Here is a 120,495-nt window from a genome sequence, read left to right on the forward strand (position 1 = left end):
CTTGAAGACTGGAAGAATAACGAAAAAATGTTCATTATCACCAGAGCTGCCAAAAATGTACTAAACTGTGTCAAGAAAAACAGCTGTGTAACTATTACTGCTAGTTCTGGTGTAGGGAAAACATCCATTCTCCGACATGTTGCTTTAGCAATGGCACGAGAAGAATATGATATTCTTTTGGTGACTGACCCACGCGACATACTGACATTCTACAATCCAAATCAGAAAACATTGTTTGTTCTTGATGATTTATGTGGAAATTTTTCTACTGATCAGAGTGATATTAAAACTTGGGAACCATACATGAAAGGTATACGTCAGATTCTTCAAGAGAAACATGCAAAAATCATTGCGGGATGTCGACTACAGGTCTACAAGGATGCTAAGTTTAAAGATTTAACAGTTTTTAATTCATGTGTCTGCAATCTGCTTTTAGAGAACCTGTGTTTGTCAAAAACTGAAAAACAATCAATAGCAACCTTATATCTGAAAACAAAAGCCTCTGAGATACATAAATACTTAGATCTATATGACTGTTTTCCACTTTTATGTAAAATGTATCATGATAATCCTACCCTTCACATTGAAAATTTCTTTCAGAATCCATTTTCAGTTTACGAGGCAGAGATTGACAAACTATTAATGAAAGAACTTTACAGTAAATACTGTGCTTTGGCTTTAATTGTTGTTTTTAACAACAGGTTAAAGGACAAAGTGCTGACCGGCAAGGTGGAAGAAGAAACCTTAACTATTATCCAGAATACATATGAACAATGTAGACTTGACAGTGGAACATCTAGACTTGTTTTACAAAAGGAACTTGATTCACTTACACAAACATTCATAAGGAAAGAACACAATGTATATAAGGCTAAACATGATAAAATATTTGATTGTCTATCTAACTACTTTGGAAAAAAGATGACCCAATGCTTGATAAAGAATGCAAAAAGTGGTCTGATCAAAGAGAGATTTGTATTTCAAAGAAATGATGACATGGATCAGTTCATCACTATTGTACCTGCTAAATACCATAAGATTTACATCAAGAGGATGATTGATGACTGGTCAAAGGGAAATGTACCAGATGTATTTTATAACATCAATATGAAGATACCAAAATTCAGACAAAAATTTCTGGTTCATTTGCAATCACTGCATAACACTTACCAAAGACAACTGGCACATATACCGGTATGTGAAATCCGTGAAAAGCGGAACATATATAATAAAGAAAAGTATGAGCCTGTTATATTATATTGTTGTCATTTAGGAAATATCAATTTAGTCCAGTGGTGTTGTAAACTAGACGTTGATGTTAACCAATTTCCATGTACATGTAGTTCACCTATATTGATTGCTTGTGATAAAAATCATACAGAATTATTCAAGATGTTGTTGAATAATGGAGCAGACTGTTCAAGGTATGACAAGAGTGAGAAGTCACCTTTGATGAGAGTTTGTTTGAATGGTAATACAGAAATAGCAAGGATGCTGATAGAAAGAGGGGCAGACTGTAATGAATGTTACAAGAATCTGTATTCACCTTTATCGGCGGCTTGCATGGAAGGTTATACAGAAATTGCACATATGCTATTGGAAAGGGGAGCAGACTTAAATAAAATAGATGGCTGGACAAATCGGTCACCTATAATTTATGCATGTCAAAACAACCATGTAGAAATAGTAAGGATGTTGTTAAACAGTGGAGTGGATGGTTATAAGTTTACCTTGGATCATTCAGCATTATTTACTTCATGTTGTCTTGGTTATGCAGAACTAGTTAAAATTTTGTTAGACAGAAGTGGTGACTGTAATACTGTTAGCCGTTCAAAATATTCCTCTTTAACTGTAGCTTCTGAAAACGGGTTTACAGAAATAGTTAGGATGTTATTAGACAAAGGAGCAGATTGTTATTGTATTGATTCCAAAGGAGAGTCAGCATTATTAAAGGCTACTAATGGAGGTTATGCAGAAATAGTGAGGATGTTATTAGACAAAGGAGCAGACTACGACGAATGTAACAATTATGGTCAGTCTCCTGTAATGAAGGCAAGCGAAAATGGTCATACGGAAATTTTAAGGATGCTGATAGAGAAAGGTGCAAATTATAATAATTGTGACATAGATTGTCGGTATCGTGCGCAAGACCAAACAGTCGTATATGATGGTCAATCTCCTATATTAAAGGCTTGCGTACATGGACATACCGAAATAGTAAAGATGTTGTTAAACGTAGACGCAGAATTTCAAAAATGTGACAATAATGGTAAATCACCTGTAAGAATGGCTTGTGAAGATGGTTACATAGAAATAGTAAAGATGTTGTTAGACCGAAGAGCAGACTGCAACAAATGTGACAATGATGGTCTGTCACCAATAATGCTGGCTTGTGAAAATGGTCATATAGAAATAGTTACGATGTTGTTAGACAAAGGAGCAGACTACAATAAATTTGACAGAGATGGTGAATCACTCATTAAGATTACTTGTACAGATGGACATACAGAATTAGTAAAGATGGTGTTAGACAGGGGCGCAGACTGCAATAAATGTGAAAATAATTATCAATCACCTGTGATGATGGCTTGTAAAAATGGACATACAGAAATAGTACAATTGTTATTAGATAACAGAGCAGACTTTGATACCTGTGATAGTGATGGTCAGACATGTGTAATGAAGGCATGTAAACATGGTCATACAGAAATAGTGAAATATTTGATCGACAGGAACGCAGACTTTTATAAATGTGACAATAATAGTAAGTCGCCTTTAATGAAGGCATGTAAGCATGGGCATACAAAAATAGTAAAGATATTGTTTGACAAGGGAGCGAATTGCAATTCAAAGGACAATTATGATCGGTCTGCTATATTTAAGGCTTGCGAACATGGGCATTCAGAAATGGTGAAGATGTTGATAGACATGGATGCAGACTGTAATATTTGTGACAATATGGGTCGGTCACCTTTAAAGATGGCTTGTGAGTTTGGACATACAGATATAGTGTTTATGTTGCTAGACAGAGGGGCAGAATGTAATTTTTGTGACAATAAGGGTCGGTCACCTTTAATGATGGCTTGTGAACATGGACATACAGAAATAGTAGAGATGTTGTTCGACAAAGGTGCAGACTTTAATACATTTGACAGAGATAAACATTCACCTATGCTAAAGGCTTGTGAGCATGGTCATACAGATATCGTAAAGATTTTGTTACACAAAAGAGCACACTGTAATACACGCGACAGTGATGGTCAGTCACCTTTAATGAAGGCTTGTGAACATGGTCATACAGAAATAGTAAAGATGTTGTTGGAAAAGGAAGTGGACTGTAATACATGTGACAGTGATGGTCAGTCACCTTTAATGAAGGCTTGTGAACATGGTCATACAGAAATAGTTAAGATGTTGTTAGAAATGGAAGCGGACTGTAATACATGTGACAGTGATGGTCAGTCACCTTTAATGAAGGCTTGTGAACATGGTCATACAGAAATAGTAGAGATGTTGTTAGAAACGGAAGCAGACTGTAATACATGTGACAGTGATGGTCAGTCACCTTTAATGAAGGCTTGTGAACATGGTCATACAGAAATAGTTAAGATGTTGTTAGAAATGGAAGCGGACTGTAATACATGTGACAGTGATGGTCAGTCACCTTTAATGAAGGCTTGTGAACAAGGTCATACAGAAATAGTTAAGATGTTGTTAGAAATGGAAGCGGACTGTAATACATGTGACAGTGATGGTCAGTCATCTGTAATGAAGGCTTGTGAACATGGTCATACAGAAATAGTAGAGATGTTGTTAGAAACGGAAGCGGACTGTAATACATGTGACAGTGGTGGTCAGTCACCTTTAATGAAGGCTTGTGAACATGGTCATACAGAAATAGTTAAGATGTTGTTAGAAATGGAAGCGGACTGTAATACATGTGACAGTGATGGTGAGTCACCTTTAATGAAGGCTTGTGAACATGGTCATAAAAAAATTGTAAAGATGCTGTTAAAAAGAGGAGCAGACTTTAATAAATGTTACAGTGATGGTGAGTCACTTGTACAGAAGGCGGATGCTAATTTGTATACTGAAATTGCAATGATGTTGAAAAATAAAGGAGCTAAATTAAATAAAGGTAAGAAGAAGAGTAACAACAGAAATTTGAATGTGTATATAATGAATACCATATTTGTTATTGTGTTTATTTTTCACCAATACCTCTATAGTTGAGAGACATGATATTGTCAAGGTGACTTTTGTGTCTGTTTCGCTTGTTTCATTTTCACTAGCATGCTACCATTACAAAAGACGCCTTTCTGTACAAATATATAGGCATATATTGTAAAGGGATGTGTACTCGTATTTAGAATAATGTTTTTTAATGTTCTTTTGTACATAATTCCAAGCATGAAATTTTCGTCGCATTTTTTTTTCTCAAAAACTACAAGCAAGGCGTTCTGTAATTTAGAAGTACACATTTTTGTTTATATATAAGTCGTCTGTGATGCATTGGTAAAGTTTTGTATTATTTTCTACTATTTTTGCTAATTTGCTTTGATGTATGACATTATGTGGTTCTTTGATATATTGACGTGGCTCTGTACTTAAACATCCCGTCATTGTGTTATGGTAAATTTTTGTATTCTTGTCTTTAAGTTTTGCTACTGAGCTTTGTCTTTATGCTTTTTGTATTTTTTCTTTTATTAATTATGAATTTGTTTTATCGTGATTAAAATTATAATACAATGTTGACTGTTGTACCCCAATTTTTGATATTTTACCTATTGTAGATAAAGGAAGATGTGGTATGCGTGTTAATGTGTCTGTTTGTTTCATTCGAACATCTTTGTCAATGAAATAGAATTTGATTCGGCTGTCACACAAATGAGAGGTTTAGCTTCAAAAATGTTTTGCGGTCGTATAATTATGAAAACTGAAGAACAAGTTGACGTAGTACGAGTTTGTAATAGTATGAATGTTTGCTTCCCTACCGTTAAAAAGTTGTGCCGTATTTGGCACAATTTTTTGGGAATTTTGGATCCTCAATGCTCTTCAACTTTGTACTTGTTTGGCATTATATATATTTTGATTTGAGCGTCACTGATGAGTCTTGTGTAGACGAAACGCGCGTCTGGCGTACTAAATTATAATCCTGGTACCTTTGATAACTATTCCCTGGAAGGAACACTGAGTTTGGGTTCTACAGTACAAAAGTTATGAGACACAAATCAGACAAATGTTTACTACTACAGGGATCAAAGGTGTGGTCTGACCGACATGCCCATAGTAAATATAAATGACCCCGACCTTCACCCAAACTCCATGATGTCACTCCATACCAAGTTTGGAATAAAATGACAGGTGATTATAAAAAAGTTGGGCAAACATACGTGGACTCAAAACTGCTTGAAGATTGATATGGTTTCTTAAATATGTGCCATAATGAAAAATTTTATAGTCCGAGGAATGATTCAAAAAATAATAAAAGTAAATTCAATTAACCTAGGCTCATTTTTTGCATCAATAAAGTTTTACAATAAACAAGAAATAATTGTAACATGCTGATGTTAGGAAGTCTCCAAAACAAAGCTCCCATAATTCGTCATTCATATGGTCGCCTGACAATGGGCAAATTTAAAAAAGAAGATGTGGTATGATTGCCAATGAGACAACTATCCACAAAAGACCTAAATGACACGGATATTAACAACTACAGGTCACCGTACGGCCTTCAACAATGAGCAAAGGCCATACCAGTTCAGTACACATTGGTTTTGTCTAGTGTCGCCTAGGAGATTGACTCTGTATGTCATTCAAATCTTTTCGAAATGGCGAACAGGAACAAATATGGTTTAGGGGGATATCTCGGATGTTGACCTAAGGGACTCCCCAAATATTTCATTTGATGTGTTAAATTGTCCCATACATGAATTTATATGGTTTAAGTTTCTAGTGATCCTTCAATTATTGCAGATTATCTCGACCATTTACAAGTTCTCAAATAGGAGGGGTGGGTTGACTCCAGGGAATCCCCCTTATTTAATTTGATTTGTTATATTTCCAATACATGAATATATATGGGAAAAGGGGGATCTCGACCGTTCAGTGACGAATTAAGAATTTTTCATAAGGGGGAGGGTGCGTTGACTGACCTAAGGACGATCGCTCCCGTCGTGCTTTAGTGTTTACTTATATAAGCAGCCAAATGTTTCCCGCCTTGATCCGTCTATGCGTTTACAAGTTCTCTAACAGGAAGCGGGGTGACCTCAGCTGTTTTATTAGACGGTTCGAGTGGACTCGGTCCGACTTGTCCCTGGGATGAGTTGTTTCGCATTCCTTAAAACATCGACCTGATTCGACGTTGATTACGTCGATTTCTGGTTCTTTTTCATTCATAACAATTACAAGGTCAGTGATATACGGAATACTTTAATAAAAGACTGAAATTGAAATGTGCATACATTTAATTGAAATCATTTAAATAATTACAATCTTCTTAAAGGGGCACTTTATCTGTATCTGTATTTCCAACTTCTGTGTATTGATGGGTACGTCACAGCTAGATAACTTTCGGCTATTGTGTGACGGATTGGTCTGCGCTGTAATGTATATGTATTTTTTAAATTGTATATGGATAAAACACATACTACTTTTTGATAAAATTTGAGAAATTTTCCTTTTGGGGGCGGGATGTTATGTATATGTATGGTCGTATGTGTTGTTTTATGGTAAAGTCGTAAGGGTTGTGTCCCTTTGTATAACGATGCATATTTGTCATGTGATGTTTTCTGTCTCTTTGAAAAAAACGTGCTATGGAAATAGATGTGGTTTTGTTGCTCTATATCAAATATAACTTTAGCGGCATGGGGAGGCAAGTATATCTGGCCAGTATATCTCCCCCATGTACGTAATAGCCCATAAAATTAGTCGCGCTTTCTGATGACTGCTATTTTAAACTCCTCGGCTGTAGTGACGCACACTACCGAGTCCTCTAGATGGTTCCAATCAACTGCAGTGCGCACAAAGATAGAGATTTTGAACTGGTCAGTCTTACTGATGGGAACTATAACCGCTCGTTTGTTGTTACGGACTTGTTGGTCGATAATGTTCTTAGTTACAAAGTTATTATATGTTATTGCCTTTATTTGTCGTTGGGGTCTATGGAATTTTATATAATCGTCTGGAGGAAGCGCTGGTATCTTCCCCTCAACCACTTAAAAAACTTAGAAAATCAGTTGTTGTTGTCGCCTTGATTTTAGTAACGGAAGCTGAAGTTCTGATATCATTTTAGTCATACATTATTCAGCCCTTGGTTTGTAGTCTTTGGTGAAAAATCTAGCCCCTTTTTTTGTATGGATTCCAATTTGTCCATGTCTTTTTGGGTATATGGGTCCCAAATAATTGATCCGTACTCAATATAAATCTTACGAGTGCTATGTATGCTGTTTTTCGGCATTCTCTAGGGCAGTGTTGTATGTTTCTCCTAAGGAAGCCTAGCGTGGAACTGGCTTTGATACATGTCTTTGTTAATTGTTCCTTCCATTTAAGATATTACTGTTTTGTAGCCCGAGGTAAGGGTTGGCTGACACTTGTTCGAGAGGGTGGTTATTAAGGTTGTAGCACCGTTCGCTTTTACTTTTCAGGCTAAGCATATAGCATTTATTTGGCGTTGGAGCGCATATATCCCAATCGTCTGCCATTTTCCAGTGATTTTATGTCCTCTTGTAGTTTGTTGTGACCATTTTCGTTTTTGATTTCCCAGTACAGCAAACAGTCGTCTACAAATAGTCGGACTGACGAGTTTACTGCATCTGGTAGATCATGTATGTGACACAGGAAGAGGATTGGTCCTAATATCGTTCCTTGGGGACCCCAAATTTGACTGATGCATACGTTGAGTGTTCTCCATCAAGTTGGACTCGCATTTTTCTTTCAGTCAGGAATAAAGTAATCCATTTTTGTATGTTACCTCTAATTTCATATTGGTTTATTTTGTGCAGTAGTCTATCGTGAAGTACAGTATTGAATGACTTGGATAAGTCTAGAATTGCTATGTATACTTGGTTTCCTACGACTGGAGCATGTCCTGGATTGTATTTTCATCAGGGGGAGGGTGCGTTGACTGACCTAAATAAAGGCAACAGTAGTATACCGCTGTTCAAACTCATAAATCCATGGACAAAAAACAAAATCGGGGTAACAAACTAAAACTGAGGGAAACGCATAAGGAGGAACGCTCCCGTCGTGCTTTAGTGTTTACTTATATAAGCAGCCAAGTGTTTCCCGCCTTGATCCGTCTATACGTTTACAAGTTCTCTAACAGGAAGCGGGGTAACCTCAGCTGTTTTATTAGACGGTTCGAGTGGACTCGGTCCGACTTGTCCCTGGGATGAGTTGTTTCGCATTCTTTACAACATCGACCTGATTCGACGTTGATTACGTCGATTTCTGGTTCTTTTTCATTCATAACAATTACAAGGTCAGTGATATACGGAATACTTTAATAAAAGACTGAAATTGAAATGTGCATACATTTAATTGAAATCATTTAAATAATTACAATCTTCTTAAAGGGGCACTTTATCTGTATCTGTATTTCCAACTTCTGTGTATTGATGGGTACGTCACAGCTAGATTACTTTCGGCTATTGTGTGACGGATTGGTCTGCGCTGTAATGTATATGTATTTTTGAAATTGTATATGGATAAAACACATACTACTTTTTGATAAAATTTGAGAAATTTTCCTTTTGGGGGCGAGATGTTATGTATATGTATGGTCGTATGTGTTGTTTTATGGTAAAGTCGTAAGGGTTGTGTCCCTTTGTATAACGATGCATATTTGTCATGTGATGTTTTCTGTTTCTTTGAAAAAAAACGTGCTATGGAAATAGATGTGATTTTGTTGCTCTAAATCAAATATAACTTTAGCGGCATGGGGAGGCAAGTATATCTGGCCAGTATATCTCTCCCATGTACGTAATAGCCCATAAAATTAGTCGCGCTTTCTGAGGACTGCTATTTTAAACTCCTCGGCTGTAGGGGCAAGTTGATTCTCACAGGAATATCCCGATCTGGAGCCATGGTTTAATGATGTCAATACGTTATGCTTTTCTATGTGTTTAAGCATATGTCTCATGTCTGCATAAAATGTAGCTTACAGGGTACTGGTGTCAGTGAGAAGGGCCTGCAATTTTCAACCGCATGTCGGTCATCCTTCTTAAATATACTAGAGATGTTGGCATTTATCCAGTCATCTGGTAGGTTACCACTGTCTTACGGATAGCTGGAATATTGATGTCATTATTGGTGGCAGATGTTCGGCGCATTGTTTAAGTACTAGTACTCTGTTTGGTATGTTGTCCTGGCCAGATGCTTTGGATGGGTTGATTTTTTTGTAACAGTTTTTTTACTCCTTCTGCTCTGATGGTGATTTGAGTTATGAAGTCTTTTACCCTGATGTTTGTTTTTGGTAATGTTTGGGTTGTTTCCTTTCTGAGGACAGACGCAAATTGCTCCAGTAGAATTTGGGCCTTCTCCTTGCTGTCGTTAATGAGTTGTCCTTGTCTCTTAAGTGGTGCAACTCAAATGTTGTCTTGCTTCCTACACTTGACATATTTCCAAAATGGTTTTGTGTTGTTCTTGTTCATTTTTTCGATTACGGCGATGTTAATATAGATATATTCTGCTTTCCTGATTTCTCTCTTGCGAGTTTTTTTTTTTTATAGTTGCAGTAATTTGTCCAAGATTTTTTTGGCTTGGTTATACATGTTTTGTTTTTTCTTCAGCATTTCTTGATCTTGTGGGTTATCCATGTTAATCTGTTGTTTGACTTGAATATTTTAGATGGTATATTTTTGTCTAGGCTGGCGAATAGGTGTTTCTTATATGTCAACCAAGCTTCGTTGACATTTTTTTATTGTTTTGGATGTTATTCCTTATTTGTGTTGAAAGTGAATCTATATCTTTATTAACTTAATCCCGGTTGGCTCTTGTCCAGGTGTATACTTTTCGAGGGTTGGATTTAGGGTAAAACGGTTTGATGTGTGTGTTGGTTATGATGATGGCGTGATCAGATATACCTGGTATATTCGTGGAGATTTTCAGAATCGACGGATTTGTTGTGAATACAAGGTCCAGTAGATTGTTTTCCCTTGTTGGTACTTCGTGGAATTGTGCAAGACATAATTGAGTTTTTATGTTTATAAGCTGTTTTTATCTTTTGAATATCTTGATCTTGGGCCTTTTTCTTAATGGAGAGGTTGTCCCGCATTATGTCTGGGCAGTTGAAATCGCCTGCAAGAACGATGGAACTGTTTTTGTTCTCCTCTGTGATTTTTCAAGGGATTTTTCTAGTTCTTCTAGTTGAACATTGTTTCTGTGTAGCATGTAGTACGAGTCGACGATAATATAATTATAAGATCTTGAGCTTCTTTTAGATTGAGCTTAACCCACTCAATCTCGCATTTTGTTACAAATTGCGGTTGTTCAGTGCCAATCATACTGTTGTAGACTAAAATTAGCCATCCCCTAAGGTTCCTCTGTCATTCCTGTATGATGTATAAGGTCACGATATCCAAATTGCAGTACCCAAATTGCATATATTTAGCAAATATAGCAGCAGAAATCTTACAAGATATCCTAGAGATTAAACAATTTGCATTTTCATGATATGATACTACATGTACTATGCACGTCTTTCAAAATAGGCAAATATGTTTATATATACACAAAACGTTCACAGTATCTATCTACAGAGGAACTGTTTACTGAAAAAGTAAAATGTACGGAAACGTCGCCATGCGACGTCATCAAAAAGCCATCTTTTTAAAATTATTTAATACAATATGTTACAAGCATCTATTTCTTAAAAAATGAAGAGTAAGCATGGACTTATATCCAATTGCTCAAAATATTTAAGAAATTAAACAAAAGCTCTGTAATTCGACTTTTGACGATGCAAATTTAAGCATGGATGCAATTTGGGTACTCCTCATTAGAGAATCATTGATGGTTTGGAGGTCAGTTTAGACAATTGTTTTTCTATAATTCGATATGGATTCAAAATTAAATTGGTGAAACCATATAGAAAAATTATGATACATCTACAAAATAAACACATAATGGGCACTTTTTTTGTCTGTAGCATAAATAAACGTAGATTAAAAAAACTGTCAAAATAGGTGCAATTTGGATACCCTCATCTTAGTTATCCGGAAATTCTTCTGCTGATTTTATAGCATCATTAAATTGTTGTTTTAAATTCAGAGGTTTTGTCTTTTTAAATACTTCTGCAGTTTATCGTGATGATTCTGAGATTTCTTTTATTATTATATGTCTGTTTATTTAATATGATGCATGTATAATTAATTTGTCAAAAATTTAATGTATATCCTATAGGCTGTACTTGCTTTTGGAATAAAGTATTATTATTGTTGATGTTATAGGTCGGTGGTGTTTTAATCTGTACTCTCTTTTTTGTTGTGTTTACATCAGACTGCTTTTCGGTTATTGATTTATTTTCCATGTAGCTTAGATCTGTTGTTAATGGTTCATAGTAGCTTATGTTTTCTATCTCGTATTATGCATGATAAGTGAAAGGAGATATATTAAGGCTGTCACATTTGCAACACATCCATTGCATATTTGACATTTGTAAAAGTTCATAGTCTGTTGTGCATAACTCGATGAATGAGCGGTGGTGCCAAATACTGAACAGTCGCAACATACTCCCTCTGTTGATCATGTTACAGGTCTTTCACATAGACCACATGGGAGTAGATTTGTTGTTTTAGGACCTGGGTTTGTTTCTATGTCATCTGATAGTATGATGATTAGTAATATTGTTGGTATATTGTGCCTTGCTTGTACTGGTAATGATATTGGTCTTCTACCGCTATAATGAATTTCTGATTTATAGTAAGTTTACTAGGTTTTGTATTAATGACCCTGTATGTGCATTTATGACATGCAGAACTAATGAGCTGGCTAGGAAAAGAAACAGTGTGTACTTCATTTTGGCGATAATATAGCAACCTCCTTGGTGATTGTCTTATGGTTTTCAGTGTGTACAATGTAGCAAGGGATATCCTTACTGATTGTTTCTGGTGTTACGGTCCAGTGTAGCAAGGGAGATCCTTACCGATTGGTTCAATTTATATGTAGAATATAGCAAGGGAAATCCTTACTGATTTTTGTTTCGGGTGGCGGTCCAATGTAGCAATGGATATCCTTTCTGATTGGTTCAATTTGTAAGTAAAATGTAGCAAGGGATATCCTTACTAATTGGATTGGTTGTAGTTGATGTTTTTAACAGATATAGCAAGGGCTATCCTTACTTGTCTTGTTTTCAACAGTCGATTTATACATGTTTAGTTATTTTCCTTAGTCAGACTTTAGCTAGAAGTAATCCTGGGTGTATCCCGTCAGCATATAGCCAAAAGTTGAATGTTTTTTTCTGGTTGTTGAAGTCCTAGTTCTTTTGCTTTTTTATTGTTTTTAAATTATGGATGATGTCAGTTGTAAATATTGGCGAGTATATTAATTAATCCTTGTTGAGGTTTCTGACCTTTCATTTACTTTATATATTTGTCATCCTAGTTTTTTGTCTTGTTCCTTGAAGTGTTCTGGTGTTTTAGGGTCCTTGTTTTTTTTTTTTTTTGTTGTATTCTAATATTGAGTAGACCAGTATTTCAAGAAAGGTGATTACAGCCAAAATATTGTTTGATCAGTTCTTTAATTTTCCCTAAGGTATTCAGCAGCTTTGTCGACAGCGCTGTCTGTTTCTGATGCTAGTGCTAAGTATTGTTTTGGTTCTTTTATTGTTAGGTCGCAAGTACCATACCATATATATAACCAGAGTTAACCGTGTTTTTTTGTTTTGTTGCTGATGATACTTTTCAGCCATTTGTAACCTGTCAAATTCATGTTCACCGATTTGACTCAAATTGTCATATTTGATTGATAACAATGTAAAACATTTATCCAAACTATTAAAAGTCTAAAATAAACAATAAACAAGGCATGGGCATGATAATACGTAGCTATCGCGTTGACCTCCAAAGTCATCCGATGACAATATAAGCGATGTAAACATAAATATAGATATAAATAAATTAAGTGTACTTATGCTATTTGAATTTACTAGGTCTGCTTAATTCCATGTTATAGATTAACTATATGTTTATCATCGTTTTTACCTGTATAAGAATGATTTTTTTTGTGCATCGAATCAGTCAATCAAATTACTTATCTTTGTTTCAATTTCAATGTTGACATTTTTTCCTTTCTGTTCTGTTCTGTTTTTGTATTATTCCTCCACTATCTTGGAGAACCTTTAGGAATACAACGTAATACGTCCACTACTGGTCTTCAATTAAAGGCTGAAACACCATCTAATCGTCTGGGGAGATATTTATAAATAAAATACAGATACTAGAATTAAAATTATTATTTAATTTCTCTTATGAGATCAATAATCTTCCGTCACTCTCACCTTAACCCTATGTATACTATCACTATACATTTAAACATTAATGTTCCTGTCACCCTGTGACACAAAGTTGCATTTCTGCTCTCACTATATATTTTGTAATTAAATAATGAATGTGCCTGTCAGCCTGTGACACTATATCGCACTTCTGCTACGACCACAGTTATTGTAAAGTCTTAATCATATCACTTCTCTTAATGTGTAATGCAAAGCACAGGCCTCTGCTCTCGGCCTCAAATTCTTCTTGTCTAGATGGAAAAATAACTTGATATCCTGTACAGTCAAGAATCAAAGACAACAATTCATCTGTCTGTTCAAAAATTGCATCAGTGAGTTTCACATCTCTTACCACCTCAGTGTTTTTTTCACGTAGTATTTTCAAGAATGGACTTCTTATACTGTCAAGAGCGACACATTGAATTAGGAAATGTTTCCTATCTTCAGCACCATACTGAAATAATAGACAGGTTGAGTCTACTTCGTATTTGAAGTAAATAAGTGTCTAACATCAGTCTGCATTTGATACCTGCCCTCTGGATTGAAAAATGTTCGAATTTTGAACTTTTCTATACAAGATGTGGATTATCAAAGGTTACTTTTCAAAGTTTATATATTGAAGAGATGATTTTCACGGGCTTCCGAATGTATTTTGTTAGTCCAATATGTTTTTATAGCTTTAGATACTAAGTTTTTACATGTGAATTTTCCTGGTGGTTCTTGAAGAAGTACTGATGAAGAAGGAAGGTTATATGTCTTCAAAAACTGTTGTACATATATAGATAAACCAGCCTTTTGAGTTTCTGTCCTTGATAGCTAACTGTCTCTTTGCTAGTTTAAACTCCACTGTATTTGGATTCTTATAATATTTCCGAACAGAATTAAAGTTCTTTTATCAATTTCTTCTTCTACAAAATTTTCTATTGACATCTGGCCAGACAAAAGATAAGTTGCTGAATCAGCTGCTCTTTCTGGTAGATGCTGAATACCTTTAAAATAAGATGACAGTGCTTTTATATCACTAACCATTAATCTAACTACTTCAAGTCCATGTATGAGTCTTTGAATTATAAATATACGGATAATATGGATGGATACAGTGGGGTTTAACCCGTTCAGACCGTGGAGGCCAGCTCCCATCAGTGCATATTTTGCCTTTCTTGCAGCACTGTTCCTTGCGTTGCTAACATTTTTTGTGCCACACTTTGATGAATTATCTCTTTCAATACCTAGATGCACAGCAGATTGTGACGTTGGAATCTCTTCCTAGATTGTTTGTCGATAAATTGTACCACTGATGATTTTGTTTTACATATACAGGTAAGTTCTTTATTTGCATAATCCCCTTGTATGTCAAACATTGCTTGCAGATCCTCTGGGTTGTTTGACACCAGACATACATCATCTGCTACTGTTGGTGTGCCACAAAAATTGGTCCAATATAACTTCCTAAATGTTGAGTCTCTATATGATCCAACATTGGGTTAATATTAAAGTTTATATGCTGTATGGGAGTTAATTCCACCATGTTGTACCCCTTGATGTTCAGAGAAGTCTTTTGATAGTTCACTTTTCCATGCTATCTGAGATGTTTAATCTTTTTACCATTCCTTGAACATCAGCCATGAGTCACTGTCAATAGCACTTTGATGTAGCTTTCGTAGTAGTGAGCTGTACCAAACTAAGTCAAATGCCTTCTGGGCATCAAGAAAGGAACCATATAATGGCATGTGCATGTCCTGTGCCTCTGAAATTAGTTCATTAAGTATCAGAGCTGCATTTAGTTCAGATATACCCCTAATGAAACCCCTTTGTAGTGGGCTCTTTGCGTTTTTAAGTGTTTCATCTTTCTTTTCCAAATGTATTTTTTCTAGTATTTTATTTAGAATACTGGCTACAGTTATTTTCCTGTAAGAGTTTGGGTCAACTAGTTGTTTCCCTTTACGCTTATATACTGGCGTTGCTATACCGAGTTTGAGGAGATCTGGTATTGAGCATACATCATATTGATTAGTTTTGTTACTGCTGATATATACTATTTGGCCTCCGTTCTGTAAATGTTCACTTGTCAAGTTTGCACAATCGGCTGCTTTACCGCTCTTTAACGTGTTAATAACCTTTTCAACCTGCTATTTTTTTACTATTTCGCAGATTGGAAATGTATGAATCTTCAAATAAAAGACAGTCTAACTCTACTTGGTTGTTATATAGAACATCTTCGTTGTTAGAGCTTGAAGGTGTTGCTAGTTCCTCAAAGTACTCAGCCCACCCTTTCCGTATTGAATCAGGGTTGTCATAGATACCATTCTTAAATTTCAGTTGTGATGTTTTTTCCATACCGGTTCTTTGTTGATCATTTACTAACTTAAAGAAGAGTTTTTGGTCACCTTCCCTAGCTGTCATTATGCTTTCAAACTTTTGTTTTCTGGCTACCGCTTGTAGTTGCCTTTGAGTCGACCTAAGTTTGCGTTTTCCGTTCTTCTTCTTTCTAAAGTGAATGTTCTCCTGATCTCTTGGACGACCAGCCATCTTCCACTTCCAAAAATGATGTTTATTTTCACAACATGCCTTTTTGATTTCATCAGGCCAGTATCTCTTTCGAGGGCGAATTTTTTGCTTATTTGGTTTTGCGCATTCCTTAGCTGATGTGTCTATAATGTTACAGAGCATTTCTGTGAAGATATTTACATTGCTAATATTAATATCAAGATTGTCGATGTCAAGTGTTTGAAGTTTTTCATATAACAATGATTGATAATGTGTTTGATTTACTTTTTCCCAGGTAATCTTTTTTTCGAATTATATATGGTTGTCTGCTTTGATCTGCTAATGATATGATGGTTACTTTGTAATATGTAGTCCATTCTTGACAATCATTTCCCACTATGGTGAAAATAAGTGTCACATTCATTACTTTCTGGTATGTGAAGTTCAAACTCATGCATAAAATCTAAAAGCAACTTGTCTCTCCGATTCATATTTTCCTTCATTATTGAGGCATTTACATCACCAGCCATTATTATATCACAGGTTAACTTGAGTTTATATATTATTTCCCTTATTTCCTCTAAAATCGCTTTGAACTCATTATCTGTATTTTTCGAGTTGCTACACGGCATATATACACCAATAATTATCAGTGGTTTAGTCCTACAGTTTAGTTGAACTACTGTGACTCGACTGCTTCCATCTTGTTGTTCCTCTATAGCATGAGCCATATTGTACTTAAAGCAAATAGCAGTGTCCCCTTTCCCTCTTGGACGTTGGGAGAAAATCATATATTTCATTTTTTTCAAAACTGTAGAGCCAATGTTCCTGAAGTATTATGATGTCCCCCATATTCGACAGTTTATCTAGATACGGTTTACTGCTACGGAAGCATTCAGTGTTGTATGATATAATGCTGAGCGTACAATCAGCATTTGTGTCGGAATGATCTCATTTGCAAGGTCGGTTGTTGCATTACTGGCATCGATATGGAGACTCTCTGAGTGGTTGTTGGTGGTATCCTAGGTTGTTTCATGAGTCATCTCTGTCGATAAAAATTGATTTTTGTTTGGGTATGCCATGGTTGACTGATTTGAGCACTGCGAGAAGTTGACGGCTGGGGCATATGTTGCCGAGCTGAATGGACTTTGAGTTGGATGAATTTCTGATGGTTACATGATTGATTTTTGAGTTAAAGATGTATTCAAGTTACGATTTTAATCTATTACTGTATCAGATAGACAGTTAGTGACTTGAAAACTCGGAGATTCAGTGTGTGAAGTGGGTTCTTTTGACTTCTTTATGTTGTGCGATTTAGCCTTCTTATTGTTACGCTTCTTTGTTACTTATCTATGATGAGTTTATTGTATGTGACAGGTTCATTTAACTCAATGTTTTAGTTTCTCCATACGTATACTGACTTTTAAGTTTTCATGCTTGAGTTGTCTTATACGCTGTTCAAGTATCAGTAATTGTCATTTGAGCTATCTACGTGCTGAGATGTTTGTTGATCCGAGGTTATTTTTTGGACTGTTATCTTAAGCTTGCATCAAAAGTATCTTTGTTTAGAGGTTTCTATTAGAGTCTTCTATTTCTTTTAATTTTGATTCTAAGCTAGCAATGTACGATTTTGTAGTAGATAGCTGACTATTGTATTTTGCTAGTTCAGTTCCGACTTTTCGTAATTTTGTAGCCTGTCCTCGAGTCTCTTTCGTTTTCTTATCAATATCTCTTTTACAATTTTCATGACCCAAAGGTGGAAGTAGAGAAGGACAAGTTTGTGTCTCTTGGTGGTTTTGTGATAACAATGTTAGATGTCCTAAGTTACCTTGTTCATTCTAGACTGTGGTGGTTGTTTTTCCTCGTGATTACATGTACCTGTTTGTGTAACATTCATAGGCTGGTCTATATGATTTAGTGATACGGTGCCCCTTAGACAATTTTCAGAAGTAAATGTTGTGTTATTGCTTACTTGCTCACTAATTTGATTTCTAATTTGACAACTGTAATTTTTTTCACGATTATAGCCCAAAAATAGGTAAAAATCGATGAAAAATGGGGAAATCATCAAAATTGGGCATTTTCAAAGGGCCGTAGCGAAAAAAGAAGTGCACCACCATATTATTTTTTCTTCACCAATTATTTTGTTACAGTCTTATAAACCCAAAAATCAGGTTAAGAAAAAAAGTTTAATTCTAGAAATTTTTGGCTCCTCAGAGGTGTACATCCTTAAGAGCCTGTGTCTCTCACCTTGGTATATGTGCATATTAAACAAAGGACACAGGTGGATGCATGACAAAATTGTGTTTTGATAACGTTGATGTGTTTGTAGATCTTACTTTACTGAAAATTATTGGTACTTATAATTTTCTCTATCTGGAATAAACTAGCCCCTTTATTACAGAGGAAAATATTTTGTAAAAACTTACCAAAATTTACCAAATTAATGAGAACTGTTAAAAATTTACTATAAAGGGCAATAACGCCTTAAGGGGTCAACTGACCATTTTGGTCATGTAGACTTATTTGTAAGACTTATTTTGCTGAACATTATTGCTGCTTACAGTTTATCTCTATCTATAATAGTATTCAAGATAATAACTAAAAACAGCAAAATTTCCTTAAAAATTACCAATTGGGAGGCAGCAACCCAACACCCAGTTGTCCAATTCATCTGAAAATTTCAGGGCAGATAGATATTGACTTGATAAACAAGTTAACCCTGCAAGATTTGCTCTAAATGCTTTGGTTTCAGAGTTATAAGCCAAAATCTACATTTTACCCCAATGTTTTATTTTTAGCCATGGCAGCAATCTTGGTCATGGCTGAGTCACCACACACATTTTTAAAACTAGATACCCTAATAATGATTGTGGATAAGTTTTGTTAAATTTGGCCCTGTAGTTACAGAGGAAATTTTTTGTAAAAGATTACAAAAATTTAGGAAAAATTGGTAAAAAATGACTATAAAGGGCAATAACTCCTTTAGGGTTCAACCGACCATTTTTGTCATGTTGAATTATTTGTAGATCTCACTTAGCTGAACATTATTGCTGTGTACAGTTTATCTCTATCTATAATAATATTCAAGATAATAACCAAAAACGGCAAAATTTCCTTAAAATTACCAATTTAGGGGAAGCAACCTAACAACGGGTTATCTGATTCATCTGAAAATTTCGGGGCAAATAGTTATTTTACCCCCTGTCAGATTTGCTATAAATGCTTTGGTTTCAGAGTTATAAGCCAAAATTTACATTTTTCTATTTTTAGCCATGGTGGCCATCTTGGTTGGTTTGACAGGTTTTTAAACGAGATACCAAAAAGATGATTTTGGCCAAGTCTGGTCAAATTTAGCCCAGCAGTTTCAGAGGAGAAGATTTTTGTAAAAGTAAACGACGCCGGACGCCAAGTGATGAGAAAAGCTCGCTTGGCCCTTTGGGCCAGGTGAGCTAAAAACGTTATAAAATCTGTGCACTAAAAGTGAACGTCAACCCAGAAGTCAGTCTTTAAATAACTTTACACATACATTTCATGTAATCCAGCTAGCTAAGGCGTTAAATTGAAGTTTACATGAATACATTTTCAATGAAGTCAAATTATTTACTTGCAATTATTCACTTGCAAATATTCACTTGCAAGTGATTAATTCACTCTCAATGTTTCTTAGCTTTTTTTGACAAAATTGAACCTTTCTGACTGCTTGAAGCGAATCATTGTTTCATTATTTCATATTCATTAATGATTGAACAAAAAAATAAATCATATATTAGATTTTTTTATATATCTCGTAGCTAGTACACCTTTAAACTAAAAGAATATCATGATCAACAATACTTTCTTTTAATCGGGATTTTTATCATCAGAATCAAACAAATTTACGTTTTGTGTAAGTTAAATTTACTGCCAACTTAGACTACTATATATAACTTTATTTCCTCTATCATAGAGATTTGATGAACATGAACAATATTCCTGCACATTTTGCTATTTGGGAAATATAAAAGACCTGCAATTACAGATTTTCGACGATGAAATATTTCATAAATTGTTCTTTGACATATTAGCCAAAAGCACAGGGAATAATTAACTACGTACGGATTTCTATGTGCAACTTCAAATATTATGGTCATTCGACGATCATTTAATGTTATTCTGGTCATATGTTTGGTGTTCCAGAATTAAAAGTATGAATAAATGTTTAATAAGTTATAAATAACATATTAGCCTGCTAGATTATAACAGTGGAAGTTTTTCAGCATTTGTTGCTAAGAACACAAATCTAGGGTGCTAGCAAACTACTAAAGTTAGAGAATGGTTACAAACAATTCAGTAATTTTTCCTTTGAAAGAGACACAACTCTAGAACAGTAAAAGTGAAACCACCAAAATTCAATCTTGATCTGTATTTTGTTGGAATAAGCATTGTGTATAAGTTTCATAATATTTGATTGAGGCAAACTAAAGTTAAACAACAGAAACGAAAAATTCAGCAATTTTCATGTCATGATGTGTATAAAGAGGCATTACTCAAGAATAGTAAGTGATGCAACCAAATTTTGAACATGATCTGAATTATGTGGTCATAAGCATTGTGTATAAGTTTCAAAACATTTGGAAGAGGCAAACTAACGTTAGAGAATTGAAACAAACTTTGAAACTTATGTACGTACAGACAGATTGATGCACAGACATGTGTAAAACTTAATGCCTCCTCAACCACGGCTGGGCATAAAAATAATGGTGCTTTCAAATACCCAAGATATATGATTATGACTGAAAAATTTCTTACTGCAATGAAATGTAGGATAAATTACCTACAACTGTCAAATTCAAGGGATTATTTTTAATACGACCCTTTTTAGTATGCAGCTGGATGTGATTTGGTGGTATTGCACCTAATAACTTGAGGTCTTTAAAAAGCATGATGTCAGGTTCGATGCTATGATGTTATTACATTGCAGGCAATACTAATTGTAAAACAAAATGGACTGAAAACAGTGAAACAACAAAGTTTTTTACACCCTGTTGGAATATTGAACAGATATATAGCTGTATGGCTTTTTAAGTGATAGTTATACTGAAAATAAGGGCAAATTTTAAAATCTAAGTATTATATATTGATCATGTGATAGTAACAAGTTTCAGTGGCCAGACTGATGTATAACAAGAATGTGTCCATAGTCCATAGTACACGGATGCCCCACTTGCACTTTCATTTTCTATATTCAGTGGACCTTGAAATTGTGGTCAGAACTCTAGCATTACAATTAGAAAGATCATATCATAGGGAACATGCATTCTTAATTTCAAGTTGATTGGATTTCAACTTAATCAAAAACTACCTTGACCAAAAACTTTAACCTGAAGCAAGACAGACCAACGAACAAACATGGACGAAATGACGAACATACAAACTGGAAATCATAAGCCCTCTACTATAGTAGGTGGGACATAAACATTAACATTTTTTTAAATGTTATCAAGTTTTATTGATACAGATATATAATTGACTCACATCATGTATTCAAAAGTTTACACAACAAATATTGTATCAACAATTAACATATTAAAAACAGAAATTATCATTCAAATAAATTAACTTGTTATTGAGACACACAGCACACAGAAGAACTCTAAAGGTAAGATGTACACTCAAAATCAATTTCACTATTTTAGGAATTTCTAAAAATCGCATCTCTAGTTTTAAGCTTGGCCATTAAAAAACGGGTAAACACTCAATATTTTTCGTACGATTATCAGATAATTATGATTTAATGCAATTAAAAACTAGTTGTATCTGTGTGTCGGACTAATAAACCAGTAAACCTTTATCTAATAGATTCAGATATCATGGTTAGCACTCTGTAAAATGAAAGTCAACTCTAATATAAGCTAAAAAGAATCATTTCATTAGACAAACCTCGATAAACAATATTAATCAAAGAATAAGAAAATACTTCCAACATGCATTGACAGAATAAATCAATTTGAACCTTGTATAAATGAAAAAAGCAATGGATTTTTATATAACCTTTAAAAATACATTCTTTGGTACATTTAACTATGGAAAAAACTTGCATTTTGTAAAAGCTGTTTAATTTGATATCGCTTCAATAAGCTTGTTCACGATTTGAATGTTTTCCATTACAATTTAACAGCATTGCATGTTTATGCCCTTGTTCTATTATAATTTAATTTTGGATGTAATGCATCTTCTGATTGGCTGACGTTATTTTGTTATCAGCCCATAGACATAGTTTAGTCATGTGACTGTGACATCATCAACGTTTTTTCATGGGTTATTATGGAATTTAGAATTAAATTATAAGAAATGACTGTAATATTTTTTCTGTCTATTCGAAATAACCTAAAGAATTTGGTGCCTGCTGTTAAATAACCCGCTATGCGCGTTATTCAGTGTGCACCAAATTTTTTATGTTATTTCTTCATAGACAGAAAAAATATTACAGTCATTCCTTACATAACAAGAATGTGTCCATAGTACACGGATGCCCCACTCGCACTATCATTTTCTATGTTCAGTGGACCGTGAAAATTGGGGTCAAACCTTAATTTGAAATTGAAATTAGAAAAATCATAGCATAGGGAACATGTGTACTAAGTTTCAAGTTGATGTAACTTTAACTTCATCAAAAACTACCTTGACCAAAAACTTTAACCTGAACTTCGCACTATCATTTTCTATGTTCAGTGGACCACGAAATTGGGGTCAAAACTATAATTTGGCATTAAAATTAGAAAGATCATATCATGGGGAACATGTGTACTAAGTTTCAAGTTGATTGGACTTCAACTTCTTCAAAAACTACCTTGACCAAAAACTTTAACCTGAAGCGAACGGACGCACAGACAGACAGACGAACGAATGAACGGAGGCACAGACCAGAAAACATAATGCCCCTCTACTATCGTAGGTGGGGCATAAAAATCTGTCTTTTCTTTTGAGATTAATGTAAATAATCTAACAACTCAATATTGAAACAAGTAAATGGATGCCCCACTAGCACTATCATTTTCCATGTTCAGTGGACCGTGAATTTATAGTAATCAAAGAGCAGAATGCTCTGAGGGATACGATTGCCATATAGTTTTCATTGACACATGTATAGCAGTTCTGCCAACTTTTCATTAAGCAAATTCGTGAGATTTGGCCAAAAATAGAAAAGATCAAAGAGGAAAAATTGATCCAAGGATACTGCTGCAAAAAAGCATGAACATGCGCGAGTCTCACGCATTTTTGGCAGCCCTGGCCTTGATAGTCCAAATAATTATGACATCTTGAAATGCTATTATATTTTTTTTTCTTTGACGCCTTTCTTCGACGTCGAAGTAAGGCTTCAAAGAAAAAAATTATAATAGCCTTCCAAGACGTCATAATTATTTGGACTATGGCCTTGAAGGCATAAAACTTTGCTCAGTGCTTGGAGCACAAAAATCATGCTCGAAACAAGAAATCAAGCAATTTCATTGGTTGATTTTCGAGTAGGAGTACAAAAAAACTGACTCGAAAGTTTTATGACCGCAAGGCCTGGTACAGTTGGATAGTATTACTTTCAAAACTAATTCAACTGCACATGCTAAGGTAATATAAATCTGAATAGTCACTCAACTTTAAAAATAGCTAATCCTGGATACAAGTGTACGAGCAATGTACTTTGTTTTATTTGTGTGCTATCAATTCCAAGTTTACTTTCCACAGCAGTCACTGAGAGAGAGAGAGAAGGTATTTCACTTCATAGTTCCAGATTACTCTGATGTCCGACTACTGATTTGCCAGACAAGCTGGGACCGTGGGGGACTTTTATGCTAGTATACTTAAATTACAAACTTAAATAGTCCCAGTCCCATATATTATATCAAGTATTATTGGATGCCGAATTGAATTTTAAATAGGTGCCGATTTGACTAGATGCCGATTTAACCAGGTGCCGATTTGACTTGTACCCACTATTTACTTCGTATCTTATCAGCGTTAATTCTAGAAGGAACCCAATTTCCCAGTCCCATATATTATATCAAATATTATTGGATGCCGAATTGACTTTTAAATAGGTGCCGATTTGACTAGATGCCGATTTAACCAGGTGCCGATTTGACTTGTACCCAGTAATCTCGGACTATTCACTTCGTATCTTATCACCGTTAATTCTAGGAGGAACCCCATTTCTAACCCTTTAATTATTAATTTCCTTTGGGTCAGTGGGCATGAATCCTTCCGTACACACTCCTCTGTTTAAATTGAGATCGTTCTTAATATAATACGACGTTTATCGACATCTAACGAGTTAATTTTTCTTGACGATTTTGACGGGAAATACTTCTGAAAGGGAGACAACTCGAAACAATAATATGGAAGACTCCATTTCGGCTAAAGGGGTGTTATAGGTAAAACTTCATTGATTTTAATTTAAATGATGCATATGATTTTAAATTATGCAACAACAATATTAAACCCTCAATAGCAGGCAGATATAGAAAGAATCGAATGAGTTTCAAATTAATTAAAAAGCGGGGAATCCAGAACAACCACTCAATCTGATACCCCTTGAAATCAAGAAAACTATACGCATGCGCATTAATACATAAACAAACCCGCGACGTGCGATTTGGAACAAGAACGTTTATTTAATTTATGATATGATGAATGAGTCTCAATTTCTTTATGAGAGTACAGTATCAGTTTCATAACGGTAATATATAGAAAACTCCACTTCAGTTCTTACATGACAGAAATAGAATTATCGGAATTCAAAGAACTCTCGCATTTATCAAAACTGGGGAATTCCCTCTGACGTGTTTCTAAATTTATAAAAACACTAAATATAAATACTGCTTAATTCTGATTTTCCGTGTTGTTAAAAACACCCATATAAGTCAAGGGAAAAATCAAACATGAAGATTATGAGAAGAACATTACAGGAGTTGTTTATGTTCAATCCTTTTGCTTGTTTTTACCTTTTAAAGCAAGACAATCATAAGAATCTGAAGATGTTGCTGAATGTTTAGAATAAAACGGTTGACGTGAGGGAATGAGCCCTGAGTCAATGGTAAAAGTCTACAGATTGCTTAAAAGCAATCGTATCCCAAAAACTATAAATTGGCATTAAAATTAGAAAGATCATAGCATTGGGACATGTGTACTGATTGGACTTCAACTCCATCAAAAAATGCCTGACAGACAGATGGATGTACAAATGAACACACAGATCAAAAACATAATGCCCCTCTTCTTTCTTAGGTCGAGCATAAGTACAATATACCTTTAGTTTTCAGAATTCATGACTTTTTAGTGCATAAGTGATTACTCTATACAGAAATGATTAGTGTGATTAATTTGAATCAAAAAACAAAATCTCAACTTATGAGTAATTTTTCAATCTGATTAAGACACAGATCATATGTCAAGGTTTCATTTTGGGCTGTTCCAAATATAATTACACTTGGGAATGGCTCTCAGTTAATAAATAATGAGTGACGGCATTTTATATCATCTATCATTGAGGGCTAAACAATTTCCTCTTACACACCAAAACACCCCCCCCCCCCTCTTTACCTTCAATGTTTTTCAATCTGGGAACCCTGGTAAAATTATGCCAAAGCTTCATTCAACATTCTGTTTGACGATGGTTCACAGCTTTAAAAATTTGATTGGAGAAATTTCATTGGCTGAAGAAATAATTACCAAAACAGAGAGTTAAATGGAGCTTTGTTATGTTTTTTTATTGCTTTTTTGTGCATTTTTCCATTGATCTTTTTTTTTGTGATAATTTTCATATCATGCTACTTGCTCGAGATGGAAAATTATCATTAGAAACTAAGGAGGCATGTGGCATTGCAAGGAAATTGACATGAAATTGACATCATAATCATAGGTAAAATAGCGATAAACAGATTATCATTGTTCATCTCAACTCAATTGCTTTTCTCGCTTTCGCCTTACCGGCTCCAGCGAGAAAATCAATCTGGTTGAGATGATCAAGGATTATCTGTAAGTACATATGATTGGTATTCTCTTTAATGGCCTTTTCAGGAGATATAAAGCTTAAAAATCAAAAAGTCAATGTAAAACGAGATAGAAAATACTTTAGAGATTTCAAATTGACTGGACGGACAGTAATACAGATTTTTTTTCAAAATACAATTTTATTTCAATCCTTTGGTAAATAAAATTCATTTGATAAAATATTTTTGACATCTTCAGTTGCATTTAAGACCAAAATGAATTTCATAATCAATGTAACAGCTAGCTGATCAATTGGAGTAATATATAGAACATTTTTACCATATCTAATTTGTCAAATGTTTATGTCCATATGTTTATATGAATGCTGCATGCAGAGACAATGACAAACAATGTTGATAGGTTAAATTAAATCTGATTTGATTAATCTAATGTTTCCAGATTCGCTTCCATATAAATCAACAGACAGTTATCTCTTTCACAACTGCCAAACATAAGGGTTATCTAAGTGATTGTTAATGAAAATCAAATACAAAATGTGAACATTTACAGTTATTGGGTCTTAATAACATTTGGTAATAAAATACTTAACTAACAACTCTTTTTTGTGAGTAAAACATTTCTCCCACAAGTATAAAATCTTCATTAAATAAGAATTTAGATTTGACAAGTCTACACTTATTTTGGTGGAAATAAACAATCCATAAACTTTAACACAACATCAGCAGATACTTAAATGAAAATAACTGTAAATTCAGAAATTATATCACATTTTTTTTACATTTCAATAAGATGAATAACACAACTATAAAGCTTGCAATCTGATCGTTGATAATAATATTTTACTAGAACTCAACATGTCAAGTATTGTCATTAATTTCTTTCAAATTATTGTCTGTAGCCAAAAATATATGACATCCTTTTATTCTGAATTTACAGTGTGTTTTGTGGAGTATTTTATATACATGAACACTTTGGTAATAAATTATGTTGATTCACATATATATACAAATATATCTTACAATTATTTCATTCAGATATGAAATTCATTTAGGAGATATTCTGGAAAAATAAAAGCATTTAATAAAATAAATTCATGCAAATATAATGCCTCTTTGAAAAAAGTTTTCAGATCAAATACAAAACTTCCATGCAAATTTTGATTAAAATATATATTAACTTTTTATCAAACTGATATGCAAAAAATGGAGAATGTTTCCATCGGATACAGATGATGCTCCTGCTTGCATAAAATGTTATAAAGGGACATAACTAGAGACTGAAATATTCTACAATATATTCTCATGCCTGCTATTGGTGCATATAAGACTGTATATCTAGCTGGGTAATTTTGTTATTAAATCACTAAAAGAGGAAAAACAGGTGTCAAATAGTCATACCTAATCCTTTAAAAAGATTTATAAACTAAGGATCATAACACAATCGGAGATTTCAGTCAATAAAAAACATACATACAATCCAGTACAATTCATTTATCCATAGAATGTAAATGATACACAAAACTACTAAAAGTTACTGATATATAACAAATAAGGCTGCCTTAGAAACATTATATAATAAGGGTTGTCTGATTGCCCAGTACATAATTCTTAGGAAAAGCACTTTGAAATTGGATGAATGGTTGGATGCACACAGAAACCAATAAGTGTGAAATTCATTCTACGATAAAAAAAAATAAGCAGTTTCTTCCTTAAAGTCTTATCACTTATGACTTTAAATGTTACAGCCATAGGTTGAATCTGGTTATAGCTTCCATAAATCTACTTTAAATTAAAAAAAAATGTTCTACACCGGGATGTTATTTAGGACATTGTAATAAAATTGACAATAGATGACTATAGCTAGGATGTAGGATCCCTTTTAATATAAGGTTTTTGGAACGGAATTGTAGAGGTAGCTGTCAATCTTAAAAAGCAGGATGACATTTTGGGTTGTCGAGATTGACTTTTATTTTTGTGAGAATTCGGAATTTACACCTATCGAACTCAGGAAGAAATGATTAATTTTTTAGAATCCAGGTAACAATACTTTATCATCTGGAATTTGGGATGACTCATCCCCTCAATCTTATTAATTTTATACTTCCTTATTCCCGTCAAGATGAAGCAACTCTGCCAATTAATACTTTCATTTCAAAATAATGTATCTTTGAAATGAAATCTAAACATTTAATGATATGAAAATTGACTGATTTGAGACTCTTTTATAGTTATGATATGTGAAGACTTGTCTTATAATGTGAAATAAATGAATAAAAAATTCAAGCACAAAAATGAAAGCAGAAAACAATTCAACAGCAGCAAATGATGAAAATGTAAAAAAAAAAATTATAAATAGACAACATGTGACTTTAGTTCCCACATCATAAAATTAGACAAAGCAATAAAAACAATTTCTTGCTTATAGTTTTCTCTTTGCTAACTAAATGTCAACTTTAATTATTGATTTTTCCCTCCTTATTTTGTTGGAAAAAGTAAACCATCATATTATACCAACATAGATTTTTCCAGATTTTTTGTTTTTCCTATTTGAATCTTGGAGTCATATAATAATAACTTTGTATCTTTTCTTCTATATTCTATTACTTCATGGGATATATATTTTTTTAATTGGTTAATACAATAAACCAAACTGTTTGATATAATCTCTCATGATAAGACAGTATCAGGGCCTGTGAATTAGAATTTTGATAGAATGTGTCTTTTTAATAATATATTCATAAATTCTTCGTAAAAATGCTAACAGCTGTTCCATAAAATGTACATAAATAGTGTGTAAATGGTTATTTCATAAAAAATTACATAATTCCAAATACACAAGAGGATTGAAAGTACATGTTGGCTCTGTAATAAATCTTTGAATGTTTGTATTCATACATAGCGTATAAAAATTAATTTTATTTCAACTAATATAAAGCCCCAAAAATATTAGATGACTGATTACTTTCAACAACATGCATTGTTAGATTTAAAGAAAACATTTTAAAAATATAATTTCAAAAGAACATAAATTTATGAAAAATTCAACAACAAATAATTCTAAAACTACTGCCCCCCTATGAATGTTCTTGTAATAAAACGTAACCTTTGTGCAAACAACATAATGATAACAGAGTCTTAGGGATACATGTCACACACAATTAAAATACTGACATATGAATGATACTTGTTCGAATGCTCATTCCTGAAAGTTTATGGAGGAAATGCTGTTAACATTTATCTGCTTACTGTAAATTCAGAAATTATTGCTTGCATTTATTATTGCGATTTTGTCATTTTAGACTTTCAATGGGATTTTAATTTTTACAATTTTGAGAAAAATCGTGGCTAATTCATATAAAATATTTCAAAATGCGAGTTTAAATTATTGTGTTTACAAGTCTGTCGTAATTTTCACAATAATAAAAACCTCGCACTAATTTCTGAATTTACAGTATTAGCAAATTGTAATTACAAAGTATCATTGAAGTTAAAATTTTGGCATGGTACCCCACAGCTTAAACTTATGTAGTCAATATATGTAGTTCTATACAAGAAACAGAAGTTATAGTAGCCCACACAAAATTTCAGGAGCCATTGGTCAGTTGGACCCTGCTAATTTTCAAACCCTGATCAAATGAAAAAAAATTGCTCCATATGAAAGCAAATACCCTGGTTAGATGTACAAGTCCGTCATACAATCTTCCTGTTTACAAAAGCATCCAGAAACGCAGGTGCATTAAAATAATGATAATGTGTGAACAAATCCTCTATTTTATATATTTTCAGAGGGAACCAAATCGGCCTTGATTTTTATCTTCTATACTGTTTGGGAATGAATGAATGTTAAAGTAAACAAAAATTTTGTAGAAATATATTTCTTAGATTTGGTCTTAATTTTATGACTAAAACATCTTTAACATCCATTTTGTTAAAGCACCTGGACAAAAAAGAACAAAACCAATTAAAATCATGTTCATATGCGCACCTGAACGTTGAAAAGATGATTAAAAATATACAAAGAAAATCTCTGGATTTTACACGTCTCTACTATCAATTGACGCATCACTTTTGGTTCGGTCCATTTCTTCTTTTATTGATAAATTAAACATGGAATATTTGGAATTTCCAGTCACTTCTTGTTCAATCTGAAGAAAATCTGGAACTTTTAAGTCATCTCCTTCAAGGGTTGTGTATGTTTCTAGAAGGATCAGTCCTTTACACCTGTAAATAATTACATTAGATTTATGTTTCAATATGATACAGTTATTTTGATTGGCTAACAGCAATTTAAGGTCCTTCTGAAATCAACATTCATTACACAATAAAGATAGCACAAGGTCCCACAATAAAATGCACAGATAAATTAACGAAAAACTTGATAGAAATCGTGTTTTCATGATTCTAGCTAAACAAAAAATGTATAATTATAAGTATTGAGTGCTTATTTTTGTAACTTCATAGGGGTGTAAAAGAGTTGACCGTGTGCACATTTGTAGATAGAAGCGCTTCATACAAAATGTATTATAGCAGTCTCCAATGATGAAATATTTAAATCTGGAGTAAAAATATGTATGGGTTTTGTTCATAGTAGTTGGCCCGAGAACACAGTTATTTCGTAGTGCATTTCTTTTAGACAATAAATTCAAATTAAAAAAATCGCACCTGCTCTTTCTTCAAAATAGTTTTACAGTGTAGTGTACTACCAGTGAGACAAATAATATCAAAATTATAGAAACTTCTACCAGCTCTAACTCAAAATATTGGCAATTCTGTGTTAAGGGGGTGTAAAATTCAGTTTGACAGCTTCAGACGTGATAAAATTTGACCTTTCAGAACTGGACCAATTCACTCCTTAACATAAAGTTTCAGCACCCAAATTTTTTTGACATGTAATTACATCCCCCTACTTAATATTTCATGCATTTAATATAAATAAATAAATTGGGAAAGTGTATTAAATAAAACATGCAAGTTATACACTGTTTACACTAGGGACTATATTCGTAGACAACGAAAACCAAAGGACGATAACTGTGTCATTGGACCTAATAGGACAGAAAGACTTGACCAATCTTTATAAAACTTTGCATAACCTAAGCTTGGGCAATAATGAGATGGTTTGCCAAGTTTCATGGCCATATGTCATATATAACAGAAACTGGGGTCATTTTAGTATTGACATTTGGATGTTTATTTTTGACGTATAAATTAAATATCTTCAACTGTCAAGATTTTGGCCTAAAAACTTGAAATTTTGCAAAAATTTACTTTTTAAATGCTCTTGAATATTAGATATTAAGTATTAAAAGCATCTGCACACTCATTTTATTTATCAGATGTATTGTATTTATTCCAAAGTCAAATTTATATGCGCCTATGCCTGAAAATAGAGATTTTCCAATTCAGGGAAGCCTTATATAAATATGCATTTTTGTTAGCCAATTTGAAGTTTTTGAAGTTTTTTAAGCCTAAATTATTCTTTCATATATATTAAATGTACTTTAAATGTATAGAAAAGTTACAAAAAGTATACCACATGAGTATAAAATGGTCTTGGACCATGCAGTACTGAGAATTATTTAGAGTCAATTTAGGCGGTAGTCCATATTGACATATAAAAATGCACACAGAAGCTATCAGAAGTGAAAATGTGTTACTTTTTGTTCATTTCTATGCTAAGGTGTTATCATACAAGAAGTCTAAATGCAAAAGGACTCTTGCATTTAAATTTTTTGAAAGACAATATGGTCTGGCGGCCAGTTTTTTCACATTTCGATGGAAAACTTGCATTTAGTTTAAGTCTCAAAAGGTATAAATTTGGACCACTTACTATCATACAGGAAAAAAATATGGTAACCTTTAAAGGAGTAAGGTGTACTGAATATAGTAAAAAGCTTTCTTTTCAGATTTAGTGAAATATTTGTGATGGACTAGAGATTTGATGTACAAAGCGCTTCACATTTTACATACATCAGTTAGGCTGTTTAACCAGGGCCATGAAAACAAAATATTCTGCACTTTTTTTCTGTGATAGTCTACTTTTCTCTTTATTCAGAGTTCACAAATGGTTAATTAAATTTGATTTAAGCACAGAAACACAAATATCAGGAACAAAAAAGCTGTCAGATAGAAAGTCAGCATGCCTCTTAGGCATAAAATGTAAACTTCTTTAAAATCCTTATTATAGCCGTAGAATGCCAAAATGTCAATTTTTAACAGAATTTCTGTAAACCAAAGATGTAAATCCTTTACTTTTATTGAGTTTGACAAATTGAAACCAGCAAATCATTCAGGAAAGTTCCCAAAGTACAGAATCTAGATTTCAGTAATCCATCTCTTAGGCCCGAGAACACAGTTATTTCGTAGTGCATTTCTTTTAGACAATAAATTCAAATTAAAAAAATCGCACCTGCTCTTTCTTCAAAATAGTTTTACAGTGTAGTGTACTACCAGTGAGACAAATAATATCAAAATTATAGAAACTTCTACCAGCTCTAACTCAAAATATTGGCAATTCTGTGTTAAGGGGGTGTAAAATTCAGTTTGACAGCTTCAGACGTGATAAAATTTGACCTTTCAGAACTGGACCAATTCACTCCTTAACATAAAGTTTCAGCACCCAAATGTTTTTGACATGTAATTACATCCCCCTACTTAATATTTCATGCATTTAATATAAATAAATAAATTGGGAAAGTGTATTAAATAAAACATGCAAGTTATACACTGTTTACACTAGGGACTATATTCGTAGACAACGAAAACCAAAGGACGATAACTGTGTCATTGGACCAGTTGAAGGCTTCAAGGTAAGCTAGGTGCTTACATTTACATTATTTGACCTCTGGTAGATAATTCTCATTGGCAATCATACCACATCTTTGTATTTATATATATAAACACCACTTCTTTAAAAAAAAAAAATAACTTTCAGATAACAATATTACCAGGTAACACTGGCATTTAAGGTGGTACCTAACACGACAGGGAGATAACTCTGTGAAAAGCAGCTAAATGTTTTAATCACACTGTATTGTAAAGGGAATAGTAAGATTCTCAATAATCAAAATTAGTGTTTGTCAAAATGCTATAAATCCAACAAAATTTTAAAAAAAATTTATATTTTTGTCAAAGGGTTAAAGTAAACATTTTGTTAAAATTTTATGAAAATTAAACGAGCCAAATTAATATAAGTCAAGGTGTTTGGTACCACCCTAAATTATTTGTTCACTCACCCTGGAGGGCATGGATCTTCATACTCATCTAGATGGAAGTAATGGTTGTTCCACAGGAAACAGGTCCGTTTCTTGTATATTGAGTAATGTCTATAATCTCTTTGGGCTAATAAAATCTATAAATACAATTCTAAATCACAACAACTGAAGAAACTAATACAGGGTTATTCCATTAAAATGTATGTGGGACGGTAGGAAAGGAAGTTTAAGAATTGAATGTGGGTCAAGAGTCTTTTTTTTTCAGTATGTGTCTATTAATATAATGTAAAATTATCCAAACTGGTTCTTGGTTGTAGGGATATTTTTAAAGTCCCTTCCTACCCTCCCACATACATTTTAAAGGAATAGCCCTCACTACATATATGATGAAGAAGATGCATCCACAAAAGTTCTTATGACTCAACAAATAAATAAAGTATTATGGGTTTTACCGGTACTCATTGTTGAAGACCATACGGTGACTTTTTCATAAATTATATGAGAGGGACAGGACACTTTGTTTCTTGCATATGTTTTTCACTCTTTTTATGTTATAATGTTAATTCTAATGATGAACCTACCAGAAATAAGACTTCATAATTAAATAGGTACCATTAAAACATTTAAACCATAAGGAATCTGTTGTTCAGTGGTTGTCGATTGTTGATGTGGTTCATAAGTGTTTCTCGTTTCTTGTTTTTTATATAGATTAGACCGTTGGTTTTCCCGTTTGAATAGTTTAACACTTTTTGGGGGCCTTTATAGCTTGTTGTTTTTAATGTGAGCCAAGGCTCTGTGTTGAAGACGTATTTTGACCTATAATGGTTTTCTTTTATAAATTATGACTTGGATGGAGAGTTGTCTTATTGGCACTCATACCACATCTTCTTATTTCTAGGGCTGTTCTACAAACAAACGCATGAGGCACATGGACAGCACTTATTTAAGACCTTGACCACTCAAAAAATAATGTTTTCATCAGTTTTCAAATTATTCTTATAAAATTTGAAAAAAATGCAACCCCCATATATTTAATCTATTTGAGTGCTTCCCATCCCCATTACAAAATATATAAATGATATGTATGATTATAAACATCAGACCTCGTAATCTCTACTATTAATGGCCATCCTGAGTTCTACACTTTCTTCATTAATCTCCGGCCTGCGGATAGTATGTGTATATGTCCATTGACCTGAAACACAAATGTTAATCTGCACTTACAATTCACAATATTTATGATTAAACCTTTTTTCTTCAACTTAAGGATGTACTCAGGTCAGATTTAGGAATTTTTGTCGTAAGTTCAAACTCCTTTGGTTTTTTCCCTACAATACAGGGTAAAATATTTTATTCCATAACTTATGGTATTTGACTTGTAGTATGGATTTTAAATTCTAGATTATTTGAATTTCACCTAAGTACATCCTTAAGATATATGCAATCTTCAAATTTTTTATTTTTCTTTCAGATGACCTTCCATGCTTTCTGCTTTTATTCAAGAGTACCCAACAGAAATTATTCCTTTCTTTCCTAAATTGTTCACCTTGAAAGATTTATTATATTGTCTCAGCAAAGATAAAAATATACTGACCATTTTGTCCCCTCTTGCGTATTCTGGCCTGCATTTTACGACTAGGTGTGACAAGGTAGTCATGGGTTACCATAAATTTCTGATGGGGAGGGAATATCTAAAATAGAATCAATATACATGTACCATGTTAAATATATTAACTTCAATAATTTAAAAATATAAGTCAGGGGGGCCTGTAATTCAGTGGTTGTGATTGGTTGCTGTCTGTCATTTTTTTTTTTCTCTTTTTTTTTCATAAAACAAGCTGTGGTATGGGCTTTGCTCATTGTTGAAGGCCATACTGTGACCAATAGTTGTTCATTTCTGTGTCATTTGGTCTCTTGTGGAGCTTTGTCTCATTGGCAATTATACCACATCTTCTTTATATATTGGTCATCTTGATTTTTTTAATTTTTTCATCATGCCTGCCCTTTCATAGCTTACTATAGGGTATGGGTTTTGTTCATAGTTGAAGGACGACAGTGACCAACAGTTGCTTATATTCTCATGTGTGGGGTGTCTGGTGGATACTTGTCTCAATTGCAATCGTAACCCCTTGATTTTTTTTTTTTTCTTTTCTTTTTCTGTATAAAGAAATAATTTAAAACCCATGTCAAACAACACCTAAAACACTTCTAAAGGTTCTGATTAGACTTGTAGTCATTCTTACTCGTTTTATTGATTGATAGTTGCTTAATTTTCCATGGTTTAATATAACATATATATGATTTAGGACTGTCACATGAAACCTGCTTTGTTCAAGACTTTCAACAAGAAAAACATACTGATGTAATACAGTAAATTGAGAAATTATTGCGAGTAATGGTGATTATCACAATAATAAGAACTGGCATTCTGATATCTGATACATATATCTCAATGCAGGTTTAGCCTGCAATCTGAATAATTAATCTCGCAATTTTATCTGTCCTCCAAAAATAGCAATTATAATAATAAATAATAACGTTGATGACTTTGCAGTCACATAAAAAAAATGATGTCTATGAGCTGATAGACAAAAGCACTGTCAGCCAATCAGAAGATGCATTACATCCAAAATTTAATTATTTGTTTATGAATTTACAGTACACCTTAAATAGATATCTTCTGTATTTCTAACTTTAGGTGGTACCTAACACTTTGACTAAAATAAATTTGGCTTGTTTAATTTTCATTAAATTTTGACAAAATATTTACTTTGACCCTTTGAAAAAAATATAAAAATTTCAAAAACTTTGAACCACACATTCTATCGTTAAAATTTCATTGGATACATAACAGTTTGACAAACACTAATTTTTATGATTGAGAAGCTTAATATTTCCTTACCAATACAATGTGATTAAAACGTTTATATGATTTTACAGAGTTATCTCCCTGTGGTGTTAGGTACCACCTTAAAGACATGCATACTTACAGTTCAATCCAGTACACCAGTGACAAGGATTTCATACTTACAGTCCAATCCAGTACACCAATGACAAGGATTTCATACTTACAGTACAATCCAGTACACCAGTGACAAGGATTTCATACTTACAGTCCAATCCAGTACACCAGTGACAAGGAATTCATACTTACAGTCCAATCCAGTACACCAGTGACAAGGAACTTCCTCTTTTTACTGTTGGTACTGAGTCGATCACCGGTATCTATACCCAATCTGTTACACACAGCCTAAATAAGATATACTTACTGTCCAATCCAGTACACCAGTGACAAGGAACTTCCTCTTTTTACTATTGGTACTGAGTCTATCACCGGTATCTATACCCAATCTGTTACACACAGCCTAAATGAGACATTTTAATTTTTTCAGATTTTTAAATGCAAATATTCTAAACCTATACTTTTTTAACATGTTTAATGAACAAATCATTATTTATAATTGCTATAATATCGTCAAGCAGGTTATTTTCGGGGGGTGTAGAATTTCAGGATTTTCTTTGAATAAGGAACACAAAATTTTTTGCCTGATTCAAAAATTGTATCACACCATTGCATGTGTACTCTTAAATTGGTGGAATTCATTTAAGTAATTTGTTTTATCCATGAAAATAAGCCAAAATTTACACCCCCAGAAAATAACCCACTATACGGTATAACATGTATAAGACATTCACCTAACATATTATACGGAAAGTAGTCTAATCTAGCCATAAAATATTCATTACTTTTAAATTATGTCACATGTATCTTGTCTTCATTTTTTCATTTTTAAATACATAATAATATATAATAACAGTATTTTGATATACAAATTTTAATGAAATCTTTGTATCAAAGAAAAGATTAAAGTAAAGTTTACACTAATGTACACTGTGGATTCATCATTTTCATGGGTACCAATTGTTTGTGGATACTTAATAAATCTACGGTATTTGCAATTATGTCTCTTTGGAATGTACTGCAAAAGATATGGTTTAATTTTTCTTTATAAAAATCCCATCACACAATTGCAACTAGATGTGTCGGAATGACATGTATGGCACCTTCTCATAAAGTTAAAAAATCTGCAATTTCAATAACACATGTTGACACAAACATGCATGGATTGCATCCAGCTGTCAAGACCAATACTAGTTTGATGAAAATTTTTCTTGATCAATGTGATCAAATATCCAACTATCTACAAACAGGAAATGGAGGTATTGCTGATCTAACAAGATGAGTTTCAAGAAACGACAGGAAAATCAGCATAGGGGAATGAAACATAACCTTGATCTGTAATTCATCATGGTAAACTCATTGTCATTTTCCCAAGTTTCTTTTGTTACTTACTCTGTTATGGGACTCATACTTTTTGTAAACTTATTTTTACTGTTAAATTGTTGTGTGTTTGTTTCTTCTACATCAGTCAGACAACCTCACATCCTTTCATTTTTATACTTACTGAAATCATTCTCATTACTTTCCCTTCAAATCCAGTCGTATTGTCTATCACATCATAATACGGATGTCCTACCCATGCCTACAAACAAAACAAAATCAAATTTAAAAATATCTATTTAAAACACATTTTCTCTTCTTTTCTTTGGAGATTAATTTTTTCAACATAAAAATCCAGAAACCAGAAACTACTGTTCATAAAATTGAAAATGGAAATGGGGAATATGTCAAAGTGACGACAACCAACCAACAAGCAGACAACATGTATATTTTCCTGTGAATCATTAGACTGCTAGTTTTGATATCTTCTTTAATGTAATTTCTTATACTTCATTGTTTAAAAAAAAATTTGGCATTTCAAATTTAGAAATTTGTGTGTGGATATATTACAAAAGTGCTGAAAGAGGCATTAAACAACAAACAAACCTAGACGACTATCTGTGTGGGTTTTTCTCATTGTTGAAACCTGCATGCTTGCCTCTAATAGCCAACATCCACTTCATTTAAATTAACAATCATACAGTGACAACAAATCTCCTTATTTTGATATAAACATACCCCAGCTGTGATTTGGTCTAGTTCTATTGCTTGGTTTATACTCTCGTGTCTAGTCTGATGACCAGCTACAGTGTAAAACATCTCTGCCCCTCGTGCTGCTGATACCATGTGGATAACTTGATTGTATCGATTATCTCTTAACTGGATTTCATTCCAATTGTTGTCAGCTTTCATCTGCGCCCAGTCTTCTGTTGGTAAATCTAACAATATCAAATAATATTGACACTTCATTATTAACTTTAACTTTCACTTTCATTTTAACGTCGTCGATCCAACAATTGTGAAGTAACATCATGTTAACCTTTATGTAACCCCATATAAACCTAATTTTAAGTACTTCAGCCTTTCTTTCATTTAATTGTTCTAAAGACGCCACTATAGTTGGGCTTATTTAAATACATGTTGATACTTAAGTTATTTAGTGTTCCTAGAATATAAGCCTGATGTTTACTTACACGCTGAAGCGTCCATTATCCCTCTATCACAGATCACTAAACAATTCTGTGGACATGTGTTGGCAAGTTCAAAATATGTGTCTTCTATCTGTTTCATGGTCCTGATTAAGTTTTCTTGGAATTTGTATGCTGGAAATAAATAAAGTAGTAAATTTCAAAAACAAGCTGTGGTATGATTCCAAAGGATAGAACCATCCACCAATAACCAAAAGAAAAAAATGTAAACAATTATAGATCATCGTACAGCCTTCAACAAAGAGCAAAACCCATGATATAAAGTAAGCTATAAAAGGGCACAGCATAAAACCAGAAACAATTTAAAGTGAAAGTGTGGTAATTTTTGTGAATTTTCATCCCTATATATTTTACATGCTTCTTTCCTAGAGAATTATTTTGTGTATTTTAATGTACAAAACATGCTATGACATAGTTTACAATTTCAAGCTATCTTGCAGGTACGTTGACCCAGATCTTAATTGACTTGTGATTTGAAAGTTTTTCCAGGGAGGTTGTAGCTTCTGCAGGCACGTCAGCTTCTGTCACCAATAAAAACTGGCCACCACAGTATAATGAAAGTGGTATAATATACCGACAATACAGGAATAAGGCAATGTCAATGTTGTCACTAAATTGACATAAAGATGAAGGTATACAACCACTTTCTTAGGCCATCAAATTGTTTTAAGTTTAAAAGACTAGAAGTATTATAAATCTATCCAATAACATCCGGCTGATATATATCCACCATAAGTCAGCCAGATTTCACTATTTATATTTTTGAGTGTGTTGTCGTACTTAGACGTCATATTGTGGCTAATATTTCAAAGTATTTAAATTCTCCCTCATGAATTCGTCCGAATTTAAAACATTTCTATACTAAATACATGGCTAAATAAGAGACAAGTCATAATTTAGGTTTGTTTGCTCGCAGTAACTTTCTTATTTTCTCAGCGAAACAACATTTAATATCTTGTGAACATTTTACAATTTACAAAAATATACCACAATTCCATCTATATACATTCACAATGTCCTCTAAATACATATCAATACAAACATAACTGTAATATATTATGCAGAGCTTAACGTTAACTTCGTCTATCAAAGTTACTCGAGCACATCGATAATAATCAAACGTAATCAGGACTTATATATGCCTATAAAACCCCACCCGTACTACCGCCCTCGAAATATTCGTGCAGAAAACAACAGTAACATCAGACCACTTCTGATTTACATACTAGCCAAACTTGTACCACAAGTCTAAAGATAGAAATAGAATAGGGAAATTCCAAATATAACGGAATAGAAATAAATTTAAATTCTCCCTCATGAATTCGTCCGAATTTAAAACATTTCTATACTAAATACATGGCTAAATAAGAGACAAGTCATAATTTAGGTTTGTTTGCTCGCAGTAACTTCGATAAAACAAAGGAATAAATAATTTGAGAACTATATGCCAAGATTCAAGGAAACAGCCATTTGAGATTTTAAATTGTCTTTAATATACCCATCTTTGGCTTTATCAGAAGCCCATCTACCGTGGACTTTAAGTAACCTATCAGAGACTCCTCTATTAGCCCCCGTAGAAGCGCCACCACTTCTCAAACTATGAAGCCCAAACTTAAGCTTATCTAAACCAATATCTGATAAACTCTCTAACAAAATTTCTCTCGCTCTGGTATAGGACAATGGACTATTTACATTACATAATTTATAAATATCTTTCGATTTCATAAAAGACAGTGCTCTGAAAATATAGCTATCAGAATTTTTACTCAATTCAGCTAAATTGATATACTTATTTAACCAAAAAACTGGACATAAATCTGTACCTGTTGCAGCTATAACAACAGAATTACCCCTTCTGTATAAATCAGTTTTGCTTTTATCAATGCAAATTTTAACATGACTGACTTGAAACTCAATATTATTCATCTTAATGTTAGCCAATTCACTATACCTCAAAAATCCAGAAAATCCTCACAGAAATAATACTACTACAGGCAATTTTTTGAGATTATTATGATCTCCGAACTTCAAAACAATTTTCCTTAATATATCTGGCGTAATAGGTTCTTTTTTGTTTATAGGTTTACTTAGCAATCTCCTTCCTCCTTCATAAATAAGACCAAGGAATTTGTCTGAACAAGGATTATGTTTGAAATTAAAGTCATGAAACCATTTTATTGAATAAAAACTTGCATCTAAAATCGCAACACTGGATCCCTGTTGAATGAGTCCACCTATATACATAGAAATCGTAGTAGTTGTCGCTGGTAAACACTCAAGTGAACATGAAACACACCATTTTTCAAACTTTTTAAAATAGCACTTGTATTTCTTAATTGTAGAATTTGATCTAGACGATTCGACAAAAGAGGGTAAATCTTGTATGATACTGGCAAATCTTGAATCATTGGCATAACACTCAAATTGTTTCCATTGATCTGTAAAATAAATATAATAATGAATACCAAGTAATAACTATAAACAAAGTAAATATAATTAACATTACTACTATAAATGAATGCGGCATTTCCCTCGCAAACAACCCAGTGCGGCATTTCCCTCGCAAACAAATGAAATAACCATCGCAGAAAACTAAATCAACTACAGTCTGTATACAACATTTAATGCATAAATCTCAATACTTCGAGAAATCCAACAACAAAACATATACATTACTGTTAAAAGGTCTCTGTGCAAATATACTCTTTTCTTGTGAACCTTTTGTAAAAAAGTTCATAGGTTTTACATACTCTCTAAAGTCTATAACAAAAGATTTAAATCTGTCTGAAAACCTATTCACTAAGATAGGCCAAAATAACGCTGATGGCCAATTAGGTACAACTAAAGTGCCTTTAGCTTTACATAATCGCATGTGATTTAAACACTTGCTAACTAAACAAACTGGTGGAACTAACCAGTTATTATGAGCAGACCAATCATATGCGAAAGCATCAACCCCGGAAGTATCCGGTGAATAATATCTAGAGTTAAAATAGTCTACTTTTTTGTTTTTCGAATCTGCAAAACGATCGCATGTGAATGGTCCCCATAATTTATCAAAATATATAAAAATTTGATAGGAAACACCCCAATCGTCATAATCAAAAATTTTGCTCAGATAATCTGCATAAGTATTTTTATCTCTAGGTATCCATTCAACATCCAAGAAAATATTATGTGACAAACAAATATGAAATAAGCTTAAAGCAATGTCTTGTAATTCTACTTTCATGCTACCCTTTTTAACAATCTGTACTACATTTTGGTTATCTGTATAAAGTTTAACAAATTTTCCTGTTAAATCAGATTTAAAAGAAGAAATATTCTTTTCTACAGTTTTCAATTCTCTCCATGTAGAACTTTTGCTTCTTTCATGACCATCAAACATAAAATGTACAATTTTGTTATCATTCATTATAAACCCTGCTCCGGCATACTGACTAGCGTCAGTGAAAATTACACGCTGTGGTATTCTATTTATAGGTACAATGCGTTGGAAAGATAATGACTCCCATTCAAAATACCAAAATTTTAGTTCCTTCAAAATGTTGTCATTTATAGGGATGACATCGTCCCATGCAGATCTACAACAGACTAGCATATGCATATGCTTCGTCATCATTTGACAAACGTTACCAAGAGCAGGAATCATAGAAATGATTTTTCCACATATTTTAGCAATACATCTATAAGTCAAAATAGTTTTGCCATCTACTACGCTCGATATTACCAGCTTTAAAGCAAATAATTTTTTAAGCGATATTTCTAAAGTACAATCTTTAAAGTTCCAAACAAAACCTAACCAATCAATATTTTGTACTGGTTCCCAGACACTCTTTTCTGTATTAGCAATAAAACCGGAAAGCAGTCAATCATTTTTTACTGTTTTCGATAATTCAAAACATGTATCAAAATTTTCTGCTGTACCCATACCATCATCTAAATAAACCACCATGGGAAATCCTAAAGATCTCCAGTATTTAACTAACACACGTACTGTCTTGGTAAATATATGACCAGCTGATGAAAGTCCAAAAGGCAAAACCGAAAAAGTAAAATAACGCACTTTTTCAAATTTAAACCCAAAACCGCTAAAATTTACAAATGTCATAGCTTCTTTAACCCCTTCAAATTTAACTTTTTGTTTCTCGACAAATTTATTAACATGTCTCAAATCTAAGACTAATCTTTCTTTACCCGTACTATTTACCGACACAGTAAGTGGATTAACGACAAATGGTCGATTTACTTCTTTTATACATTCTTTAGTTAAAAGTTCTTCAATAGAATTTTCCACAAATTCTGAGTGTTTTAACGAGGATCTATTATTACTTAGAAAAATAGTCGGTGGTTCACTCAGAAAAGGAATTCTATAACCAAAATTAATAACATTCATTATAAAATCATTAGCGTTAAGTACATTTTTCCAAAACAATGCATGTTTTCTTAAATTTCCTTTCACATTTATAAGATTTTGACCAGATTTTTTCTCATACTTGTTAACAAATTGAAAACAATACTCAACTTCATCTATGTCTGTATCTGTTTTGTTACTGGGTCTTTCCTGTGTTCTGTTCCTGGAACTTTGTTGCACCAACTGTCGCTGTAGGAATCCTTTTTTCGGGGCAGTTCCTTGCAAAGTGCCCGGGCTGGTTACAATAGAAACACTTGTAACTTTCTGACTTGCCTGCTTTGGAGAACTCGGTATCACTGACTTGGCCAAGGCCACGAAAAAAACTCCTAGAATTGAATTCTCCTTTTCCGGAACCACTATTGGAAGATTCTGGTTTACTGTACGGCTTGGAACTTCTTTTACGAGAAGCCCTGGAAATAGCAGCACGCAAATCACTAGCATCTTCTTTATTGTCGGCCAACGGACTATCCAAGTATTCTTTAACCGTGTCCCATCCATGCTTGTCGGCTATCTTTAGAATTTTGTTACGCTTACGGATGATTTCCTTTTCCTGGGAAATGATTTCACTAACTTCGGAAGCGTTTCCAAGCTTTATACAACTTTCAACTGCAAGCAAGCCTCTCCAGACGCTCGGTATTAAACGAATGTTGCACTTTAATTCCCTCACTATGGAATACAAATTCTGGTTGATCGACACCGGTTGCTTTAACACTTTTTCCTAAACGAGCTTCGAAATGATTAATCAAGGAATGTTTTTGCTTCTCTAAAGCATTGTTTAAAGCTGAAGTGAAAAGCGAAATAGCCCCGTCCGTACTTAACTCTGTTTCGTTACTATTTTCAGCATGTTGAGTAGTAGCACAGCGTTCATCATGGTCGGAGCCTTCCTCGGACATATTATGCAGAGCTTAACGTTAACTTCGTCTATCAAAGTTACTCGAGCACATCGATAATAATCAAACGTAATCAGGACTTATATATGCCTATAAAACCCCACCCGTACTACCGCCCTCGAAATATTCGTGCAGAAAACAACAGTAACATCAGACCACTTCTGATTTACATACTAGCCAAACTTGTACCACAAGTCTAAAGATAGAAATAGAATAGGGAAATTCCAAATATAACGGAATAGAAATAAATTGAAACTACATTCTGAATAGTGATGACCACATCAAGTCAACATGGATAGGACATGGAATTATAAGACAATATTTCCACTTACCTTCTAGTTTGGACAGATTTGTAAACTTGACACCACCACTGGAAGAAAACCATTACAATGATTAAAGTCTCATATTAATTTTAGAATGACTGTAAATTTCTCCTTTATGTTAAATATACAAATAAAAACTTAGCTCTCCATCTTACATTCATAATAGTATAATTGCACTGGAGCTTAAGGTGGTACCCAACACGTTCACTAAAATTAATTTGGCCCGTTTAATTTTCATAAAATTTTGTCAAAGTATTTACTTTTACCCTTTAACAAAAATATATATAAAAATTTCAAAAAGTTTTAACCAACCGTTTTGTCAGAAAAATTACACTGGTTATATAGCAGTTTGACAAACACCTATTTTGATCATTGAGAAGCTTAATATTCCTTTTACAACACAACGTAATTAAAACTTTTAGCTGACTTTACAGAGTTATCTCCCTGTAGTGTTAGGTACCACCTTAAAATAAATAATTGAGTAGATTGGCTGACAAACCCTTATCTGACATACTGTCAGTGTGGATTCATTAATATTTGTTGGATACCAATTTTCGTGGATTTCGTGGGTATAACATGTATAAGGGAACCACGAATTTAAATTTTGAATGAACTATAAATTTTCTAAAGAAATGTATGCAGACTTTGCGAAAAACCACGAAATTATATATCCATGAATATGAAAGTTTTCCTCAAGCCACGAAAATTTGTACCGATGAAAATAAATGAATCTACGGTATAAACATGTACATCAATCAATTCACTTAAGAAATAATTCCTTCATGCCATGCTCTATGCTAATTATAACATGGGTATACATGCATAGATTTTGTCATTATCTTTATGCTGAGCATTATTAGCATTAATCTCAGAGAACATCCCATAATTTTAATCATCTTTTATGTTTTTAAAAGCAAGATAAAAATAATGGATTTTAAAATTAATAAGTACATGTAGTAATAAGTACCTCATTAAAACCAACGCTGTTTCTGGTGCTCTGTAAACCTGTAGGCAAACAAAATATCAATGTTAATATTGTCATTATTTTGTAAGAAATTTAGTTGCAGACATATATTTGGTGTCTTTATGGTTGTGTATTTTTTCAATTATTTCAACTTGGCCAAACTGGTTGATTGATTTGCTTAAGAGTTCCATATATATCCTGACAAAGTCAAAGAGAATTGGCAAACCAAATTACAAGTTGGAAATTTGTAATATGATTATTATCAGGAATTATTTTGGGTATGATGAAAAGCAATTCTGAAAGTTTGTATTTTGACATGCTTGACATGATTATGTTACAAATCTATGATGATGTCCTGCCATTTAACAAGTTCATTTTCATAACATGACCTACAAGGCTACAAACGGAGATTTTTTGGGAGATCACATGTTATTTTTGTATGTAATAATTTATACATGTTGTATGTTATATATAATGAAATAGTGTGGTTCATTATGGAATGAAAGTTTATGTGACAAATGACAAAACATGTACATTTCAGGATATACATAATGTTTATTAAACTTGAGGTTAAACAACTAGACAGGTTTTTTCAAATAAAATATGATACCAACACTCCAGACAGACAGTTTTTTCATTCTAATCTATTCTGATTTGAAAATGTTTGAGGTGGTTTTCAATCTTTTTCTTTGAGTTTTTCTACTGATTCTAGATAAACTTATTCCAAAGCAGTATAATATCATAAGTGGCTCCAGGATTTTCAAGGGTAAAGGGCAGTGATGGAAATTTGCCCGGGTAAAGTAGCCCATGTCAACCCCTAAAGTTTGTGCTGAGCGTTTTAATTTTCCCACAATGTTGCATGATTGTGAAGCAAAAATATTGTCTTGGACTCTTGGTTACCACTTAAATTTCTGTCGCTTAAGAGGGATACATTTAGCTGTAATTTAAGGTTGTGTGGACTTTTTTCTGAAGCCATGGCTTTCTTCATTCTAAGTTCTAACTTTTTCCCCCTTTTTTTTAAGAAGCCTGTCTATTTAACCATTTTTTTTCTTGGAACATATATTACATTATTGTAGATTAATTATAAACCATTAAAGACATTTCGTCCATTGGTCTTCTTCAGTTTCTTTATTTTTCTTCTCAACTACATGGTAGACATTTTTCCTTTGACAATCATTTAGATTTTTAATAATAATACTTTTTTTTTGGTATGAAAGGTTAATATTTGCTTCCAAATTATGATAAAAATATAACCTACCTTCTATCACATTAACAGAATTTCTAAAATTTCTCTGAATATTATTTTCATCATTGTTCATCTGACAAATGTTTGAAGTTAAATATCTTATGCATTTTCAGAAACGACCATACCTTCCATCCTAAACTTTCAAAGAATGTACTAAGTCTGGCCTGGCCGGTTGTTTTGCCTCCACAAGGACCTACAAATATAAAGTAAATCAAAAATTGTAATTTTTGCTGCATCTTTATTTTTTTTTAAGACAATTGCTAATTAATTCTCTTTCTTTCTAATAAACTATTGAAATACCTATGGTTCATATTGATAATCTGTTTTTTCCGTAATACCATGTATTAAAAATTACATGTTCATGTATGTCCCTAAAGCGTTCTGACAATGATGGGTGGCAGGATTGAAGAAAAAAATGACCGATAGGATAATACAGTACCAGTATGCTTGATCATTGAATTCCATGTGCAAAAAAAAAAGAAACAGAAATGATAAACAAGAAAGAAATACCAGTTCTGCGTGTATTTGATTAAGGTTGCATGTAAAATAAAGCATAACGGATCCTTCCCTTCATACTAAGTATATAAAACTAGGACAAAAATTGTTCCTTGTACAATGAGTGATTACAAGATATCAGCAAACAGAAAGTGGCAGAACAGCAGACATTAAAATTGCTAACACCCTACAACACATCCTTATCAAAATACAAAACAAATTTGAAATCATCCCTTCAATATGTAGCAAAGAAAATGTTGGCAAAAGATTTTTACTCAAAATTTTTCTATCAGAAGGACAGATAAGTCAAGCCTTTGACGATGCAGATTAAAAATTTTACAAGGTTTGATTATGAACATAAAACTTCTTTCACTAACCAGATAATTAGGGCTTCTTATATAAAAATCAATTGATGCTTTTCTATATTTATTCATATTGATCATGTTCATGAATATTAATTAATTCAGGTAAGCATGCAATATAGCATGCTCTACACAAATTGTTTTAAAGGGGGGAGTGTTGTATTAGACCCTGGTTCCGGTATAGCCAAGTGTCTGAATATCAGCTCACTTTACACAACAGGATATTTTTCGCAAATTAGAACAAATTTATAAGATACATTGACAAAATGATGAAACTTTATTAACACTTGCATTTTTTAAAATGCAGCTATAAAAGTAATTTCATTCTGGAGAGAATAGAGCACATATACTATTTTATCTTTCTATAAAACAAGATATGTATAGCAATTAGTCATTGAGAGAAATTCTGGAATAAAACGTAACCACTGTAGTTCAAGGGAGACAATCAAATTAATAGAAAAATAAAGCTGTTTTCACATAAAAATGTCTTTTTGTCATCGACATATATAATACTTATACATTTTTATAGGTCATTTATATATACATGTAGATATAACCTGATATTCATATGATGAAGACATAATTTTCCAGTCAGTTTAATTGAAGTCCGGAGCTGGCATGTCAGTTAACTGCTAGTAGTCTGATGTTATTTATGTATTATTGTCATTTTGTTTATTTTCTTTAGTTACATCTTCTGACATCAGACTCGGACTTCTCTTGAACTGAATTTGAATGTGCGTATTGTTATGCGTTTACTTTTCTGCATTGGCTAGAGGTATAGGGGAGGGTTGAGATCTCACAAACATGTTTAACCCCGCCGCATTTTTGCGCCTGTCCCAAGTCAGGAGCCTCTGGCCTTTGTTAGTCTTGTATTATTTTAACTTTTAGTTTCTTGTGTACAATTTGGAGTTTAGTATGGTGTTCATTATCACTGAACCAGAATATATTTGTTTAGGGGCCAGCTGAAGGACGCCTCCATGTGCGAGAATTTCTTGTTGCATTGAAGACCTGTTGGTGACCTTCTGCTGTTGTCTGCTCTATGGTCGGGTTGTTGTGTCTTTGGCACATTCCCCATTTCCATTCTCAATTTTATTAGTAACACAAGAGGCTGCCAAACTGTCAGTGAACCAGGTTTTTAAACCAAATAAGGGCCATAACTCATTAATGACAGAAGTGAAATTTGTCAATATTAAACTACTTAACCTCCATTTTGTTGTCAGTTACAACATATTAATATGTGAAAAGCATTGAATGAAAGGTGACTTAGGTCCTCAACTTATTACACCAAAATAACTTATCAAGCTATTTTTCAACAAATCCAGAACATTAACTTCTGAACCATCAGCTAAAGTGAAAAAAGATCAAAAACCATCACAAATATCTGTCCACCTATCCAAAACCTAAATCAACACCTATCATGCCTATCCAAAACCTAAATCAACACCTATCATGCCTATCCAAAACCTAAATCAACACCTATCATGCCTATCCAAAACCTAAATCAACAGACATATTTCAATCATAAAAGCTGATTTTACATTTATTAATCCTGTTAAATGTATTTTGAAATTAACATTCCAAAGTCTTACAATAGACCACTTTCGAGTTCATCCGTCACTGGAAAAAACTTGTCAATTATGTGCGCCTTTATGACGTCATTTACCAGATAGAGGGGATCGCCTGTATCCCTGCACTATTAATGTTCATCAAGCGTCTTAGTGATCGTCATTGTGCAGGATAAACTAGAAATAATAGGTGTTTTGTAGGTACTTAATGCCAATTCCTTAATGACAGCAGTGCTGATTGTCAATTATGAAAAATTAATTTGCCGAATCATTTGTGCAATCATAGTATTATAGTTTTACAACCACTCGCTCAACATTGGAACGGAAGTAACGATGCCCCTAAACGCACAAATGATGTTCACTAAAACCGCAGAGTTTTTGACTGAAATGCATCGAACTCGAAAGTTGTCTATTTTCAGAGTATGGTTTTGATGAAGGTGTCTTTAGTTTTACTTACAGCAATTGATGTTTGTTTCTTTCTTAAATTCCCCATTAAACAAGGAATTATTTGAATGTGGAGTAATTAGGTCTTTCCACTTTTTGTAGAAAGACCTTTTGTTTTTCTTCTGATTATTTTTTTTTTTTTTTTTTTTTTTTCTTCTGCCGTCTTAGATGCTTTTTTGTCTTACAACATATCGAATGGATTTTTTGGCCAATGAGGTGGTACAGTAATGGGGGTTTCAAAACTCACCCTGTGTGACCGAACACTTATTCTTATAGGAGTTATCTCCCCCATGTCCCTTTTTTCTTGTTATCGCTATATCTCTAAAACCGTAAAAGATTTTAGCAAACTGTTTTCACCAAATTGTTCGTCTACTCTTGAGAATGATTTGGTTTATTTGACTGGAGTGATAGGAAGACATCTTATGGGAGTTATTTCCCTTTGAAAATTTAAGATAGGCGATTTGTTAGATAAATTCATACGTTATAAGTCGTAGAGGCCTATAGTCTTGTGATATTAAGTCCTTGGTTCATTTGAAGGAAATTGAGGTCAAGGTCAAAGGTCAAGGTCAAGTTCTAAATTTTGAATTTTCCTTGTTATCGTTATTCCACAGAAACTGTGACAGTAAATGATATGATGTGTTTGCCAAATAAGTGTTTACAATAAGGCGCAACTTCAACCTACTTCAGTCAAAGTGTTTTGGTTAACCCTTATAGGAGTTTTCTCCCCTTATGTATTTCAAATCAGTATTTCTCCACAATCATACAAGTGATTAACCTCCGGTCTTCCGTTTTTATTTCACTGACCTATGACCTTGAAATTGAGATCAAGGTCAAAGGTCAAGGTCATGTTATAAATTTTGAATTTTGCTTGTTATCGTTATTCAAAAGAAACTGTTACAGTTAATGATATGATTTGTTTGCCAAATTACTGTTTACAATAAGGTGCAACTTCAACCTATTTAAGGGCATACGATACAGTTTTGATCCTGTATTTACAAGTTCATGAAAATATGCATATAGACTATTTTGTACCTGATTAAATCAAATATGTAATCAAAAATATACCTTCATGTGCTACTTTTTGAGTAAAATGAGGTCGAAATTTTGTATATTTGCTCAAAATTCAGATTTGTGGCCGTAATTTCTTTTTCGAAAGAAAGACATAACTTTTTTGTTATAAAAGATAAACACAAATTGTTTTTTTGTTAAATAATCGGTAATTTCTGTATTTTATAAATATCCGAAAAAAATATGCAATTTTTTATTCAGAAATAACTCATATTTATCAAATGTTCATGAATTGAGGAATAAACTTCATTTTTTACTGCATGTTTATCAAAATTAAAAAAAATCCTCTATTTACAGTTTTATAAAATTTGGGTCACATTATCTCCCTGCAAAATGAAACAAAATGCCGTTTTGAAAAATAGGGGTCCATGAACTCGTTTTCAAATCAAATCAGTTTGAATGATAAAAATCAGTCGAAAAATGCATCTTTTCCCGATATGTCACAGTTTGACGTCGCGAAAATAACAAATTACGTTAGCAACGTCATTACCTCCCCTGTAACTGTATCGTATGCCCTTAAGTCGAGGAGTTGTGGTTAACCCTTATAGGAGTTTTCTCCTCTTATGTGTTTGAAATCAGTATTTCTCCACAACCATACAAGTGATTGACCTGGGGTCTTTTGATTTGAGATCACTGACCTATGACCTCAAAATTGAGGTCAAGGTCAAATGTGAATTTGACGTTCTAGATTTTGACCTTTGCTAAAAATTCTTTCTTGTTCATTATAAAACAATTAAGTCTACTGCATAAACCTATTAATCTTATTTTTTATATATCAGTTTGATTTACAACATTACATCAACACGGAGTGACATCTTCTAATATCGTTTTTTAAATTTCATTCTTATTATCAAGGTGGAAAGACCTTCAATTGTTCTCTGAAGAATTGGTTTTTAATTTTTTAAATACATTTCTTATCCATTTTTCAGAAATCAAAATTATTCCAATAAAATTTAAATAATACCTTGTTTAAGAATACATTTTGAAAATGAATTGGATTGATGTAAGATGAATACATTGCTTTCCAAACATTGTCCAAGATACAATACATTTACCAAATCAATATTGCATTAGTTTCATTAAGAGAAATCGAAATTTTGAGAAAGCCTTAGGTAAAATCTGAGGAATCTACATTACTTCACCTCCTGATGTAAATTAATCATTTTGTCAATAGTGCAACCTGATAAGTAGATTGAATTAATATAAGCTATCAACATGATCAACAATTGTTAAAGTTGGTTTACAATTGATCATAAGTTGATTTAACTTCCTTAAGAGACTTTTCTCATGTCTTTTCCATGTTTTTGTGCTAGATGTTATTGTCAGTCTAACACCATAAATTGGTCAACTGGGGGAGGTGGGTTATCATGATCAACAGTGTCAACTATATATGAGGTGATTTCTGGGATTTTAAACCTGACATGTGTGGAGGTGTGTTCAACTTATATCTAAGATTGCCAGTTTTTCTGTTGAAGGTGAACTAGTCATGCTAGTAGCTGTAGCTCTCATAAATACTCTGGCTTCCTACCCCAAATAGAGCTGGTAGCTGTAGCTCTCATAAATACTCTGGCTTCCTACAACAAAAAGAACAGGTAGCTGTAGCTCTCATAAATACTCTGGCTTCCTACATCAAATAGAGCTGGTAGCTGTAGCTCTCATAAATACTCTGGCTTCCTACACCAAATAGAGCTGGTAGCTGTAGCTCTCATAAATACTCTGGCTTCCTACACCAAATAGAGCTAGTAGCTGTAGCTCTCATAAATACTCTGGCTTCCTGCACCAAAATAGAGCTGGTAGCTGTAGCTCTCATAAATACTCTGGCTTCCTACACCAAATAGAGCTGGTAGCTGTAGCTCTCATAAATACTCTGGCTTCCTACACCAAATAGAGCTGGTAGCTGTAGCTCTCATAAATACTCTGGCTTCCTACACCAAATAGAGCTGGTAGCTGTAGCTCTCATAAATACTCTGGCTTCCTACACCAAATAGAGCTGGTAGCTGTAGCTCTCATAAATACTCTGGCTTCCAACATCAAATAGAGCTGGTAGCTGTAGCTCTCATAAATACTCGGGCTTCCTACATCAAATAGAGCTGGTAGCTGTAGCTCTCATAAATACTCGGGCTTCCTACATCAAATAGAGCTGGTAGCTGTAGCTCTCATAAATACTCTGGCTTCCTACACCAAATAGAGCTGGTAGCTGTAGCTCTCATAAATACTCTGGCTTCCTACACCAAATAGAGCTAGTAGCTGTAGCTCTCATAAATACTCTGGCTTCCTACACCAAATAGAGCTAGTAGCTGTAGCTCTCATAAATACTCTGGCTTCCTACACCAAATAGAGCTGGTAGCTGTAGCTCTCATAAATACTCTGGCTTCCTACACCAAATAGAGCTGGTAGCTGTACCTCTCATAAATACTATGGATTCCAACATCAAATAGAACTGGTAGCTGTAGCTCTCATAAATACTCTGGCTTCCTACATCAAATAGAGCTGGCAGCTGTAGCTCTCATAAATACTCTGGCTTCCTACACCAAATAGAGCTAGTAGCTGTAGCTCTCATAAATACTCTGGCTTCCTACACCAAATAGAGCTAGTAGCTGTAGCTCTCATAAATACTCTGGCTTCCTACACCAAATAGAGCTAGTAGCTGTAGCTCTCATAAATACTCTGGCTTCCTATACCAAATAGAGCTAGTAGCTGTAGCTCTCATAAATACTCTGGCTTCCTACACCAAATAAAACAGGTAGCTGTAGCTCTCATAAATACTCTGGCTTCCTACACCAAATAGAGCTGGTAGCTGTAGCTCTCATAAATACTCTGGCTTCCAACATCAAATAGAACTGGTAGCTGTAGCTCTCATAAATACTCTGGCTTCCTACACCAAATAGAGCTAGTAGCTGTAGCTCTCATAAATACCCTGGCTTCCTACACCAAATAGAGCTGGTAGCTGTAGCTCTCATAAATACTCTGGCTTCCTACACCAAATAGAGCTAGTAGCTGTAGCTCTCATAAATACTCTGGCTTCCTACACCAAATAGAGATGGTAGCTGTAGCTCTCATAAATACTCTGGCTTCCTACACCAAATAGAGCTAGTAGCTGTAGCTCTCATAAATACTCTGGCTTCCTACACCAAATAGAGCTGGTAGCAATATTTATTATATAGCAAAGGGTGCTGAAATTGGTTTTACAGCCAACAAACAAATTTCTCTTCATTCATACACTTGGTTCTTTGTCTTGCATATCTTACAGTCTAATAAATATGTTTGGTGTTTTTACTGTCTTCTGATTGGTTAAAATTATTAGTTTTATTTTCAATGTTGTCAATTTTGATGGTGACACGCCCACTCTGACGTTGTGTATTCATACGCCAACATGTGTATACATTGTTATTGTTAATATGAACAATATAAAAAGTTCTTTAAGCCTTATATTTGATAGAAATTTATTTATAATGAATGGCAATAAATTATTTTGATTTTATTGAACCATAAAACTAATTTTTTACTCTTCACATTTTACATAATCTGCTTCGATGATTATTCAATGTGAAGAGTCAAAAATTAGTTTTATGGTTCAATAAATTCAAAATAGATAATAGCCATTCATTAAATGCTTGTGGAGTAAAACTAAGGTAGTCTTTCTTGCCCTGCTTGTATTAATGTTAATTCAAGCTTTGTAATTAACATTGATATCTTCAACCTATATATATATAGACATATTTTAATTTGTATATATCATATATTTAAATTTGATTGGACTTTATCCCAATCACAATTGTACAATATACAAACAAAGAAAGCAAGCTAACCAAAGTCTTGCTTTACATGCATTAGGAAGTTAGCTGTAATACACAGAAAAAATTGCAACATATATGTTTTTCATATGTTTTCAAAACATATGTTAAACATATGAAAACATATGTTGCAATTTTTCCTATGTACACATACAGCTTTCCAGCTTCATTCCATGTGGATAATGAAATCTATACTGAATTGAAATTAATTTGTGTATTGATTTCCAGACCTTAAGATTACTTTCTTTCATCATTATTATCATCAAGTATTGATTAGGTCATGGAGATATATACATGATATATAAACAGATTTATTGACAGAATGTACCTGTTAATATGTTCTCATTATATTTAATAATCTATAAACCTATATCTATCAATTTTTAATAACTGTTTAGGACAAACACAGATTAACAAATTCCCAAACCAGTCTGACATTGGCAAAGGTCCAGCAAAATTTTGTTTGGTTCAAATATAGAATGTTTTATAAATAACACATCCAAAAAAATAACTTTTACAGTCTGCTTTGAAATCAAATCTCAGCCCTCCCATTTCCTGGTAAGTCACATGTAAAGAGGGTGCCGTTCCAGTCATGCTCATGTACAATGTATATATCTGTTTAGGGGCCAGCTGAAGGATGCCTCCGGCAGCGAGAATTTCTCGCTACATTGAAGACCTGTTGGTGACCTCCTGCTATTGTCTTTTCTATGGTTGGGTTGTTGTCTCTTTGACACATTCCCCATTTCCATTCTCAATTTTATTCAGTGATTCCCTATTTAATCAACCAATTTTTTCCCAGAAAAAGACGGGGGCCTGAAAACCCTTAAAATCCACCGGTGAAGTACTAGGCTGACCATGCTTACATATACAAGTACACTTTGGCACTTTAACAAACCAAAGAAAATGAAAATGTGAAATATACTGGAGAAATTTTCTAACAATATAATGTGAGAGTACCCAAATTGCACCTATTTAGCAAAAAATAGCAACGAAAATCTTACAAGATTTCATAGACTAAACAATTTGTAATTTTTTATTTGATACATGTATTATGCATGTCTTTCAACATAGGTAAAAATATACGTTCAAAGTATTTATCAACAGATGGACTGTTTACTGAAAAAGCTAAATGTACAGGAACGTCGCCATGCAACATCATCTTTTTAAAATTAGCAAATACAATATGTTACAAGTATCGATTTCTTAAAAATGAAGAGTAAGCATGGACAAATATCCATCAATTGTTCAAAATATTTGAAGAAATGAAACAAAAGCTCTGTTATTCGACTTTTGACGATGCAAATCTAAGCGTAGATGCAATTTAGGTACTCCTCATTACAGAATCATTAGTGGTTTGGAGGTCAGTTCAGGTCAATTTTTCTATGATTCCATATGCATTGAAAATCAAATTGGTGTGCCAATATAATAAAGAAGGATACAGCTACAAAATTAACACAAAACGGAAATTTTTTTATCATAAAAAAAACATAGTTGAAAAAACTGTCAAAATAGGTGCAATTTGAGTACCGTCATGTTATGCATTTTTGTCCCATTTGGACAATAATTTAATATATATATTATACATGTCATGTATGAGGGAATGTGTTTTTTGTTGTTGGTGGTTTTTTTTATTTATTTCTTCTTTTAAACCATTATTAATCTATTCTTTATACATGTGTTATATTTGAACACCTCAATTAAGCATTATTCTCTTTTCTTTTTTTACCAATTTTCACAGATTCTTTTTTATTTTGCCCTTTAAAAATTCTGCAACTTTTGTCCTTATTCCCTATTCTGTAAACATAGTAAAACCCCTATCCAACTTGTCATTAGTTAAAACTTCATAGCAAAAATTGGCTGTTTATCATTATGATCATGTTTATACTGTAAATAAACAACAGAACTAATGTAAGATAATAGCCTACATAGCTGTCCATATTATATCATAAATGGATAAGATTGCAATTTAACCTTGAATGCTTATTACGATAGACTATTCTATTTTTAAAAATAAGGTTTCAAGGTGAGCTATCTATAACTTTTAAGTTATTATGCAACAAATATATATGCAATGTTACTTTTATTATCTTTAACGTGTTTAACAAAGAATAAAGCTGGTTTCTGATCGTTTTACTTTCATGACACATCAACATCATGATCAAACACATCTATTAATGTCTAACCTGGTCATATTTTGCACCTGTACCAAGTCTGGCTATCATTGTTATATGCATGACCATTTTTTTAAAAAAAAATTTCAGAGTAAAGCATGTAAAGAATGTTGGTAGTTTGGGTGGTTTATTTTACAGTCTTCACGCTGAGTGGCAGGCAGCCCAGGCTAGTAAAATTGCTCTCAGGCTTGTAAAAATCATATCTACAGGCCAACAGAATCTAACTAAAAAATTTCAAAAATTGAGCTCCGGGCCTGTAGATTTAATAGTTCATCGTGAAGACTGTTTTATCATGTTTATGATTCTTTTTAACCTTTTTATGCATTATTAAAAGCACCACTTAAAACATAGTACAACATGGGCATTAGATATGAAATTGAAAACATTAATTGATCAGTTGAAATAATTGAAGTATTTTTCTTGGCGACAGATCAATTAACACGTTTAAGGTTAAAAGCATAAAAATTTGAATAATTATCTGTTATTTAACATGTTTAATAGCAATGAGTTTGGTTTGGTTTTGTCAAAATACTAGCAACTGTATATAAATTTCACCTAGAGGTTATTTTTTAGTTATTGACATGTGGCATGATGTGTGCACTCCGGAATTTAAAATGTGGTAGGATAGCCAACCATTTGAAGGTAGCCACTGGAATAATGCATGTAGTAATGTACAACTACAATGTACAAGACAACAGTTACACATATAACATGTGGAACGTGTATTAAAATCTATACAAGAACAGATAATAGTAACCAAGGATGTCACGTTACATGGATGTTCATATGGAAACATCAAAGTATAGTGTTACATTACAAGAAGTTAAAGTCACTTACTGGAAAAAGAAGACTGGTAGGCAATATGCAAGAACAGAATACATGTCTTTGGATAATCTCATAATCATAATAATTTTAAAATATATAAATAATGTAAACAAGTAAACAAAATGATTTTAAACACCATAAATAGAGACCCTCATTTGCTGTATGTAAATAACAATTTAAAGTAAATGTTACTGCAAGGTTGCATAGCTAGACTATTTATATGTAGCATGCATAATTTCAGACCACGTGCGCGCAAAGGATTATAACATAAATATCATGTTTTACAACATTACACAAAAATAAGGACACTGTGACATACCTCCAGTTAACACCACTTTGTAAACTTTGTTTTTATTATGTCCGATGTCTTGAGACATTATTGCAGCCTCCTGGAAACCCTTTGTCAGCTGTAATTGATGTTGACACACATTTGATAGTAGACGACAAGAATATCGAAACATCAACAATGATTTGAGAACTATATTTTACGGATCCCTAGGCCGACAAAACGAATTTAAGAATTGGCCCTAGTTCTTTGCACTCTTGAGTTCGCGAATATATTGAATAAGATTTGGAATGAATGAAAGCGGGAATGGGGAAATGGAAATGGAAACTGGATGGGACAAATGGAAATTGGAATGGGACAAAAGGAAATGTGAATGGAAAATGGGAATGGGAAAGGAAATGGGAAATGGGAAATGGGAATTGGAATGGAAATGTAAAGAGCAACTTATCAAAACATGTTTTTTTCAGTTTTCTTTTGTTTTCTTCCAACATATTTGGGAGATTCGTCTAAAGTATTAAAATATTGATGATCTATGACAGGTGCTAGACGAAATATTCCGACAGAGCGTTCAATTACTGAAAAATTGACACTTATCTTCAACTGTACAATGTTAACAGTAGCACTCAGAAATATATCAAGGGTAAGCATTGATTCTTAATCTACACATGGACTGCCAGGCTTTTCTTAGAATAAATTATATCTAAACATTTTTCCTTTTGAAAACAATCTTTAAATGAAAAGACATAGTCAAACATAACTTGTAGTGTGAATCTTATAAAGATGTTCAGTTTAACCATTTTGTAATTGTTGTAAACGATTTAGATTAAAGTTTAAAAGCTCAATAATTTAAACATTTGACTGAGAAATAAAAAAGTTAAATAGAAATCGACAGTGTACAATTCCCAAAATCTGGAGCATGATATACTGACAGTGTACAACTCCAAATTCTGGGACATAATATACTGACAGTATACAACTCCTAAATCTGGGAAATAATATACTGACAGTGTACAACTCCTAAATCTGGGAAATAATATACTGACAGTGTACAACTCCAAATTCTGGGACATAATATACTGACAGTATACAACTTCTAAATCTGGATATAATATACTGACAGTGGACAATTTCATTTTTTTCCGGAGGGAAACTGGTTTGATCCAACCCCACCCCCATCCCCTGGAAAAGCTAGGATCAGGCCAATTTTTTCCCTATATAGACCGAGAAGCTAATTCCCCCCCCCCCCCTTTGTAATAAAACGTCGGCGTCGTTTTTTTTTAAACGAAATAATTACGAACGATTTTTTTTATGTATGAGACAATGCTACAGTTCATATAAAAAATCATGCAGAGACAAAGTACGAAAACATGTCTATTTAGGATGGTTGTGAAACGACAGTTTTTCAACCAGAGATAGATAAGACTATATATATATTTAATTTTGAAGCTTTACTTGTTTCATTGAAATACAAGTTTACCCGTCATACTATAGTCAGTTTTCAGAAAAACTAAACCTACAACGTGAATTGTGGCGAAACATATAAAAATGTTCCTTAGATGATAATGACCCCCTCCCCCCCAACAAAAATGTTTAGCATTTCAAAGCATGAGGATATTAGTATAGAGTATGCAACTACATGTAGTAAGTTGTCAGGTAAAAGAAAATGCATGTAAATGTCAGGACAGCCTGTTGAAGATCAAGACGATCAGACAAACAAAAAAGCAATTACAGACGGGTAAAAATATAGACGGATTGATGGACATGTAGACACAGTATGGTAGAAATATAGACCACCGGCTGGTAAGGTAGACAAGCAGACAGATTGATGGACACATTCACAAACTGATGGACGTGTGGTCAGACTGTTGGAAATGTACAATGACTGGTTAACATGTAGATAGACTATTGAACACGAAGAAGAACTGGTGGATATGTAGACAGAATAGTAGACACAAAGTCGGACTAGTGAATATGAAGTCAGACTATTGCAAATGAAGAAAGAATGATGGATACATAGAACAGACCGTTGAAAATGTAGACGGAATTTTGGACACATAGCCGGACTTTGGAGAATGTAGACAAACTAGGGAAATATTAGAAAGACTAGTGAAAATAAAGACAGACTAGTGGATACATAGACAGACGGACGAATAATTGTATAATTTAAATTGACCATAGATTATTGTCAGCATAAAAATATAATTCTAACTTTGTTTGATTCAACATTCAGACTTATATGAATATAACAAAATCTATCATATGGGGGTTGGGGTGGGGGGGGGGGGGGGGGGGAGGTTGAATTGGCACGGGAGAAAATTGACTATATGTATACATATTGCCAACTTTCCGCGGGGGAAGAACTGCAATGATCCAAATTTCCCCAGGAGAAAAATTGGCTCATGCCAGTTTTTCTCCGGGTGGAAAAACTTGCATGGGGGAGAATGGCTATATAACACCGGGACATGATACTGGTACATTGACAGTGTACAATTCCCAGTTACAACACATGTGTTATAGAGTTCAAGTAGTCTTAAATTTAGTTTAGACAGCCGGAGTTTTTACTGTTAATTCTGGGACTTTCATACTTATATTTTTTTTGTAGGTCTGAAATACAGATCATCTAATTTTCTATTATTTAGAAACAACTCGAATATTGCTTAGTTACAGGTGTATTATTCAAGAAACTGTCAAACATGACATCTTATAATGAGGGACCTATAATGATATATCAAGTCAGTGGCGCAATTCCACAGAACCATACAGCTAAGTTGTCACATCGGAAATTGATAGGGGTTCTCTTAGGTGGCAGTATTAATTGATACAAGCGCGATTTGAAGTTGAATTAATGCATGTAGAAGCTATTATGCTAATAAAAGTCCCAGAATAATAGTAAACGACGTTCGTGACATGCTAAAATATTCCTTCAAGATAAAGATCATTGGCACTGTTTATATCTCTGCTTTTTTGTGTATTGCTCCTCCAGAGAAGGCGATTTATATAACTTGTCAGATATATATCAATACTCTATATATATATATGACTCAGTTTATTTATTTTACAAAATAAGTTGAATCTTTGATATATGTAAAGGTGGGCTAGCCATGTGTGTTGAATTTCTTTCGAATCATAAAAAATGCTAAAATTTAGATTTAAGTATTTGCTGAAATCTTGGGTCAACGTATATATATAGGGACATACAACAGTTCAGAGGCGGATCAAGCCATTTGTTCAAGGGGGTCCAACCCACCCACCGGGATAAAGCAAAAAAAAAGGGGGGGTAACCATACGTCACCATGTAAAAGCATTTCAACTCCGCCCCCTTGAATCCGTCATTGCAACTCATTATTTTTCAATGTCACGGTCCGGCAAAATTAACTGGTTAACGAGAGGCAAGAGACACCAAAGGGCATCCAGACTCATAACTCGAAAACAAATTAAAGGGATAAAGACATGGCAAAAAAACTAAGCATGAATAAGACCAACAAACAAACAAGAGTACACGAAACACAACATAGACAACTAAAGACTGAGCCAAACGAAATCCACATTAAACTGGGGGTGATGACCTCGGTTGTGTGGAACGGTAAGCAGTTCCTTCTCCACACGTTGCGCCCGTCAAATTGCTCATGTTAAAACAAACCCGTTTAAAAGGCTGAATTTAAAAAAAAGATATGTAATCTTCGGACACTTACTCAAAAATGCTTTATGCAGTTTTCGTGAAACTTTAGTGACTTGTCACAAGTTATATATCTATTGAAAGAGCTCCCTGTTTTTCAGTATTTCTAGTTTGATCATCAAAACGAGCTGAAAGGGCGACGGGCGTATCATGTGCCAATGGCAGAGCTCTTTATTAGGAATGTCGAATATATCAAGGGGTGAAATTTTTATATGACAATATAAATGTTAATTTTCTGTTGAGATATTTTTCTTCTAAATGAATGATCCTAAGTAAATATCGAAACAAGTTATCAAATATCAATATTGTACGGCTCATTGATAGTTAAGAAATAAATAAGTAGGTTTTACGATTTTCGGAACTTTCGAATCGTAACCCACACTTAACGTAACGGTACCCAAATTGCAACGAGTACCCAAATTGCACCTATTTAGCAAAGATAGCAGCGGAAATCTTACAAGATCTCCTAGAGACTAAACCATTTGTATTTTTATGATTTGATACTATATATATACATGTCTTTCAAAATAAGTAAATATATTTAGATATACACAAAACGTTCACAGTATTTATCAACAGATGAAGTGTTTAGTACTTTACTGAAAAAGCCAAATGTACTGAAACGTCGCCATGCGACGTCATCAAAACGTCATCTTTTTTTTTAAAATTAGAAAATACAATATGTTTCAAGTATTCATTTCTTAAAAAAAGAAGAGTAAGCATGGACAAATATCCAATTGTTCAAAATATTTGAAAAAAATAAACAAAAGCTCTGTTATTCGATTTTTGACGATGCGAATTTAAGCATGGATGCAATTTGGGTACTCCTCATTACAGAATCATTGATGGTTTGGAGAACAGGCACTTGTGCCTGTGTTTGGAGGTTAGTTCAGACCAATTTTTCTATGATTCCTTATGAATTGAAAATCAAATTGGTGTACCTATATAGTAAAGAAGGATACGGCTACAAAAATAAACACAAAATGGAAACTTTTGTCTTAATAAAAAAAAAACGTAGTTGAAAAAAACTGCCAAAGTTGGTGGAATTTGGGTACCGTCACGTTATATATTTTACATTCCTATAACCTTTGAATGATTTAGATTGATAAAAAATCAATATGATAATAAAAATGAGAAATTATAAAAATATATAAAATCAATTATATTAAAGTTTGAAAAAAATATTGGGTCATCCTAAGATAGTTCAAAACGGTGTGTTTGATTAAGTAGTCTTAATTTCGTTTTGTAAGGAAAAGTTTGTAAAATGACTTTCTGTCCGAACCTGCAGAAAAAAAACACATGAAAATTTGTTAAAATAATATAATAAGCTATAAAAAGTTATACATTGCTTTTATTTAAAAAAAAGAAATGATTAATAAAATCAAATAAATTATTTTTAAATGTTTTATTCCAAACCACCTTACAGACACACTTTGCTGCTGAACACCTGTTGAGAGGAAAAACAAATATTTTGGCACAAAACCATTTGATAAAAAATGGTCTGATTAGACACCTTTACGGTCTTGGAGTGAACAGAGACAGCCGTTATAGATGGCCAGTGGAGGAAGAACAGGGAGAAATGATGGCGACACCGTTGAAGTACACGAAACTTATTTTATTGACTCTTCATTATCAAATCCTGCAGAATTTGCATAGTCAATGACAGCACAGGAGGTTGAAATCCTATCAATGAGGGCCTATAAATATGTCAACTCGACTATCACAGTAGAGCTTCTCTCGTAGAGAGAAGCGACAGGAATGCAACGCGTTTTTCAATTTTTTTTAACTTTTTTGAATCTGGGACTTTTTGATCGGAATAAACGCTATGCGTCAACTAATAAACATATTGTTACTTCAATTAACCACTTAAACTACTTTGCAGGTCACTAATTATTAATTTACAGCTTCTTTTTACGTCCTGACAGAATCCTTGTCATTATTTTTGGCCATGGGAGGAAGTCGAGGAAATTCCAATCAGCAGTGAATATATGTAAATGAGGTATAGTATTTCATTAAACAAACAGTCGAAATAAATCATACAAATTTATCAAGTACTTTCTCATAATTATTCCTAAAGTATTATGATGTCAAACTATTAAAAAATCCGTCCCTTCATTAAATTTAATTGTTCGCTTGGAAGTTCAAGGGAAACAACTCTTCTGTGTAAAAAGTTTACATGCGGGAAATTTAAATTTCACAATAATCTGAAGAATTCTTCTTTCTATTACTGTTTCAAGTGATCATGTCAAAGCAAATAGATACAGTTATATGGTAATACACGTTTTCATCAGTACCTTAAACCTGTAACCTGCCCAATTATATCCTTAATTAGAATTTCTAAGTGAAAACAAAAAAGGGGGAGCACAGACCAAAATAAGAAATTTGTAATTTTTTATTTATGTTCAGTATCAGTTCCAGCAGTGGATAGCTTGATTTGCACTTTTAAAAAAATGAAGGGGTCCTTATGTTAGAAATATTTGTAGAAAGGGGATGTAAACTAAATGATTATTTGGAAAAATATATTAGTACTTTGGAAAAAAATATGCCCAGGTTCTTGAAATTTTATCAATGGATGTGTCAAAAAAAATTGAAAAGATTTCAACAACTAATGATTTATGGTTTTAGAAAAATAATTAATAATTAATTAAATACATATTACAGATGGTGCAATAATAATCATTCATTTTGGTTAGGACAAATAAAAATATATGGGGTGAGTTTTCAGTTACCCTATACTTTTTAGTCTTAAAATTACTAATTGCCTACCCTACAGATTTTTCTGTCATTTTTCATTAAGCACCGTTAAAGTAAGAATGTTGTTCTTATAGACCCAATGTAAAAAAGGCTTTAAAAATTCTCTTCATGTAACTTTCTTTTTTTAGATGTAACTGAATGCACACATAAATTTTATTTTGCCTTATTTCATTAGTTCATGAAGTCTAATCAAATTTATATTTATGTCTGTTAAATCTTGAAATGATGGATCATTCCTGTTAGTGTATTCTTTAATTTTTTCACACATCAAACTTTATTTGTATAAAAACAATGGCTATTATGTAATAATTACTTGCTTACTGTTGTCTGGAAATTGCTTTCAGATATACTTTTGACTGTTCTGTAATATTTGCAGGTATTTTTTTTTATTCTAGCCCCCACTCCTTATTCTCCATTCTGTAAACCCCACCCACATCTGAGTGGATATGTACTTATGTACTTTCACCTTACCTACTTTTGATTTTTTATTGACAAATAACCTTAGGTTATGAATTTGCAAGTTAGTCATTTCATCTTATGGAAAAAAAAACATACTTTGAATCAAATAAATTAAGGATACCTCTTGTTTGCATAGAAACAGAATTTCATTTTTTTTATAAACTATTTCTATATATTAATAATAAGGAAGCAATAGTAAAAATATTTGATCTTCTACCCACCTACCCTATTATTTGGTATGTAGCAGTAAACTCAATTTTTGGTCTAAATACTTGGCAGTTTTTAGCAGTTTCTTTTGACATACCACCACATGCATGAATGCTTGGTCATAACATAAACAGATATATTGTAGTGTGCTTGCTCGTCAACAATTTTAAATATTGTAGGACGACTGTCTTCCATAATAATCTGTAATAGACTAGTGATAAGAAGATGGGCCTGTGTCCATGATCATTCAAAACTTTTTAACTAATCACCAGATTAGATTTTTATTGGGTATTCTGTTTACTAGTTTAAATTACCAGTTTATAAATATAATTAACATGCGGCAAGTATACAAGATATCTTTCGGGTAAACTCAACTCAAACCAATGTATTAGATTAAATAATCTGCCTTTTGACCACAATTGTAGCTTAGTTCTCGTATGAAGCATGCATGCAACAATTCTTGTGAACTATACAAATAGTCAAAACATACAATATTTCTGCGACCTTGTTAGAAGACCAAACCTTTGAATTACTTACCAGATTATATTTATTCACCAAGATATAAAGCATAATATAAATAAAATGTTGACATGTCTATGACCATGTATGCAGAATGACTTTCATAAAGTATCACACCATTCATGTAACAATATATGGTGTACACTACAAATCAAGGGTTGACCTATCAGTGGCAGATCTAGAACTTTTCATAAGGGGGGGGGGGGGGGGGGGGCCGCTGACTGACCTAAGGGGGAGCCCGCTCCAGTCATGCTTCAGTGATTCCCTATATAATCAACCAAATTTTTCCCACGAAAGGGGGGCCCCCCTGGATCCGCCTATGCCTATGACCTTGTATATAGACCAACTTTTTAATTATGAGGCTTTCTATACCAATATCAAAATAGAATAAGATTTGAAAGCCTATAAATATAAATAGCACCACTGGTATAAGAGTCAATGCAAATTATCTACATGTCTCTCATTAATAGCATACCACAAAAATAATCTTGAGAGTATAATCTGTAAGTTTTTTAAACCAAAACCAATATGAATCTCCTGCAACTCTGTTACAAGCAAGATTTAGAAAAGGCCACTATTGAAAATGGACCAAATCTTAAATTCTGTAGTCTCAACACTGAAAATGGTCAACAGACAGACTGACCACTGCAATAACCAGAGAACCTGTTATTTTCAATTCAAATAGAGGACACACTTAATTGAATTATTAATCTCTGTATGGAATAAGCTTATATGCAAAGGGTCTGTAAGCAGAAAAAAAATGAAATACATATCTATCCATGTTTATGTAAGTTTCCTTTCTACATTCAAGTTTGATTGTCCCTTTCAAGTCGGTTTTACCTTTCTTTTATCATTATAAAATTATGTACTTAATATCAATTGAAAACTGCATGAAACTGAAAAAAATAACTCTATTTTCATCATGTTGGTTGATGGCGTCATGGGGTATAATTTTAACAGAAACTTAACTCTGTGGTGAAGGCTGAAGGCTGTACTTTGACCTATAATTATCAACTTTTTATATATTGTGACTTTGATGGAGCGTTGTCTCATTGGCACTCATACCACATCTTCTTATTTATACGATTAGATGTTCTAAATACGATTCTGATCAGTCTATAGAAGGGAAGATTTTTAAAGCAACTTATGTGGATAGCAATATGTCAGTCAAAATGGTTGTCTGTTTTCAATTACAAACTACACTACAATTACACTACAGTGGAAGGAAATTACAGTAGCAGTTAAATTAAGGGTTACCAGCAATCAAACAATAAGTAATTGATGGATGGATGGATGGATGGTTGTTTAACGTCCAGTGGCAAGTCAGATGCATATTCAGGATGAGAACATGATAATGATTAATGAATATTAACCCTGCTTTGTACTCGACCGACACACTGACCTGGATTTTTAACATGCTAGCTCACAAGGTAACAGTTCGCAGGAATATATGTCACTTACCCAGACACATTATTCTGACTGAACAGTCCGGGCCGAACAGTCTTTGCTCTAACTCCTTATTGCCGCTACTTGGCGAAGAAGCAGCAAATACCAATTTTCAAGTCTTTGGTTTGACCCCACCGAGGGTGGAACCCACAACCTACCGCACTCGAGGCGACCACACTAACCATTACATCACCGAGGCGGTGTAAAGAATTGAATATAAATCTTCTCATTCTAAAGGTCAAATACAAAAGCTTGAAATGAAATTGGAAGCAATTTTTTTTTATTTAGAATATCAATAAACTGCATGTCCCACTTGTTTCTATAGATGTCCCAGTGTTCATGTGATGAAATATTGAAACGTCTCACTGAAATAATAAGAAAACTATATATTGTCAAATGAATAATTAGAAAAAAAATTGTAAAACTGTTTGCTTTTATCATTTAAAACTATAACAGCTACGTATGATGAATAATGCAGATCCGGAAATTTATAATTAATTTACTGTGTGGACACAGACATGCATGGATAGTATCCAGCATTCAAGACCAATACTGGTCTGGACCTGCGTCACTGCATATATTTGCTCTACAGAAAATCTAAAACAATTCCTTCAATAGAAACCAAAAAATTTTGTCTAAAAATTTTCCTTGTACAATAAGTGGCTAAATTTCAAACTTTCGGCAAACAGGAAGTGGCTGCACCACAGATCTTTAAATTTCTTACACCCTACAACTCAACATAGTCAAGCTCTGTTCCAAATATAAAATCATTCCCTTTCATAGAAGCCAAGAAAACTTTGACGAAAAATTTTCCTTGTACATTGAGCAGCTAAATTTCAAACTATCGGCAAACAGGAAGTGGCTGCACCGCAAATCTTAAAATTGCTTACACACTACAACTCAACATGATCAAGCTCTGGACCAAATATAAAATCATTCCCTTTCATAGAAGCCAAGAAAACTTTGACGAAAAATTTTCCTTGTACACTGAGTAGCTAAATTTCAAACTATCAGCAAACAGGAAGTGGCTGCATCGCAGATCTAAAAATTGCTTACACTTTACAACTCAACATGATCAAGCTCTGGACCAAATATAAAATCATTCCCTTTCATAGAAGCCAAGAAATCTTTGACTAAAGTTGATATGCAAGTCTTTCGGACGGACGGAATGACGGACGGAGTCGAGCGGTTACTAGACCTGCTTTCACCGTTGGTGACGCAGGTAAAAAAAACACCCCTTTTAATCCAAATAATTACATTACAGTACTAGTATATTTCAACATATAAATCTGTTATTTTGATTGGCTAACAACAATCTCACGTCATTCTTCATAGCACAATGATATGTAACACCCATGATAGCACATGCTTTATATGTACAGGTAAATATATACAAAAAAATGATAGAGATTGTTTTTTCCTTCATCCTAGCAAAAATATGTAATTATAAGAATTGAATGGTCTTTGAGCAATATAATAGGCTTGTCAAACCGTTGATCGTGCACGCAATCTAAGAATGGCTTCATACAAAATGTATAGCTTTGTCATCATGTCTCAATTGTTTTTTTTTTAATGTTTTTATCACTATTTTTTTTTTAAAGGTGACTTTTTCAATAAAAGTTTGATGAAAGTATTCAAATATAAATAAGATGTGGTATGCGTGCCAATGAGACACTTCTCCATCCAAATCACAATGTATAAAAAGTTAACATGCAAAAAAATACATGAACAAGATCACTTTTATCTAGTTAAATTGTTACCTGTTGCTTTAAACTATTTTTTTCAGCCAAGGATGTTTCCATTTGTCTTCCAGAATATGACATGATTCTTCCATGTTCAGTCTTCTTTGCTTTACATCCTCTATTTGTCTGTTTTTTTCTCTTTCAATTTCTGACATTTTCACACTATACTCTTCCCTAAAATTAATGAGTTCATAGTCCCAAGCACTTTTACTGGTTTTTAGAGAAGTTTTATAGCTTGTTCTTTTTTCACGAAGAGCAGACTGAAGCTCATTGACTCTTTATTTCTTTATTTTGTTTTAATTCATTCATTAAATCATTCTGATTTGCCATTTCTTTCTTCAGTATGGATTCTATATTAGCAAGCTTTTGTTTGTAATCTGCTCCCATCTTTTCTTTGTCCTCATTCATTTCTTCAGTCAATGTCTGTATTTCAGTCTGTCTTTGAGTCAGTATATTTTCCAGGTAATTTAGTAGCCCAGCTCAAAATCTAGGGGCCATGTGCGACTGGGCCTTTTGCTAGATTTTATCCCTGTTTTCCATTCTACTAATAATGATTCCAATATCAGCTCTTGAAGGTGTGATAGACATGTTTGTTTGGACAGAACATTCCATTCTTGAAATGCTTGAACTTTTTTGCTGCTGTTGGTGGTGTTGCTATGGAAAGAATCAATAAATGTCCAGTGCTCCTGTGCTCCTGTAATGAAATAAACAAATATTTCACTGAAATAATAAAAGTACTACAATGTATTGACTGTAAAATGCAATTCTTAATGATGTAAAACTTAATGTCCTGAAAGTTGGACGTGTGTACCTTACAATCATTCCAAACGACAAATATAAAAGATCTATTCTTATTAGCTTATTATTATTACCATAGAAATGGCAAAAAACTCGAAAATTTTCAAAATTCTCCAAATTTTATGAAACTTTATAGACAGTTGATTTAGCATATAAAGATATGTTTTTTGACTTTTGGAAATTTCAAAATGGCTGCCGTTGTCATGGAGACGGCCAGATGGCCTGGCAATGGGGGAACGGGGTGACATCTGCTATTGCTCGCAATGGCAAGTCTAGTTCTTATTGTATCTGGAATATTGACTTTACCACGAAAAAATCATTTATTGGTCATCAGTTTTTCCTGTTTTGTATGTGTTGGTTTTCCTTTTAAATTGTTTTACACTGGCAATGCCTTGGCCATTATAGCTTGCTCTTTGGAGTGAGTCAATACCTGTGTCATAAATTACATAACTATTACATTGTCTTATTGGCACTTATATCAAATATCATTTTGTCTTATGCTCTAGATTTTTTTTTTGCCTAACTAATATTTCGATTTGAGTCACTGATAAGTGTTGATTACACAAAACAGGTGTCTGGTTAACATTAAAAGCCTGGTACGTTTGATATTATTTAAAACATTGAATTTATTGACTAAACATTAAACAGTCAGGGGTACTACTTAAACAAGTGATTTCAGGATCACCTATTAAAGTGATTGCGCTATTGAAAAATGAAAAATGTTTATAAAATTAGAAACACTTTTTAAAATCACTTGCATAAGTGATTTGAGATGTAAACATTAAATCACTTATTATAACATTTTCTCAATAATTTACCCACAATCTAGATTTACATAGGGTTAAAAAAACTATTCTATTGAAAATACAACTGAATACATGCAAAAATGCTCTTTTGCTAAATTATTTTGTCAGTTTTTAAAATTTATTTGGATTATGCTTAAACTGGGATAATTTGTAGATACGGTCAAAACCTTGAAGTAAATCATACTAATTATAAAGAAAACAAAGCAGATTACATAAATGTGTTGACCTTTATGTTATTGGTAGAGTAGTAAACTCTAGAAATATAGTATATAGAAGACAGAAATAGTCCCAAGGGTTCTTTTAAAAGCTTCAGCGCACTAACTTGCTGCCCAAGCGCACTGATAAAATTGATATATCAAGATAAAGAGATAATTGATCTATGTAGACAAATTTCAGAAAAAATTGCCATTTCATGGAAAATTAGTGAAATCAGCATTTGAAGATCAAAGAAAACACCAAAATCACTTAAATAGGTGATTACTGAAATTTGAAAATCACTGAAATAAGCGATAATGAAATCACTTGTTTGAGTCATACCCCTGACTGTTAAATCTGGGGCATTTTTGATTTTCTATTTTAGTTACTGATTAATATATATATATACTTAACTGAAAAAAAATCCAGTTAACATCCTGTGTTCTTGTGATGAAAATATTTCACTTCTTCCTGTAATAGTTAGTTATGAAAATAATTATGTTATACATATTTTATAGTTTTTGGATAGTTTTTCAGTGTACTGTAAATGATACCAAGGTTTTTGTTGACATCCCTGGACGTTGTCTTGTGAGGTTGTCCATGGGTTTTCAAACAATACTGATTTTTATAGTTCGTTCGTATGTTGTACTGTTACCACTGTCTCAAGTTAGGGGAGGGTTAGGATGCCGCTAACATGGTTAAGCCGCCACATTATGTATGTTTGTGCCTGTCCCAAGTTAGGAGCCTGTAATTCGTTGTTGAGTTACATATTTGTTTTTTGTTAATTTTTTGGTAAATTAATCAGGCCATTATTTTTTGTGTCATTTGGTCTCTGGTGAAGAGTTGTCTCATTGGCAATCACACCACATCCTCTTTTTTATACATACATAAATTTGCAGTGACATCACAACTTATAACTGACCAATCAATGATTAGCATTTTTGCTCGGGCATTTTTGTTATGTAAACAATGTTGAGAGATGAAACTAATAGGAATCCTCTAGACTTTTCATAGACTTCAATGCAAATGAATTTAATTGATATGTATCGACACCAGTTAAATATCACAATTTTACTCTTTTAATGTTGTTAAAGACACTATATAATATCTCCATTTTGATTTTTTTCATACTATATCCATCGGTTAAAAAATAATCAGCAATAAAAATATTCAGTCATTACCTTCAAATAGAGGAAAAATCTAGAGGATTCCTATTGGCATAACCACCTGAAAAATTGAAATGCCAGGATGTCCGGATTTATGTATACGTTATATTTAAATTTTAATATTCTAACTTCAGGCATACTGAATTCGGACCCAAAAAAATAAAAAAAATAAAAAAGTCTGGGATGACATAATGATGGAGAAGGAGACATTAGCCTGACTCAAATATGTGAAGATTTAGATTTACCTGTATATAGGAAAAGATCCAATCCTTGACAATGACAATTACAAGGACTTTCACGAATTGCTGCAAACGTAAAAATAACATTACATGGACAATTTTAAGAATGAATGTTTAAAGATGGTTTTTGTCCAGCTATAATTTTGTTGCAATGGAGATTCAGGATGAATTGCATGGACGAAACGACACAAAGATGTGAAAGCTGATGATGGACAAGAATCGATTTAAATAAATTTTAATGAGGGAGAGCAGCAAGGACACATGTCAGAAGAAATAGAATCTTGTCAACGGGGAATCAGAAGATTAAAGCTGATGATGAGTTTACAGCTTTTGCTGAAAAGGCTCTTTTCAGAGCCAAAAAGATATTTCAAAAAGAATTCAAATTGTTGTGACATCATAAAACTATGGTATAATTGTGGTCAAGGTCGCTTTTAAATAGAACAATTGCTAAAAATAAACCATGGTATAACTAAATAATATCATAGTTTGCTATGGTATAATCTTAAGAAAATGGGATTTGCTCATTGTTGAAGGCTATACGGTGACCTATATTTGGTAATTTCTGTGTCATTTGGTCTCTTGTGAAGAGTTGTCTCATTAGCAATCACACCACATCATCTTTTTTATATTCATGTTGTCTTTGGTATTCATGGTATAAAATCAAGTTCTATCAACAAATATGAAAGAAAAAAATCCCAAAAAGAAGTTGAAAATGACCTCAAACCTTTGATTTGATTTTATAGAACTATAATTTACTGCTTGGTTTTGATTGATATTGTGTAATAAAGAATCAAATAAAAAAAAATATGGCTTAACATACCTTCCTCTAATCACTCATTTTAATCTGTAATGTCCAATAATGTGGCAACTGCAAGTCCCAGTTTTCTTGTGATGAAATATCCAAACATTTTGCTGAACTTAATGTGGCAATGGTGAGCCAGGTGAGCTAAAAATATCTAGAAAACACAAATTTGTAAAGTGAAATTTTTGTCATTTAATTGTTCAAATCAGGGGACCTCATATGCATATTTCAGTTCATTCAATTAACAAACATTGAGCCATTCTGTTTTTGTTAGATGTATTTCTATCCATCTGATGAGTTGAGCCTTTTTCAACTGATTTTTATAGTTCGTTCTTATATGTTGTATTGTTACACCACTGTCCCAGTGTTGGGATCCCGCTTACATGTTTAACCCGCCACATTATTTAAGTATGTGCCTGTCCCAAGTCAGGAGCCTGTAATTTAGTGGTTGTCGTTTGTTACTGTGTCACATATTTTTTTCTTTCATTTATTTGTACATTAATAAGGCAGTTAGTTTTCTCGTTAGAATTGTTTTACATTTTTCATTCCAGGGCCTTTTATAGCTGACTATGCGGTATGGGCTTTGCTCAATATTGAAGACCGTACAGTGACCTATAGTTGTTAATTTCTGTGTCCTTTGGTCTCTTGTGTAGAGTTGTCTCATTGGCAATTACACCACATCTTCTTTTTTATTATGTATTATGTTCAATTGCCATTTTAAGTTAAGCCATTTTCAATTATCATTTTACAGTGTGCCTTTTCGTGTTGTAGTTTTATACTGCTGTATTGGCAATTGGTAAAATATTCAAACCAACTGCATATCATATGCACCTGTCATAACCCAGGAACCTGTTGTTCAGTGTTTGTCATTGGTAGTTTGTTAGGTGTTTCTTGTTTCTAGTTTTGTAAATACAATGTAGATTAGACAATTTATTTTCCTGTTTGAATTGAGTTACACTGGTCATTTTGGGGCCCTTTATAGCTTGCTGTTCTGTCTTATGTAAGGCTCTGTGTTGAAGGCTGTACTGTGACCTATAATTGTTCACTTTTAATACATTGTGATTTGGATGGAAAGTTGTCTCATTGGTACACACACACACCAGATCTTATTCATGTAGAAATAAAAATAAAAGTGTGAACCCACAAATGCCTTTGACTATGCTCCTGTAAGATTGTGGATATTTCATTATTCTTTCCCATGTAACTTAGTAGCCCGGGGTGTGATGCCTTGAATATACAATGTATGACTGAAGATTATGCTAATAGATTTGGAGGTGAATGAAATGTTGGGTGACCAGGGTCATGGTGACAAATTCTTCAATGAACTTTATTTTTCAGGATGCTATCAAAAATGAGATATCCGCTCTGAATGGTTATCAGTGTTCGAGTAAAGTTGAGATTGACGACCACTTGCCACATGTATACTCTGCTGATCAAGGCAAAAGGATAATAAAAGATAAAAGCCAAGCTGGGTACTGAACACAATATAAAGGACACATTTCTATCATATAGTTTGTAAAACAAATTTATAATTTTTAGGGTGCATTGGGTGATTATATGTGTGATATCAAGTTTTTAAAAAGGCACCAACCATTCATCTTTAGAGGGGTGGGAAACCTTTATTTTCTCAGAACAAACTTTTTTATGTTTTAAAGGAACAAACTAATGTTTTATAGCATACAGAAACAACAAATATTTATCTGAAACATAATGTATTTTTTTTGTACTTCTAACTGTTTAAGTGACCGGTCAAAATTTCTCAATGCATAAGACCAATGAAAATATGCATGGGACATAGATTTTTTTTATTGAAACAAATCATTTTCTTGACTTGCAAGACACAAGACAAGTCACACATACTTAGAAGTTACAGTTTGTTTGGTATTTTGGTTATGGCTGTTTATAGTTTAGAATTAGGCTATGATTTAATTTTAGTAGGGGGGAGGGGGGGGACTATATTTTGGGCTGCCTTTTTCTAGTTGCAATCTCTGTCTAACATTTTTATTTTTTTTCACTATATGTGTGATATTTGGTCCCGTCTCTTTTTTATAACTTAATCCTGGATTGATTTGTCCAGCTGCTCCTCCTGCTTTTCACTCAAAACTTTGATCCTGTCCTGCCTTTTTTTAAATTGTATCCTAGCACGGGTTCAATGTCTTGATAAATTTGTACCGGGTTTAATGTTCAGTTTTTATATCCCCTCCCGTAAAACTTTTTTTTTTAACAAATTTCAGAAATTATCAAACATTTTTTCAAAAAAAAAAAAACACCCAACTTTCATTCAAAAGATGAATGATCAGTGCCTTAATTTAATTCACAATCTTTATAATCTTTATAATAAGAGGACCACCATGCCAAGAATACATCCAATCCTCATTCATGGCATACTATCAGAAAAATGCGCCAATTTTTTTTCATCAAATTTTATCAATAATTTTAATTCATACGTGAATAAAATAGAATAAAACTCGAGATATTATATTTTTTCTGTTTTATTTATGCTTTTTCATGTTGAGATGAAGTAACAATCTCTCGAACAATCTTTATGCCTCAAGGACCCCGAGGCAAACAGGGCATACGACCAAAAATAACTTGCGCCAAATTTTCAGAGCTTTTATGTTTTACTTTTATCACGCATTTTTACTAATTGCTGATGAAATATACTCATACTTTACAATACTTGTCTTCCCTGTTCCACACATGCCTGTAATTAGCAAATTATGGCCCTCTCTTGCTTTGGCGAACGAAAATTCTCGTCTATTGTCCATTTTGACAGCTCTGGTAGAAAGAAATAATTTTGCGGGAAAGAAACCGGAAGTTCATGATGGTTCAAAAGTTCAAAAGTTCAATGTTCTAATGTTTATTCATGAAATACTATACCTCATTTACATATATTCACTGCTGATTGGAATTTCCTCGACTTCCTCCCATGGCCAAAAATAATGACAAGGATTCTGTCAGGACGTAAAAAGAAGCTGTAAATTAATAATTAGTGACCTGCAAAGTAGTTTAAGTGGTTAATTGAAGTAACAATATGTTTATTAGTTGACGCATAGCGTTTATTCCGATCAAAAAGTCCCAGATTCAAAAAAGTTAAAAAAAATTGAAAAACGCGTTGCATTCCTGTCGCTTCTCTCTACGAGAGAAGCTCTACTGTGATAGTCGAGTTGACATATTTATAGACCCTCATTGATAGGATTTCAACCTCCTGTGATGACAGTGACCACATACATTATGATTCAGCCCAAGTTATGTAGTAAACAAGTATCATAATAATTCCTTAACTTCTGAATCCTGATGGCCCCAAATAATTACAAGATTTGATAACTCTTTAAAGTCCCAAAAGGAATATTTGGTGTGTTTATCATGTGTTCATACACCTTATCGCTTTTTGTCGTTGTTGTGATCTCGAGTATATCTCAAGACCGATATATACCTTGGATGGTCGTTCCTGCAGTCAGGAACGGCCGATTGCTCTTCCTAGTGTGAATAGACGTCTCCATATAGCCATTAGTTCACTTGGAAGAGGATGCTTTCTGGGTAGTTTTTCGGACATCTCTTGATGGTCTGTCTGATGACCTAAAATTAACCCTACGAATACTACTGAGATGGGGCCTGTGAATTTCGCCTAAAATTAATAAAATACGGAAATAATACCAAATTTATAGAAAATATGCATCAATTTAAAAAAGTATATACCCTATCCCCCTACCAATTTTGAAAAGAATAAAACCTATCCCCCCAAACGGACCCTTTGTATTCATGGGTCTACTGATTAACTAAAAGCTAGTACAATGAGTTCCCAACAAATTGGGAACCCAGACAACTGTGAATTGTTCTTGTCTGGATCATATGCCAACTCTTCCCTGTCTTTATACAAACTAGAACTGGGCCATTTAGTGGCTGCATGTCCACTATATAGTTGCACCCAGGAGGTTGTGCTGATCCATTCTCCATCGTGAAGAGTTTCAGTGTTTTCCCCAGGATTTTTTTAAGGCGCAAAATTCAAGGGCGCGTAACTCCTTTTTTATAGTGAACTTTTGTGATCTGAATCAATCAGTCATAAATCATAACATGCAATATTGCTTTGTGTTGTGTGTTTAATAATGCAGAGTATTAATGAATTTACTATATATGAAATAAATTGATTTTAAACACAAAAGTTATTCAGTTATATTCAGTCAATTAAAGAAGTCTAAATATAAATATTCATCTCTGTACTCTCTGCTGCTTCTAGGGATATTGTTTTAAGATAGTGTTATTTTGTTGGACAGTCTGTTCCTCAACGTTGTCTTGATCCTCTTCAGGGTTGAAAACCCCCTCTCATAATAACTTTTGCTTATACCCCCTTAACATTTCTAAGCCATGAAAACTCAGTCAGCCACTTGTCACTGAAACCAGAAATATGGTGCTTGCTGTTATCACTTGCTAAAACTTTAGATCAGTTGGGATTAGGTGAAGCAACTATAACATCGGCTTATACTGACAGCTGAGTGTACAGGGAGGTGTATTCCCCTTTTCATTAGAAGTCATTGATCTGGAAAAAAACTTCTACTTCCATCATGTCTTTTGCTTAGAATTCACCCTTTGTTATTTGCAGAGAACATGTTCATTCAGAATTAATAAAAGTCGAATATGGTTAAGATAGTTGGTATACAACATTTTAAAACAAAAAATATTTTAATGAACAGCTGACAAGTTTCCGTAGTTTAACATTTATTTACGCTTCCGTGTGCATTATTGTTCAAACCTATCTTTGGCAGGTAGATATAAACCAAACTTAGTTAAAGTTAAGACCATTGGAATTATTTACTAATGACATTATACAGAAGCCGCAGCGATTCCGTACCCGTGTTGATCGTCACATAAAATGTTCCCGTTGCATGGACTCTAAAAATATGACAGTTTGAAACGAATTTACCTTGCAAAATACCTTGCAAGCAGCATTTTTCACTTTCAATTAAAATAAATCACTTCTCGTTATCCTTAATCAGAGTTTATTTTAATTTTATCAACTACAAATACTCTCATTCATAATTTCCATCGTAAATATCTTTTAGCAATGTGTATTCAAATCTATCACGTGTATTGAACACGTTCATTGGTCGTGTTTAAATAGATTCTTCTTCTCGACCAATGAAAAAATTCGTTATTTAAATGGTCAAGTAATCAATGTATTTGCGATCTATTTCTTCAATTTCTGCACTGAAGTTTTTAATTTTTTTTAATTTTCTTCTGAAAATATCTATCTTCTTGATGATCATTTACGCTATTACATGATAACATAGTCCGATAAGGCTGAGATAAGCGTGGCTCAGGTAAAACTATATTATCAGATATTGTGTAACACTGACCGACCTCTCAGCGGTGATCAGCAACTTGACAATTTTAACCAACATTTTAATTTACAATGAAAATGTGAAAATTAACACGCTGCGGGATCAAGTAGTAAGGGACAGCGGCCAATCAAGACGCTGCGGGATTAACAAAAATAATATGAAGGCGCTGCGGCACCGCAGCGTCATATCGGCCTGGGGAGAACACTGAGTTTGATTTTAATTTTCCTCACTTGCACTGTATTCATACCTTTGTTTAGGTAGGGAATTCCAGTGTCCGACTGTCTTCTGTTGGGACCCGATCTAACTGTGCTCACACAAAAGACTGACGTCCCACTGTCTACTGGTGGCGGCTTCTGCTGATTGAAATACCTAGTGCCAACATTATCTGTTTTGAAAAGTAGCCCCAATCCCAAATCGGGGCTTTCTGGATTAATGTGTACAGATTCCTGGTTGACAGAAGATTTGAAAGTTATAACTTTTTCATTGTTGATCAGACTGTTACTTTCTGTTGCAACTTTTCTGTCAGTTTCTCCCGTTGAGGAAGGGTCCTCAAAAGTGAGGGATGTATGACTGTTTTCAGTATTGTCAGTCACTCCTTCGTCAACAACAGGAGTAGGGAAAACTGTGACTATCTTCTCATCAATGGCTCCTTCTACCACAGTAGTATGAGCCGCACCTTCTGAGGTGGAGGCCCAACTTTCTTGGGCCTCCTCATCACTTGCCAAAGTTGTCTCTGTTGGGGCAGCAACCTTTTGAATGCTACTATTATTCTCAATTGCCAAAATAGCTCCTATGGGTTTCCTCATAATATTGGCTACTGGACCCTCCTGGTCCCCAGTGAGCAATGCTGAAGTAACTAAGTTGCCTTGGGGAACCTCACATTTCTCTACTAATGGTATGACTGGGGTATCCACCATTATTGAATACCCCTGGTTGGCCCTTATTTTCCAACAACCACTGTCTGAGTCCTTTGTTAAAATGAACCTCCTGTGCACATCAACCTTGATCAGTTTATGAATATCAGGTAAGGAGTACCCGTCAAAGCCTGGGTCCATTTTAAGGATTTCCTCAACCAATAAATCAGACTTGGGGTAATTGTAATTGTAATCGTTAATCAGCTGTAATTGATTACAATTTTTCAAGTAATCATTGTAATCATTAATCAGAAAAAAATCTGATTACATGTAATTTAATTTAATCAATTACTTTTCAAAATGACCTGTAATCCTGATTACATTTTGATTACATTCTGATTACAATGACAAAAATCTTGAACTGTTTTTATGGTCAATAAATGAATCTTTTTGTTATTCTTATTTAATAAATATATCTAACAAGTTAAGATAGTTTGGTTTACCTTATCAAGAATGCATTTGTATACTTCAGTAAAAAATAATCTGTTACAATATTAAAAAGTCATCATTAGCCTAAGAAGGTCTTAGTAAAAGATATTGTACATATATTCACAATTTAAAGATGTACATATATATATTTGATAAAAAAAAAACAGTAATATTTAAGGCCAGGATTTTTTAATTTATTGGTTTACGGATCCGCCGACCCGATTTTGCTGATTTCCAGAATAAAAATAAAATTCACTTTTCACGCTTTTTTATTCCCGCTGACCTTAACAAATGCATTATCCCTGAAAAATAATTAAATTTTTTTTTTTCCTGAAATGAAATGCATTAATCACTAACAAAATTGACAACACTTTCTGGTGTGAAAAAAAAAACCTTCCAGTTTACGTTTCTAAATATAGACAAATTAAGGAATAATTCATGGGGGCTTGAATATATCGTTATTTTACCACGGGTTGGCCCTTTATGACAAATATTTTACCCTGAGCGATAGCGAGGTGTAAAATATCGGCATAAAGGGACAACCCGTGGTAAAATTTAGATATATTCAAGCCCCCATGAATTATTTCGAATCTGATAAGACAAATATAGCAATTGTTTTGGTTCAAAGCGCACTATATGGAGGCAAATATTTGCCGTTCCCATAAATCAACCCACTTTAAGATTGGCGGTAAAGAACGGAGCAAACAGATTTATTGACATGCTCAAACTATTTACAATAATATATTTAGATAGATTTGGATGAATTTTAATGATAATTTACTTATATATCTTCTATGTATATAAAAAAAAGGGCTTATACCACATTTTAGTATTGTTTGTTTACGTTTCATTCTGGTGATGATTTTCGGTATCAGAAGCGTGTATTTTCCCGAAAAATGCTTAAACTATTACGTTATCATTCTATGACGTCGTGTACTCCATCCATAAACAATCATATGACGTGGGAGCACAATCAGAACAGCCCAACCAATATATTCATATTTTACCACGGGTGTGTACTCAAAGCGTTTGAAGGACGTCATGTTAGAATCAATTATAACTGACCTTGAAATGTCGTTTGCGCAAATAATTTTGCGGAACGAAACTTGTGTTTAAAACCAATTACACAATAAGTTCGTTTACCTTATTTGTCATCAGTCCGTAAGGTGCATCATCTCATAGAAATAGACTTGTCCAAATGTGGACAGGGTGAAGGCATCAAATTAAAGAACTGAATATTAACAAATCATTAGGAATTTTCTTGTTTTTATAGGTAATAAAAAATATGTCGTTCATTTGGATAAAAAAACGGGAATGCAAGACAACAGATTAACCCGATATCGTTTTTCCAGTGGACGATTCTATTAGGTTTTTGACACGTGTGTTGAAACTTATTTTCGTACGACGTTTATGCATTTTTCTTTATCAGTTTTCGTGCTTGAAGATCATTATTTACCAAGTTTTCTGGAATTGATTAAGAGCTACGCGAATCTATTTTTCTTGTTTCTGAAATGATGATTTAATTTCGTCTTTGTCCGTGCATCCCCTTTTTGTTACTATAAATTACTAGACAATGTCATGCGTAGTTTATAACAGCTGAGCAATAATATTTCATCGAACTAAAATTTTAGAAATGATGATAAAATAGCATAACAAACATATTGCTAGAAAGGTGAAATATATATTGATTTTGCACATTTTTTTGTCTTCAAAGATGATTTTTTTTCTTTTTTTTTTTCCCGACCGACCGACCCGACTTTTTCATGGGGAAAATCCGTAAACCAACAAATTAAAAAACCGTGGCCTAAGCAATATTATACTTTTCTTTAACCCTGAATTATAATCTTTTGTTAATATTGTGATTATTGTCAACTTTGAATTGACAGGTAGGAAATTAATTAAGGTTTGTTTTTATTGCAATTTCCAATTGAGTATAGCTGTAGGACAATATATATTATAAAAGATTAATCAGACATGTGAAAAAACCTACAGAAGATGAAAATTTATCTAATTAGCACTAACTAATTTAAAAGTTGGACAAATATCTTGTATAAAATAAGCAAATTTTTGTATGTACTTGGACTGGACATGTAAAATGCCTTGACTTATAGTACTTGTATTTTGTTTACAATTTGTTTAAACAATTCTATTAAATTTTTACATAATTTTTATCGGGTAACTTTATTTCATCCATATTTCAACTTCCAAAAACTGCACCTTGAAATACATATAAAGTCTGGAAGAGGTGAGAAGACAAACAGCAAACTTTTATAAAGCCATATTCAATTGAAGTCAAAATAATTCAGAGATCAATGATGATAAAGTGTAATGGGTGACACAATGTTCATGTATGTCTGTAGTGAACTTTTGTGGTTTATTAAATAGATGAAGTTTGAAGTTATCATTTTAAAATATGTAAAACAAAATCCTTTCTTAAAAGAACTATAGTTATATTAAACGTTAATTCATTCACATCATTCAAAATGTTTTTTTTTTTTTTAATTCATTGTAATCAGATGTAATCATGATTACTTTGCCAATGTAATCATTAATTTAATCAGACACTTTGAGAAATGGTGTAATCATTAATTTAATTTAATCGTACAAATGACAAAGTAATTGTAATTTAATCAATTACATTGAAAGTAATCGGACCCATCTCTGCAATAAATACCCACCTGGGAGAATGCTGTGGTCCAACTCCAGTGCACCATGCCTCAATATGTTCGTGAGACATCTTAATAAGTAGCAGTCCAATCCGCCTGAAGGAGTTGCCTCTTTGTCAAAATCAGAGCATTGCTCTGACTCGATTTCTGCTTTAACCTGTACCGACACACTGGGTTCTCTGTTCCCCTCTCTGTCCCTTGCACATACCCCTGGGCCAATTATAGCTACCTCCGCTACTCTGCCTTGGGGTACAGACTCAACTACTGAGAAGCCTAACTTCATTTGCGGGGACTCACTCCGGCCTCCTGAGTAGTCCCGTTTAAGTTTAATGGTCCTGTTGCAGTTCTGCTTGACTGATTTATGAAGGGAACAGTTTTATCCCTCCCCTGTAAATCAAGACAGTCCTTCCTAACATGTCCAGGCTTTAAACTGTGGTAGCACACTCCCTCCCATGGAGGCCCTCTATCAGTGGAGAGACTTCCCGAGACGGACTTACCTCTTAAGTTTGGGCATTCCATTTTGGAATGGCCCCTCTCCCCACAGTGGTGGCAACTTTCTGTCCCTGTCTGTCTGCCAGGTGAGCAACTTCCTGAAATGGGGCTTGTGAGGAGTTGCTTGAATTGGTCCATCATGTTGTCTAATTTTTCATGGACTTGACCAAGTTTGTTTTCAAACTTCTTATTAGACTTTTCTAACTCCACTTTCCATGTACTGACTGGGGCCCCCTCGAGGGCCATTGTATCCCTTACATGGGGCCCCTGATACTCACGGAAGGCCTCATGGTGGGCTTCATAATGCCCATCAGTTACTTGCCTAACCTCACGCCTATTTGGCTTGCCATATATTGCCTGTGTGTTGTGTTGGAATAGCCGTATTTTATCTATGGCCTCCTCAATATTTTGGGGCTGAAAGTTAGAGATTTGCACTCCCAACTGTTTGTTTTCAATACCCTGACACAGCCGCATTACAGCTTGTTCATACATATAGTCGTCAGGGAGGTTTCTAAATGCCCTGGTGGCCAAGAACAACACCCGATCAGCCCAGTCCTCGAGAGACTCCTCAGGGGCTTGCCGGGCATTGTTAAACTGGACCCTGGCGGTCTCAGGGAGTGCCTTGAAACCAAAGCGCTTGTGAAGCTTTTCCACAAGCTCCCTATAACTCACCTCCCTGTCTCTTTCTGTTATGAGGGCATAATATTCGCTGGCCTTTCCCTCAAGGCACCCGCAAAGTTGGTTCTTGCATTCCTGGGGACCCCATTCACAAACCTCTGCGTACCTTGCAAATTTTGTGAAAAAGGCCTGCCAGTTGCCCTTCCCGTCATACTTAATATTTTTTGGGGCATTGGTAACTTTAGAGACGCCACCTAAAGTTCCTCGTCCCCATCTCTGTTGTTAGGTCCCCTTGGGTTTTCCATAGGCCTATCCTCATTATATGGTACTGGGTAGGCCTGTTGTCCATAGCTCACCCCTGCGGTGACCCCTTGTGGGGGCACCGCTGTATACCCTTGATTATACTGGTTCTTGGGTTGCCTATCCCCATAGTCATGAGATGGGGTTTGTTTAGTGTCTGCACCTCTATTATCTTGCCTCTTGCCATACTTACTGCAGGCCATCTCATACTGCCCCCCACCAGTGTAAGCTGGTTGGGTACAGGGTGCTGACCCCTGACCTGCATAGTTGCATGCATGGCCCATGGGATGTGAAGGTGTGCCCCAATAGTTTGGGGTAAGTTTGTCCAACACACTGTCTTTACCTGGCCAATATGGCTTGTTCTCAATACTATCCCTGTACATGTGGTGAGGGGGAATATCTTGGTTTGGGTCACCAATATCATGGTGACCCCACTCTTTTTTTTGTAACTGTTCTCTGTTTTTTTTTTTCATTTTTCTACCCATATAAACCATGCCTTCCACTGTTTTCTGCTCTTTGGTCTAGTTGTTGTCTCTTTAACATACATGACATATTCTCCATTCTCATTCTCAATTTAAAACACATTTTTCGAATCTGCTATGTTAACAAGATGTATTAATTTGATTGTATTCTAAGAAATGTATTTGGAATTTTGATACAAAATAATTCTTCTGATTATAAGAACATGAAGAATAAGTATATATTCTTGTGCTATTTAGCATGATCTATATTCCCTTTTAGGACAAAATGTAGGATAAAGAGTCATATAAAAGAAATGGCTATCTCTAAAACAAACAAAAAAATCTTATACCTGAATGATTTTAATTTATTGTATGTAAATTTCTGTTGTAGAATTTGGCGGAGATGTTTAGATGCTTCATTTGTATGGAAAAATTGAGGGATGCCAGACTGTGTCCACACTGTTCAAAACTCTGTTGTTTTTCTTGTATCAGGGTAAGTAACTCTGTTGTTTTTCATGTATCAGGGTGAGTAACTCTGTTGTTTTTGGGATACGATTGCTTTCAAGCAATCTGTAGACTTTTACCGTTGACTCCGGGCTCATTCACTCACGTCAACTGTTTTATTCTAAACATTCAGCAACATCTCAGATTCTTATGATTGTCTTGCTTTAAAAGGTAAAAACAAGCAAAAGGATTGAACATAAACAACTTTCCTGAAATGTTCTTCTCATAATCTTCATGTTTGATTTTTCCCTTGACTTATATGCGTGTTTTTAACAACACGGAAAATCAGAATTAAGCAGTATTTATATTTAGTGTTTTTATAAATTTAGAAACACGTCAGAGGGAATTCCCCAGTTTTGATAAATGCGAGAGTTCTTTGAATTCCGATAATTCTATTTCTGTCATATAATAACTGAAGTGGAGTTTTCTATATTTTACTGTTATGAAACTGATACTGTACTCTCATAAAGAAAATGAGACTCATTCATCATATCATAAATTAAATAAACGTTCTTGTTCCAAATCGCAAGTCGCGGGTTTGTTTATGTATTAATGCGCATGCGTATAGTTTTCTTGATTTCAAGGGGTATCAGATTGAGTGTTTGTTCTGGATTCCCCGCTTATTAATTAATTTGAAACTCATTGGATTCTTTCTATGTCTGCCTGCTATTGAGGGTTTAATATTGTTGTTGCATAATTTAAAATCATATGCATCATTTAAATTAAAATCAATGAAGTTTTACCTATAACACCCCTTTAGCCGAAATGGAGTTTTCCATATTATCGTTTCGAGTTGTCTCCCTTTCAGAAGTATTTCCCGTCAAAATCGTCAAGAAAAAATTAACTCGTTAGATGTCGATAAACGTCGTATTATATTAAGAACGATCTCAATTTAAACAGAGGAGTGTGTACGGAAGGATTCATGCCCACTGACCCAAAGGAAATTAATAATAAAAGAGTTAGAAATGGGGTTCCTCCTAGAATTAACGGTGATAAGATACGAAGATTACTGTCATTACTGGGTACAAGTCAAATCGGCACCCATAGAAAAAGTCAAATCGGCACCTGGTTAAATCGGCATCTAGTCAAATAGACACCTATTTAAAAGTCAATTCGGCATCCAATAATATTTGATATAATATATGGGACTGGGAAATGGGGTTCCTCCTAGAATTAACGGTGATAAGATACGAAGTGAATAGTCCGAGATTACTGGGTACAAGTCAAATCGGCACCTGGGTAAATCGGCACCTATTTAAAAGTCAATTCGGCATCCAATAATATTTGATATTATATATGGGACTGGGACTATTTAAGTTTGTAATTTAAATATACTAGCATAAAAGTCCCCCACTGTCCCAGCTTGTCTGACAAATCAGCCGTCGGACATCAGAGTAATCTCGGACTATGAAGTGAAATACCTTCTCTCTCTCTCAGTGACTGCTGTGGAAAGTAAACTTGGAATTGATAGTACACAAATAAAACACAATAAGTACATTGCTCGTACACTTGTATCCGGGATTGGCTATTTTTAAAGTTGAGTGACTATTCAGATTTATATTACCTTTGCATGTGCAGTTGAATTAGTTTTGAAAATAATACTATCCAGCTGTACCAGGCCTTGCGGTCATAAAACTTTCGAGTCAGTTTTTTTGTACTCATACCCGTAAATCAACCAATGAAATTGCTTGATTTCTTGTTTCGAGCATGATTTTAGTGCTCCAAGCACTGAGCAAAGTTTTATGCCTTCAAGGCCATAGTCCAAATAATTATGACGTCTTGGAAGGCTATTATAATTTTTTTCTTTGAAACCTTACTTCGACGTCAAAGAAATAAAATATAATAGCCTTTCAAGACGTCATAATTATTTGGACTATCAAGGCCAGGGCTACCAAAAATGCATATTCATGCTTTTTTGCAGCAGAATCCTTGGATCTATTTTTTTCCTCTTTGATCTTTTCTATTTTGGCCAAATCTCACGAATTTGCTTAATGAAAAGTTTGCAGAACTGCTATACATGTGTCAATGAAAACTATATGGCAATCGTATCCCTCAGAGCATTCTGCTCTTTGATTCATGTATCAGGGTGAGTAACTCTGTTGTTTTTCTTGTATCAGGGTAAGTAACTCTGTTGTTTTTCATGTATCAGGGTAAGTAACTCTGTTGTTTTTCATGTATCAGGGTGAGTAACTCTGTTGTTTTTCTTGTATCAGGGTAAGTAACTCTGTTGTTTTTCGTGTATCAGGGTGAGTAACTCTGTTGTTTTTCATGTATCAGGGTGAGCAACTCTATTGTTTTTCATGTATCAGGGTGAGTAACTCTGTTGTTTTTCTTGTATCAGGGTAAGTAACTCTGTTGTTTTTCATGTATCAAGGTGAGCAACTCTGTTGTTTTTCATGTATCAGGGCAACTATCCACCAGAGACCAAATGATGTAGAAGTTAACAACTAAAGGTCACTTTGAAGTCTTCAGCAATTAGCAAAACTGATACTGTAAAGAAAGCTATGAAAGGCCCTAAAATGACAAATGACAAATGTAAAGCAATTCACACAAGGAAACTTATGGCCAGATTAATGTACAAAACAATTAACGAAAAACAAATGATATACAACAACATATGACAATCACTATAATACAGGCTCCTGATCATGACTTTGGAATGCACATACAGTTATGTGGCTGGGTTTAAACATGTTTCCTGAGGTAAAACCCTCCCCCTAACCTGGGTCAGTGCTGTAACAGTACAACATAAGGACAACCTCGGTCAGTGGTGTAACAGTACAACAAACTATGGATTTACTCATCAGAATTAATGATACAAAGAAATAAAAACAATCAACAAAAGAGTCAAAGATTGGTTTTAAGATTCATAGTCTTATCAATCAAATCAGTGAAAACTAAGTGGATGAGTTTTATGATTTGTGTGTGTAAAATGCCAGGAAAAAGGATTAAAACATGTAAAAACTTTTTAAGTATTTTCAAAAAGTATTATAATAGGTAGATATAGAAACTTTGCTTCTGTTAAAACTTTTGCCTCAAAATATATATAGTAATTATAAATAAGGAATGTTAATTTCAGAGATGGCTTACAGAACAAAGATCACAGTGTCCACATTGCAGGTAAGAATATATATAAGTTTTAGGATATATATATGTAGGACTCTAAAGTGCGATGGTACTCTAAAGTGCGATGGGCACGCTAAAGTGCGATGGTCTACGCTAAAGTACGATGGTGTCTCACGCTAAAGTGCGATGGTTGTTTGTTTGCTAAAGTATGATGGTATCTCACGCTAAAGTTTGATGGTTGTTTGTTTGCTAAAGTACGATGGTATATCACACTAAGATGCAATGCACCAATAGGGTAAGGTTCTTTGTACAATGATTTTTAAAAATATTTTTTTTGCAAAAAAAAATAGTATATATTCTAGGGTATAACAAATGTGATACATGTAGGCTTTATAATATACTGGACTGTAGTGTAGGATGAAGTGATTGTTTATAGAATACCAACCATGTAATAATTGCTAAAAAGGGTAATTTAGGTATGACAAAATACTGTATTTCCTGTTCAATTAAGTTCAGGCGCATTTAGAAATATTTGGATAATTGGTGAAGCTTGCCGTTCACATAGTTCATCAATATTCTACCCCACCCCACCCTTTTTTTTTTTACAGTCGTCATTGTAAATTTCAAATACAAAATGTTGGAATAAGTAATATTTATTTGTACAAGCTTTAATCTAAATGCAAGAAAAATGCAATATTTGCCAAGCTTTCTCCCTCTTCTTAACGAGTACAAATACATGTTATATTTTCCTACAGTTTTAGCCGACAATTTATCATTTACGCTTAATTTTCAATAAAATCAACAATTATATTTTAACGGGGACCGCAAAAATAAATTGCAACGTATACAATGATATAATTGGATCTGCTCGCTTCCAATAGAAACAGGACACGGGAAACCTTATTAGTATTCTTCTAGTATTTTGTATCTATATAGTAAAATACCAGGTCGGGTGCAGGATCCTTCTTTCAGCACTAAAAAACGCATTTGCTTCTGCCGACAAATCACAGTTAGGTTTGAAATAGTGTCATAGACATTTGGTTTAAAAATAGATGTTGATTAAATATTTATCTTACGGCAGGTAACGTCATAATCCAACTGCGTTTCTGACGTCTATATTTTCGCAAACCATCGGACTTTAGCGTATGGAGGCACTTTAGCGTAGACCATCGCACTTTAGCGTGACCATCGTACTTTAGCGTCCCCATCGCACTTTAGAGTCCTACATATATATGAGGGTCTTGATGGGGAATAATGGCCGCAAAAATAAAAGAATAAGCGAAAAATGAACCAAACAGAAAAGATAAAGAATTGACTCAATTGAGAAGATTGGGGTGGAAAAATATGAAGAATAACTAGGAAAAATAAAAAAATCTGCAATAAAATACTGATTACACAATTATAACCCTATCCATCTTGTACTGGAAAGGATTTATTTAGGCTGTGTCTTTATCTAATCCCTTTTTCAAACCGAATGGATTTAAATTGAATCAATTGAGAAGAATGGAGTGGAAAAATATAAACAATTACTGGGAAAAATAAAAAACATTCTGCAGTAAAATACTGATTAAACAATTATTACTCTATCCATCTTATATGGGATAGGATATATTTAGGTTGAGCCTTTATCAAATCCCTTTGTTTAAACCTGATTGATTTAAATTATGAAGCTTTAAATTGAATTCTATAGTTTCACAACAATTTCAGAACATTTAATTTATATTTTATAGAGCATCACTCCATATCCATGAGCTTGTAAACTGTAGGTGGGCTGAGGAGGTCACAAATCAGTTAGATTCTCTGAAAGAAAGTGCTCCATCACCCAGTAAAAAAGAAGAACCAGAAAAAGACAAGTAAGATTAGAAATAGGAATGTATTTACTTTGACAAGACTTTGTTTAAAGACAAATAGTTAATCCATTTCATTGGTAAAGGTCAAATGTGTTTATTGTATGGTTTAGTACCATATAATTCAAACTTAAACATTTGCAAGTTATATTGTTATGAAACCTTTATCAAATACATGTATATTATATCATATTTTTGATAATTTAGTGGCACTAGCTACGAGATGTATAAAAAATCTAATATCTTTTTTTTTTTGCTCAATCAAAAATGAAATAATAATTAGCTTTTAGCAGCCAGTATGGTTCAGTTTTGTCAAAATAAGCTAAAAAACATTGATTATGAATTATTCACTTGCAAGTGAATAATTCAACCTCATTGAATCCATATTCATATGAACTTCAATTTAACCCCTTAGCTTGAGATGGATAACACATGAATTGTATGTGTAAAGTTATTTAAAGGAAAAGAATGTCAACATTGAAAGTGAAACAAAGATAAATCATTTGATTGACTGATTCGATCCACAAAAATTCATTCTTACACAGGTAAAACGATGATAAACATTTATTTTTCATCTATAATATGAAATTAAATAGACCTAGAATAATCCAACAGCGAGTTTGCTTAATTTATTTATATCTATATTTATGTTTACATAGCTTACATGGTCATCGCATGACTTTAGAGGTCAACTCAATAATTAATTAGATGGCATCTGGACTAAAATACACACGAAACGAAGCTACATATTTTCAAGATCGTGCCCTGTTTATCATTTGTTTTAGACTTTTAATAGTTTGGATAAATGTTTTACATTGTTATACTGTAAATTCAGAACTTAATGTTTTACATTGTTATACTGTAAATTCAGAAGTTATTGTGAGGTTTTTATTACTGCGACAAATGCGACAGAGTTGTAAACATCGCATTTTGAAATGTTTTTTATGAACTAAACAGGATGTTTCTCAAAATCAGAAAAAATAAAATCGCATTTAAGTCTAAAATGACAAAATCGCAATAATAAATGCATGCAATAATTTCTGAATTTACAGTAAATAAAATATGAGAATTTGATTAAAATCGGTGAACATGAATTTGACAGCAAGTGCCCCTTTAGCCCATGTTACAGATCCTGTGTAGAGTTTTCAGTCTTATAGAAACATTGTCTTATAAGTTATATCTATTATAGTCAAATTGTAGGACTCCATTCCTGTAGTCAAAGTTAATAAATTGTTGTCGAAAAATGATAATTCCTGCTCTGAATGTATATATGATTTAAGAAAGTTTTAGGGATATGATTATTGATTGTCCAGGGATATTATTTTTATGGACAAATACATTAAAATTGTCCCCTGGACTAGTGAATCATCAATCCCTGTTGTAAACAAATAACATAGAATACAATCTGTTAGAAAATTCCATTGCTTTTGTTCTGATATTAGTATATTTTATAATGTTGTAAGTAAGTACTCATGAAGTGGCCATATGGTATTATAAAGGTTTTGACTACCAATGCTAGAAAGGACTGACAGATTTTGGTAGTTTGCAATAGAAATAATATGAAGGACCAGCAGATTTTCTTTAAGAACCACCATAATACTTATATAACATTTATCCAAATCTGTGACAATAGAAGTAACGGTTGTTTAGTTTAATGTCAAGGCTAATGAACCAATAATTTTTTGTAGATGTGACGAACACCACGGAGAGAAATTGAGTGTGTACTGTTGGACCTGTAAACAGAGTATATGTCATCAGTGTGCCCTGTGGGGTGGAACCGTAAGTAAAATGATGTTAGACCCCAGTCCAGGCTTCCTTATCTCAGCTACTTTATTTGCATTCACACATATTATTCATGATTTATCAATTATATTCCCCTTTTATCAAAAGAAGTCATCACAGGATAGGATCAAGGTTTATAGACATGATTTCCACTATCATCATAAAATTAAAGATTTTTTCTAAATTTCAGCATTCTGGTCACACATTTAAACCTCTAGATGGTGTGTATGATGAGCATGTGAAGAAGATAACAGATGAATTGAACCAGTTAAAGAGAAGACATGTGGAATTGATCAGTCTCGTACAGGATGTGGTTAGTATCATTTTAATACAACAGATTCAGTTTTATTTGTGGGATATCGATTTTTTTATATTTTGTGGATTAGGGTAAACCATGAATATAAAGTTCAATTAATTACACAGTTATTATAGGCTTGTTTGGAAATTTTTTCAAATATCCATTAAAACTCAATTTTTCTTCAATTCAGGAAAATTGGTATCCACAAAAATAAATCAATACACTATTTAAAAGATATTACAAATTTGATACTTACTAGGTTGGCATGTAAAATTTCCTTGATAAAAGATGATTCTTGAGGGCAAACACCAAAAATCATTTCAAGACCATGGAAATTATGAAGGGTCTTACTCTAAAGAGAATAGAAAAAAGTTCTAATGGTAGTATTTGATTTAAATGATTTTTGAAAGTGGTCTTCTACAATGAGGAAGAGTTATTGAAATCTGTTTCAAAGCCAGTTGCACTTTGGCAAAACTATGAAATCAAATTTAATTCATAAATTGAAATAATATATGTTTTATCTTTTAGGAAAGAAATATTGAAAGTGTAAAGACAGCAAAAGATGAAAGAGTGAGAGAGATAAGGAATGCAGTAGAATTAATGATTGCAAGACTAGAATCACAACTTAAATCTAAACTACTTACATTAATGGGTAATTCATTTGTAATTATATAATTATGCGTAGATTCATTATATTTCCTTGAACACCATTTTTCATGGATTCCCTAGATATAGATGAACCACAAAATTAAGTGTTCAAAGAATTACATATTTTCTTTAAGGTTAAATGCGGACTTTGGCAAAACCACACAGTTAAATATCCATGAAAATTCAAGTCTTCCTTAATCCACAAAAATTGGTATCCACGAAAATAAATGAATCTTCAGTATTAAAATTACAACAAACATTTGATCTACATGAGAAGTTATATGCTACTCTCTCATCATGTTCATCTCTAGCTAACTTATAATATCCTAAAACTATTAATTATTTTGAATAGTCAATGAAACAGATTGCATGCATGGGCGGATCCAGCCATTTTAAAAATGGGGGGGGGGGGGGGGGGTCCCAACCCAGGACAAAGGGGGGGATTCCAACTATATGTCCCCATTCAAATACATTGATTGGCCAAAAAAAAGGGGGGTTCCAACCACCGGAACCCCTCCCCTGGATCCACCAATGGCATGGTAACTTATTCTCAGTTATATCTTAGTTGAAAATTTCATTATGATGTCAAATTTTGCTACTGTAAATTCTGAAATTATTGTATGTATTTATTATAGCAATTTTCAAAAACGTGAGATTAATAATTGTGAAATCCTGCATACAGATATATGTATCGGATATATTAAAGAGCGTGTGTGTCTTTTAACAAATTAATAAAAACAATCCACAGTGAAATTTTACTAGCCCTTTGGGTCATAAATAAAAAAAAACAGAAATGAAAAAAAGTTGATGTACTGTGTTTAAAATACAATATACAGTTAACTCTCGTTGTCTCAAACTCGGTTGACTCGAAATTTCGGATGAGTCGAAGTTTTGACATGGTCTCGAACTTTGTTCCATATAAATGTATGTAATTCGACTCCTGATGAGTCGAAATTGGATGAGTCGAAATTTCGGTTGAGTCGAACTAAATTTCGACCCCAAGGCAAAAGCATTCAAAATTCATTATTTATCTCGAACTAATACACATATGTCAAAACATGACCTCCGGCATTTAAATAGATTGGCCAGTTAATCTGACAATACACGTGTAATTAAATTTCCAATCACTGACCACTGTATTGATTTAATGACATGCTATTTAAACGAGTATTTACCTAAGAATATATTTTATAGAATTTTTATAAATGATTAGTGATACTTTGTTATAATGTTCATGAAAAAGTTTTTAAAATGTTTACAAAACTATTAATTATGATTGACACTAATGAGCTTGGGTGTGTATAAAGTAAGGATTATGACTTCCGTTGATGATCACCTAAAAACTACTCAATCGGCATCTTTAATCTTATTGTATTTTCTTTTGAAAAGAAAGAGTGAGATAAAACGAAATGAAGAGAAATCTAAATTTTCTAAAATCTGTTGTATCCGAGAATAAACAATTTTGTCAACTATAAACGACCTGAATAACGAATCTATCGATTGGAAACTACTCTCTCGGATAAAAGCATAGGAAAAAAATGTACCTGAAACAATTGAATGAGTAAAAATAATGTTATTATAATAATGAAAGACCATAACAGACAAATACATCTATCTGATACCAGATTATCTATCCCCTTCCCAAATTCACCCGGATTTATTTTAGCTTTACCAAGCTAAGCAAGAGTTGTTTCCCTTGTTCTGTCAAACTTCCGGTTTTTGTTTGAGTTGAACTATGTGTATCTCGAAATATTTCTCTGATCCGGCTGACTTCGAGATAACGAGAGTCGGCTGTATACCATTTATTTACATATGTCATTTTGCTACTTTAGGTCAGAGAAGTCACTTAACACAGGAAACAGAATTACTGGAATCATTAATACAGAAAGTCAATCAAAAGTTGACCACATGTGGCAAGAATGAACTGATCAATATTAGTACTGAACTGGTGGAGATGTTCAAAGAGGTCCAGAGAAAACCAATGGCTTCCTTTGTTACTGCTGCAGTCCCGGCAGACTTTACCAGGTAAGTCCAGAGGAAACCCATGGCTTCCTTTGTTACTGCTGCAGTCCCGGCAGACTTTACCAGGTAAGTCCAGAGGAAACCCATGGCTTCCTTTGTTACTGCTGCAGTCCCGGCAGACTACCAGGTAAGTCCAGAGGAAACCCATGGCTTCTTTTGTTACTGCTGCAGTCCCGGCAGACTTTACCAGGTAAGTCCAGAGAAAACCTATGGCTTCATTTGTAACTGCTGCAGTCCCGGCAGACTTTACCAGGTAAGTGATATAAATCAATGGAGACAGGCTTGTTACCAAATTTACCAAAATATATTATACATAGATTGATATTTACACCTATACATAGGAACTATTTTGAAATATGAAATATGCTAAGACAATTATGCAAAGTGTTTTTGAATTTTATTTTCAGTGAGATAGTACCACCATATGACACCAGTACCTTTGTGATGAAGAACTTCAGTGTATTACAACAGAGAGCAGACCCGGTTTATAGTCAGCCATTAAATGTTTCAGGACTCAGTTGGAGACTGAAAGTATATCCAGTAAGTTTTGAGCTGTAATGACACTTAACATCCCATATTGATACAAACATTTGTATGGATTAACACACTTCTCAACATGATCTTTCAGCATTTTGACGAACTTAAATATTACATGTTATGTGTATGAATTCTATAAAGTGTGCTTTACAAATGAAGATGAACCCTACTTTCATAGACAGAAAAATTTAGGTTTCTGACTATGTAATTCTTTCATCCTGACTATGGAATTCGCAGACTACGACTGAATTGTTGAGCTTCAAGAATCATTAAAATTATACTGCTATATCCCAAAATATCCATTAGATAAGACAGAAGGCGACACTTGCTTAAAAATGAACAATCTGTTTCAATAAGATGTGTCAACTTTAGTTATCTAGTGTTTTTGAAGACTCCCTGGATAGACCTACTCCTGTCTGGTCAAGTTTTTATTTACCTACTGCAAATGTCACATTTTCTTCAATATTCATGTTATTTCATTATTGGTTATTATTTGTGTAGTTAAAAGTGACATCTTTCAATGTCAATTTACAGATTACTTCTTTATGGGTCTGAAAAGTTGTTATTTATGATCCAATGATTATTGTAATATAGGGTTATTGCATGAATATTGGGAAATATTGTCCCGAGTAGAATTTTATATTGCACGAGCTTGCGAGTTCAATATATGATCTACGAGGGACAATTTTCCCCAATATTCATGCAATAACCTTTTTATTGTAAAGCAATATAATATTTGAAAGTAAAAGTTGGTTTAAAATAAGATTTTGTTGTTGCTGACGTCATGAATTTTGAAGATTTATTGCATTAGTGCACTAATAGAATTTATTGCACGCTAACTTTTGGTTACTTTCTGTGGGAAATATTATATTGCTATGCAATAATATGTTATATTTCCTTTAGGATGGTAATGGTGTAGTAAGGGGTAATTATCTTTCTGTCTTCCTGGAGCTGTCTGCTGGATTATCTGAAACTTCCAAGTAAGTTAACTCATCTAAATTCTTTTATAAACACACAACTTCTTACCTTTTGTTTATGGGTGTGTCAATATTTTTTGGGTAGGGGATTGAAGACACCCAAATTAATCAAATATTGATGATGTTAAAATTTTGTTATTATAAAATCCATACAATTACAAAATTGTCAGTAAAATGCAAATTATTGTTTTGGCTGGAGTCTTAGAAAGTGCCTAGCATGCCCTCCGAGCATTTAATCCTTGAATAGACCTTATGCTTTGTATCTCTTGATTTTGTTGACCAATGAATTTTTTTTTTTTTTATAATATTTTCAACAGGTACTGTACATGTAAATTCAGAAATTATTGCGTGCATTTATTATTGTGATTTTGTCATTTTAGACTTAAATGTGCATTAACTTTTGTGATTTTGAGAAAAATCCTGTTGAATTCATACAAAATCTTTCAAAATGCAAGTTTGAATTGTTGCATTTACAACTCTGTCGCATTTTTTACAATAATAAAAACGTCGCAATAATTTCTGAATTTGTGTTACTTAAATACTATATACATGTACATATATAAAGTTAACTAAAAATTTTAAAATGGAAAATTATCCAAAGAAATGATGTATGCACACAAGCAATTTTAAAAGAATAAAATAAAGATTATGTTAATAAATCCTGCACTCTTTCATTTAATTGAAATAATCTGTATTAAAGATTTATTTTTCCAATCGAATTTAAAAGAAAGGTTACATTAAAAAATTTTGCACTCAGATAGTACATATTATACCCTAGTAAGTAGCTTAGTATAGCCATGTTTAGTATTTTTAATTTACTAAGTTCACTTATTTCCCATATTTCTTTTGCAGATATGAATACAGGGTAGAAATGGTCCATCAGGCTAGTCGTGACTCCAGTAAGAATATCGTCCGAGAATTTGCCTCTGATTTTGAAGTAGGTGAATGCTGGGGTTACAACCGCTTTTTCCGTTTAGATCTTCTTGCCAGCGAAGGATACCTTGATACAGACACTGACACTCTCATCCTTCGATTCCAAGTCAGACCACCAACATTTTATCAAAAATGTAGAGATCAACATTGGTAAGTATTTAAGAAATGATTGGTTTGTTTTGATAAACACATAAAAATAATGAATGAGGTATGATCCTTGCTGCGATTGTAGAAGGTTGTGGGTTTGGTCCCTGGCCCTGTCAAATAAAAGGGGGGAGAAATTGGTATTTACTTCTTTACCTCTGAGCAGGTAGCTTTCAAGAGTTAACATTGGTAAGTATATAAGAAATGATTAGTTTGTTTTGCTAAACACATAGAAAGATAAACATGGGAGTATCCCCTCCTTGAATGAGGGAGTTTGTGGATAAAATCCCTGGCCCTGTAAGATAAAAGTTGAAAATTGTTATTTGCTTCTTTACCACTGAACAGGAGCCATTTAGGAGTAGGATCAAGGATGGGTAGACTCGGAGTGAGAAAAACATGTCCAGGGTTGAGTTCAATATCAAGGCAGCTACGTAGCGGCTATGTAGCTGCTATCAATACCTATTTAGCAGCTAGTCTATAGCTACAGGTTCAATAGTCAAAATCTACATAGCACTACGTAGCCGCTACTCTATTGAACGCAACCCAGCTCAGATGACTTGTCTTTTAGCTAACAATTACTTTTTGATATTCACATACATCAGCAATTAGATCCTAATGTAAACTGGAAATAGATTGTGAAAATAAAATTATATCAAATAAAGGACATAAACAACAGAAACAATTTCTTAATAAAGTGAACAAAGTAAACAAAACAAAAACATGAAAATTTATATGCTGCAGGTACATGAAATAATGCTTATGAGATAAATGAAATAATGCTATGTTCCTTTATATGTTAATAAGATTTTAAAGAACTGTAAATTCCTGAATTTTTGCAATGTGTTTAGATAGGGGTCACAAAAATAAAAACTCAGATTTTAAAATTATATAGCATTATTTGAATGCAGTATTTCCTGAAATCACAATGTTACACTCATATGTGTGTCAAATATTTAATAAATCACAATGTTACACCCATATGTGTGTCAAATATTTAACAAATCACAAGAATAAATGCACATAATTATTTCTGAATTTACAGTATTCAATGATCTAAAATAATGTTTTAAGATAGATATTACATTTTATACTTTGTCAGGTATATAAATCAGTTAGAGTTTTACCAGAGCCAGTATATGACACAGTTAAATGATATGCAGGAGGTATATATTATTATTTCTTAGAATTTCACATTGAATTTAAAACTATGTGTTAATTCAGGTGGCTATCTCCACAAATAATGTGACATTTTGACAAAATAAACTGTACTACACATTCACCAGGTGTTGGTTCACTCTCATAAAATTTATAAAACAAAAAAGTGCATTTGCAAGAACAGGATTTACTTTAATATACTAATCATTACTGTTTGATTAATTGTAGCATGTTACAGTAGATTCATTAATATTCATGGGATACCAATTGTTGTCGTGGATTTCATTGGCATTGGTGAACCACAATTTTTAATATTCAAATTTTATATAGGCTTGTATGGAGAATAAGGCAGAACCTCAAAATCTATTAAATATCCATGAAGATACAATTTTTCCTCAATCTACGAAAATATATTAATCCAAAGTATTGGTAATGAGTTAGTGAAACTGCAGCTGTTTTCAGGGAAAAAGTTTCACTATCATTTGACAATAGATGCTACCAATTCAGAGGCTGATTTAGGGGGAGGGACAGGGGCCCGGGCCTCCCCTTTTGAGAAAAAAAAATATATAGGAAATCACTGAGGCATGACGAAATCGGGCCCCCTCTTAGGCAGCAAGTGGACCGCCACTGCAATTAGCAGCAGACAAAACTATTTTCTCTGGAAAATTGACTAACATCTATTGCTTGCTTTAGAACAGTTTATTGACACTACAATTATATGTGATTTATTTATAGAGATTATTATTGATTGAGATGTCAAGGAGGTCCAAAAGGGGAACATCTGCAGAGTCGCCATTACCTTTGATAGAGGCCCATGGTGGGGATAATCCTGCTATAAAACACCCTATACTGCACCCCAAACCTCTACATCCAGGCACAGGATCAGAGATTGAAATAGAACATTCTGACAATGATGATGTGACTTCTGATAATGATACCACAGATTCTAATGAGGTAAATTACAGACAAAACTTAGAAATAAACTAAGGTATAAAACACTCCATGGTGCACCCAAAACCTCTACACTTAGGCACAGGATCAGAGATAGAAATAGAACATTCTGACAATGATGATGTGACTTCTGATAATGATACCACTGATTCCAATGAGGTAAATTACAGACTAACTTAGAAATGAATTAATGTATAAAACACCCCATACTGCACCCAAAACCTCTACATCCAGGCACAGGATTAGAGATAGAAATAGAACATTCTGACAATGATGATGTGACTTCTGATAATGATACCACAGATTCTAATGAGGTAAACAAAAAATTAAAAAAACCTTGGAAATTTAGGTATACCCTACCTTGCATCCCCGACCTTTCCATGGGTACACAGGACTGGTAATAGAAATGCAACATTCTAACAATGACAAAGATACTTATGTCATGATACCACTGATTCTAATGGGGTAAATTGCTAAAAGCTTTTTGAAGATAAATAAAAAAAAAGGTCTTATATATGCATTTAAACCAACTGGTGTGGCATATGGAGTAGGATCTGCTTCCCCCTGATGGAGCACCTAATATTTCCTCAAATATTTGATTGGGTTTCCTGTTGCTCAGTCTTAAGTTTTCTATGTTGTGTGGTGTATACTAATGTACATATTTTTGTTTTACTTCGTATTGAATATCTTTTTTGTATCTTTTGCCTCTGTTTTTCAAGGAAAAGAATTGTTTATGTTAACAGGGTTTGAGTGAAGGAGACATTGATGAATTAGAGAACACCCGAATGGTACTAGAAGAACAGATTCTTGCTCCTGCTGAAAATAATGATGAAAATGATATTGATGAAGAAACAATGTAAATATAAAAAAGAAGATGTGGAATGATTGCCAATTAGACAACCGTCCACAAGAGACTGAAAATTACACAGAAATTAACAACTAAAGGTCACTGTACGGCCTTCAACAATGCACATACCGCATAGTCAGCTGTAAAAGGCCCGGAAATGACAATGTAAAACAATTCAAATGAGAAAAGTAACAGCCTTATTTACATAAAAAATGAACGAAAAACAAACATGTAACACAAACAATCATCAACTACTGAATTACAGGCTTCTGATTTGGGAAAGGCACATACATAAGGCTTCACTTTTTTTGAAAAAATTGATAGCAATTAAAACAATAAACATGTGGAAAGAAAGCTTGTTTCAATATTTATATTAAACCAGAACAACTATGAAAGTCAAGATTACGTTGAAAATACTAGAAGAGATGATATTGAGAAAAAACAGAGTCAAACCTTCAAGAACAAAAATTATAGACAAGGGAAAATCATGGTCTTAACATTAATTGGAAGAAATGGAAGGCAAAATGTTTTGTAAGATTTGATATTTATTAAAAAAACAAACAATAGTATTGACAAAATGAATTGACATATCATTTAAAACAAAAAACAACAACATAATTATAAGGAAAAATAGATAAAAATGTGCTTTGATCTATAATGGTTTTCTTTTATAAATTGTGACTGACTGGAGAGTTGTCTCATCAGCACTCATACCACATCTTATATATGTTTTAAAAGTAATTCCATAATTTTATTGATAATAAAATACTTAACTTCAGAATAGTGTCATACATGTCATATGTTATTTGATAAATATGTTTTTTTAATTTAGGTCCTTGGACAATGATGTAGAAATCAATATGAGATGGGAAGAAAATGATTTGGACAGAATGGGAGCTCATGGAATCAGTCATAAATCTAACATTACCGGTGCAGAAAACAAGTAAGTAGTTAAGTCAGGTTCTGGACAGAATGGGAGCTCATAGAATCAGTCAGAAATCTATATCTAACATAACTGGTGCCGGAATCAAGTAAGAAGTTAAGACATTGTGTTATTAGCTAAAGTCAAAGTTGAAAGTTTAAAGACAAAATTACTATTTAAACTTCTGGCATTACATAATTTTACCTAATGAGTATTGATAATAGACAAGAGGTATTTATGACAAGCCCCTAATTGCATTCACTTTATCAATAAAGAACAACCTGAACCAAAACAAAATATGTGCTATTCACAACAAAAAGAATAAAAATTTACTCAGAGACAGCAATAATCACTGCATTTATATTGACTAGATTTAAAAGAAGACTGAAGGGGATTTATATAGACTATACTTATCACTGACAGTTTAATATTATTTTGAGGCATGGTAGTAGATTGGTGTCATCTTGAATTCCCCCCCCCAAAAAAAAAATCTGAATACGGAATCTCAGAAAAATAAAAGATTTTTTCCAGGATCCTGAAAATTTTATCAATAATTCCTGATTTCCAATAAATGTAAATCCTGAAATCAAGCAAAAATAAAGGACCAATCCTGACATCTTGAAAAAGGTCTATTCGCCCCGCCCCTCTATCTTATCTAATATATTTTATTTTCTATCAGAAATGAGGATGATGAAGCTCTGATAAGACAGCTGTTTAAAGAAAAGGCATCTGATACAAGACCATGGTCAGCAGCATTTGGAGGTAAATATTTTGTTGATCGATATGTAGTAGTGACACAACATAAATATTTCCTGCCTGTATACTTGTATACTTGTAGCCTCTGAGCACATGTATTTTCGTATTGTTGTAACAGAAGAAAACTATGCTTTTAAATTATAATAATTCATGTGTTAAACTTATATTACACCTGGACAGTTTATTTTGAGTATTTCCTAGAGCCATTTAAACAGTTGACAGATGAAATGCTTCTTTCAAGTTGGTTTACCTTAGATTTACCTATTATATGAAATTAGATGTGATTTGTTATTAGATGAGACCAATATTCACCAGAGTCCAAATGACCTATAACAGGACACCATACAGCCTCCAACAATGAGCAAAACCAAAATCACATATGGTAGCTATAGTAAGATATAAAAGGACCGAGCTTGAAAAAAAAAATCAAACAATTCAAACAAACGAAATCCAACAACCTGATTTTCGTAAACAATGAATGAAAAACTAATATGGCAGACAGCATTGAAAGACATCCACTGATTTACATGCTCCTTACTTGGGACAGACATAAAGAATGTGGTGGGGTTAAACATGCATGTTTGTGAGCACTCAATCCATTCTCTAACATAGGACTGGTAAGTCACATTAATTTAAAAAACTCATAATAATTTCTGAATTTACTGTAGCCAATGCAGATGAAAAACTAGCAAAATAAATATTTATTCACTCAAGTTTGCAAAAAAACAGTTGAGCAGCAACATCTTACTTTTAAAAAATAAAAAAAAACTCTTAGAACAAGTTTGCTTGACTGATTGTAAGAATATTGTTAGCATACATGTATTTATTGGTTTAGTACTGAACATAATATTTTGTCATGTTTTACTAGATGGTGCTGGTGACAGATTTGGACTTAGTCCTGACTGGTTTGAGAAAGTCCAAGCTGCTCTTCGTAAGAGGAAAGAGGATAAAACTAAAACAAAGAAGAAGACAGCTTTATCTACAGACAATGTATTAGAACATATTCATGCTAGATTCTCAGAACTTGCTGCCTCTACTCTGGCAGCTGCTAATGCAGCAGTTACTAACGAAACAGAGGCAAGAGCTTTTGTCAAAAGTGAGAAAAATGGTTAGTATTTAATTTAGTTTGCTTTTACACTTTTGCAAGTAGAGCCATGTCATCAAATTAATATTCTGACTTTTAATAGTGTTTTGACAATCTGTTAGTTTATATATGAATAATAGAACAGTTGTTGTCTCTAGGAAATGTTGTATATCCAAAATTGTCAACCCTAGAAAGTAATTTCACTTCATACTGTGTTCTTTGAGAAATAATCTTTTACAGTTGACAATTCTTGATATTTTCCTTTTCTACAGACCATAATTATATTTAATCAATGAAAAATAACAATAACTTGAACATCATATTTGAAATCTAAAATTTCGTGTAATATATATGTAGGACTCTAAAGTGCGATGGGGACGCTAAAGTACGATGATCACGCTAAAGTGCGATGGTCTACGTTAAAGTACGATGCATACACACGCTTAAGTGCGATGGTCCGCGAAAGTATAGACGTAATAAACGTACTATGGATTATGACGTGAACAGTCTTTTATACAAACAAAAAATGAACATGCCGAAAGATAAATGTAGAATATTTGATTAAAAACTTTAAAGCAAATGTCCATGACTTACATTGTACTCAATTTAAACATGATAACCGTGTTTTGTCGGCTGAAGCAAATGTGGGTTTTTTCGGTGCTAGGAGAAGGACTTTTGTTCTGCAGTCGACCATCTTACTATACAGATACAAAAGTATACGCATAAGTATCCTTTATCCTGTTTCTATTTGAAGCTAACGGATACATTGAAATCATTGTTTATGTTGCAGTTTACTTTGCCGTCCCCGTTCAAATATTGTCGATTTTAATGAAAAGTAAAGTCGGTAAAATAAATGTGTGTCATGTTTCCATGTGTAAATCATAAATTGTCTGCTAAAAAATTAGAACGAATTTTGTATTTGTAACTTACAATGACGACTTTGAGAGGAGATGTTCACATTAGCGATAGACTGAGTGAACGGCAAGCTACGCCAATTATCCAAATATGTGATACCGGCCTGAATTAAAAAAAATACATATACAGGATATATAGATTTTTGTCACACCTAAATTACCATTTTAGCAACTATTACGTGGTCGTTCTACTTAATTTAAAACAATGATCACTTAAGCCTACCGGTAATTATAAAGCCTATCAAATATGTCATAAAACCTTGTACTAGCTTTCGCAAGAAGACTATTTTTTGAATGAGTGTTCTTTTATACTTTAAGCCCTTTAACATAACCCTTTTAGTCCATTGCACTTTAGCGTGATAAACCAGCGTACTTTAGCGAACAAACAGCCATCGCACTTTAGCGTGACCATCGCACTTTAGAGTCCTACATATATACACTTCCATTTTCTGACACCTTTATGAACCAATAACCAGGAGTTAAAATTTTTTAATAAACCTGTATTTATTACACTTTCTCAGATTTATGATTCATTTACAGTCATTGGTTAAAACATTTAAGAAACTATGATCTGGAGACAAATAACCAAATACAAATCTTACATGTGTAATTAGCATAAGGGGAGATAACTTATATTTATAATCTGTTACAGTAGACAAAAAGTTTAAGATGCCCTTGCCAGTTCCAGATTCTTCCTCTAGTGATAGATCTGAGCTGACCAGAGTAACCCAAGACAAACCTTCCAAAGGGTCCTCGAGTGAAGATAGACTGCCTGTGGTAAAGAGGATAACAGCAACAATGAATAGACTCTCTCTAGACAATACTGCTAAAAAGGAGGAGAAAAAAGCACCCGTTAAATTATCAGGTATATTTATATGAATCCAGCAAGAGTAGTGGACTAATCTACTAGTCAAAAGGCTTAGTCTCAATAGATTGCAGTGAGGTGGCTACTCTACTAAGTGTGGCACGCCGACAAAATGCTCGAGCTAGGTTGTCTACAAATGATTACTCACTTGGTTTTATCCTAGGAAAGGCTAGGTAAGATTAGATTTCTGTTGATTCATAAATTTCAGTAGATCTAATTTCATAGGGGAAACATACTATTTTTGTGATTTTAAAGAATTCTTCTTACAAGTCTAAAAGAGCCTTGTATTTTGTTAAACACTTACATTTATGACTTACCTATAGTCACTCTGTGATTTTAACAGTCTGCACGGTTAGCCACTAGTCCGATACCCCAGACTAGTAAATTTCATTCGGACTAGTAAATCTTTGCAAACTTTGTTTTGACCAATAACAAAAATGTTTGAATAATGGTCTTCGGACTAGTAGTTGAAAAAGTTTTTGGTGCAAACTCTTATGTTTAACCCCGCCACATTATTTATGTATGTGCCTGTCCCAAGTCAGGAGCCTGTAATTCAGTGGTTGTCGTTTGTTTATGTGTTACATATTTGTTTTTCGTTCTTTTTTTACATAAATAAGGCCGTTAGTTTTCTCGTTTGAATTGTTTTACATTGTCTTATCGGGGCCTTTTATAGCTGACTATGCGGTATGGGCTTTGCTCATTGTTGAAGGCCGTACGGTGAGCTATAGTTGTTAATGTCTGTGTCAATTTGGTCTTTTGTGGATAGTTGTCTCATTGGCAATAATACCACATCTTCTTTTTTATATCTTACTATAGCAATGATTTAATAAGGCTGTTTTGCCTAGGAAACAAAATTCATTCAAACTAAGAGTCATAATTTAGTCCAAACGGTTATTTGAATGATGAGGACATCAATATAACTAATAGTACTACCAGCATGGATTCTGATTATATCTCTCATAGATGTTTCCAAGGTAGAAAAGATCTAGACAACTCTACATTGATCTTGGCAATGTACAGATTATAAATTTGTACCTCACTCTTAGATGCAAGTATTATGTACATAATATTGACTCAAGGTCAGGTTTTTCATGTCCAAGGTCATAACAATTAATTTATTAGGATCATAGGTGTAGAGGGTATAAGTATGACTTAATACAAATGACTAGTTTAAGATATTAGGAAGTGTAGATATAATATTCCTTTTATTTTTTATTAGTGCACTTATAAAAGTAATAATTTAAGGACTAAATTTGTATTTTGTTTTCATTTTATTAGCTCACCTGGCCCGAAGGGCCAAGTGAGCTTTTCTCACCACTTGGCGTCCGTCGTCCGTCGTCGTCGTCCGTCGTCGTCGTCCGTCGTCGTCGTCGTCGTTAACAATTTACATTTTGAACTTCTTCTAGAGAACCACTGAATGGAATGGAACCAAACATGGCATGAATGTTCCTTATGAGGTGCTGACCAAGTGTTGTTACTTTGTAGCCGATCCATCATCCAAGATGGCCGCCAGCGGGGGACTTAGTTTAACATAGGACTCTATGGGAAATGCATACAAATGACTTCTTTTAGAGAACCACTGAATGGAATGAAACCAAACATGGCATGAATGTTCCTTATGAGGTACTGACCAAGTGTTGTTACTTTGTTGCCGATCCATCATCCAAGATGGCTGCTAGCCGGGGACTTAGTTTAACATAGGACCCTATGGGAAATGCATACAAATGACTTCTTTTAGAGAACCACTGAATGGAATAAAACCAAACATAGCATGAATGTTCCTTATGGGGTGCTGACCAAGTGTTGTTACTTTGTAGCCGATCCATCATCCAAGATGGCCGCCAGCAGGGGACTTAGTTTAACATAGGACCCTATGGGAAATGTATACAAATGACTTCTTTTAGAGAACCACTGAATTGAATGAAACCAAACATGGCATGAATGTTCCTTATGAGGTGCTGACCAAGTGTTGTTACTTTGTTGCCGATCCATCATCCAAGATGGCCGCCAGCGGGGGACTTAGTTTAACATAGGACCCTATGGGAAATGCATACAAATGACTTCCTCTAGAGAACCACTGAATGGAATGAAACCAAACATGGCATGAATGTTCCTTATGAGGTGCTGACCAAGTGTTGTTACTTTGTTGCTGATCCATCATCCAAGATGGCCGCCAGCTGGGAACTTAGTTTAACATAGGACCCTATGGGAAATGCATACAAATGACTTCTTTTAGAGAACCAATGAATGGAATAAAACCAAACATAGCATGAATGTTCCTTATGGGGTGCTGACCAAGTGTTGTTACTTTGTAGCCGATCCATCATCCAAGATGGCCGCCAGCGGGGGACTTAGTTTAACATAGGACCCTATGGGAAATGCATACAAATGACTTCTTCTAGAGAACCACTAAATGGAATGAAACCAAACATAGCATGAATGTTCCTTATGGAGTGCTGACCAAGTGTTGTTACTTTGTAGCCAATCCATCATCCAAGATGGCCGCCAGCGGGGGACTTAGTTTAACATAGGACCCTATTGGAAATGCATACAAATGACTTCTTTTAGAGAACCACTGAATGGAATGAAATCAAACATGGCATGAATGTTCCTAATGTGGTGCTGACCAAGTGTTGTTACTTTGTAGCCGATCCATTATCCAAGATGGCCGCCAGCAGGGACTTAGTTTAACATAGGACCCTATTGGAAATGCATACAAATGACTTCTTTTAGAGAACCACTGAATGGAATAAAACTAAACATTGCATGAATGTTCCTTATGAGGTGCTGACCAAGTGTTGTTACTTTGTAGCAGATCCATCATCCAAGATGGCCGCCAGCAGGGGACTTAGTTTAACATAGGACCCTATGGGAAATGCATACAAATGACTTCTTTTAGAGAACCACTGAATGGAATAAAACCAAACATGGCATGAATGTTCCTTATGAGGTGCTGACCAAGTGTTGTTACTTTGTAGCCGATCTGCCATCCAAGATGGCCGCCAGTGGGGGACTTTTGAATGAAATTAAACATGTTCCTTTCCTTATCAATGAGGTTGTGTTGTCACTTTTAGCCAAATTTTATATTTTTTTCATATGATTTCAAAAACCCAAGTAGAATCAGGTGAGCGATACAGGCTCTTGAGAGCCTCTAGTTATTAGTCTAATTTGATCTTTCACATTTATAGCTCCCTAAATGGTTGCAGAAAATTATTGTTTTATGCCTTTTCTGAATTAAATTAGTGATTTTGACATTTTAGATGATAAGACTGAAGCAGACATATCATTGGAGCAACATTCATTATCCAGTACATTAGACTTAGAAGAGGTGTCATTGTCAGATTCCTCCTTCGAAGTCATGCAAGATCTTCCATCTCAACCATTCCATAGCTGTGTGTCCCTCGCTGTTAGTAAAACTAGGTCAGTATTACAATAGCTAGGTGTCACTCGCTGTCAGTAAAACTAGGTCAGTATTACAATAGCTGTGTGTCACTCGCTGTCAGTAAAACTAGGTCCGTATTACACAGAAAACTTCTCATGCCATAGTTGTGTGTCACTCACTGTTAGAAAATCTAGGTCAGTAACACCAAAACTAGGTCAGTATTACATAGTTAACATCTCAACCATTTCATAGCTGTGAGTCACTCACTGTCAGCAAAACTAGGTCAGATAACATTTTAATCAATCCCTTCTGGTTATCAGTACTGTAAATTCAGAAATTATTGCCATGTTTTAACTATTGCAAAAAATGCAACAAGGTTATAATTGCAATAGTTTAAACTAGCATTTTGAAATTTTTCATATGAATTAAACAGGATTTTTCACAATATCGCAAAAATTCAAATCGCATTCTAGTCCAAAATGACAAAATTGCAATAATAAATACATGCAATAATTTCTGAATTTACAGTATACATACAAACTGGTCAGTTTTAAAATGGTAAAATAGGATCAGAGTGTTAATCATCAAAAGATGGTTCGTTTTATTATGCCCCATTTATTATGCACCATTTAAGGGCATTATGTTTTCTGGACTGTGCTTCCGTCTGTCTGTTGGTTCATCCGTCTGATCGTCTGTTCGTCCAGTTTCATGTTAAAGTTTTGGTAAAAGTTTTTGGTCGAGGTAGTTTTTGATGAAGTTGAAGTCTGATCAACTTGAAACTTAGTAAGCATGTTCCTTATGATATGATCCTTCTAATTTTAATGCCAAATTAGAAATTTTATACCATTTTAACGGTCAACTGAACATAGCAAATGATAGTGCGACTGGGGCATCCATGTACTTTGGACACATTCTTGTTTTATTTTTTCTTAAAAACTACCATACTTGATGTACAGACATGTATGGCATTGCAATTTTTTAAAAGAGTTAATTTCCTGAAAATAGCTTAGATTTGCCAATTGCTAACCTTACACTGGGAATTACTTTTTCAACCTGTTTCAAAGGCACAGTTTGCATTAAATTTAAAGGAATATTTTCATATTAAAATAAACATTAACAATTTCAAACTAAAGAGAACATAAATCTGAATTAGATTTGGCCTAAGTTTGAAGATAGGTATCACTCTGTCTGTGCAAGTCATTGCGAGCTCAAAACTTTCAAATGCCATGAAGGATATTAATTATACATAGAATTGTTGTTGCACACCACCAGATAGTGGGTCCCGAATTAAGTTGGAAGAGCTTTGCAAGGTCAAGGTTACAAACTTAGAGTATTGTTGTTTGATACCACCAGATAGCGGTCCTGAATTAAGTTGGAAGAGCTTTGCAAGGTCAAGGTTACAAACTTAGAGTATTGTTGTTTGATACCACCAGATAGCGGTCCTGAATTAAGTTGGACGAGCTTTGCAAGGTCAAGGTTACAAACTTAGAGTATTGTTGTTTGATACCACCAGATAGCGGTCCTGAATTAAGTTGGAAGAGCTTTGCAAGGTCAAGGTTACAAACTTAGAGTATTGTTGTTTGATACCACCAGATAGCGGTCCTGAATTAAGTTGGAAGAGCTTTGCAAGGTCAAGGTTACAAACTTAGAGTATTGTTGTTTGATACCACCAGATAGCGGTCCTGAATTAAGTTGGAAGAGCTTTGCAAGGTCAAGGTTACAAACTTAGAGTATTGTTGTTTGATACCACCAGATAGCGGTCCTGAATTAAGTTGGACGAGCTTTGCAAGGTCAAGGTTACAAACTTATAGTATTGTTGTGTGATACCACCAGATAGCGGTCCTGAATTAAGTTGGAAGATCTTTGCAAGGTCAAGGTTACAAACTTAGAGTATTGTTGTTTGATACCACCAGATAGCGGTCCTGAATTAAGTTGGAAGAGCTTTGCAAGGTCAAGGTTACAAATTTAGAGTATTGTTGTTTGATACCACCAGATAGCGGTCCTGAATTAATTTGCAAGGTCCTCTGCAAGGCGAAGGTCACAAACAAAAAAGAAATAAATTTTACAACCAATATTTTACACTCAGTAATTCTGAATGCCTACAAGAAGATACTATTAAATGTTTATGTGAAAAATAAGTAAAATATGAAATATTGTTTTTTTTCAGTCAAAGTACAGAAGACCTGAATGGAAACAAGAAGAAGAAAGAAGCAAGTGATAAAACATCTTCTGGTGCAACTAAAGAAAAAGGTATACATGTAGTTTGTAATGAATAATATTGTTAGTAGAAAAGAAAGAGGGGTGTGCTCAAAAATTGTAGATCCAGGGTTGCTTTTTTAAGGGGGACATTTTTTTAGATAATGTTGAAAATAATGGTTCATGGTTCCAGCCACTTTTTGGGACAACTATGCATGTTTATTGAATGTTCAGGTATTTATTAAACATCTTATTCTTTCATTACTATTGCATCTGTACTTTATTTATGTGGAAATTGTTACTTGATAATATAATGTGGTTCTATAAGTTTTGTTCCAAATAATTTCTGGGGAACCCCAGCAGTGACACCTGTACATTGACATAATGGAAAGTAAAATAGGAAGATTACATGTTTATGTAAATGCATTTGACAACCCAGTTTAACCAGAATCATTTTGTAATTTTAGGTCTTCCATGGTCATACAGTTTTCTATCAAAGACATCTAACCCGGATAAAGATAAAAAAGAAGTTACTACATCATCATCTTCCACAATGCCACCGACTTCTTCATCATCCACCGTATCATCTTCATCCTCATCTAAACCTACATCTAATTCAGAGAATAGGTCTGAATCCGCAGAGGAAAATAGTGCCAATACTAAATCTGACAGTGGCAATACTGATTCTAAGTGAGTAGAAATAATAGTTATCAAAGGTACCAAGTTTATAATTTAATACACCAGACGTGGGTTTCCTCTCCATAAGACTCATCAGTGACGCTCAGATCAAAATAGTTGTAAAGCAAATTAAGGTACCAAGTTTATAATTTAATACACCAGACGTGTGTTTCCTCTCCATAAGACTCATCAGTGACGCTCAGATCAAAATAGTTGTAAAGCAAATTAAGGTACCAAGTTTATAATTTAATACACCAGACGTGTGTTTCCTCTCCATAAGACTCATCAGTGACGCTCAGATCAAAATAGTTGTAAAGCAAATTAAGGTACCAAGTTTATAATTTAATACACCAGACGTGTGTTTCCTCTCCATAAGACTCATCAGTGACGCTCAGATCAAAATAGTTGTAAAGCAAATTAAGGTACCAAGGTTATAATTTAATACACCAGACGTGGGTTTCCTCTCCATAAGACTCATCAGTGACGCTCAGATCAAAATAGTTGTAAAGCAAATTAAGGTACCAAGGTTATAATTTAATACACCAGACGTGGGTTTCCTCTCCATAAGACTCATCAGTGACGCTCAGATCAAAATAGTTGTAAAGCATATTAAGGTACCAAGGTTATAATTTAATACACCAGACGTGGGTTTCCTCTCCATAAGACTCATCAGTGACGCTCATATCAAAATAGTTGTAAAGCAAATTAAGGTACCAAGTTTATAATTTAATACACCAGACGTGTGTTTCCTCTCCATAAGACTCATCAGTGACGCTCAGATCAAAATAGTTGTAAAGCAAATTAAGGTACCAAGGTTATAATTTAATACACCAGACGTGTGTTTCCTCTCCATAAGACTCATCAGTGACGCTCAGATCAAAATAGTTGTAAAGCAAATTAAGGTACCAAGGTTATAATTTAATACACCAGACGTGAGTTTCCTCTCCATAAGACTCATCAGTGACGCTCAGATCAAAATAGTTGTAAAGCATATTAAGGTACCAAGTTTATAATTTAATACACCAGACGTGGGTTTCCTCTCCATAAGACTCATCAGTGACGCTCAGATCAAAATAGTTGTAAAGCAAATTAAGGTACCAAGGTTATAATTTAATACACCAGACGTGGGTTTCCTCTCCATAAGACTCATCAGTGACGCTCAGATCAAAATAGTTGTAAAGCAAATTAAGGTACCAAGGTTATAATTTAATACACCAGACGTGGGTTTCCTCTCCATAAGACTCATCAGTGACGCTCAGATCAAAATAGTTGTAAAGCAAATTAAGGTACCAAGGTTATAATTTAATACACCAGACGTGTGTTTCCTCTCCATAAGACTCATCAGTGACGCTCAGATCAAAATAGTTGTAAAGCATATTAAGGTACCAAGGTTATAATTTAATACACCAGACGTGTGTTTCCTCTCCATAAGACTCATCAGTGACGCTCAGATCAAAATAGTTGTAAAGCAAATTAAGGTACCAAGGTTATAATTTAATACACCAGACGTGGGTTTCCTCTCCATAAGACTCATCAGTGACGCTCAGATCAAAATAGTTGTAAAGCAAATTAAGGTACCAAGGTTATAATTTAATACACCAGACGTGGGTTTCCTCTCCATAAGACTCATCAGTGACGCTCAGATCAAAATAGTTGTAAAGCAAATTAAGGTACCAAGGTTATAATTTAATACACCAGACGTGGGTTTCCTCTCCATAAGACTCATCAGTGACGCTCAGATCAAAATAGTTGTAAAGCAAATTAAGGTACCAAGTTTATAATTTAATACACCAGACGTGAGTTTCCTCTCCATAAGACTCATCAGTGACGCTCAGATCAAAATAGTTGTAAAGCAAATTAAGGTACCAAGGTTATAATTTAATACACCAGACGTGGGTTTCCTCTCCATAAGACTCATCAGTGACGCTCAGATCAAAATAGTTGTAAAGCAAATTAAGGTACCAAGTTTATAATTTAATACACCAGACGTGTGTTTCCTCTCCATAAGACTCATCAGTGACGCTCAGATCAAAATAGTTGTAAAGCATATTAAGGTACCAAGTTTATAATTTAATACACCAGACGTGGGTTTCCTCTCCATAAGACTCATCAGTGACGCTCAGATCAAAATAGTTGTAAAGCATATTAAGGTACCAAGTTTATAATTTAATACACCAGACGTGGGTTTCCTCTCCATAAGACTCATCAGTGACGCTCAGATCAAAATAGTTGTAAAGCAAATTAACCGACAGGGTCCATGAATCTATGTTGAAATTTTAATTATTTAATCATCATGATTGTTTCCTTATAAAATAAGTGAATTTAACAAGACTGATTTTTAAAGTTTCATTTGCTGTTTTATTTATTTTTAATTTACAATAGTCAAGAATCTATCATTAGCTTGATCTAGGTTTGAATACTGTGAATTCAGAAACTATTACAATGTTATAATTATTGCGAAAGATGTGACAGGGTTATAATCACATTAAATAAAATTCACATTTTGAAATTTTTTCATATGATTAATATTAAACTGGATTTTTCTGAATATCGCACAAAAATTAAAATCACATTTAATTCTAATATAACAAAAATGCAAAATTAATGCTTTCAATAATTTCTGAATTTACAGTAACAGATCTTTTATTTCTGCAGTTGATATATTTAAAAATCTCATTTGATGAAATATAAATGATATTTCATATGATATGGTACATTTTGTTTTCAGACCAGACAGCGGTGATGACTCAGCTTTAGTGTGATGTTAGATATCAGAGGAATTATGGACAGTTTTTCTCTGTAGCTGATGTATTATGCATATTGTGATATAGTATGGATATTTTCTGTGTTTAGCTTTGGGCAAAATTTGTATAAAAGTATTGATAGATGTTACTGTGGATTCATTTAATTTCGTAGGTACCAACTTTCTCAGATTGAGGAAAACATGCCTTTTCGTGGATATTTATTTTGTGGTTTTGCAAAAATCTGCATAAAACGTTATAGAAATTTAGTTATTCTTTGATTATTTAAATTCGTGGTTCACCTGTACCAAGGAAATCCACGAAAATTGATATCCAACGAATAATAATTTAATTTTGGATGTAATGCGTCTTCTAATTGGCTGACGTTATTTTGTTATGAGCCCATAGACACAATTTAGTCATGTGACCGTGAGGTCATCAACGTTTTTTCATGGTTTTCTACGGTTTTAAATGGCATTTAGAATTAAATTATAAGAAATGACTGTAATATTTTTTCTGTCTATTGGAAATAACATAAAAAATGTGGTGTACACTGTTAAATAACCCGCTACGCGCGTTATTCAGTGTGCACCAAATTTTTTATCTTATTTCTTCATAGACAGAAAAAATATTACAGTCATTCCTTAAATAATGAATTCACAGTAGTACATGTAGATGTCAGGATGATCATGATTATGGATTTAATAAGAATGTGCTAGTTCGTTTTTTAGCCAAACTTATATTGAAATTCTAAGCATGCTAAGGGAAATAATTGTTGTCTTTGAAAATTAATAATTGGATATTTTTTTTTGCTTCAACAAAATATGTTAGCTCTCAGTTATGGTTGAGTGCTAAGAACAGAGAATATGATAAATTTCAAGGTACCTCCCCACAAAAAGAAAAATCAATAAGTGAAAATCTGCCAAAAGAAGCTTAAGACAAGAATGACATTTCCATGGTTCAGTCTGCTTACTGTCAATAAATTAATTTATCATTTGTCTGGTCCAATCCATATATTAACTGCTTGAAAAATTGTAGTTAAGTCAAAGCATAATTTAGAGGTTAATAACAGAAGACATATTTAACATTTGAATGTAAAATACAGTTTTGTATGATACTCTCTCCAATTTTCTCTTTTCTTTACTTTATATATTTGACTCATATTTTTCTATTCTGTAAATCCTATCCAAACCTTTATATAGTACCGTATAGGGGGTTATTTTGCCGGGTGTAAAATTTCGTGATATTTATTAAATTAGGTAAAGGACATACTTTGGCAGATTCAAAACTTTTATCAATACCTTTGCATGTGCAATTGGCGGAATTTATTAGGGCGATTTTGTTCCATCTGCGAAAATAAATGAAAATTTACACCCTGCAAAAATAACCCAGCTATATGGTATCCTCTAGTTTCCTTGTGTTGGAACAGATTGAGACTATTAATGTAAGCTTACAATGCAATGGATACCTTGTACCTATAATTTCGTCATATAACAACACATTGTATATCTTGCCAAATTGCTACTTACTATGACTCACAGGAAATGTGTTAATTGTTTTACAGGTATTCTAGGTTTTTCAAAGGACCGCATATATATATATATATTATAAAGCTAACAATTTTTTGTTCTGTATATTTTTCCGTTTTCCTTTATATCCTTGTTTTATTTTTTTCTCAGGGTGGAACAAATGGCTGAAAAGAATATACATTTGTTATCATTAACTGATTTGTAATATATATTGATTTTACAGATATACATGTATTATGTTTTTAGTTTTCTATTGGTTATCAATAGTTTAATGAGCAATTTACATTACTTTTGTTATCACTTATTTATTATTTAACATTTATTCATTCTGTGGATTTTTTTGTTTTTATGGGTAGCTGTTTTTCCTGGATTGTAGAACAATTTTCATGGGTACCTAAATTTGTGGTTTTGACAAATTCTCCATGCAAATATAAAGGAAATTTGTAATAGTTATTGAAAAATTGATTACCAACAAAATCAGCTTAAAAAAACCTCTTACTGATAAAAATGAATCTACAGTATAGGAATTAGATCTTGATAATTTTGAAGAAATGGTGTCATATTAAAATCAAAATCAAATCATACTAGACAAGAACATGTTGATGCTATATAAATATATACCGTGCTATGTACTAGACAGACAAACTGATGCAAAATTTTGACATGATAGTTAACAATACAATAGTTTGACTCCAAACCAACCAATCTTTGCTCTTTCTGCTGAATACAACATTCTTCCCTTGGCGGATCCAGAAATTTTAATAAGTGGGGGCCCACTGACTGCCTAAGGTCATGCTTCAGTTATTCCCTATATAATCAACCAAATTTTTCACAGAAAAGGGGGGACCCTGCCCCCTGGGCCCTCCCCTAAATCTGCCTCTGGCTTCTTGTAACAGCAGCAAATACCAATTTACGTGTCATTGGTTTACCGGGCACACTCAAAGGACCGCTTTTATCAGAACTGATTGGGTAATATCTGCTTCCTTCTTCTTTCTTCTTTATCTTCCTCCAATAGTTGGAGTACTAAGGTTGGTTTATCCTTATTATTGAGTGAATAACGAACTATTTAAAAATAACATTATGTACAGTAAAATCCATGCAAAGATTTGTTCTCTTTAAGCCTTTGCAGTGCACCCAGGGTTGCGTTTTTGTAATGTTTACAAAACCAGAAGAAAAAAAATGTACTAAACTAGATTGTCTTTAAGTAAAATGAGTTCCATGTTAGTAATTTTGTATTTGTTTTAAAAACAAAATGTGATATTGTGTTACTAGAAACAGAATGTTTTGCTTATGTCTTAGTAAACCTGAAGGTATCAAAGAGTACATTGTACAGAGGTCAGTAGTGTTAATCATACTTTTAAATTTATAGAAAATAAAAATTACAGCTGATTGCATTGAGTGTGAAAGTAAATCTAATATTTTTGGTTAGCTTGCTTGCTAGCTGAACCGTGAAGTCATTTGTAGGTAAGGTATACTACCCTCCTTAGTAGACTAGTTCGACATATACCCAATTTATCTGTCTGTAGGACTAGGCTACTTTAAAAGGAGGGTAGTATACTGTACCTAATAATGACTTCACAGTTCAGCTAGCTAGCAAGCTGTCCAAAAGATATTACCTTTGCCTACACACTCAATGCAATCAGCTGTAAATAATTTAATAAGATGAACAAAAGAAATATATTTATTATTGGTGGTGAAGAAAATAAGATCAAATATATTTATTTTTGGTGGTGTTAAACTATGTGATTTACAGATTATAACATGATATTTTCCATATCTTCTCCAGTTTTACTTGATTGACCTCAATCTTTTGATCTTGGCTCTCAGGATATATAGAGTCCATAACAGCAGAGGGGTCCAAGTAGATCATCTCAGTGATCACTAACCTGTCACCTCCGAGAGTTATAACCCTGGCAAGGTGTATACGACTGATCTTAATTGACAGGGATTGCAAGGTTTTAGTGGATTTACTCCAAAAACAAGCTTGGACTAAAATTAGGAGTGTAAGGAACTTTATTGATACATCAGGATTCAGACCTTTATTTTTGCTGGAATTAGAGGTTAATTTTTCTGGGTCCAGGCAAAAATGCTTTATTTTATGAGGAATTTGGGATTCAGCACTGATTATTTCAGGGATTTCACGATGACACCTCTCCAACCTTTCCTATTTTATATGGTATGGAAAATGACATGTTATAATCAACCATTTTGTGTAGAATGAGTGCTGTGAATGATAATTTACACAGATAGTGCATAAATTTTATGTTTTGAAAGTTTGAATGTAGATAGCTGCTATATGTTTTGGTAAAGTTTTGTATTGTATTTTGTCATACATTTAGTGCTATGTTTTAAACATTGATCAGTTTATTGTGTAATAAATTTTTTCCAGAATAAAATGTGATAAATATTTTTTGTTATATGTTTTGAAACAAGTGCAAGTTTTTTGTGATATTTAATATTGTGTATTAATATCCTACGGTATCAGGGAAGTTTGCCAGAATTGCAATACTGGAAGCCTACTGATTTTTCAGGAATATTTTTTTTCATATTTAATTTGCCCATTTCACATGATTTTATTGTGATTTATAATCCTGTTATTGTCTTTTGTTGCATAGACATAGGGATAACAATCACTCAAAGAATTGGCCTAAACTATTTTTATATAGCCTTATATTTCAGTAGCAAGAAGACCAGGAAGCTTCATACCTTGTGCCTTATGTTTCGAGGTTAACGTCTGTTATATGTACATTGTCAGTGTCAAAAGTTTTTTTTGTCATGTGAATTATTCATTTATTATGTGTAATAGAATAACTGTATTTGGCATATGGGATCCTTGCTATGTCTACATGTCCATTATACAGGGTATACATGACCTTGACCTCATTTCATAGATGAGTAATTGGTGTTATGTTTTTATGGTTATTTTTGTTTCTAAAATACTATAAGCAATAGGTCAACTATATATTCTGTGTATTGAATGATTGCATGGTGTTCATGTTGTCTGACAGGGTTCATCTGATCTTGACCTATTTTTTATGGTTCATTAATCAATGTTCAATTTTCCCAATAAGGTCTGTTTCACAGATAATATAAGCAGACGTTTTAACTATATTTGGTGTAGTATGAAATTCATGTACCGATTATCAGGTGATCTGCATGTTGATATTTTACAATGTCAATACATTGTATATGATAATCCATTTATCAGGCTGTATTTGCGTCTTTTTGAAATGTTTTCTCAGTTTCACCAGCAACCAAAAGTTGACTTGATAAGTTCGGGTCAAATTTATCAACGTTGGTTCAAACCTTTATGACGTCTCTGATGTGTCCGGGTTAAAATTATTAAGACTGGGTCAACGTATTTGACGTCACAAAGTTGTGATGTTGAATAATATTAAGAGCTGAGCAGAGTGATATAGACAGAGGAAAGTTCAATATTGATTTGTATGGCCCTATGCTGTTCAGCACATTAAAAAACAAATATTTGTGATAGTTTATTCCTGATACAAAACTTGGATAATGTAGGAGTATTATAATAAATGCAACAATAATATAATCGATCATAAAGTGATCTTAACAATAACTTAGGTATAAAAATAACCTACTAACTTATACAAGTCACTGTCTTACAGGATCATATACTCAGATGGTTTTCTCCAGATCCCAGCCCTCAGTCATAAAACATAACTCGGTGATCGAGTACAAAATTGGTGCTCAAAACACTAAATCTAGTATTTTGATTGGTAAATGTCCGAGTCTGAGCTCAAAATTCTTGTACCAGCGAGGTGAGATATATAACTGATTATTGCCATGGTCTACATGCATTTATAAAAATTCAAACAAGGGGACTATATATTTTTAAAAATACATGATTTCAATAAAGGGTTATACATGTATATCTAACGTGCAGACTTCTTATTTTATTTATATAGACCATATAAGACAGGGACTTGTATATTTCTATTGAATGATTGATACAAATCTCAAAAAAAAGGGACATACTTGAACTTGACAGTAAAAAAACTAGCTACAAAAAAACTGAAAACAATTATTGGTAAAAACAAAAAAAAATAACCGCTAAGCTTGGGTAATCAATACTGCAAAAAAGTAAATTTTTTGCATTATTTTGTACCATCATTACTCTAAATACAGAAACTTTTGTGATGTTTTTTTAATTATTGTGACTAATTATTCTCCCTTTTTAGTCCATTCTTCATAAATCATAATAAAAAGTACACATAATAGTTTCTAAATATACAGTAGTTTCTATAGTTATTTTTTTCAACAATCGCAGAACATTTGCAATGTAAAAAATATCAAGTTTATCTTATAATTTAAACAGAGACAATATGCTTAAATATACATTGGTATGTTATACAATGTAAATATAATAATATACAAAAAAGAAAGAACCTATGCTTGGCAAGTGTTTGGTTGGCAAATTTCTAAAGTGGACCCCATGGGTATACAGGGTTGCACCTCCAGTTGTCTTGCCCATTCTTTTCTCCAGCCATCAGAGGCTAAAACAATATTTACACAAAAAATACTAGATTATTTAATGGACACCTTTATGTACCTAAATTCTGTTCATCAGTTTCCTAGCAATCTTCTAAATTTGTTAAAAGGAAAAAATTCCCAAAGCTAATGAATTGGAATCATATACTTTCAATAAAATAGGCAATTATGACAAATTGAAAATAAATAGTTTCCTAAGCCCATAAGCAGACTTCTTCTCATCAAAACCCCTCAAAAACAAAACAATAAGGTTTACACATTTTAACAAAAAAAAATCACAAAGTACATGTGTACTTACCGGTAGTACAGGTATAGGTACTATATGGTATATAACACAGATAAAACTAAAAGTGAATAAAATACTTCAAGCCTCCAGAGTTATAACACAGCAATCCTGGCTGTGGCAGTGTTTTCCCTAGAATTTTGTTTGAAGAAAGAGGGATTGACTTCAAGGACTAACTGGGAACTTAAAGATGGGGTTTAAATAATGCTTGCAGGCTGACTCAAATGCATAAACATTGAGGGAAAACACTTAAAGCCTGTTCAATATCTAGGAAATTCAGAAAATCTAAAAGGCTGAAAATAAATATAACCTTATCCCTAACAAAAACATTAAAATCCTATACAATAAACCAAACTTATAAAACCATTGCATGTTATGATGTATATGAGAAAATAAAAAATTGCACCAAATGAACATATGATTACACATAAATATTTATACCTGATAATGAATATACAAAAATAGTAATAATAATTGACAGATTTTACATTTGTACATTTACAGTAAAAATAACACATATCTGGCCTATACATAGAAATCTATGGTTCTTTACACACTATACACAAAAAATATGATCCTAGAAACACTATACACAAAAATAAAGATTCTTACACGCTTTACACAAAAATCATGATTCTTGAAACACTATACACAAAAATAATGATTCTTGAAACACTATACACAAAAATCAAGATTCTTTGCACATTTAAAATAAAAGTCTATGGTTCTTCAACCACTACAAGTATCATATTTGGTTGATTTGTATTATTAAATGTTCAATTTTTACTTTTTCATGAACTGTAAAAAAGATTGAATTACAGGTATACACATATATGAAACATGTACACTAAAACATGTACCTTAATCAAGGTGATATGTCTGCTTTGTAAGTAAAACAAGAGTCTATTCCATCTACTTCAAAAGGCAATTTAATGACTGCAACACGGCTACATGTGAATGGTTACTAAGATTTATTGAATAAATAAGACAGCAGCCCCAAAAGAAAGATTTCCCAAAATAATTTTAAGAGATCATCATACTCTGTGACTAAAAGACTGAATGGCTATAGCTATAAGACAATAGAACAATTTTAAGGTCTGCTGTATTTATAGATCATACAAAGTCATTTATAGGGGAAATGGGCATCCCTTTACTATGTGTAACTTGAAGGAAAATATACTAATCACACTGTATACCATAATATCAATGGAGTTTCATGAGTACATTGTCTGTATTGGAACTTATCAGAAGTAAACACATTAATTGTTGACTGTGATGTTGTTGTTTAAAATAAAAAAGAACTACCAATATCGTCTTTCTGCAACAACATGAGCAACATTGTTGAAATTGTGACAAAAATAGCTGGCCACAAAAC

The 120,495-nt window shown here is 33.4% G+C and overlaps 2 protein-coding genes and 1 long non-coding RNA gene across 4 annotated transcripts; 1 reads left to right on the forward strand and 2 right to left on the reverse strand.

Annotated features, from left to right (window-relative positions):
* Positions 1-26,513: 26,513 nt before the first annotated feature.
* On the reverse strand, positions 26,514-57,706 carry LOC143076720 (TRPL translocation defect protein 14-like). The gene is made up of 12 exons (XM_076252576.1): positions 57,550-57,706; positions 46,632-46,699; positions 45,264-45,301; positions 44,306-44,343; positions 38,655-38,783; positions 38,200-38,399; positions 37,646-37,723; positions 36,449-36,544; positions 34,774-34,870; positions 34,283-34,374; positions 33,201-33,316; positions 26,514-30,186 (listed from the first exon to the last, which is right to left on the reverse strand). Exons 1-12 carry the CDS (start codon positions 57,689-57,691, stop codon positions 30,000-30,002), a joined length of 1,281 nt encoding a protein of 426 aa, XP_076108691.1. The 5' UTR covers positions 57,692-57,706; the 3' UTR covers positions 26,514-29,999.
* A 4,919-nt stretch (positions 57,707-62,625) lies between these two features.
* On the forward strand, positions 62,626-116,731 carry LOC143076725 (E3 ubiquitin-protein ligase TRIM37-like). The gene is made up of 22 exons (XM_076252586.1): positions 62,626-62,791; positions 83,936-84,037; positions 87,128-87,168; positions 88,845-88,967; positions 90,650-90,740; positions 90,934-91,056; positions 91,570-91,693; positions 93,522-93,714; positions 94,119-94,251; positions 95,152-95,228; positions 96,078-96,308; positions 97,402-97,465; positions 98,193-98,411; positions 99,152-99,264; positions 100,088-100,198; positions 100,857-100,939; positions 101,802-102,041; positions 103,584-103,796; positions 107,057-107,216; positions 109,346-109,428; positions 109,842-110,064; positions 112,781-116,731. Exons 1-22 carry the CDS (start codon positions 62,744-62,746, stop codon positions 112,812-112,814), a joined length of 2,829 nt encoding a protein of 942 aa, XP_076108701.1. The 5' UTR covers positions 62,626-62,743; the 3' UTR covers positions 112,815-116,731.
* On the reverse strand, positions 66,836-75,538 carry LOC143076730 (uncharacterized). 2 transcript variants are annotated; one of them, XR_012978772.1, is made up of 5 exons: positions 74,996-75,538; positions 71,530-71,589; positions 70,533-70,589; positions 68,338-69,013; positions 66,836-66,942 (listed from the first exon to the last, which is right to left on the reverse strand). It is a non-coding gene; the product is annotated as an uncharacterized LOC143076730 (long non-coding RNA). The 2 variants fall into 2 exon arrangements; XR_012978771.1 differs by lacking the exon at positions 74,996-75,538 and adding an exon at positions 72,344-72,456.
* Positions 116,732-120,495: the final 3,764 nt, after the last annotated feature.

Source organism: Mytilus galloprovincialis, chromosome 5, assembly GCF_965363235.1.
Source record: "Mytilus galloprovincialis chromosome 5, xbMytGall1.hap1.1, whole genome shotgun sequence".
Taxonomy (NCBI): domain Eukaryota; kingdom Metazoa; phylum Mollusca; class Bivalvia; order Mytilida; family Mytilidae; genus Mytilus; species Mytilus galloprovincialis.

Bases quoted from the DNA above. Each gene is read 5' to 3' on its own strand.
- LOC143076720 (XM_076252576.1), bottom strand. From the start codon at position 57,691: ATGTTTCGATATTCTTGTCGTCTACTATCAAATGTGTGTCAACATCAA. The intron at 45,302-46,631 runs GTATGGTCGTTT...GTTTGCCTACAG, and splicing joins TTGAAAGTTTAGGATGGAAG to GTTTACAGAGCACCAGAAAC. The intron at 34,375-34,773 runs GTCAGTATATTT...TTTGTGTTTCAG, and splicing joins ACGCAAGAGGGGACAAAATG to GTCAATGGACATATACACAT.
- LOC143076725 (XM_076252586.1), top strand. From the start codon at position 62,744: ATGGCCAGTGGAGGAAGAACAGGGAGAAATGATGGCGACACCGTTGAA. The intron at 95,229-96,077 runs GTAAGTTAACTC...TTTCTTTTGCAG, and splicing joins GGATTATCTGAAACTTCCAA to ATATGAATACAGGGTAGAAA. The intron at 107,217-109,345 runs GTCAGTATTACA...GTTTTTTTTCAG, and splicing joins CTCGCTGTTAGTAAAACTAG to TCAAAGTACAGAAGACCTGA.